Source organism: Hyperolius riggenbachi, chromosome 7 (assembly GCF_040937935.1).
Source record: "Hyperolius riggenbachi isolate aHypRig1 chromosome 7, aHypRig1.pri, whole genome shotgun sequence".
NCBI lineage: Eukaryota > Metazoa > Chordata > Amphibia > Anura > Hyperoliidae > Hyperolius > Hyperolius riggenbachi.
This window is the reverse complement of record NC_090652.1, coordinates 219,657,633-219,801,811: the sequence shown is the minus strand read 5'-3', so window position 1 is coordinate 219,801,811 and position 144,179 is coordinate 219,657,633. Positions and strand designations below refer to the sequence as shown.

General features: G+C 45.8%; 2 long non-coding RNA genes across 4 annotated transcripts; both read right to left on the bottom strand.

Moving 5' to 3' along the window:
* Positions 1–25,859: 25,859 nt before the first annotated feature.
* On the bottom strand, positions 25,860–89,914 carry LOC137525765 (uncharacterized). 3 transcript variants are annotated; one of them, XR_011022999.1, is made up of 6 exons: positions 89,839–89,886; positions 88,603–88,693; positions 39,936–40,009; positions 36,661–36,692; positions 29,212–29,408; positions 25,860–25,977 (listed from the first exon to the last, which is right to left on the bottom strand). It is a non-coding gene; the product is annotated as an uncharacterized lncRNA (long non-coding RNA). The 3 variants fall into 3 exon arrangements; XR_011023000.1 differs by lacking the exon at positions 88,603–88,693 and having other exon boundaries at positions 89,839–89,914; XR_011022998.1 differs by lacking the exons at positions 88,603–88,693; positions 89,839–89,886 and adding an exon at positions 77,397–77,421.
* A 28,099-nt stretch (positions 89,915–118,013) lies between these two features.
* LOC137524855 (uncharacterized) lies at positions 118,014–127,687 on the bottom strand. Its single transcript, XR_011022796.1, has 4 exons — positions 127,622–127,687; positions 126,503–126,537; positions 123,221–123,708; positions 118,014–118,176 (listed from the first exon to the last, which is right to left on the bottom strand). It is a non-coding gene; the product is annotated as an uncharacterized lncRNA (long non-coding RNA).
* Between the last annotated feature and the right edge of the window lie 16,492 nt (positions 127,688–144,179).

The following is a 144,179-nucleotide window of genomic DNA, read 5'->3' as shown; positions in this document are numbered from 1 at the left end:
TGTAATTTATACTGTATGTTCAAATCCAGAGTTTGAAAATCAAATAGTTTAGCCACACGTACTGGTATGCAGGCACGTGCACAGGGGGGTGCTCTGGGTGCCCAGGCACCCCCCTTTTTAAAATCTTCAAAAAAGGCCCCTCTCGAGTGCAAAATAAGATCCGCCCCCAACCGTGATAAGCCCCGCCCACCCGCGGGAAGCTCCTCCCCCGCCTGGGACACTTTCAAGTGAAGAGGCCCAGACAGAATTCCTAGTGTGGCATACTGACCTCTCCCTCCACCTAGGACCCATACTGACCTCTACCTCCACCTAGTACCCAGTGACCTCTCCCTCCCCTAGCACTCACAGTGACCTCTCCCTCCACCTAGGACCCATACTGACCTCTACCTCCCCCAGCACCCATAGTGACATCTCCCTTCACCTAGCACCCACAGTGACCTCTCCCTCCACCTAGCACCCACAGTGACCCCTCCCTCCCCCAGCACCCACAGTTACCTCTCCCTCCACCTAGCACCCACAGTGACCCCTCCCTCCCCCAGCACCCACAGTGACCTCTCCCTCCACCTAGCACCCACAGTGACCTCTCCCTCCCCAGCTCTAGCAGTGATCCTGTCTACCCCAGCACCCACACTGACCTATCCCTCCCCCAGCACCCACAGTGATTTTTACCTCCCCCAGTTGCTACCCTCCTGTCCCCTGCAGCACCCACAGGGACCTCCCATCCCAAAAGCAGCACCTACAGTGACCGCTCCCATTGCCAGCGCCCACAGTGGCTTCTCCCAACACCCAGCATTCACTCCCTCCTCCAGTAACCACACTGACTTCTCCCAGCACCCACAGTGACCTCCCCTTCCTCCAGCACCCATACTGATCTCTTCCTTCCACAGCACCCATAATGGCCTACCCTTCACCCAGCACCCACACTGACCTCTACCTCCCTTGCAGCAACTATGCCATTCATAGCAGCACCCATAGTGACCTCCCACCTGCTGCACCCATACTGACCTCTACCTCCCGAGACCCACAGTGATCTCCCCCAAAAGAACCACAGCGACCTCCCTTTCCTCCAGCACCCATACTGACCTCTACCTTCCACAGCACCCACAGTTACTACTCCCCACAGTGAACTACCCTTCCCCCATCAACCACACTGACCTCTACCTCCCCTAGCAGCAACTATGCTATTCATAGCAGTACCCACAGTGATCTCCCACCCCCTGCACCCACAGTAATCCCACCAATATTCAGCACCCACATTACACTCAACTAGTAACCCCCACTATAGCAAGCACCCAGTACTTGCACCAAGCACCCAGTACTTGCACCAAGCACTCTGCATCCAATACTCACATCCGGCATCAATATGGCACTTAGAACTTGCATCAAACAGCCACATGACACCCAGTACCTGCACCCTTTCACCCTATAGCTGGCACCCAGTACTCACACCCACATGGCACAGTACTTGCACCCAGCCCCAACATGGCACTCACTACTCACACCTGCACACCGCCTTCACATGGCACCCGCTATCTGCACTCACATAACTAGTACAAGCACCTAAAGTAACTGCACTCAGAACCCACATGACACACAACGCCCACCCATAGCTAGCACCCAGTGCAGGCATGGCACCAAGTATTCGCACCTCTGTGTTACCCAGTACCTGCACCCAACACCTACATGTTTTATCTGCAGCAGTTCCAGTTGCACTAAGCCTCCACTTGGTGCCCAGCACCCACACCAAACACTCACATATGACATCCAGTACTTGCACCCAGAACTCGCAAGGGACTGAGTACCTGCAATCAACACCTACATGATGGTTGATACACACCCATACAGCCAGAATCCACATGACGCCCTTTGCCAGCACCCAGAACCCACATGGCACCCAGCATCTGCCTTTAGCACCCACATGACAACAAATACCCCACTAGCCAGCATCCATCACCCATATGTCACCATGTACTCACTCCCAGTACCCACTTGCCACTCAGTATTTGCACCTAAGACCCACATACCCCCATAATCAACACCCACATGGCACAGTACTCACACGTCACCAAGTTCCAAAGCCATTATAGTACCCATCCTTGGTCTGAACCCATATGAGACGCAGTACTCTCCCATGGCACACATCCAGACCACACATGGCACTCCCTACTCACATGGATCCCTGTACCAATTAGCAATCACATGGCACCCACTATTGTTTATCACCATCTGCTACTCATTCAGCACCCAATACTGCATAGCACCCACTGCAAATAAACACCCAATACAAACTGGACCTTGGTACCCAAAGCAGCTTGACACAGACTTTACTTTGGCATCTCAGCACCCACTGCAACTTAGCACACAGTGAACCTTTGCGTCTTACCATCTACAGCATCTAGGCACCCGCTGCACCTTGGCACTTACTGCAGTTTTGCATCTACTAATGCTTAGCAACCACTGCATATTGGTAACCACTTATTTGCCTGAAAAGAGGATTGGGTGCTGATCAAGAGGGACAGGGGTCCCAGTAATGAAAGGTGAGTCTGTGCCTCCACTGTGGGCTCCACTGTGCCCACTCTAACCCACTAACAGTGGGCACCTATCACTGCTGATTTGAGGGTGGTAGCACCAAAAGTGTTGGTTGGAAGGAGACACAAAGTCTGCCTGATACTGCTATAAAGGTGTGAAGGTGTGTGTGTGTGTGTGTGTGTGTGTGGGGGGGGGGGGGGTATGTGTGGGAAGGCATTGCCAGGCCCCTTTTTTTAAATTTGAGCACCCCCCACTTAAAGACCCTCTGCACGGCCCTGCTGGTATGTATCATACACACTCGATTTACTAACATATGTGACTTAAAAACAACTCAAGGAATGGAAACGCTAAGTAGAGGATTGCTTGCACATGTGGATTCATGTTTTGTTGCAGGGCTTGTCACACCTACATCTTCCTATAGGATTTTGTTTCATCAGGTATGAGCTGGATGGACTTGTTTTAAACCTATATGATTAAACTAAGAGCAGTCTATGATTTGAATTAGCGTGAACCTTCTAATTACTGGTGTGATTAGCAGATTGACACAATCTAAATATAAATGTTATGAAAAAATAATGGAACACTTTTTAATCAGAGTATGACATCAAGTCATTCAAACTTCTGGTATATTGATCTGGTCAGTTAGGTAGCAGAGGCAGTTGGTAACAGTGGCGTAGCTAAGGAGCTGTGGGCCCCCGATGCAAGTTTACAATGGGGCCCCCTAAGCCATCTATACATAGCAATTGATAAGGCGCACCAAAACCTACCAATGGCAACCACAGTGTCAGAGGTGCAAGAAGGGGATGGGGAACAATTTGTTAATTATTACCACTATTCAAAGTATCTATAGAAGTGATTATTACCAGCACAGGACCAATAGAGAGCTAATACTGTAGTTGAGAGCCGGCCCTTTGGGGCCCCTCTGGCCCAAGGGCCCCGATGCGGTCGCAAACTCTACACCCCTATTGCTACGCCCCTAGTTGGTAATCAGTTTTAGCTGTTTTGGTGTTACTGAAATTAACAACAGGTGCTCTAGAGTGGCATCAATAAAACACAACTTTTCTGGGGGGTTTTGTCACAAGTTTTGGCTAGGATCAGTGTCACTACTGGTAGCATGAGGTGATCCCTAATACCCTATATAGGTTGCACAGGAAATCTAATTCCTTCAGTAGAGCACATCCATATGTGTCATTGCCAGAAGTTTGCAGTGTCTCTCAGCACAGTTTCAGGGGCATGGAGGAGATTCCACAAATTGTCAAGGTAATTCGTGGACTGAGAAGACAAAAGGAAGACAGAATACTAGGACCCAATAGAGCAAAATATTAAAACACCAGAATAAATAATGTAAAGAGAGGGAAGGATGGGGAGAGTCAGGCCCAGATTTACCTCACAAGAGCCTTAGGGCCCGTTTCCACTAGGAGCGGTGCGATGCGGCTACATAGCCGCATCGCACCGTGTGTATGCTGAAACACATGCACGCCAATGGAAGAGTTTCCACTGCATGCATGTTGTGCAGTGCAGAGCAATCCGAGAATCTGCAGCATGCTGCTGATTCTCGCACGCCCGCATCCGCCCACAGCCGCGTCCTATCTCTTCAATTCACTTCCGCATCGGGAGATGCGGAAGTGACACGGGCGGCAGCGGAAGTGATGCGATGCAGCTAGGTAGCCGCATTCGCATCACTTCAGTAGTGGAAACCGGCCCTTAGACTTTGCCCTTCATGAAATAAAAAAAAAACACCAAACCCCACTGCAGTTGTGCTGGCTGTCCCAGCTGTCACTTCTCCCTTACTTCCTTTGCCTGTCATAGGTAGCTACAGGTGCCCCTTAGCATTAGGTAGCCAGAAGTATCCTGAGTAGTAAGTAGCTAGAGGTGTCCCCAAGTATTATGTAGCTAGAGAAACCTCAGTATTAAGTAGCTAGAGGTGCCCCTGACTGAAGGGAGATCTCATCAGTGGAATGCCAAGAGCAGGGTGCACCTAGGCTGCAAAACTAAAATCTTCTATGAACTCATCATACACCTAACGGAATATGTTTGGGTGTCTTCTTTCTAACATGGGTCACTTGTGGGGTTCCTATACCGCCCTGGCATTTTAGGGGCCCAAAACCGTGAGGAGTAGTCTAGAAACCAAATGCCTCAAAATGACTGTTCAGGGGTATAAGCATCTGCAAATTTTGATGACAGGTGGTCCATGAGGTGCCGAATTTTGTGGAACCGGTCACTGGTGGAACCGGTGGCCTGTTAGATGACAGGTTATGTTGGCACTGAAGTGCAGGAAGCGCAGGATGTTTTCAAATCGTGACCTGGACATGGCAGCAGAGAACATGGGCATGTGATGTATTGGGTGCGTAGACCAATAAGACCGCAATACATTCTTTTTGACTAGACCCATGTTAAGGAAAAGGCCACAAAAAATGTTACGTTCGGAAACTTGGAGTGGTTTCCAATGAAAACTCTGGGCATGGTAGCTTCTTGGATTGGCGGTTGCGTATTGTGTGGCATAACGGTTGGTCTCAGCCACAATTAAGTCTTAGAGACCAGCAGTGATCATAAAAAAAATTCTGTCACTGCGGTGGGACGGGTGAGGGTTTGGCTGGGTGTTCAGAAGCCCGCAGGGGGCAGATTTGGGCCTGATCTGATGGATAGGATTGTTAGGGGGTGAAAGGTGTTGACAGGAGGTGATTGATGGGAGTCTCAGGGGGTGATTAGAAGGGAGAATAGATGCAATCAATGCACTGGGGAGGTGATCGGAAGGGGGTCTGAGGGGGATCTGAGGGTTTGGCCGAGTGATCAGGAGCCCACACGGGTCAAATTAGGGCCTGATCTGATGTGTAGGTGTGCTAGGGGGTGACAGGAGATGATTGATGGGTGTCTCAGGGTGTGATTAGAGGGGGGAATAGATGCAATGCACTGGGGAGGTGATCAGGAGGGGTCTGAGGGGCAGATTAGGGTCTAATCTGATGGGTAGCAGTGATAGGTGGTGACAGGGGGTGATTGATAGGTGATAGATGGGTGATCAGTGGGTGATTAGAGGGGAGAACAGATGTAAATAATGCACTGGAGAGGTGATCGGGGGGGGGGGGGTGTCTGAGGGCGATCTGAGGGATTGGGCGGGTGTTTGGGTGCCCGCAAGGGGCAGGTTAGGGTCTGATCTGATGGGTAGCAGTGACAGGTGGTGAGTGACAGGGGGTGATGGGGTGATTGATAGGTGATCAGGGTGGGGAGCAATCAATGCACTGGCAAGGTGATCAGGGGGGTCTGAGGGCAATCTGAGGGTGTGAGCGGGTAATTGGGTGCCAGCAAGGGGCAGATTAGGGTCTGATCTGATGGGTAGCAGTGACAGGTGGTGACAGGGGGTGATTGATGGGTGATCAGTGGGTGATTAGAGGGGAGAACAGGTGTAAACAATGCACTTTGGAGGTGATCTGAGGGCAGGTCTGCAGGTGATCTGAGGGTGTGGGTGGGTGATCAGGTGCCCGCAAGGGGCATGTTAGGGTCTGATCTGATAGGTGGCAGTGACAGGTGGTGACAGGGAGTGTTTGATGGGTGATTGACTGGTGATTGACAGGTGATCAGTGGGTGATTACAGGGGAGAATAGATGTATACAGTACACGGGGGGGGGGGGTCTGGGGGGGTCTGAGGAGGATCTGAGGGGGTGTGGGGGGGGGGGTGATCAGGAGCCCCCAAGGGGCAGTTTAGGACCTGATCTAAAATATAGCGTTGACAGATAGTGACAGGGGGTGATTGATTGGTGATTGGGGGGGTGATTGGGTGCAAACAGTGGTCTGAGGGGGTGATCAGGGGGTAGGAGGCAGCCTGTATAATACACTTTGTATACATTACAAAGTGTATTATACACTGTAGCGCCAGATCGAGGGTTGACGTCGCAGGTGGGCGTAGCCTAATGATGGCGAATGCGCACGCATCTATGCGAGCGATCCCCGGCTATTTAGTCCACCAGGTGCCGCGTTAGGCGGTCCTGGGGGTGCCACTTTGCCGATGCCCATAGGTAGTGGGCGGTCGGCAAGTGGTTAAATAAGGCAGATGGTTTACTTCCACCCTGACACTAATGTGACGTGTGATGTCACCAACACTACTTTTACTCATTCGGTCTATATTAAGATCTGTGAGCAGCCTAAATAGGTGCTCCTAGCTATAGCTTACCACAATACAGGTAATTGCCACACTTAAGGGAAACCTACACTGAGAAGGATATGGATTTTCCTTTTAAAATAATACCAGTTGCCTGACTCTCCTGCTGATCCTGTGTCTCTAATACTGTTAGCCACAGACTCTCAACAAGCATGCAGATCAGGTGCTCTGACTGAAGTCAGACTGCATTAGCTGCATGCTTGTTTCAGGTGTGTTATCCAGCCACTACTGCAGTCAAAGAGATCAGCAGGACTGCCAAGCAACTGGTATTATTTAAAAGGAAACATCCATATCCCTCTCTGCTTAGGTTCCCTTTAAGTCACTTTAATAATAGTTTTTATTAAAGCACACTCTGACCACTTAGCTCTATCTTTATATTGTTACCCTGTGATCCCCTAATTTTTATATGGTCTCCTAGTCCGTACCTGGAGACATTTTCAGCTAAAATGGGAGTTGTGAACTTGTGAATTATATTTGTTTCTATATATGTCTAACGTTTAACTATATTATTTTAGAATAACATATTTATTCATATACCTTGGGACACCTTTAGAGTTTGTTCACATCTAAAATAAAGATTGCTGACGGACGCGTTTTGTGATTTTGAGAGTGATTTCTTTCCTCTCCTGGTGCTTACCTGCATGCTACGATTTTGTGTAAAGCGATTTTCAAAGCGCTTTGGCAGAGCGATTTCTTTTTTCACTTCCTGACACACCACACCAATAGGTAATGTGCACATGTGTAGACAATATAAACCCCCGAGGCAGAGTGATAGCCAAACTAAAGTGCAAAGGAGGTTTTTACCACATCAATGCAGTGTGAACAATACCCCAACGTGCTAGTGTGATAGAAGCCTCAAACATATTTGGTGGAGTTGACAGGCAGTACAGGATTTTTGTAAGGGAGTGGAGGGACATTAATAATTCCTTGAAAATTAGACTTATGTCAGTCGAAGGATAACACGGTTTTGTCACCATTGATATCTTGCCCCTAAAAACTAAGAAGACTTTGCTGCTTTATTTTAGGCTTGCTGTGTATTCTAGACAATGTAGAAGACATGGCCCTCCAAACAGAACAGCTATCATTAAAACTGTATATTTAATATACTTTAGTTCAATACTAATATTAATTTCAAAGGTCTTGGAGCCTTGCCTCGAAAATACAGTGCAATTACATTCATATGACCCTGTGGCAGAGTGCGCCAACAGGGTCATATGCATAGCCACTCACACATCCCCCACACACCCTTCGCTGCCCATCGACACCCCTCACCCAGTGATGTACTCCCTGCTGGACAGGAAGTAGGTTATTTGGATTCCCAGCTTCCCCATCACATTTAAGTCGCTCTGTGCATGCGGGCCAGCCGCCACTGCCAACAAATTTACATTTTTGTGTCTCCATTGACTTCCATTCATTCTGCAACCGCTGTGTCACCACGTAAGTCACACAGTAATATGCTGTTGACTTTGCGGCAGGTTAGGAATTTTCGAAGCGTTTAGTGTATTTAGTCCCATGCACTTTCTTTGTTGTTGCGTTACCCTGCATGCAAAAAAGGTAACACAATGCAAAGAAAGTGGCCAAGTGTAAAAGGGGACTCAAAGATTCTGCCACTAGTCGAAAACATTTATCAACAAACTCTAAAATCTTATTGCCAAGTACAGCATTTATGACATTGTTAAGCAGCCAACAATTAAACCCTGAGAAGGAACACCAAGGTAATAAATCTGGGTTGCCAAATAGTTTGCACATACATGAAAGCTATGATTCTAATCATATTTAAATCTTAAGAGAATATTTTATATTGGAAAATGGGAGAGTTGTGTCCATTTTCTTTATAAGGAAGCGCCATATTATGGCTGGCCATGCATATAATTGGGCACGTGCAGACCGTTTGTCTACCCAAAGAGGTATACTGTATAGTTAATTAGGGTAATTAGGTGGTTTTATAATATTTGTGAAATTTGGATAGACCAATCTCTCTAAAGGTGGCCATTAATGAAACCATTCTTCGGACGATCGATTCTCCGATTCGAATGTAAAATCAATTGCATCAATCAGTTTTTTGGATTGATTCAATTAATCTGATCAAATTGGCAGCTATCCCATTGTTATTGGGCCTGAACTATCGCTTCAGATCGATCGATCATCCAAAGAATCGTATCGTTAATGGCCACCTTTGAGGGGTTCTGTGGAGTGCTGCAATAAACAAAAACTGACATTTGCCTGGGGCTTCTATCAGCCCCCTGTAGCTGTAATGTCCCACAACGTCCTCTGATCACTCTTTCCCCTACGCCGGTACTGGTCTAATAATGCGTTTAACGCATCTGCGCAGCCGTAACGGGCGCGTGCTCACTACCGCTCACGTCTCCAGGAGCTTACTGCGCAGGTGCAGTACAAGAAAACTGCGCAGTAAGCTCCCGGAGACGCGAGAGGGAACACTCACTATTCATCTTGTTAGACGAATAATTGACTGGTGCCGGCACCTGGGAACGGGTGATCGGAGTAGGACGGCGCGGGACATTACAGTTACAGGCGGCCGATAGAAGCCCCAGGTCAGTTTTTGTTTATTTCAGCACTCCACAAAACCCCTTTAAGTTCCTGGAACAGTACTTGGGGGATGAATAGATTGTCTGAGAGTTTTCACAAAACTTGCTTAAAATTTAATGTGAGGAGGGGTGTGTCACGGAACAGCCGTGAGAAACGCAGGCGAATCAGAAGGATCCGCAAAATCGATTCCCTGATCGTTTCATGGTTAGATTTGCTAGTCATTGCAGCGATCAGAGACTGACATTTCTTAGTTTTTCTCCTTCCTTCCACCAAAAGGCAGGAGCCTGCTGCAGAGTGTCCCCAGCCCCCAGCTGTGCTAATGGCCCATCCATCAGATGAAGTTGATAAGCAGCATGGCAGAACCAATTTATTTGGGAAAAAGTCCGACTCTCTGGCTACAATCCCAGCAGGGGTGCTGACACGTAGCTTGCTGCCCCCAAGCTTCAAAAGAGCCTTCGCCTGGGAATGACCTGCTGTAAATCCCAGATGTATATAATATTCCATAAACTGCTATATGTGTCATATTTCCTGTATTGCCAGGCTGACAGACCCTCCAAACTAACAGAGCATGCTGGGCCCTGTCTGGCGCTGGTTCTGAGAAAGTTTCAGAACATTCTGAGGTAAAGACTGCCAGTTAGGCAGGTCGAAAGTGCCCTGATGATACCACAGGAGTCCCACCCTTCATGTCTGGTATCAGGGCGCTGGGTAAATCGGGATGAATCTGAAAATGTTAGTAAATCTGCCCTGACCTGTACGGTTCTGTGAGATAGAGCCCATATATGGTTAGATATGATTTCTGGTCTCCAGGACAAGGGGAGAACTCCTCTCATATTCTAAGGGGGTGTGTGGCTCCCGCCATCACTCCCTCCTACTGGATCAGGGGCATAAGAATGGCAGAGGAGCCAAACTCAGTGTCCTCCACTTTGAACAAGATCATGATTATATGCTTGCCAGCTTGAGGACATGCTGGCACCTGGTTTGTTTGGACTTTGAACTGAACTGAAACAAGGAACTTTACAAGTTTTCCCAGAACGGACATCTTTCCACGAACTAAGTATTTTCTCCCTTTTTATTTTTCATACTGGCTATTAATGTTTCCATAATTGTTAATTTTAATGATTTTCTGTATATATTAATTATTTATATTGCTTTTCAATAAACCGATGCTAACGTCAGTTTGTTTATTCCGCTACCCTATTATTCAGCCATACACAGAAACTGAACCAGAGTCTCTGAAGAGACGCTACTATTGTTTTGTTGCTAGCTAGACAGAATAGAGTGTGTTTAACCGTTTTTATTTGTAGATCTAGGCTCAGACAGTCAGTGAGTTCCTCTGTCCCAGAAAACAGAGGTGGTGGCAGTTATACCCTGAAATAGTGTGTAATTCGTAATTACCGTAACCCACAGGCTCTCTTCTGGTCGGTCTGCTGCCAAATTCCGACGGTTTCTGCACATCGAATGCGACCACAGCTTGCATGGTCTGTGTGCTGAAACCGATTGGAAGGCAATTGCCACTAAGGAGCCCTGTGACAGGGTGTAACTACAAATCATGGGGGTCCCAGGAAAAATTTTAATGGGGCCCCCAAATGTTTACACCCCTTCCCTTGCCTCCCTTGTTAACCATCACAGCCTGGGGGGCCATCTCACAAGGGTCATAAAATACTGCAAGTGTGACTGGCTGAGAACTGTGAACACATATTCTCATGTAAGGTCATTCAGTGGTGTAGCAATAGGGGATGCAGAGATTACTGGACTGGGGCCCTTAAACTAGAAGGGCCCACTAGGGGTCCTCTTTTCATCCATTTTCTTAGCTTTTTATCAGTGTTATGCTGATATAGAGATATGTGCATTGAATTAAGAATATTTAATTAATTAAGAATATTAAAGGACTTTTTCCGTGGTTATGTTTTTTGTTCAATTAAAATACTTTTTCTAAGTGTTTGTGTGTTTATTTACTTTTAACTCTTAAAGGAAATGGGTAAGAGGTACAAGTACCCCTATACTCATTTCTCCTGGGAGGGGGGGTGGGCATCTGGGGGACCCCTTTTTAAAGGGGACTCCCAGATGCCACCATGAAACCCCCCCCCCAGAAAATCGCGGCCTCCACCTCCACCACCCATCGGAGGTGGAGAAGAGCCCCTTGTCCTTGGATTGGACAAGGGCTCGGAAGGGGAGGGGAAAGCTTGGCTGCCTCTCCCCTTCCGAGACCCCCCAATCCGTGGACCATGCGGGCTGGTATAGTCAGGGTGCGGAGCCCCACGCGGCCGGTGCTCTGCATTTTGGCTATCCCAGCCTGCATGGGGGACAAGGGGTTAAAGAGGTCTGGGAGGGGGGACCCCACGTCGTTTTTTTTTTATATTTCCCACACTCAGAACGAAGTAAGTAAAACTCTTCCCACTTGGGGGAATCTATGAAAATAATACACTATTGTTACCTGTGCAAAAAAAACTGACATTTTCCGCATTTAAAAGACATTTTTGCCCTTGAAACTTAAAAATCGATTTTCTCAAAAACTATAAGGTCTTTTTGAAAAATTGTGTTTTCCTCTTATTCCCACTGATCCCTTTAATATACCCTGGGAATTTGGTGTTCCTAATTTTTAAGCAGGCTTTGCTATTAACCGTTAAAGTCGGCGGGTTTTTAAATGTATATATTTTTCCTTTGAAACTTTAACATTGATTTTCTCAAAAACTATAGTCTAATAGTCTTAGCCTTATAGTTAAAGTCTTTTTGAAAACATTTTTTTTCCTCTTATTCCTTCTGATCTCCTTAATATATTCTCCAAATTTGAGGCTCTTAGCACTTAAGGGGGCTTTGCTATTAACCCTTAAACTCGGCGGTTACCTAACATTGATCCATGCGTCAACTTTTCCGCTTGGGAGCATTGCCTTACGCATTAATTGCTAGTAGGAAATTATGCGTAAGGCAATAACGTAACAACCTGCATTACGGTATTCTTACGCGTAATTGCGTAAGGGCCATGCGTAATTACAGACATGAACCGTAGATAAATGTCTACGCCGTAAGCGTAATTTCGTAATGCGTAATAGCGTAAAATTACGCGTAATGATCCGTAAGCGTAGTTTTTTCCATTACGCCCAGCACTACATTTCTGTGCATTGAGCTGTAAAGAGCACATCAATGAAAGTGAATGGGCGTGCATTTTTAGCGCATAGAAATGAAAAGTAATTTTTATTGAAAACTGCTGCTGCTACAAAAAGCAAAACATGCTGAAAAAAACATGTTTAACTTCCCTATGACCACTCCATGCCAATGGGCGTCAAATCCTGGGGCCGGCTACTGCAGGAGATCACGCGCAGGCTGCACGCGCATCTCCTGCTTGGGTGGCGGAGCTCCGCCCTGCCTTCAGTCTCCGAGCGGCAGACTGTTAGATGGCGAAACCGCCGTCTTTCTGCTATGTACAGTGCTGCGACCTGCAGCAGCGCTGTACTGGGGACAGCCATGTGACACAGCTATCCCCCTGAGGCACAAGGGAGCAATCGGCTCTCATAGGGTGAAGCCTATGAGAGCTGATCGCCATGATTGGCTGGCTGGGAGGGAGGGAGGGGTTTCAAAAATAAATAAATAAAGTAAATGGTAACTAATATTTAAAAAGAAAAAAAAACATAAATATTTATATTAAACAAATAAACAAAGGGGGGGGGGGGGGGGCTTGGCGATCAGCCCCCACCAACAGAGAGCTCTGTTGGTGGGGGGAAAAGGGGGAGAAATCACTAGTGTGCTGTGTTGTGCGGCCCTGCAGCTTGGCCTTAAAGAGACACTGAAGCGAAAAAAAAATGATGATATTATGATTTGTATGTGTAGTACAGCTAAGAAAAAAAACATTAAGATCAGATACATCAGTCTAATTGTTTCCAGTACAGGAAGAGTTGAGAAACTCCAGTTGTTATCTCTATGCAAAAAAGCTATTAAGCTCTCCGACTAACTTAGTCGTGGAGAGGGCTGTTATCTGACTTTTATTTTCTCAACTGTAATTGAACTGTTTACTTTTCCTCTGCTAGAGGAGAGTTCATTACTTCACAGACTGCTCTGAAAGACTCATTTTGAATGCTGAGTGTTGTGTAATCTGCACATATTATAGAGTGATGCAATGTTAGAAAAAACACTATATACCTGAAAATAAAAATATGAGAATATTTTCTTTGCTGCTAATCTTCTAGTAATTATTCATAGTACACAACCAATTCATTATATCATATATTTTTTTTCGCTTCAGTGTCTCTTTAAAGCTGCAGTGGCCAATTAAACAAAAAATAGCCTGGTCTTTAGGGGAGTTTAGCACTGTGGTCCTGAAGTGGTTAAGTGCGTGTAAACGCATGTAAACCCTAACCTCCTCTCCGGCGGTGCCTAACCTTAACCCCTCCCTGGTGGTGCCTAACCCCAGGACAGCTTCTGGTGATTACTATGACCTAACTTCTCCCTACTCTCACACAGAACCCCCCCTAACCCTACCCAACCCTGGTGGTGCCTAACCCTAACCCCTCCCTTATGGTGCCTAACCCTAAGACCCCCCTGGTGGTGCCTGACCCTATGACACCCCCTGGTGATTACTATGACCTAACTTCTCCCTACTCTCACACAGAACCCTCCCCTGGTGGTGCCTAACCCTAACCCCCCCCATGGTGGTGCCTAACCCTAAGACTCCCCTTGGTGGTGCCTAACCCCTCCCTTATGGTGCCTAACCCTAAGACCCCCCTGGTGGTGCCTGACCCTATGACACCCCCTGGTGATTACTATGACCTAACTTCTCCCTACTCTCACACAGAACCCTCCCCTGGTGGTGCCTAACCCTAACCCCCCCCCCCCTGGTTTTGCCTATCCTTTAGACCCCCCTGGTGGTGCCTAACCCTAAGACCCCCCTGGTGATTACTATGACCTAACTTCTCCCTACTCTCACACAGAATCCTCCTCTGGTGGTGCCTTATCCTAAGACACCCGTAGTGGTGCCTAACCCTAAGATCTCCCCCCCCCCCCGCTCGTAAAGTCTAATCCTAATCAGCTGCCCCTGCACCCCCGAATCAAAAATCTCGGCTATAAAAGGGTGCCGTTTTGTAGCAGTATCAAAAACCTTGTAGCTGAAAACCTTGTAGCCGAATCGAAAAATATGGGCTACAAAGGGGCGCTTTTTTGTAGTTGAATTAAAAACCTTGTAGCCGAATCAAAAATATGGGCTACAAAGGGGCACCCTTTTGTTTTTTAATCAAAAACCTTGTAGCCATTTCAAAAATATGGGCTACAAAGGGGCGCTCTTTTGTAGCCGAATTGAAAACCTTGTAGCTGAAAGAAAACTCGGGAGTCCTTTTCACCACCTTGTAGCCCATATTTGCAGAAATAACATTGAAGTCTATGGAGGAGCCCTTTTAATACAGATGGCGCAGGAGCCCTTTTCAACTGATTCCCTTTCTTCCACCAATTGCAGTGCCTGTAATGAATGGACATGACCCCAATCAGGTAAAAAAAAAAAAACAATTTAACACAATCTAGTGGTGGTGAAAAGCTAAATTACAGATACCACACACTTTCAATAAAATAAATAATAAAATGAACCCCTTCCAAAGCTCCCACCCCAGTTAACAATCAAACACATGTAAAACAAAATCCAATAGTTGCCTTAGGGACTCAGCTTTTTTTAATATGTATGTCATGAGGGTATATTATTGTTATTTCAGTACATAAGAGCTTGCAATTGTCATGGGACCCAAAAAAAAAACTGAAAAAAATACACCTTTAGTCCCAAATAATATATTGGCACCATACATTGTACTAGGGACATAGTTTAAATGTTGTAATAGCCGTGACTAATGGGCAATCACAATGGGTGGGTTTTATTTATAGTAGCATTGCTTATTTTAAAACTATAGGGAATGGAATTGGATAAATAATGTATTTGTTTTCATTTTTTTCTTGTATTTGCCTATAAAATGCATAGAAAATAAAGTAATTACTGAAAGCAACACAAAACACGATATAGATCATTCAAGTTTGAGAAGCAGTGATAAAGTTATGGCCAAATGAATGGCAGGACAATACCCCTTTGCTGGTCACTGCCTGCTGTATGATTGTGCAGTGTTACAGTGTCACATCAACATTCATGTGGCAATACTGTGTTTTTGGTGATCTCAGTGTGTCACAAAAAAAGTAAACAAAGGGTCACAGACATGGGCGTCCGTGGGGAAAAATGAAGGGGGGGGGGGGGGTGAGTTGGTGCCGCCCCACAGTTTAGCTAGTAACAGGGACCCCCCAGTTTAGGTAAAGATTGGGACCTCCAATTTTTAGTGATAAGGACTCCCCCCAATTTAGGTGGTGACTGGGACCCCCCATGTTTAGTGACAGGGACCCCCTTAGTTTAGGCGGTGACAGGTGCCCCCCAGTTTAGGTTGTGACAAGGACCCCCATGTTAAGTGACAGGTGCTCCCCAGTTTTAGGTATTGACAGGGACCCAACTCACCACCGCCCGTCCGTGCGGTGGCTGTCCCATTTTGCCCCTATATATGGACGCCCATGGTCACAGAAAATAGTGACAATACCCCTTTGTTGGTCACTGCCTGCTATATGATCAGTGTCACACCAACACCTGTCTGACCGTACTGTATGTTATTTTCAGGGATCTCTGTGTAATAAAAAATGATAAAAAATATTACAGTTGTGACAGTGCCCCTGTGCTGGTATCACTCACTATAACAAACTGGCACATGTCAGATACTCTAGGCCTTATGTCTTCCCTAGAGTCCCTTCCCTGTCCACAGGCACAGCTATCCTGCACCACCATCAACATGGCACTTAGTATGTCATTTGGTCATTTGATCAAATTATTGCCCATTTTTTCTGGCCTCTGTCTCGTGCAGAGGCTGAAATTCAAATATTTATTTGGCAGGTAATTGGCAGTTTTTCTGGCCTGCTGTGTAGCATACTATGGAAATCAGCAAAATTGCAGTGAATTATAACAAAATCTATACACCCCAATCACTTTTTTATTACTCTAGTACTCAGTATATATACACAGTGCTGGACCCCTGAGACATAATAGATGTGCAGGTCAGGTTACCACAGTTTATTGAGCTGTTTTTGTGTCTCTGTAAGCTGGTCTGCACTAGTGTTGGGCGAACACCTAGATGTTCGGGTTCGCGAACGTTCGCCGAACATCGCCGCGATGTTCGGGTGTTCGCGCTGAACTCCGAACATAATGGAAGTCAATGGGGACCCGAACTTTCGTGCTTTGTAAAGCTTCCTTACATGCTACATACCCCAAATTAGCAGGGTATGTGCACCTTGGGAGTGGGTACAAGAGGAAAAAAAATATTTGAAAAAGAGCTTATAGTTTTTGAGAAAATTGATTGTAAAGTTTCAAAGGAAAAACTGTCTTTTAAATGTGGAAAATGTCATGTTTCTTTGCACAGGTAACATGCTTTTTTTCGCCATGCAGTCATAAATGTAATACAGAGAAGAGGTTCCACGAAAAGGGACCGGTAACGCTAACCCAGCACCAGCAGCAGCACACGTGATGGAACAGGAGGAGGCGCAGGAGGAGAAGGCCACGCTTTGAGACACAACAACCCAGGCCTTGCATGAGGACAAGAAGTGTGCGGATAGCATGCTTTGTACCGCCATGCAGTCATAAATGTAATAAAGATAAGTGGTTCAATAAACAGGGACCACACGGCAACACTAACCCAGCAGCAGCAGACGTGATGGAACAGGAGGAGGCGCAGGAGGAGAAGGCCACGCTTTGTGAGACACAACAACCCAGGCCTTGCATGAGGACAAGAAGCGTGCGGATAGCATGCTTTGTACCGCCATGCAGTCATAAATGTAATAAAGATAAGTGGTTCAATAAACAGGGACCACGCGGCAACGCTAACCCAGCAGCAGCAGACGTGATGGAACAGGAGGAGGCGCAGGAGGAGAAGGCCACGCTTTGTGAGACACAACAACCCAGGCCTTGCATGAGGACAAGAAGCGTGCGGATAGCATGCTTTGTACCGCCATGCAGTCATAAATGTAATAAAGATAAGTGGTTCAATAAACAGGGACCACGCGGCAACGCTAACCCAGCAGCAGCAGCAGACGTGATGGAACAGGAGGAGGCGCAGGAGGAGAAGGCCATGCTTTTTGAGACACAACAACCCAGGCCTTGCATGAGGACAAAAAGCGTGCGGATATAGCAGCAATGCTTTTTGCCGCCATGCAGTCATAAATGTAATACAGATGAGAGGTTCAATAAACAGGGACCGGAAACGCTACACCATCCCAGATGTTCATTGGTCATGTTACTTGGTTGGGGTCCTGGAGTGTGGCGTAGTCATTTCCAATCCAGGATTGATTCATTTTAATTTGAGTCAGACGGTCTGCATTTTCTGTGGAGAGGCGGATACGCCGATCTGTGACGATGCCTCCGGCAGCACTGAAACAGCGTTCCGACATAACGCTGGCTGCCAGGCAAGCCAGCACCTCTATTGCGTACATTGCCAGTTCGTGCCAGGTGTCTAGCTTCGATACCCAATAGTTGAAGGGTGCAGATGGATTGTTCGACACAGCTACGTCATCTGACATGTAGTCCTTGACCATCTTCTCCAGGCGATCGGTGTTGGAGGTGGATCTGCACGCTTGCTGTTCAGTGGGCTGCTGCTGCATGGGTGTCAGAAAATTTTCCCACTCCAAGGACACTGCCGATACCATTCCCTTTTGGGCACTAGCTGCGGCTTGCGTTGTTTGCTGCCCTCCTGGTCGTCCTGGGTTTGCGGAAGTCAGTCTGTCGGCGTACAACTGGCTAGAGGAGGTGGAGGATGTCAATCTCCTCTCTAAAGTCTCCACAAGGGCCTGCTGGTATTCTTCCATTTTGACCTGTCTGAGGGCCCGTTTCCACTTGTGCGGTGCGAATCGCCCCGGTAAAAATTCGCATGCGGATGCGAATCTCGCATGCGGTTGTATGCGAATTTTCGTGCGAATTCGCATGAAAATTCGCATGGATGACACTGTATGCGAATTTAACCATGGCAGTGCCGGTGTGCTTTTCCATTGATTTCCATGCGAATTCGCATGCGATTTTGCATGAAAATTTGCATGCCAAAGCCGCAGGCGATTTCCCTATTAAATACATTAGCGGCAATTCGCATGCATTCCACACGCAGGCGAATTCTGAGGGCTCTACCGTGCAGAAAAATCCTGCACAGAAAAACGCTCAGGAAAACTGACAAGTGGAAACAGACCCATCCACTTGTATTGGCTGTGCGAATCTGCATGCAGGAAACGCTTGCAGATTCGCGATAGTGGAAACGGGCCCTGACTCTTTCTTCAAGCAGTTTTGGAACATTGTGTTTGTACCGTGGATCCAGAAGGGTATAAACCCAGTAATTGGTGTTGTCCAGAATGCGCACAATGCGTGGGTCACGTTCAATGCAGTCTAGCATGAATTGAGCCATGTGTGCCAGAGTCCTACCAGAATCCTCATCATCCTCTTGTGAGCGTTGTGATAGTTGTTGTGATGCATCATAGTCGTCACCTTCTTCCTGGTCTACTTCTGCTGACCATTCGCGCTGAATTGTGGAAGTCCAACGTGCACCGCTCTGGCCCTCGTCAGTGGTGGCATGAAATTCCTGCTCCAACTCCAGCTGTTCCTCCTCCTCTTCTTCGTCATAGCTGCTCGGGCCAGCGTTCCCTGAGGCGGATGGCCTGATGTTGGTACCATCACGCTGATCGTTTTCTCCTTCAGATTCCCCCAGTTGCATCATGACAGCTGTTTCCTTGATTTTCAACATTGACCTCTTCAGTAAACACAGCAGTGGTATGGTAATGCTGACTGAAGAGTTGTCACTGCTCACAAGCAACGTGGATTGCTCAAAATTTTGGAGGACTTGGCAGAGGTCCAACATGTTGGCCCAATCGGATCCACAGAAGTTTGGCAGCTGTCCGGATGCGCCTCGGTACTGCGCCGTCATGTACTGGACCACTGCACTCTTCTGCTCACAAAAGCGGGCTAGCATGTGCAGCGTAGAATTCCAGCGCGTAGGGACATCACACAGCAAGCGATGGTGGGGGAGATTGAAGCGCTCCTGCATCTTGGCGAGTGCCCCTGAAGCAGTACTGGAATTTCTACAATGTTTGGCCACTCGACGCACCTTCAACAGAAGATCGGCCACGCCTGGGTATGTCCTCAGGAACCGCTGAACTACTAGGTTCATCACGTGCGCCAGGCAAGGGATGTGTGTCAGCTTAGCCAACCTTAAAGCGCGAATGAGATTACTCCCATTATCACACACAACCATGCCCGGTTTCAGGTCCAGCAGTGCCAGCCACAAATCCGTCTGTTCCTTTATTCCCTTCCAAATTTCCTCCCCTGTGTGCTGCTTATCCCCAAGGCAGATCAGCTTCAGCAACGCTTGCTGACGCATGCCAACAGCTGTGCTGCACTGCTTCCACGATCCTACTGCTGCTGGGTTAGCGTTTCCGGATGAGGTACAGCTTTGAGATGCGTTGGAGGAGAAGGAGTCAGAGAGGTAGGTGCTGCTGTTGTTATCCAGTGGGAGGGATGGCGGTGCAGTTGTTTGCGGCGTGGGCAACACCTGCGCCGTAGCAGGTGAGGAATCGCTGCCAGGCTCCACAAGGTTCACCCAGTGCGCGGTAAGGGAGATGTATCGACCCTGGCCGAACGCACTCGTCCAGGTGTCAGTGGTGAGGTGAACCTTGCAGGCAACGGCATTCTTCAAGCTTCGGGTTATTTTGCTGACCACGTGCTCATGCAACTCAGGCACTGCAGAGCGCGCAAAGTGGTAGCGGCTGGGAACCACGTAACGTGGGATGGCCACTGACATCATGCCCTTGAAGCTGTTTGTCTCCACCACTCGATATGGCAGCATTTCGCAGGCCAGAAGCTTGGCTATGCTGGCTGTTACTGCCACGGCCCGGGGGTCATTTGCTGGCAATTTCCTCTTGCGCTCAAACATCTCCGACACAAACAACTGAACCGTAGCGCTGCACACGGAAGGGCTGTTGGTTGTTGTGTTTGATGAACACTGGGAGACCTCAAGAGCACTACTCCGGAAAGTGACAGTGTCAGCGTCGTCTGATGTTTGTGAATGTTGTGAACCACGCAATGGCTGGGCTACTGCTGCTGCTGAGGCGGGTCTGGTGGTGAGTCTGGTGAACCCAAGGGAGGCAGTGTTGCTGGTACCCTGTCCTGCCGCGTTTGCCCACAGAGTGGGATGTTTGGATAGCATGTGGCGGCTCATGCTGGTGGTGGAGAGGTTGTTAATACTTTTCCCCCTGCTCAGGCGGGTCTTGCACACCTTGCAAATCGCCATGGTAACATCCTCAGTGCAGTCTTCAAAGAAAGCCCAGACTTTGGAGCACCTGCCTTGCTGGCGATTTCTGTTTGCTCCTCTTTTGCCTCTCACTTGAACTTCCACGCTTGTGGTGCCTGAAATTGCGCGCCGCCTACCTTGTGGCACAAGGCGAACTCGTGCAGCAGTGGGTTCTTCAACAGACTCATCTGTGCTGCTGCTACGACGGCGATGTTCTCGTTCACAAACAAAATCTGGGTCTCTGTCCACATTGTCCATACCCTCCTCTTCCATCTCCTGAAACTCGTCATATGTCATTGTGGGGGGCCGCCGCCGTGGAGTAGAGCTCCCCAGAACAACCTCTGCGCAGCTCACTCCAACGTCGTCTTCCAGATCTTGTCGGCCGACCTCCTGCAATTGCAACCCCTCTTGCCCAACTTGCTCTGGGATTTGGGTTTCCGAGTCCTCCTCGGACTCGCCTTGTATTTCAGTGCGCGGTGCATTTCCCACAGTTAATGGTTGTGAATCCAGGCACAACATTTCTGGCTGTTCCTCCATTGACCTTTGAAAGGTGGAAGTTTGTTGGGCTGGGAATAGCTCCTGCAAATACCCCATTGTGTCCTGAGGTAATTCATCGGACTGGTTATCTGGCAGTTGTGTGCGTGGTGTCGCTGCCGGTTGTGTCAGCTTTGTGCCCACTGGCTCCTTGTAACTGGCTGAGGACTCGGACCTCGTGCGTGATGTGCTGGTGCTGCTTAACCCACTGCTGGATGCTTGAGAGGTCATCCAAGTAATTATCTGGTCCTGTTCTTTTGGATTTGTGAGGGTTGTTGTCCTGGACAACATGGGTGGTATTGAGTGGGTTTTCTTGGGTGCTCCCCTGTGGCCTGTACGTGAACCGTCAGGGGAAACACCTCTTCCCTTGCCCCTCCCTCTTTCACCGGATTTCTTCCTCATTTCACTTATCCTTACAGTACACGCTGACTGGCATCAGTACAGTGGCAGTACAGAAATGCTATACAGTACCACTATTCCCAGCAGCGACACAGAACACAATGCTATACAGTGGCGGGTGAGCGGTGTACCACTATTCCCAGCAGCAACACAGAGCACAATGCTATACAGTGGCGGGTGAGCGGTGTACCACTATTCCCAGCAGCGACACAGAGCACAATGCTATACAGTGGCGGGTGAGCGGTGTACCACTATTCCCAGCAGCGACACAGAGCACAATGCTATACAGTGGCGGGTGAGCGGTGTACTACTATTCCCAGCAGACACAGAGTGGCAGTAAACAGAATGCTATATAGTGTGGCTGAGCGAGGTACACAGAGTGGCAGTAAACAGAATGCTATATAGTGTGGCTGAGCGAGCGGTGTACTACTATTCCCAGCAGACACAGAACAGTAAACAGAATGCTATATAGTGTGGCTGAGCGAGGTACACAGAGTGGCAGTAAACAGAATGCTATATAGTGTGGCTGAGCGAGCGGTGTACTACTATTCCCAGCAGACACAGAACAGTAAACAGAATGCTATATAGTGTGGCTGAGCGAGGTACACAGAGTGGCAGTAAACAGAATGCTATATAGTGTGGCTGAGCGAGCGGTGTACTACTATTCCCAGCAGACACAGAACAGTAAACAGAATGCTATATAGTGTGGCTGAGCGGTGTACCACTATTCCCAGCAGCGACACACAGCACAATGCTATACAGTGGCGGGTGAGCGGTGTACCACTATTCCCAGCAGCGACATAGAGCACAATGCTATACAGTGGCGGGTGAGCGGTGTACCACTATTCCCAGCAGCGACACAGAGCACAATGCTATACAGTGGCGGGTGAGCGGTGTACCACTATTCCCAGCAGCGACACAGAGCACAATGCTATACAGTGGCGGGTGAGCGGTGTACCACTATTCCCAGCAGCGACACAGAGCACAATGCTATACAGTGGCGGGTGAGCGGTGTACCACTATTCCCAGCAGCGACACAGAGCACAATGCTATACAGTGGCGGGTGAGCGGTGTACCACTATTCCCAGCAGCGACACAGAGCACAATGCTATACAGTGGCGGGTGTGCGGTGTACTACTATTCCCAGCAGACACAGAGTGGCAGTAAACAGAATGCTATATAGTGTGGCTGAGCGAGGTACACAGAGTGGCAGTAAACAGAATGCTATATAGTGTGGCTGAGCGAGCGGTGTACTACTATTCCCAGCAGACACAGAACAGTAAACAGAATGCTATATAGTGTGGCTGAGCGAGGTACACAGAGTGGCAGTAAACAGAATGCTATATAGTGTGGCTGAGCGAGCGGTGTACTACTATTCCCAGCAGACACAGAACAGTAAACAGAATGCTATATAGTGTGGCTGAGCGAGGTACACAGAGTGGCAGTAAACAGAATGCTATATAGTGTGGCTGAGCGAGCGGTGTACTACTATTCCCAGCAGACACAGAACAGTAAACAGAATGCTATATAGTGTGGCTGAGCGAGGTACACAGAGTGGCAGTAAACAGAATGCTGAGCGAGTGGTGTACTACTATTCCCAGCAGCGACACAATGACTTGGGGGACCCTGGCTAGCGTGGCTGGAGCGCGAACTACCCTGCCTGCCTACCCAAAGCTAAACCCACAGACAAATGGCGGAAATATGACGTGGTTCGGGTATTTATTTACCCGAACCACGTGACAGTTCGGCCAATCAGAGCGCGTTCGGGTCCGAACCACGTGACCCGTTCGGCCAATCACAGCACTAGCCGAACGTTCGGGGAACGTTCGGCCATGCGTTCTTAGTTCGGCCATGTGGCCGAACGGTTTGGCCGAACACCATCAGGTGTTCGGCCGAACTCGAACATCACCCGAACAGGGTGATGTTCTGCAGAACCCGAACAGTGGCGAACACTGTTCGCCCAACACTAGTCTGCACCCTTAAATTGTAACTGTCGGCATAAAATCAATAATCAATTCTTTATTTTTATCTGGTAAAAAAAGTAATAAGTTTGCTAAACAGACAATCCAAAAGTTAAAATCACTATTATTTTCTTGTTGATAAATGATCATTCCCCAGTTTATCTGACTCTTATTTGGTACACACAAAATTTGGTACACACAAAGGAAGTTGCAGGGCATGCTGGGTGGTCCTCTTTTGCTTCTCTACTTTACCCTCAGACTTAACTAATGCAGACTGATTGGCTGAAGCTTCTTTCCCTCCTGTTTTCCCCTCCCACACCTCTGTTCCTCTCTGATAGGCCAATATTTCTCATGCTGAGACAATGCACTTTCTATTGTGAAGGGCGGGCAATGCATAAACAATCAGGCAGAGGAGAATAAGGGAGGAAATGACATCAGAATTGGCTCCAAAATAGCCACAATTAAAATGGGAAATGCTAAGAAGGATTTTCACTTTTTTTTTTTTTACTGTAGAAAAATCACTAAAATCAAAACGGGGACAGTGCAATACATATGTAAGTAGAGCAAGTATTTATCTACTTATATGTTGTTGTTTTTTCTGAGATAGTATGGCTGACAGCTCCTCTTTAAATGATGTAAATAAAATGGTATGAAATGTTCTGCCCTAGCAAACTCCAGCCTGGCGAGTGGTGTTGGCTCTATAGGGGGGAGCTCCAGGGGTGTGAAGATCATGGTCTGCTAATCCTGAGCTGCAACAGCTCATGTCTCTGCATTCCTACACACCAGGCTGTGGGTTGCCCGCAGGTTAGCATCCGTTTCTTTCCAAACTCAGAACAAGCACTTGCAAGCTCATCCCTACTTACACTGACTGTCTCATGGCACGATCTCCCCTTAAACTGGAATTAACCCAAAGTCTTTTAGTGTTCTATGCTTAGACTGCCTGCTTGCATATGTTGCCACATATACAGGTTTTTCCTGCTTCCACTGTCTCATAATAGGATCTCCTCATGTACAGGCATCTGCCTTCTATATCTTGGCTGCAGGAGATGCTCCTCCAGTTGTGTGAACAGGTTGCTGGTGTACAAAACCTCGGTGTCTTTGCAGCATAATATATTTACTGGTACACAGTATTTGTGAGTTTGTAAGTGATCAGAGATCACCTTTGTGCATATACTGTAGTATTCCATATACTTTTTTTCCCCCAACAGATAATGGTATTATCCTATTTCCTGCCAGTATCCCCTGGTGTGGAATATCTAGTTAGCTCTAGACTAGGTACCAGCATATAACACAGGATAGTGTCAGGTTAGGCTTCCAGCAGCTGCTACAGAACAGAGGTCCATTGCTCTGACAGATTGGCCAAGCAGTCAGAATTTAATGTAAGTGTGCTTGGCCCTACCTCTGTGCTCTACATCTATAATGTTTAGAACACTAGTTAATTTCTCAGGAAGGGAATCCTTCCCCTGTCAGAAGGGTCTCTATCATGAGTGGAGGCAGGCCAAGTCTACTATTAGTCTCACGCTTCCATTTATGACTTAAAGAGAATCTGTATTGTTAAAATCGCACAACAGTAAACATACCAGTGCGTTAGGGGACATCTCCTATTACCCTCTGTCACAATTTCGCCGCTCCTCGCCGCATTAAAAGTGGTTAAAAACAGTTTTAAAAAGTTTGTTTATAAACAAACAAAATGGCCACCAAAACAGGAAGTAGATTGATGTACAGTATGTCCACACATAGAAAATACATCCATACCCAAGCAGGCTGTATACAGCCTTCCTTTTGAATCTCAAGAGATCATTTGTGTGTTTCTTCCCCCCTGCAGCTATCTTCCACTGAAGTGTCAGGCTATTTCTTCCTGCAGAGTGCAGACAGCTGTGCCTGTATGTAATTCCTCAGTATGTGAAAGCCCAGCCAGCTCAGAGGAGGATTTATCCAGCTTGTAAAAGATAATAGAACAGAGAGAAGCTGCACTAATCTAAATATCACACAGGCAGTGTGCAGAGAGGGGCCTGGACGGGGGAGTTCATAGCAGAACCACAACACTGAAGAACTTGGCAGCCTTCCAGACACAGGCCTGACAAGTCTGACAAGAGAGAGATAAGTTGATTTATTACAGAGATGGTGATAGTAGAACGTGCTGCAGTAAGCCAGAACACATTAGAATAGCTTTTGGAACTTATAGGATGATAAAAAACAGGATGCAATTTTTGTTACGGAGTCTCTTTAACCCCCCTCCCTGTAAGGGCAACTAAAACTTCAAGTCCTACTCCAGGCTTTTAAAAAATGACACCAAAAGGTTCCCCCCTCACTGAAACATGTCAGAGTCACTAACATTGAGCTTATACGCTAGCATATGTAAAAAATAAGTACAGAAATAAAGTATTCACATAAAACCTCACAGCTTTGTTCATGTAACTGCATTTTATTGCTGCTTTTATAAACATCAGCAAATTAATTTAACATCAGCAACAATAGACACAAGTAACGGTTGCAGCATCAAATAATCAGTGTGCCTTGCAAATCCATCTTCACACTGCAAAGAAAGCAAAAAAACAAACAAACAGATTAGCAGATCCTACAAAGACATTTATCTTGTAAAAGAAATGATTTGGTTTTCTATCCCTCAGCCACAAGCATTGCTACAATGTCCTTTTTTATTATTATTATTATTATTATTTAGTATTTATATAGCGCCAACATATTACGCAGCGCTGTACAATGTATATATATATCTTGTCACTAACTGTCCCTCAAAGGAGCTCACAATCTAATCCCTACCATTGCCATTGCTTTTGTTCAAATAAGGGCAGAACAACTCTTCTGGGAAATTATAGATCTATAAGCTTTGCATCAGTTGTGTGCAGGGGCTTTGTAATAGCCATAGTAGCTGCTGTGGGGCCCTAAAGCATAGAGAGCCCAGGTGATACTTTTTCATCACCATTAACTTTCTTGTATTTAATGCCCATGAAGTATGTGCAGCGTTGATTGCATAAGAATGTATATAGGGAATTAACTCAAATCCATAGGGTAGGGCAGGAATGGGCAAACTTGGCCCTCCAGCTGTTAAGGAACTACAAATCCCACAATGCATTTGCCTTTATGAGTCATGACTGTGGCTGTCAGACTCCTGCAATGCATTGTGGGACTTGTAGCTCCTCAACAGCTGGAGGGCCAAGTTTGCCCATGCCTGGGGTAGGGGCAGGTGGCATTGCATATGAGTGTCTGAATCTGAGGGTCCCATGAAACTTTTGCTATGGGGTCCATTATCTCTAGATACGCCACTGCTTGTGTGCAAACTATTCCATTTCAGGGCTGGTGCACACCGAGCGGCTTTTTCAGCGTTTCTGCAGCCGCTTGCGCCTGCGGATCCGCTTGGTCAATGTATCTCAATGGGGTGATGCACACCAGAGCGGGAGGCGTTTTGCAGAAACGAATCCTCCCGGGGTCAGGCATTTTTTGGATTTCGGATGCGTTTCTGCCACAATGTTAAGTATAGGAAAAACGCAAACCGCTCTGAAAAACGCCTGTTCAGAGCGGTTTTGCCGGCGTTTTTGTTACAGAAGTTGTTCAGTAACAGCTTTACTGTAACAATATATGAAATCTACTACACCAAAACCGCTACACAAAACCGCAAAATGCTAGCTGAAACGCTACAGAAAAAGAAGAAAAAGCATTTCAAAATCTGCTAGCATTTTGCGGATCTGCTAGCGGTTTTTGGTGTGCACCAGGCCTCAATCATATTTCACAATATAATTTTTTAACAAAATATTGGAATACATGCAGCTAGGAATACAAACCTGACAGGAGTTCTAACCCTTACTTACCAGTTATCATGATACTGTCTTAACAGGTTAATTAGCTTCACCCCCCCCCCCCCCCCCCCCCGAGGCATAATTTGAGGCTAGCAAACAATAGATGGTGACTAAAAGAAATCACAACAAAACACTAAGCCTGATACACACTTTCAATTATGATTTTCCAATCACTGACCAATTTTACCACCTCCGTGCACTATGAGGGTTCACCTACACAATATCGTATTCAATATCTGTTGACCCTCATTACATGGGCATGGAAACAATGACTGGCCAATCATAATTGAAAGTGTGTACCAGACTTAAAGCCTCTTACTTTGCTTTAAAGTGAACCTTAAGTGAAAAAAAAGAGTTTTACTCACCTGGGGCTTTCCTCAGCCCCCTGCAGCTGATCGGTGCCCTCGACATGTCCCTCCGATCTTCCTGTCCCGGCTACTTCCGGTTTCGCCGTCATGACCCGATAGGCTGGGAACGCGAGTGATTCCTCGCGTTCCCAGCTACAATATCGCCCCATATGCTGCTATTGCGACCTTCATTGCCGCAATAGCAGCATAGGGGGCGATATTGTGGCTGGGAACGAGAAGAATCACTCGCGTTCCCAGCCTGTCGGGTCCTGACAGCGAAACCGGAAGTAGCCGCCGGCGGGGACAGGAGGATCGGAGGGACACGTCGAGGGCACCGATCAGCTGCAGGGGGCTGAGGAAAGCCCCAGGTGAGTAAAACTCTTTTTTTTCACTTAAAGGTTCACTTTAAGCCTGGTACACACTCAATGGTGCTGCTAAGGAGCTGTGAGCTCCAGTGCAAGTTTTACATTGCCCCCCCCCCCAAGCACTCTATACTGATACGGCACACTAAAACCTGCCAAGGACAACCACAGAGTCAGAGGTGCAAGAAGGGGATAGGGAACAGTTTGTTAATAATTGCTACTATTCAAAGCTTCTATGAAAGTGATTATTATGAGCACAGGACCAATAAAGAGTTAATACTGTGGTTGAGAGTGGGCCCCTCTGACCCAAGGGCCCGAATGGGGTCACAACCTCTGCACCCCCTATTTCTAGGTCACTGTGCACACTTTCAATTCAGATTGGCCCATCACTGACCTCTTTTACCACCTCCATGTAGTATGAGGGTTTAACTACACAATCTGCTCATAGTAGTCAATATCTGTTGATCCTCATACTGCATGGATGTGGTAAAATTGGTCAGTGACTGGCCAATCATCAGTGAAAGTGTGTGCCATGCTTAAAGTGAACCAGAGACGAAGCACCCTCATGTATTTTACCATATATATATCAGTGGGAACACTAGAGAAAACACCTACCCTGCTCTCTGTTTCATTCTTTACTGCTCAGCTTGCTTGTTAACAGCCCTGATAAAATCCCTGACTGAGCATTCAGTCTGGCTTTGCTATAATGACTCAGCTATAATGATTCCTGAGCAGAGGCAGGAGGGGGCAGGCTTGGGCTTGAAAAGACATCAGAGAAGACAGACTCTACTATAATGATTCCTGAGCAAAGCCAGACTGAATGATCAGTCAGGGATTTTATCAGGGCTGCTAACAAGCAATCTGAGCAGAATGAAACAGAGAGCAGGGTAGGTGTTTTCTCTAATGTTCCCACTGATATATATGGTAAAATACATGAGGGTGCTTCGTCTCGGGTTCAGTTTAAGTCTAAATATAAGCAGGTCTTTTTATTCACTGTAAATTCACCATAATTCATATTTATATAATTGCATTTTATTTTGTGTCTGTTTAAAAAGACAGTCTAGGGATACAATGAGACTCTTCCGTACACACATGGAGATATGTCAGGGCAAGCAAAGCCTTAAAATATATTTTGGCCTAATTTTTTTTTCAACCCACCACCTGACTGTTGCCATTATATATATATATATATATATATATATATATATATATATATATATATATTGAAATCGTTATTTAAACTTACTTTAACTCTCCCATGTCAATAATTCCAGCCATGCCTGTGATGGTGTCTACCCCAGCGGTTCCATCCACGATCATGGCGTCGAAAGCCAGGGTAGTAATAGTAGGGCAAAACAGGGTAACTAGGGCCAAAAAAGCCTGAGTTAGCGTAGTAGCTGGGGCGGTAGAAAGTACCATAGCCCAGAGGAGGAAGGCCAAAACCTGAAATATAATTAATGAGAAACTTGAATTATGGTTACTGAAATCATTGCACGTTTTTCTTGACTTCAAGTTAAACAACGTACGCTGATGGCATGCTGACACAAGATGAAAGTCACTTGTACCATATTATTTGTCATCTTGTGCTGAAATTTTCCCATGTTGTGCACAAGTGGGCTGTCCTTGAATGGAACCTTTATTTCAGTGTTGTAGTGTTATGATTGTCTTAGTTTACTCCAAACATTAATATAATGGAAGATTAGTGATGGAAGAAAACAGTGTGTTTTGAAAAATTAAAATGTATTTTTTCTCAGAAAAACATTATGGTGTACGTAACTGCAGGTTTGATGAAGATATAACTGGAGGGATGACAGGGGCCTGGCTGTAGGTACGGTGAGGGTATTCTGGAGGTGTGGTAGAGGTATGGCTGAAGTGGTTTTGGGAGGATCATTTGAAAACACTGCAAATTTAAAAGGATGCGGCTATCACCCCTGTTGATTTTAGTGGCTGTACAGAAATCTTGGCACACAGTATTAAAGTGGTATAAAACCCTGACATAATATTAAAAAAAACATGTTTTCCAACTTTTTATATGCCATACGGTTATCATATTTGCATTTGTGCAAAAGTATTATTATTAATTTAGAAATTACAAGTTCCCAATATTACAGTTTTTTGGTTTGAGAGCTGACTTTGCATTTTATTAATAACTGGTTTTATTCATTATGTATTGAAGGCAGAAATGCTTTGACTCTCTGTCGGTGTCCAGGAGCTTCTGCACAGTCAGAGAATGTGTCACATTCCTCACTTGATACAATTAAGTAAACACAAGATAACATTATCTCCACTTTCAGATGCGTCCAGATTTCTCTGCACTGAACTTTGAAGTCCTGTGTGTAACCCTTTGAATGCTGTTCTAGTAAAACAAAAATGCTGGTTGTATATAATATGCAGTAAAAAATGTTTTAGAGTAAAGAAGGAATGCTGGGTTTCATTCCGCTTTAAACTGGTGCCTGCTATTTGTAGCTGCTATTTTCTATGTGTAGCCACTATTTATTGCCGCAATTTGTAGCCACTATTTGTAGCTGCAATTCAGCTGCCCTTTTAAACAAGATGATGGGGTTAAGGTTAGGTGGGGAGTTAAGGTTAGTTGCCCAACCGGGGGGGGTGTTAAGGTACCATCAGGGGTATTTAGGATTAGGCACCACTGGGGGGGAGTCTTAGGATTAGGCACCTCCTGGAGGGAGGTTTTAGGGTTAGGCACCACCTGTGGAGGGTTCTGTATGAGAGTAGGGAGAGGATAGGTCATAGTAATATACTGGTAAATATTACCAATATTTTACTCTATGAATGTTGTAGAATATTAGTAATTCTACTGATATTCTACTACTGCTATCCTGTGCCCTTTTAAACTTGCGGCTATTTAAAATATATACATTATGTGGGTATTGCTGGAGGTGGGGCAGGCATGTTTGGAGGTGTGGTGAAGGCATGGCAGAAGGCGAGTTGGGGAATGGCTGGGGGTGTAGCAAGGGCATGGCTGGAGGTATAGTGGGGGTATGGTTGGGGATGTGTTGGTTTAGAAGTGTGGTAGGGGCATGGCTTGTGGTGCTGCAACAATATAGCTGAAGGTTTTGCAGGGACATGGTTTGAGGTATGGCGGTGGCATGGCTGGTGCTGTGTGGAGGGCATGGGTGGGGTTGGAGTAAAGGCATAGCTGTAGGTGTGGTGGAGTGTGTCTTTAACCTAAATGTGATTACTCTAAAAGATTTCATTTTTTTCATCAGAATGCTGGAAAGTAATGAATGAGTCAGATATCCCATATGTAGGTATTCTTAGTCCTCCAGTGGGACACTTGCCTTGCATAATGCTGCTCCTTTGGCATGCTGCTATGAAAAAGGCAAGACAAGACACGTAACATTTTTATTGTGCCTTTCTGCTGGTGGACTCAAAGCATCAGAGCTGCAGGCATTAGGGTGTGCTCAGTAGGCCTTAGCAGTCCCTATTGCTTAGGTGCTATTTTACTGAACAGGAAGAACTGAGATTTGAACCCTGGTCTGCACAGAGCCCTTAAAGTGGACCTGAACTCATATATAGGACAGAAGGAAAACACAGAGAAATGCACCATGTATGTTTTTAGAGAGTCTGTCTAATTTCCCCTCATTTGTGTCTAATCACAAGTTGTAATTTTATCTCTCTTCTGTGTCACCTGACTTCCAAGGCAGATAAGCTCATTTGAGAGCACAGGATGTTAACAATATGTCTGCTTTCAAGAAAGCAGGAAGTAGAAATAGTGCAGCTTGATTTCAGATTTTCTATCAGCTGTAACAAATAAATGTTTTTCTTTAAAGGTTATTATGCTGTTGCATATCTTTTAGAGCAGAGAGAAAGTTCTGAGTTCAGGTCCACTTTAACCAGTACACTATCAGGTTAATGGCAACAAGCTTGAAAGAAAGGGGGAGAACCGAGAGCCCAATATGGTGTAGTATGTTAATGAGGTCTGATGCAAACACACACAATGGTTATACTCACAAGGACGGGTCGCCTCCAAGGCAACCACTGGATAAGCAGGCGGGGAGAATTGTAACCTGACCCCGCTCAGGGTTAAGAAGTCGCTCTCTGTAGATAGAAGGAAATGGGGATACACCCCTCCACCAAGGGTGGACTAAACAATTATGTGGTATAATAACAGAGGGGCCAAGTAGAGTAAAATTAGTTAAAATTGTTAAAAAGGGGGAAGTGGGTGGACTCACCTCCCTTCTGAAAAAATGGCCAGACAACGGGCAGGTTACTTCAAGTTTAAAGTAACATTTATTATGAGCTCCAAAAGTGCAACGCGTTTCACGGGTAACAGTCCCGCTTCTTCAGGCAAACAATTTTTTTTTTGGAGGGAGCAAAGTCGGGTCAAGAGCCAGATATAGCGCTATATCTGGCTCTTGACCCGACTTTTCTCCCTCCAAAAAAACAAAGAAAAAAAAATAGTTTTCCTGAAGAAGCGAGACTGTTTCCCGTGAAACGCGTTGCACTTTTGGAGCTCATAATAAATGTTACTTTAAACTTCAAGTAACCTGCCCGTTGTCTGGCTATTTTTTTCAGAAAAGAGGTGAGTCCACCCACTTCCCCCTTTTTAACAATTTTAACTAATTTTACTCTACTTGGCGCCTCTGTTGTTATACCACATAATTAATGGCAACAAGGCCATTAAAAAATTAGGGAATCAGGAGGCTGGTGAAAGATAAAATACTCTGAAAGTGTTAAAAGGAGAGTAAGCAGAGTCGCATCTAGAGTTTGTGCTGTAAAATGACAGTGGTTTGTTATGAGTGAGTTTCAGTTCTACAACTGGTAATTGTGTTACCAAATCTAACAATATTGATGTTAATTATAGATATCAAACTATTAGATACTAATTACATGAATGTCAATAAGAGCCCAAAATTGCTTGCCTCCCTGTATGTCAGGCTGCATGCTGCCTGGGGCTGTAACCTCACCTTGCCTCACCATGCCTCACCACAGGACCACCTATGAGCAAAAGCCACCACTCAGTTGATCAATATGACAACAAAGCGTTTCAGTGGACAATGCCCTGTTCATCAGTTCAATATATACTGTATGCAGAAAAGAAATCTTGAGCACCGGAAGCAGGTTTTCAGTTAGTTGCATAATTTGTATTTAGACCTCAAAAGACATTGTTCCAGTAATATTCGTTTCTCGTATTTATGAAGTATTTTTGAAAGAGTTAAATGAGCCTTTTCTTTTTATGCTTTTAAGGTATTTTTTCCATGAGTGTCTCCTGCTCACTGGACTTGAGTACAGTATACATTTAGTAGATTGCTAGGTTTGGGGTTTACATGACTTTACCCATGAACTAAATTTTTCTATATTTTCTAAGCATTTTTTTATGAGAGAGAGAGAGAGAGAGAGAGAGAGAGAGAGAGAGAGAGAGAGAGAGAGAGGAGAGAGAGAGAGAGAGAGAGAGAGAGAGAGAGAGAGAGAGAGATGGTCTTCACACCCTCATGCTATGTCCAAGTGGGGATGGGTTGCAATACTTTTTGCCTCTGCTTACTGTAGTTGCCTAGATTTTGTGAGCTACATAAAGTTTCTGTTGCCTAAACGTTTGTTAAGTGAATAAGCACTGTACAGAGACACAGGTAAGCTAAATCTGAACAGCATTGTTCTATTGTATAGCAAGAGGAGAAAGAGGAAGGGACAATGAGCAGCAGGCAAGCTGTGGGCAATAGTGTTTGACAATCTGGCAGGACTAATCACTAAAATATGTTATTGGATCATTGTCTTTGTTTGTTGGATTTAGGATTGTTTGAACGATCGTCTCTGACAATTAAAATCTAGCATATGTACTTACCTTTAGGGACAGTTAACACTAGGGCCGAATTTGGAGCGAATCGTCAATGTTTCCCCACATGCGAGAGGGTTGTGGAAATGCTGCCTATACCCACAATGGCTGCCCATTTACATTGCACTGAGGTGCGATTCTGGACGGCATGCTGTAGATTCCTGCAGCACACACCCAAATCCCTACGGTGGTGCATAGCATGGCTTAGAGATTTGGGCTGCATCTTCGCAGCATGACGGGAGCTGCGGGCGAATTGGAGACGGCTGCAGTTCCTAGTGGAAACCAGCCTTTATGCTTGTGTTATCTTGATATTGAATTATTAATATTAAACTTTATTATTCAATTTTTTTTTAAAGCGCTTTACTAAAGATAGGGGAGACATTACTACATTAACCAATGTAAGATTTTAATTAACTCTGATAGTCCCCTATCATTTATCTACTGTATTTTGTGTTGTTTTGCTCTGGCATTCTGTATGTACAGAATGCCAGAGCAGAGGGGTGCCGGCATGGCTCATGCAATGGGTGCCACAGCCCTGCTCCTGTGCTGCACCCCCATGCCTGCCCCTGTGCTGCGCCCTTATGCCTACCCCTGTGTTGCACCTCCATGCCAGCCCCTGTGCTGTGCCTTTATGCCAGCCCCTGTGCTGCTCTGCCATGCCTATCCTGGTGTCTCCCCATCACTCAGACCTCAAATCAGGTTAAGTACCTCAAATACTTAACTTATTTATGTATGTAGGGCGCACTTTGTTTAGCATTAGAAAAGAGGACAGAGAGGGAATAAGAAGAGATATTTCCAAAAAAGTAACTTCAGCAATATCCCGTTCCCAAAAACACAGGCAACCGTAACATGCACATGATAAGGGATGCTGTTCTTAGAAGGGAAGGGGGCTCTGACTGGGGGGAGAGGGGGGGGTATCGCAATTTCAGTGTTTGCCATAGGCTCTATGTTACCCAGATACTGCATGCACTGATGAGGATCAAACAATCCGAAACAGTCTGTATGCATGTTGGATTATTATGGCTCTGTACAAATTAACAAGCTGACACATCATTGCATTCCAGCGGTTCTGGAGGTGTGTTTAGCTTCTAAGGGTACAATGGTTAATTTGCATATATTCAGCAGTGTTGCTCTGGGAGACATCTCAAGCTCACTCCAACCTGAATTATCGCAAATTCTTTCTGTTTTAAGAAAGCAAACTTTTGTCTTTCTTAACATCTTAGTAAGGGGGCTTTTAGGACCATTGTAGTCCCTTACACACTCCAATGAGTTCTGGGTCACCATGAGCTTACTGGTTAATTATTACCCAGATACGCGCGCAGTGTGTGTGTGTGTTTGTGTGGGTGCGTGCGTGCGTGTGTGTGTGTGTCCCTAGCCCTCTTGCCTTGCAATTTCCCCTCACCACCACCTCTCATGGGGATCCTAGTATAATGTCACACTAAAGCTAAGTACACACATCAGATAAAAGTCTTTGAAAAATGAAAGATCACAGACCAATTTTACCCCCTTCCATGTAGCATGAGAGCCATACCTACACAGTCTCTTCTATTGAGCTGAACTAGACTTCAGATAAAAATCTTTGCAAGATGCTGCACACAAAGATGCTGTACACATTCTAAAGATCAGTATCTGCAAAAGATCTGTTCCTGCAAAAGATCCGTTCCTGCAAGATGCATTCATAGTCTATGATATCTGCAGATCTCCTACACACCTTGGGACATTCATCTGCAGATCAGACAATCACCTGCAGATCTGAAGATCCATCCTGATGGATCTGATCTGCAGATGAATGTCCATTAAACAAGGTGTGTATGAGGATCTGCAGATATCATAGACTATGAATGCATTTTGCAGGAACTGATATTTTGCAGGTACTGATCTGTTGCATGTGTACAGCATCTTTGTGTACAGCATCTTGCAAAGATTTTTATCTGATGTGGAGTTAAGCTCAATAGAATAGACTGTGTAGGTTACATAGTTACATAGTTATTTTGGTTGAAAAAAGACATACGTCCATCGAGTTCATCCAGAGAACAAAGTACAACACCAGCCTACTCCCTCACATATCCCTGTTGATCCAGATGAAGGCGAAAAAACCCTTACAAGGCATGGCCCAATTAGCCCCAAAAGGGAGGAAAATTCCTTCCCGACTCCAGATGGCAATCAGATAACATCCCTGGATCAACATCATTGGGCATTACCTAGTAATTGTACCCATGGATGTCTTTCAACGCAAGGAAAGCATCTAAGCCCCCTTTAAATGCAGGTATAGAGTTTACCATAACTACTTCCTGTGGCAATGCATTCCACATCTTAATCACTCTTAAGGTCCGTACACACGCCGGACTGGAGGCAACGACGGGTCCGTCGTCACCTCCCGCTGAGTGGGCGTTCCAACGACAGTCCGGCGTGTGTACGCTGGGCGGATCGCTCAGGAGCCGCCGTATCAGTCCGCCGACAGTGCGTACACACGCCGGACTGTCGTTGGAACGCCCACCCAGCGGGAGGTGACGATGGACCCGTCGTTGCCTCCAGTCCGGCGTGTGTATGGACCTTTACTGTAAAGAACCCTTTCCTAAATAAATGGCTAAAACGTTTTTCCTCCATGCGCAGATCATGTCCTCTAGAGAAGGCCTAGGGACAAAAAGCTTATCCGCCAAGCTATTATATTGCCCTCTGATGTATTTATACATGTTAATTAGTATGCTCTCATACTACATGGAAGGGGTTAAAATTGGTCTGTGATCTTTTATTTTCCAGATACTTTTATCTGATGTGTACCCACCTTAAGTTTTATAAATATCTGGGCTGTGATGGTTGCTATTGAAAAAAGTGGAACTTGATAGGCTGGATATAAATGTGTAAATCCAAGAATTCGAAGATGTATGTAATAAGATTACTAACCTAATCCTATGAATCCAGGCATGTTGGCAAATCTGAAAATAAAACAAAACTTCCAATTAATGTAAAATTATGGTAAGCTACAAAAGTCTTATGCTGGGAATGGATCATGCACCTTTCCGTCAGATAGATGGGTCGACAGATAATTTCCGACAGGTCTGATCTGATTTGGATCGTTTTTCCATTTGATTTTCTGATCACTTCTATACAATCGATAAGAAAAACTAAGGCCCGGTTCACATTAGCGGTGGCTATCCGGAATAGCCGTGCCGGAGCCGCACCGCATGCTGGCCGGACGAAACGGACGCACGGCATAGCAATGTAAGTCTATGCCAGGGTTCACATGTGTCCGTTTCGTCCGGACCGGAGCCGGACCGGATCCGGACTCCGGTGTCCGTTCCAACATGCGCTATTTTTTGGTCCGGCTCCTCCGGCAGCCGTATCCGGGGCGGAGCCGGACTGCACCATCCGGCCAATGGAAACCAATGAGAACCGGAGAGCGCACAACACACTGGCAAAAAATCCGGATGTTCTACCCCACTTCCTATGAGGATTGTTGCGGCGATATTGTATCGGGGACACATGGGCAACCATTTTGGAGTGGAGCAGCACGAGCTGGAGATGTTGGCAGCATGTTGGAGGTGGAGGTGAGTGCTAAACAGCGGAGGGCCTGATTCCACAGGTCCCCCTTCTGCTGACCTCCCAGACCCCAACATTTTTTTTTGTTTTTATACAGGTTGTTATCTCTTTAAGAATCCGGATCCGGACCGCAACCGTGTTCATACCGCACGGAAACCGTATGCAACCGGACCGGATCCGGACAGGAACCGTACGGTTCAGGTCCGATCCGGCTCCGGTGCGGTCCGGACATCCGGTGCGGTTTTTGCAAAACCGCAAGTGTGAACCGGGCCTAAGTCAGATAAGACCTGTTAGAAATGATCTATCGACCCATCTGTTTGAAAGAAAATTGCATGGTGCATTCCCAGCATAACGTCATAACGTCATCTGTTATAATAATAATCTGCAAAACAAAAGCCTGATGATTATACTGGGAACATTTTGCTTGTTTCCTCTTCAAATAACCAGTGGCATCAAAGTCAATCGATCAATAAATCATGTTTTTTTGTTTCACTTCAATTTATAGCCATTTCACTTTAAATTATTATTGTTTACATGGAAAATCCTCGATCTTGCCTAATGAGGCTATGATAGTACATGGTGAAACTGTCAAAATGACAATTTCTGCTGATCTACACTGATAGGTGAATCCTAATGTTCTCTGTAGAGTTGTTTTGTTTTTATTATTATTATCATTATTATTTAGTATTTATATAGTGCCGACATCTTCCACAGCTGTCTTATCTTCACTACTCAGCAGTAAAACAAGATTTTTTTTTTTAACTTATACAACTTTTCAGTAAAATTAGCAAATATCCTACTTTCATTTATTTTCTTAACAATATACAGTATGTGCTGAATTTTGGGACTACTGTAACGTCCTAGTTATCCGGAACTCAACTAACCAGCAGTCTTAACCAACCAGAACTCACAGTGGTGAAAGCCAACTTCTTGCTGGCCACTAACGGTCCAATTTCTAGCGAAAAATCGTTCGAGCGATCAGAAATTCTGATCGTATTGGTTGTAAATAATCTCCATTGGTGGACACAATCGATTATGAACGAGTAAAAAAAATGTCGCCCGAATGAATTTTCGTCGAACGAAAATTTGGATTCTCTTGGTGGTCGTGATAGATAGGAAGCAAAGATTGGTTAGTTGATGTCGTAGTGAACGATTTTTCGTCCGATCAGAATTTCTGATCGCTCGAACGATTTTTCGCTAGAAATTGAACCATTAGTGGCCAGCCCAGGCTGTTTGTGGGCTTTGCTGTGCTTAACAACTGGGTTCTACGACTCCTCCAACGTTAATGTTCTTTTTATTTGCTGTATTTTAACATTTAATACAGAGTTAATGGTATGTATATAGAGTGGGGAATAGTACTGTGTTGACTAGTCCCAAGCAACCAGAAAGTACACTTATCCTGCATCGGATGATTCCCATCTAGATAACTGAGACTCTACTGTATTAAATCATTAACTAAAAAAACTTACTGAATACATTTGCATCAAATTGAAAGCATCTTTCTGCCTTCATTATGTTTATACAGGTAGACAAATAGACCAGCAATTGGCCACATAAAACAACTGCATGTTAAAGATAGAGAGATAACAGATGTAGGTTACATACCAGAGACAGGATCCTTACAGCAGATCCACGATGAATATTAACCACCCACAGGCAGACTCTTTTTATTTCCTTATTCAGACAGGGAGGAGACACAAGTTTATGACAGCAGGGCAGGACTGATCTTTCCATTTTTGTTTTTTCCATTCCATATTCCGTTGTCAGCCTAATTAGTGTCCCAGTTTGAAACAATGTGGCATTACTGGATCTTGATACACCTGTCTAGTGGCCATAATCACAGCAGCCACAACATTGTTATAATATTACAAGCACCAAACAGCTGATGGTGAAACATAACCATACAGGCGCATGTATATTATATTTAAAGTACACATCTTTTTTTTTTTTTTTTATCAGTTGTAATTTTATTCAAGATTATAATGAATAATAGCTAAAATTTATGACAATGAATTTTTTTAAATCCAATGGTAAAAGAGGCATGTATAATTTGAAAATGTTGTAATATCTGAAGTTTAATGTGAAATAATGCTAAAACCTCTTACCTCTACATACGATACAGAACTTAAATAAACTTTAGCAATCAGTTATATCAGCTACTGTTACACTACTAATGAGAAATTGAGAATATTAACAGGATTGTAAAATGTATGTCAGAGTTTAATATTATATTAAGGCTTCTTTTCCACCAGCAGCTGAAGGCGGTGAATTCACTGCTTGTCAGCTGCTCCCGTTAGCCAGTCAGGCATGTGCTAGTGCTTGGTACAGGCGCTGGATAGGCGCCCTCTATATGGAATTGTATCTGAGTGGTTGCCAACTTTAGACACGACATGAGACAATTTTTGACCACCAGGTGACGATGCCACGTGTCAAAAGTAACACACGCAATGTTACCAAACGCTTCCATGCAGCTGAATGGAATGGCAGCCAAATGGCGCTTGCGGCCAGCAGGGGGAGGTCGAACTGCTTGACAAACAAGCAATTCTGCCACCTGTGGAAAAGAGGCCTTACTTAGAACTTTTAAACAGGATATAAATGACAGCTCAAATCAAATATATTTATAAATAATAAACAATTACCAGGATCCGGGTTTCGATCTGTTTTCTCTGGTGTTGAGTTTAAAGTGGACCTGAACTCAGAACTCCTCTCTGCTCTAAAAGACACACAACAGCATAATAACCTTTAAAACATTTCTTTGTTACAGCTGATACAAATCCTGAAATAAATCTGCACTGTTTCCAGGCAGGGGCGTAGCTAGGGGGGGTCGGGGTAGGACAAGTGCCCCCGGGCGCCGGGTCCCCAAGGGCGCCCAGCTGAGCTGCTTTTTTTTTTTTGTTTCTTTTGGGGAGGGGAGCAGCACAGAGAAGAGGGAGAGCTTTGCGGACGGTGGTGAAGGGGGCCATCTCCCCCCCCCTTCCCTCACCTTAGGGTGCTCTCCCTCCCTCGCTGTTCCCTCCATTATTGTCCGGGTGGCTGGCACCGGCGGGCGGAACTCACCTCCGTCTCGCTCCGGCGCCGGAAGTTCGGGTGCCGCAGCCGCTGCTCTGGACTGGACCAGACCGAGTAGCGGCAAATCCATCCGGCGCTGCGACGAGACGGAGGTAAGTTCCCCCGCCGCTGCCAGCCACCCGGACATTAATGGCGGGGAGAGCACCCTAAGGTGAGTGAAGGGGGGGGGAGATGGCCCCCTTCACCACCGTCCGCAAAGCTCTCCCTCTTCTCTGTGCTGCTCCCCTCCCCAAAAGAAACAAAAAAAAAAAAGCAGCTCAGCTGGGCGCCCTTGGGGACCCGGCGCCCTTGTCCTACCCCGACCCCCCCCTAGCTGGGCACATATACCTCTGGCCAGAGCAGGGACAAGGTCCTCCAGCACCCAAGGCTGAGACAGCAAAGTGCGCACCTCCATCCCTCCCACCCCAGCCGTCACACAATGATTGCTATTAGACTAAGCGGGCCACAGGGCCCACAACCTCCCCAACACCTTAATATCTAGTTATCTAGCTTGCAGTCACTGCTATGTATCCCATTTTCTTATTTCTTTCTGCTTCATACACAATTAGGAATGACAACTGAATGAATTGTGCGCCCCCTCCTAAACTGCGCCCTGAAGCTGGAGCCTCTCCAGCCTATGCCTCGGCCCGGCCCTGCCTCTGGCTACATATACTGGGGACATATACCCCTGGCTACATATACTGGGCATATATACCCCTGGCTACCTGTTCTGTGGACATCTATACCACTGGCTACCTGTTCTGGGGACATTTATACCGCTGCCCACCTATTCTGGGGACATCTACACTGCTGGCCACCTATTCTGGGGACACCTATAGACCTGGGTCTACCTATTTTTGGGGAACCACTGCTGTCAGGTTGAGTGTATTTTGGGGAACTGCTGCCAGGTGAGAGGTGTCTACCATATTAAGGGGGCATTCTGCCTATTTATGTGAAATGCTGTCTATTTATGTGCCTCATGACTGCTGAATTTGTCTTGTTGGGGGCCTCATGGTTACTGAATTTGTCTTGTTGGGGGCCTCATGATTTGTTGGGGGCCTCAAGATCGCTGAATTTGCCTTGTTGGGGGCCTCATGATTGCTAAATTTGTCTTGTTGGGGGCCTCATGATTGCTGAGTTGGTCATGTTGGGGGCCTCATATTTGCTCATGATTGCTGAATTTGTCTTGATGGGGGGGCTCATGATTGCTGAATTTGTCTTGGAACATGCTGGAAGGTACATACTGAGGGAGGGTGGGTGAGCGTGAGCCTGCTAACCTCCATGTACATTTGGCTCCAACTATAACCACGCCCATGTTTATTATGTGGCGCAGCCTTCACCTTAGGGGGCGCATTGATAGTCTTTGTCCCCGGGCGCTGAAAGCCCTAGCTACGCCTCTGTTTCCAGGGCCGGAGTTAGGCCAAGGCCGCCTAGGCCATGGCCTAGGGCACCACAAGAGGAAGGGCACCAAAGCAACAGGTTAAACTTATTCAGCATTTGCAAGCTTGCAAATGCTGCTATGCAGGGAGATCAGGTGAGTGCCTGACCTCCGTACTCTGCTGCTAGCTAACGTAGTGCAATAAAAGATTGTCATACTGTCTAAGGGGCAACCAGTTTAATTTTAGAAACCTCTCTAAATTAACTACTTGACCACTGAGGGGTTTTTCCCTTTAGTCCAAGAGCAATTCTCACCTTTCAGTGCTCCTCTCTTTCTTTCGCCAATAACTTAATCACTACTAATCACAACAAAATGATCTATATCTTGTTTAGGCTTTCTTTTGGTGGTACATTATGCTAAGAATTAGAAGCCCATAATTTAAAAATTAACAATAATATACCCTCCTGGCATACACATTAAAAAGTTCAGCCCCTAAGGTCACTATTTATGTTTTTTTTAATTGGCGTATTTGTTTATTTTTTTATGCAAAAAAAAAATAAATAAATGTGGGTACCATAAGAGAGTTGTAATAGATAGCGGAGATACCACCACAGAGGCAAGCGGCATGGCGGCTATCTCCGCGTATCAGCCGGCGGCCTCTGCGCGCAGTTACATGCTGCCGCTCTGCCTGGTCCTTCTATTGCACATAGATTGAGGGCTACGCGCGCGCGCCAGGACCTTTATGCGAATAGAAGGGGAGTCAGCTGACTCCAAACGCTATCTCGGATTGGATGAGTGACTGGGGCGGCGCTGCGGAGCTGCTATGTATATATAGTGGTAGTCTGTCAGTTGCTCCGTGTCTGCTGTTGCGAATGCTAACGTGTGAGCGCTCAGACCTAGTCAGATCCCAAAGTGTGCTAGAACCAGCTGAAGCTGGGGATCCACACTTAGCCAGATTCTGTTGATAGCTTAAAGTACTAAGTGCATTGTATTATCTGTTATGACCTTCTGCTTCCTTTGACTATTCTCCTGCTTGTTGATTCTGTACCTCTGCCCATCTGATTCCTGTTGCCGACTCTGCCTGAACGTGACATTGAATCAGCCTTCTGTCTTTGTACTTTATCTGTCCGTACGTTGCCTACTCTGCTTGTCTGACCTTCCTGTCCTCACCGGTGGGCCTAGCCACTGGTGAGGGATCTCTAGTAGCTTACACCTACTCTTCAGGTGAAGCTGAGCTGCAGCACTGTCTGTAACACCTGCTCCTCAGGTGTCCGCTAGCTGCAGTATAGTCTTAATCACCTGCTCCTCAGGTGAAGCTCAACTGCAGCACTGTCTGTAACACCTGCTCCTCAGGTGTCCGCTAGCTGCAGTATAGTCTTAATCACCTGCTCCTCAGGTGATCAACCTTTGCAGCACTGTCAATAACACCTGCTCATCAGGTGTCCACTAGCTGCAGTATAGTCTTAATTGCCTGCTCCTCAGGTGATCATCCTTTGCAGCACAGTCAGTGGTTCCTGCTCCTCAGGTGTCCACTGGCTGCAGTATAGTCTTAATCACCTGCTCCTCAGGTGATCATCCTTGCAGCACAGTCAGTGGTCCCTGCTCCTCAGGTGTCTACTGGCTGCAGTACAGTCTGAATCACCTGCTCCTCAGGTGATCATTGGCTGCAGTACTGGCTGAGTCACCCGCTCCTCGGGAGATCTCCTCTTACTCATTACTGTTGCACCAAACACTATCTCACATTGGTTGTCCTGTGTCTGGCTATACTAACATTATTGGTGATTCTGCAGATCACCACATAATCAGGTATAGCATCTGTATTATTGGTGATACTGCAGATCACCAATAATCAGAAAATCTGTTTTGCTGACACCAATCGTTACAAGAGTGTTGGAGGGAAGGAGTACATTTAAAATGTAATTGTAAATCTTTTTATTAAAATAAATGTATGTAAGTATAACTTTACGATTTGGCCACAAGATGTCCTTGCGAATGATTTCATATTAGCGTACTACAAGTACGCTAAACAGGAAGTAATGCATAGACGTGTTACTCTGGAAGATACAATGACACAGGCATCTTATTGATGCCGGCGATTATTGACACGGGGACTTACATCAATGAATGGGAACCGTGTTCCCATTCACTGATCTCCCTGCTAACCAGTGACGATGTGAATGAGCGCAGGAGAACGTGTAGGAGATGGCAGGGAGTACGTTACAGCGAAGATGCGGCGGGAGGTGTATATCTACGCCTCTGGAATGGGAACAGTCCATCCGTGGGGCTTAGTTATACTGCCTGTAAAACAGCAAGTGGTTAACCCTGCAATAGAGGATGGTAGAGAAGAGGGTTAGGAGGAGTGGTTTCACCATTGCAGCAGAATCAAAGGTTTATCTACAGAACCATGAGCCTCGGTGCAGATTTTGCATAGGTTGTCTAGCTCTGTGTATATAACAGTTACTCAGAGAAGATGCCTGATTTTCAATCACACCTACAATTGCACCAAAGCAGCTATATAGGTGGTCCCTTCGGTGGGCATACTGATCCAGGGGCCCAGGAGAACTCAATTTCTGCATCCCCTATCACTATGCCCAGACATATCACTGGGGAATATTTATAGCTTTAACAAGCTAATGAAATAGTACAACATGGAGAGAGCATTATGCAATAGTTGGATTCTGTAAAACTTTTATGGCCAATATCTACATAATGATGTCATTTTAAAAAGCAAAACGATAACCTCTGTAATTATTGTGAGTTTACTGTAAGCTGGGATGTACGCTCTCTGGAAACAGTAAATTCGGGCGCCTGAGGCTAGTGGACAAATCGGGCGCCGCCATTCACTTCTATAATAAATATCGTTTAATGGGCGCCCGGTAGGAAAAAAGGGCGCCGGAGAAAACTAACGTTTTAAAAGCGGCGCCCGGAGACTTAATGTTTTATTACTGTTTCTCATGATTACACATTATTTAATGATTTATACATGTTTAAATATTATTTTTAAACGAAAACCAGTACAATATTTTTCCCAAACATTATTTTTAAACGAAAAACATTACTTTTTTTTTTTTTTTATACATTATTTTTAAACGAAAAAAATAACAGGGGGGTCTTAGGTTTAGGCACCAACAGGGGGGTCTTAGGTTTAGGCACCAACAGGGGGGTCTTAGGTTTAGGCACCAACAGGGGGTCTTAGGTTTAGGCACCAAAAGGGGGGTCTTAGGTTTAGGCACCAACAGGGGGGTCTTAGGTTTAGGCACCAACAGGGGGTCTTAGGTTTAGGCACCAACAGGGGGGTCTTAGGTTTAGGCACCAACAGGGGGGTCTTAGGTTTAGGCACTAACAGGGGGGTCTTAGGTTTAGGCACCAACAGGGGGGTCTTAGGTTTAGGCACTAACAGGGGGGTCTAGGGGTTAGGGGTAGGTACAGGGAGGGTTACTTAGGCACCAACAGGGGGGGTCTTAGGTTTAGGCATCAACAGGGGGGTCTAGGGGTTAGGGGTAGGTACAGGGAGGGTTACTTAGTAATTTTTTTTTTAAACGTTATTATGCGTTTCATTATTTAAACGAAAGATTAACGTTTTTACAATTGCCGATTTAATACACATTATTTAATGATTTATAACGTTTAAAAACATTACTTTTAAACGAAATACATTTTTAAACGTAATCCATGTTTATCGTTAAAAACCCGGCGCCCTTTTTTCCCATCGCCCCTTTTTAACGTACGCGTTTTCTCTAGAGTAGATACTTTAGTTATGTCCTGTATAATAGTACTGGTATGTTCTGCTACACATAAAAGGCACCATCTTTCATCATCAAGGCATCAGGCATACATACTAGAATGTGCCCAGCAGGAGATGGCAGTCCTAGTAGGGACTGTAAGGGTTGGGAGACAATAGTATTAGCAGGTATTGTCCATGGAAACTGAGAAGCAAAGGAGGACATGTTAGAGTAAACAATTCACTGGAATGTGGTGTCAGTATATAAGAGGGGTGAGGAGAGATGGTGCACATCATAGCTGCAGCATGTGCAGAAATGAGAGATGGGGAAGTCTGGTGGTCAGGAGAGTGACTCCAGGATGTGGAGGACATATGGGAGAGGTGAGGGGGGAAGCACTATGGGAAATGTGTAAGATAACCCAGATCATATTGGAGGTTGGTACCCATGGAGCTTACACATCATAGATAGAACCATAGCATGCCAAAAATATGTGGCTAAAAAAAGACTATGTCTGAAATGCAGCTAATTGATTGTTGTCTAAGTAGATTGCATTATGACAGTACATGTTTATCTTCGTGATCAATCTGGATTAAAGAGAATCTCAAATGATATCTGTCTGCAGAGGAAAAACAAGATGAACCACATTACTCAATCCAAGCAATTATAATCATTCATCATGATGAATGGGTATAGGGCCAAGTAACATATTAGTTGGACTTAATTGGACTTGATTGCTCTGTAGCGTTCCCAATAGTGCCTCACAAGTAGTGATCTGTAATGATCGGCTCTGCTGTCTGCACAGGCAGACAGCTGTTTGACCATTTTGTAAATCTGAGTGTGGCAGGTCCCTGGAAAAGAGACCTGTCTCCACTCTGCAAGCTGCAGAGTTGCTGTTCTGGGGAGGAATTTGCATCCACTTGTCATGCAAATTGCTTAGCTGCTTCCTCTGATGGCTTGCAGTATAAAAACCATTTCTTCCCAGAATTCCTTGCTGGTCATGATGATTTGTTCCTGCTAACTCACCTGGAGTATCAGCCTAGCTATTGTTGACTAAGATTATCTTAGAGTAATTCCATGGGACTGCACTAGGCATTCCTTTTAGCGTAGTCAGGTTGTATTATCTGTTTTGCCTTATACTGTCTATCTGTTGGGATCTGTTGGGATCGCATTCGCTCTAGCAGTAGTGGCGGTGGTTCCTTCTGTATTCTGCCTTAGGGGTGCTAACCAGAGCAGCGGTTGCTACTGGTAGCCCCATCTGTCTGTCTTTCTGGATCGTATTCGCCCAAGCGGTAGTGGCGGTGGTTTCTTCTGTACTCTGTCTGGGAGTGTAGGCCAGAGCTGCGGTTGCTGCTGGCTACTCCTTCTCTCTGTCTTGTCTGGTACGAACGCTTGCTGTAGGCTCAGTGTGGTAACTGTTTAGCAAGCGTTCGCGTACTCTATTTTCGTGTTTGTGTTATATTGGTTAGTTAGGGTGGCGCGCTTATAACTGGGAGCCTAACGCGCGGTGATCGTGTCTTTAACGCGTTCGCTGTTGCGAATGAGTGCGGAGTTCTCGTTTAGCTAGCGTTTGTTATTTTCTTTGACATTCTGATCATTGTTATTTGCTATGTCTTTCTTGCTACACTTGTGTTCTGTCTGATTTAGTCTTGTGTCACTATTGGCAATCGCCACTCTTGCGATTGCGTCCCCACTTCGTTTCCGCTGTTGTGTGTTCACCGTCGCTGGGTGGCGACTAGATTGGTGGACACACATACATTCTGTTTCTGTGCTCTCTCTCTCTTTAAGGGCTATCTTGCTCTGCATTGCTTCGACTCGTGCAATTCCCATCTGGCATCTGTGGCAGGGCAGAGGCTGTGTTCCTCTGCACTCCACAGCTCCATCTGCCAGTGGGAATTTCCCTCTACAGGTGCATAGCACCATAGCTGGGTTCTGTTAAATAACACGCTTGTGAAGGATTTCCGCAGTGTCAGTGCACATCTTGTGCGCTGACCACGGAAATAATTCCGCAATCGTTACATGCTCCCCTTGCAATTTACACGGCCCCGTATGATGCCCCTTGTGATATCTCACAGCAGCCTTGCATCTTAGATGGCATACATTTGGCTGCAGGCAAATTTGGGCATAGGGTGAAGCCACATCTCACCCTGCTCCCACTGTAACTCAGGGCCATGTAAAATACTATTCTCCTCTGAGTTGTGGGAAGTTGTGAACTTTTCTCATTGACCCAGCGCATGTTATTGCCTAATTTACCTTGGATGGCAGTGATCAGGGATCAAGACATGGAGAACGAATGGAGCAGCTTGTCCCGGGGCATTGAGCTGCTATGCTGGCAAAACTTTGCATGGGCCCTGGAGAGCACAAGTCAGGAGGAGACCTGGGGGTCCAGCAGCACTAAGGGGGTCTATGGTAGCGCCGGCCCTGCTATCCATAGGTCACAAACATTGCTACAACGTCTTCCATTCCCACATTTGGGCTCTAAAGCAGACACTGGGGTTTGAATATGTACAGCTGTGTGAGATTTACAACTTAAAGAGTGCCTCCAGTATAATACAGATTGTCATGTCAGGCTCTTTCTAAATGAGGCAGGATTAGCAGGGGTCTTGGGGATAATGAATTGCCTGATTAGCCATAATTCATTCAGTCAGATGCAGGTGTGTAGGGTGATCAAAGAAATCCTTGGAGAAAAAAAAGCACAAAGACAATAAGAGCCCAAATGGTGCAGTGTGTCACAACAGTGATAAAATGGTGAATATGTAAATTGTGGTACTCACAAAAGAAGATTGCAGATGGGCAACCGACCACTCTGGATGTGGTCACTCTCTTTGTAAAGAACTCTAGATGTTTATGGGGAGGGTGGGTAATACAAAGGGGAAAAGAGGCGCCAAAAGTATGATAAAATTGAGTTAAAAACAACTAAAATGAAAAACGTGTGAGGTGGCTATCCTCAATGAAGACAAATTCATATAATAAACAATGATCTTTAGTTTGCAAATAAAGTACGTTGTTTATTATACAAATTTGTCTTTACTGAGGTAAGCCATCTCACACGTTTTTCATGTTAGTTGTTTTTACCTCAATTTTATCATACCTTGGTCGCCTCTCTTCCCTTTTGCATTCAGTCAAATGAGCACCCCTTCCCTCTTGGAAATGCAGGCATGGCAGTTTTTTTCTTTTTTTCAAAGTTCTGGCTCTAGCCAACCCCACACATTTTGGGGGGCCCGCCTCCAGCTCCACAGCGTGGGCATAATTGGTGGCTGCCAAGCTGGGGGCAGGCTACAGCAAGACGGGCAGAGGTTTCCAAAGAGCTTTATAAGTCTTTGGAAAAAGACTTTGGAAAAATGACTACAACTGCATTGCTGTGGAGTGGAGATTGTCCTGTGTAACAAATTACAGCCAATCGGGTAAGTGATTAACCCTAAGACCCTCCCAATCCTGCATCATAAAGACAGAACCTGACATGACAGGTTCTGTCTTTTATATTGGAAGTACACTTTAATCCAGATAGTCAGTAATATAATCTTCTAACTAGCATTGCCGACTCAGACTTGGAGGGTTCTAAGCTCTGTTGTTATGTAAGAGACATACAGACAGGTGAAGAAACCTGACAGAGATTCTGATTCTTACTAACCAGTAATATACTAACATTCTCAACAGGCTAATTACCTTCACCCCCAGGGGCAGAATTTAGGGCAAATCAGTGGATAATTAACAGAGCTGCTAATTAACTGGATCAGCTGTGAGCGACTTTGATTTGCTAATACCAACTTTGCCTTTTGAGTGTGGATAATTTGGTAACTAAGATAATTTTTAGCATCATCAGCAGCCCTTGCACAACCTATATTACAGTAAATCTGAAGAAAAAAGTTTTAGTCAGTTATACAGTAATTTTACTTTTTCAAAGGGAGACAGAGGACACAAGGGGGACAAATGATGACACATGGGGGACAGAAGAGGAGACATGGGGACAGAAAAGAAGACTTGGAGACAGACGATGAGACATGGGGGTCAGAAGTGGACACATGGAGGACACAAAATGACACACAGGGACACAAGGGGACACAGGAGGACAAAGGGGGATACAGGAGTACACATGGGGACACAGGAGGACACATGGGGACACAGGAGTAGACATGGGGATGCAGGAGGACACATGGGGACAGAGGAGGACACACGAGGTACAAGGGGGCACATTCATTGAGAGAGAACATCTACAAGATGCTCCTGGACCATGGACGCACTAGCAGGGCCGGGACGAGGTAGAGGCGAGAGAGGTTCCAGCCTCAGGGCACAGAGTAGGAGGGGGCACACATCTCACTCAGCTATCATTCCCCTATTGTGTTTGAAGCAGAGAGAAATAAGAAAAGGGGATACATGGCAGTGACTGCAAGTCAGATAACTAGAGATGAATGTGATAACCATAAGATAATTGTACATTATTTTAACTAGAAAGCCATTATCTAAACAATTCTAAATCTGAATGGGGCTAATAAATTCTGGATAACATCTGGCAAAACAGCACTGGTAAATGTATTAGCAAACCCCAGAAATCCAAATGCTATTTCTACATATTATTTTTAATACAATAATGCCATAATTCCATTTGTTTTGGTCTTCTTTTTTACCTCTTTTGATTTTTAAATAAGGAAAGTTTTTTTTATATATTACCAAAACTGCAGACTATTTCATATGGTTAATAAAAGAGGTGGTAGTAAATGTGGTTTTATTATTGTTTTTCACTTGAAGTCATTATGTGCACTTACTTTCACTTTGCCAATATCAATGCCCGTTTCCTCTGTGGATGGGTTGGTAATTATAACTATTATTCCAGCTGTTGCCTCTGCCATAGCCACCATAGCCTCTGTTTCCACCATAGCCACTGTTACCGCCATACCCACTGTAGCCACCATAGCCTCTGTAACCACCATAACTGGCATTGCCACCATAGTCGTAGCCACCATTGCCACTGTAGCCACCATTGCCATAATAGTTGTTCCCTATGGGCAGGCTGGAGGCAATTTTAGTCTCAGCGTTGATAAGGGGGCTGCCATCATTATTAATGCATGTAGATACACCAGAACCTAAGACATAAGTAAAGCATACATCTACAAAACAGTTGATAAAACAATTGCACATCATTTATCTTTTGGTTTAAATAGTTATATTGCTGGCATGCTGATGGAAGAGCAATGTCATTTGCACCATATCACTCTTTATCTGGTCCCGAAACATCCCCATGTTGTGCACTAGGGTGCTGTCATTAAAGCAAAACATTATCTCAGTATTACCATGTATTTTTTGTCATGTAGCATGTAGAATTCAGAATCAGAATCAACTTAATAAACCAAGTTTGCTGATTAGCGTGCCCGGAATTATTTATGGTTCACATGGCAATGGCAGTAAAACATATGAGACAAACATAGCATTGACTGACCAAGAGGGATTACATTAAAACAAGCATGAAAACATAAATTAGAGCATAGGGAATGTGCATTTAATTGTAAAGCAGGGGGTAAGGGGCAGGACTGCACAGGGGAGCATTGGACTGTGGGGCTGGGGAATAGTGTTGACCAAGGGGCTAAAGTGCCACAGGAGCAGGGGTGTAGCAATAGGGGGTAGAGATGGCCCGAACCTCCGGTTTTAGGTTCGCGAACCTCCGCAAAAGTTTGCGAACCGCAATAGACTTCAATGGAGAAGCGAACTTTGAAAACTAGAAACATTTATGCTGGCCACAAAAGTGATGGAAAAGATGTTTCAAGGCGTCTAACATCTGAGTTTTTGCATGGATGAGTGGGATAGACGCCAAAAGTCCCAGGGAAAAATCTGGATTTGCCGCAAAGCAGCGTTTTAAGGGCAGAAATCACATTGCACGCTAAATTGGAGGCCTAAAGTGCTTTAAAACATCTTGCTTGTGTATACATCAATCAGGGAGTGTAATTAGAGTACTGCTTCACACTGACACACTAAACTTACTGTGTAACACACCGCAAACAGCTGTTTGTGTTGTGACAGCCATGCTGGACTGGTGCGCACCATGGCGAGAGTGCATGCCATGGCGGTTTTCAAGACCATATGGTCGCCGGGCTGAGGTAGCTCAATGACAGAACAACAGTGACTGTCCAGCTGATCGAATTTGGTCTGTCCACAATGAAGCAACTACCTTATTATCTTTGGTGTGCCACCCCCCGAGACACTCATATAGCCGGCGGTCATTGCTTCATTGTGATACGCAACCCTTTTCACCGCGGCAAGGTAACGATCACGAAGGGGAATTGACACATGTACATGCCTTTTGTTTTTTTGTTGCAGCCGCAGCGCAGCCAGAAAAATTAGGCAGGCATGTACACGCACCAGAAAAATTCAGGAATCCGACTGGTGTCCTGGACCCTGTTGGTGGTGGCGGAAAAGGCAGTCAAGCAGCCTGCAGGCAGAGATGCTGTGTGGGGAGCGACTTAGTCTTGGTGCAGGCAGCCAGTCACATGACGTGCAGGCAGAGGTGCTGTGTGTGGGGACTGACTTAGTCTTCGGGTGGGCAGTAGCCCTCCAGGATCCATGCCTAATTCATTTTGATAAAGGTGAGGTACTGAACACTTTTGTGACTTAGGCGACTTCTCTTCTCAGTGACAATGCCTCCAGCTGCGCTGAAGGTCCTTTCTGACAAGACGCTTGAGGCAGGGCAAGACAGAAGTTGGTTGGCAAATTGTGACAGCTCTTTATGACAGCCTGCGCACCCAGTAGTCCAAGGGTTCATCGCTGCTCATGTTGTCTACATCCACACTTAAGGCCAGGTAGTCGGCCACCTGCCGGTCGAGGCGTTGGTGGAGGGTGGATCCGGAAGCGCTAAGGCAAGGCTTTGGACTAGAGAATGTCCGCATGTCCGACATCACCATGAGATCGCTGGAGCGTCCTGTCATTGCCTGCATGGACATGGGAGAAGGATTATTGTCAGTGGTACCTTTATTGCGTTGTGCTGTGACATCATCCTTAAACGCATTGTAAAGCATAGTTGCCAGCTTGTTCTGCAAGTGCTGCATCCTTTCGGTGATTTGGAAACCTCTCCGCCACTTTGTGCCTATACCAAGGGTCTAGTAGCGTGGCCACCCAGTACAGCTCATCCCCCTTGAGTTTTTTTATACGGGGGTCCCTCAACAGGCTGGACAGCATGAAAGAAGCCATTTGCACAAAGTTGGATGCAGACGTACTATCCATCTACTCTTGCTCTTCCTTAGTGATGTCAGCTAAGTTCTCCTCCTCCCCCCAGCAAGAACAATACCACGGGAAAGATGAGCAGCACGAGCCCCCTGCGACACCTGCTGCGGTTGTTCTTCCGCCTCATCCTCCTCCTCCAAAACAACACATTCCTCATCATCTGACTCCTCTTTCCCACCCGACTCTTACTCCTCCTCCCCCTCTGTGCTGCCGCAGGTGTTGAGGAATCATCTGCTTATGCTGAGAATTGATCTTACAATTCTTCCTCCTGTTCCTGGTCATGCTCCTCCACAGCTTATTCCACCACTCTACGCACGGCACACTCCAGGAAGAAGGCATATGGGATCAATTCGCTGATGGCACCTTCACTGTGACTCACCAGGTTTGTCACCTCCTCAAACGGCCGCATGAGCCTGCAGGCATTTCGCATCAGTGCCCAGTACTTCGGCCAGAACATCCCCATCTCCCTAGACTGTGTCCTTTGACTATAGTTGTACAGATACTGTTTGACGGCTTTCTCCTGTTGTAGCAGGCGGTCCAGCATCAGGAGGGTCAAATTCCAGTGAGTCGGGCTATCACAAATCAGGCGTCTCACCGGCAAGTTGTTTCTCCACTGTATATTGGCAAAGCGTGCCATGGCCGTGTAAGACACAAATCTCTGAATTACAAGATTCAGCACATGTGCCATGCAGGGTACATGTGTCAACTATCCCAAATTCAAAGCAGAAATGAGATTGCTGCCATTGTCACACACCATGTTGCCAATCTCCAGTTGGTGCGGGGTCAGCCACTGATCCACCTGTTTGTTCAGAGCAGCCAGGAGAGCTGCTCCAGTGTGACTCTCCGCTTTGAGGCAAGACATGTCTAATATGGCGTGACACAGTTGTACCTGACATGCAGCATAGGCCCTGAGGAGCTGGGTCTGTGTAGCTGGAGAGGAGATCGCAACACCAGTAGAGTTGAACTGCCACTCAGCCAAGGAGGAGGAGGAGGACGACAGCAAAGAGGATGTAGCAGGAGGAGAGGAGGTAGCAGCAGGCCTGCCTGCAAGCCGTGGAGGTGTCACTAGGTCTGCTGCACAGCCACGTACTCCCTGCTTGCCAGCGGTCACCAGGTTGACCCAATGGGCTGTGTAAGTAATGTACCTGCTCTGACCGTGCTTGGCAGACCAGGCATCCATGGTCAGATGGACCCTTGACCCAACACTGTGTGCCAGAGATGACACCACTTGCCTCTCAACTTCATGGTACAGTTTGGGTATTGCCTTTTTGGAGAAATAATTGCAGCCTGGTATCTTCCACTGCGGTGTCCCAATGGCCACAAATTTTTGAAAGGCCTCAGAGTCCACCAGCTGGAATGGTAACAGCTGGTGAGCTAACAGTTCCACCAAGCCAGCTGTCAGATGCCGGGCAAAGGGGTGACTGGCAGACATTGGCTTCTTCCGGTAAAAAGATTTCCCTCATGGACACCTGGCTGCTGCTGTGGGCAGAGGAGCAGGAACCGCTCAAGGTGAGAGACGGAGTGGAGGAGGGAGGCTGTGATTGTTAAGGTGCAAGGGAGAAAGAGGCTGAAGATGATGCACCTGAAGGAGGAAGAGGAGAAGGAGGGTGGCTTTGCTTTTGTGTGCTGCTTTTCCTCAGGTGGTCTTCCCATTGCAGTTTGTGCCCCTTCTGCAGGTGCCTTTGTAAGGCAGTTGTCCCTACGTGGGTGTTGGCCTTTCCATGGCTCAATTTTTGGTGGCAGAGAGTACAGATGGCATTGCTCTGATCTTTGGCATACACATTAAAAAATGTCCACACCGCTGAGCCACCCTGGGGTGTGGGCACTATGGTGGCCTCAGCAGCTGACGTTGAAAGTCATGTTGGCTGGCTGTCCATAGGTGGCGATACATGGCGCCGGACAGTGCCACCAGCTGTTTCTGACGACGAGCTCCCCCTGCTTCTATCATGGAGTCGTCTCCTCCTACTCCTCTCTGGCTCCCCCTCTGAACTGTCCCCCTGGTCATCATGTCTCTTAGGATCCCACGTGGTATCCGTATCATCATAATCATCATAATCATCCTCCCCAGCTTCGCTTGCCTCAGCCACCTCATAAACTGCACCAACAGCAGGTATTTCATCCTCCTCCTCCTCTTCACACCTTACGTCCATAGTGTTGCCTAATTGAGGTTGTGTAACTTGCCTAGCGCCTTCATCTTGTTGTAACAAGAATGGCTGTGCATCAGTGATTTCCCCACCAAATAACTCCTGCGAAGTGTCAAATGCAGCGGATGTGGTGCTAGTAGTAGCGCTGGTGGCTGCGGAAGATGAGGTGTTCTGTGTTAGCTAGCATAATTTGTGCTCACATCTTGTGTGTGTGTATTTTGTTAACCCTTTTATGTCCTGGCACCAGGAAAATAAGACAACCAAAACATCTGAAACCTGACTAGGCCATAGCCTGGCTATAGTAGTCATACTTCCTTTCAGTGGTGCTTGTAGTTGTGCTGGTGGCTGTGGAAGATGAGGTGTTCTGTGTTAAATAGTCAACCACGCCCTGACAATCTTGGGAGTTGAAGGGACGTGCCTTCTTCTCTTCTGAGCACTGTACTTTGGGTCAGGGAACACACAAAATCACGTCAGCACAACCTTGAACATACCTGCCGGGTGGCCTGCCTCTGGGTCTGCCCCTGCCTCTGCCTCTACCTGTTTTGTCCATATCGGGGGGGATGAAGTGAAAGGTGTGCACTGACTTGACTAATACAATGTGCAGTCACACAGGTGCAGTGAAAGGTATGCAGTAACTGGTATTACAATACAATGTGCAGCTGTCACACAGGTGCAATTAACAGGTATGCTCGGAGTGGTATATTACACAGCATGCATTCACACACAGGTAGTGTGAACAATTATGCAATGACTGGTATTACAAATATGCACCTGTCACACACACACAGGTACCGGACAGGCACAGTGACACTGCGTGTGCTCACGTAGGTAGGTGGGTGCACTGAACAACAGGTAGGTATATGCAGTGATGGGTATTACAATGTGCACCTGTCACACACAGACAGGTACTGGACAGGCACAGTGACACTGCATGCGCTCACGTAGGTAGGTGGGTGCACTGAACAACAGGTAGGTATATGCAGTGATGGGTATTACAATGTGCACCTGTCACACACAGACAGGTACCAGACAGGCACAGTGACACTGCATGTGCTCACGTAGGTCGGTGGGTGCACTGAAGTGAACAACAGGTAGGTATATGCAGTGATGGGTATTACAATGTGCACTTGTCACACACAGACAGGTGCCAGACAGGCACAGTGACACTGCATGTGCTCACGTAGGTCGGTGGGTGCACTGAAGTGAACAACAGGTAGGTATATGCAGTGATGGGTATTACAATGTGCACCTGTCACACACAGGCAGGTACCAGGCAGGCACAGTGACACTGCGTGCACTAATGTAGTTAGGTGGGTCCACTGAAGTGAACAACAGGTAGGTATATGCAGTGATGGGTATTACAATGTGCACCTGTCACACACACAGGTAGTCACTGAATGTGCTGGGCCTGGCAGTGGCACACACAGCAGGAATTACCAAGGCTGTCTATTCAACACAAGTGTCTGTGGGACACACACACTCATAAAAAAAATAGATCACAAGAACAAGATTAGCTCTCAAAAGAGCTGTTGAGGAGTGCTTTTTTAGCAATAAGAATCAGCAAGGAGCAAGCTAAGAAGCCTATAAGAGCCTAACTAAGCTTTCCCTATAGGTCTCTGCACAGCAGCTCTTCCTTCTCTAATTACTGCAGGCACATGAGTGAGTCAAATGGCTGACGCTGCCTGCCTTTTCTAAGGGGGGGGGGGCTCCAGGAGGGAGTGTAGCCTGATTGGCTACATTGTGCCTGCTGACTGTGATGTAGAGGGTCAAAGTTTACGCTCATGATGCACTATGGGGGTGAATCGAACCTCCGGAAAAGTTCACGGTTGTCCGCGATCATGAACCCCGTTTGGGAAATCTCTAATAGGGGGTGTAGTGGTTGTTGTGACTCCACCGGGGCCCACCCACAACTGCAGTATTAGCTCTTTATTGGTCCTGTGCTGGTAATACCTTATTTTTTGGACCATAAGAAGCTCCTGACCATAAAATGCACCTAGGTTTAAAGGAGAAAAACCAGGAGAAAAATATATATACTAAACCTAGTGCATCCGTCGTGAAGGGGCATCTTGTGGATTATGCCCCCTTTGTGTTTTATGCCCCCTTGTACCTCATGTGTCTGTCTGTGGCCTCCTGTGTCCCCCTTGTGTCCTCCTGTGTCCCCATGTTTCTACCTCTGTCCTTCTTGTGTCCTTTACTATGCCCCTTTATGTCCCCCTTGTGTCTATCTCTATGCCCCTTTTGTGTCCCCCTGTGTCCTCCTCTGCATGGGCACTGTACAGGTAGTCCTCAACATTGAGGCAAGTTAGAAGTTCGTATCGGCAGGCGTGTTCACAAGTCAGGAACTCCCTGCATTTAGACTATAAGACGCAGTGACTTTTTCCCCCCACTTTTGGTGGAGAAAAAGTGAGTCTTATAGTCCAAAAAATACAGTAATCACTTCTATAGATGCACTGAATAGTAGTTATAATTAACAAACTGTTCCCCATCCCCTTCTTGCACCTCTGACACTGTGGTTGTCCTTGGTATGTTTTGGTTTCAGTATAAAATGTTATGTATGGAGAGCTTGGTGGCAGCGGCATAGAAATCGCTATAGCAACCATAGCGTTGCTATAGGGCCCGCGGCAACCCTACGTCACAGGGGGCCCGCCGCCCTCAGCTAAGAGAGGACTTTTTTTTTTATTATAATAATGCCGGCGCTCCGGCCCGGTCCCCCCCCCTCCCTGTCTCACCTCGGGGCCCCCCTCCTCCTATTATGAGCGGCGCGGGAGAGCGGCATATAGAGCAGGCTCCGGCGGGAGGTCCAGCAGGCTCAGACGCTAGAGGTCCAGCTGCCTCCGGGCTACGGCGTCTCCTCTGTATGCTGCTCGAATGCGAGCAGCATACAGAGAGAGGAGACGCCGTAGCATCTATAGAAGTGATTACTGTATTTTTTGGACTATAAGACTCACTTTTTCTCCACCAAAAGTGGGGGGAAAAAGTCACTGCGTCTTATAGTCTAAATGCAGGGAGTCCTCGGGGGGCCCCGAGGTAAGACAGGGAGGGAGGGAGGCCCTACCCCACTAAGCCACTCGTCTGCCCACTCACCCACCCGCCCCGGCTACCTAACTGTCCACCCATCCGCCCCGGCTACCTAACTGTCCACCCACCCGCCCCGGCTACCTAACTGTCCACATACTTGGCTACCTAACTGTCCACCCGGCTACCTGGCTACCTAACTATCCACCCACCCGGCTACCTGGCTACCTAACTATCCACCCACCTACCCGACTACCTACCTGTCCACCCACCCGGCTACCTGGCTACCTAACTGTCCACAAGGCTACCTGGCTACCTAACTGTCCACCCACCCACCCAGCTACCTGGCTACCTAACTGTCCACCCACCCGGCTACCTGGCTACCTAACTGTCCACCCACCCGGCTACCTGGCTACCTAACTGTCCACCCACCCACCCGGCTACCTGGCTACCTAACTGTCCACATACCTGGCTACCTAACTGTCCACCTACCCGGCTACCTAACTGTCCATCCACCTACCTGGCTACCTAACTGTCCACCCACCTGGCCACCCAGCTACCTGGCTACCTAACTGTCCACTTGGCTACCTGGCTACCGAACTGTCCACCCGGCTACCTAACTGTCCACCCACCCGACTACCTACCCGCCCACCTGGCTACCTAACTGTCCACTCACCCACCCGGCTACCTAACTGTCCACCCACCCGGCTACCTACCCGCCCACCTGGCTACCTAACTGCCTACCCGGCTACCTAACTGCCTACCCTCCCACCCGGCTACCTAACTGACCACCTGGCTACCTATATGCCTTCCCTCCCATCCGTCTACCTATCTGCCTACCCTGCCCGCCCGTCTACCTATCTGCCTACCCTGTGGGGAAATCTGCTGACAATCTGGTTGCAATTTGTGGGGAAATCTGCCACCAATCTCGTTGCAATTTGTGGGGAAATCTGCCACCAATCTCGTTGCAATTTGTGGGGAAATCTGCCACCAATCTCATTGCAATTTGTGGGGAAATCTGCCACCAATCTGGTTACATTTTATTGGGAAATCTGCCCACAATCTGGTTGCAATTTGTGGGGAAATCTGCCAACAATCTGGTTGCATATTGTGGGGAAATCTGGCAACAATCTGGTTGCATATTGTGAGGAAATCTGGCAACAATCTGGTTGCATATTGTGGGGAAATCTGGCAATAATCTGGTTGCATATTGTGGGGAAATCTGCTAACAATCTGGTTGCATATTGGGAAAATCTGCCAACAATCTGGTTGGATATTGTAGAGAAATCTGCCAGCAATCTGGTTGCATTTTGTGGGGAAATCTGCCGACAATCTGGTTGCATATTGTAGGGAAATCTGCCAGCAATCTGGTTGCATATTGTGGGGAAATCTGACGACAATCTAGGTGCATTTTGTGGGGAAATCTGCCGCCAAACTGGGTGCATTTTGTGGGGAAATCTGCCGACAATCTGGGTGCATATTGTAGGGAAATCTGCCGACAATCTGGTTGCATATTGTAGGGAAATCTGCCAGCAATCTGGTTGCATATTGTGGGGAAATCTGCCGCCAATCTGGGTGCATTTTGTGGGGAAATCAGATTTCTCCACAAAATGTTTGGGTGGGAGGTCTGAGGTCCGTGGGGTTGGAAGGTCGTGGGGGGGGCATAATTTTTTTTTTGCTATGGGGCCCAGTCATTTCTAGCTACGCCCCTGCTTGGTGGGCTCCAAAGTAAAACTTGCACTGGGGCCCATAGTGCCTTAGCTATACCATTATGCAGGAGGGCAGAGCTGGCAGGAGGGACATGGGTTCAGCAGGAGGACTGCTTGAGTGAAGAAGATGCTCCTGTGTCTGGTGGTTCTGGAGACGATGGTTCAGTAACAGGGAGGGAGGATCTAAAGGTAGCGACTGCCTGGGTGTGAGGGGGTCATGCAAACTCCTGGAGGCCCTTGTCTTCATTCTAGTAGTATGGAGGAGATATATAGCGATGGCAGGGGAACACCAATGATTTTTTCCGCTGCGTTAATCCCTCTTTGGAGTTTGTACTTGTTGTCACTAACAGTTGCTCCTGCTGTAACGATTGTGGAATTCTCTCCGTGATCAGCGCACAAGACGTGTGCGCTGACACTGCGGAAATCCTCCACAAACGTATAATTTGCGGGAACCCAGCAGAAGGTGCAATGCACCTGTAGAGGGAAATTCCTGTCGACAGGGGGAGCTGTGGAGTGCAGAGGAACAGCTCCTCTGCCCTACCACACACGCCAGACAGGAATTGCATGAAGGGACGGAACGCAATCGCAAGAGAGGCGATTGAGAATGAGCACAGAGACAGATTGTATGTGTGTGCACCAAACTAGTCGCCAACCCGCGACGGTGCACACACCACGGCAGATATGAAGTAGGAACGCGATCGCGAGAGGTGCGATCACCAGACGTGACACAAGGTTACAGCAAGGCAGAGCACGAGAGTAGCAAAGGCACAGCAAATAATACAATGAGGAGATACGGAAAAAAATAACAAACGCTAGCTAAACACTCATTCGCAACAGTGCACGCATTTATGCGCGGTCTCCACGTTATAAGCACAATAGAGACAAACACGACTAACTAACCACCGACAGACAAACATGAAACAGAGGACGCGAGTGCTTGCTTAACGGTTACCTCACCGAGCCTCCAGCGAGCGTTCGTAGCAGACAAGACAGACACACGAAAACATGAATAAGCGAACGATAGGATCCACAGCACTAGCGAAAGTGGCTAGCGCGATCCAGGAAGACAGAACAGAAGGATCCACAGCACTAGCGCAGGATGCTAGTGCGATCCAGGTACAGAGTAGCAGAACAGAAGGATCCACAGCACTAGCGCAGGATGCCAGTGCGATTCAGGTACAGATCAGAAGGGGCTACCAGTAACAACCGCTGTTCCGGTTAGCACCGAGACACACAGAACGATTTCCTGTCGACCACCGCTGGGACAGGACAATCGCAACAGACAAACAAAACAGATAGGCAATCCTAACTGCACTAGGGAAACCTGCCCAGTGCAGTTTCCAGGGATTACTCTAGGCTAATCTTCAACAAAGAGCAAGGCTGACACTCCCGGCGAATGTTACACAGTGACAGGATCTAACTCTTATGACCAGCCACTTACTGTGGTATCACATAGTATTTATAGAGCAAGCCCACAAGGGATGTGGCTAGGCAATCTGCATGACAAACATATGCAAATTCCTCAGCAGCAAGTTGCAATACTGACAAAAGGTCTCTCTTCCAGAGACCCGCAGAATGCAGACCTGAACAGTGGTCAAAAGGCTGCCTGCCTGCGCAGGCAGCCCAGCTGATCCTCACACCTGCCTTCCAGACGATGTCAGAGGAGCAGTGAATGGATTCAATGATAGTGGTGTAAAAGACGGTCAGTAATTCTCGTGGCATCCCAAATTTCTTTAGTTGGCACAGGAAGAATAATCTCTGATGTGCTTTCTTCTGAATTTTGGCGGTGTTCTGCCCCCATCTTAGGTCGCTAGTTATGATTGTGCTGAGGAACCAAACGCATGGTACCCTGGAAACCTCAGACCAATTAATCAGCACTGGGAGGAAGATGAAAGGTTTCCTGAAGTCCACAATTTCTTCAACAGTGATTGCTGCATTAAGGACGAGTTTGTCATCCTTGCACCAATTGCAGATCCTCTCAACCTTGCTGCCATAAGCATGCTCTCCATTGCTGCCGACGAGGCCAATAAGTGGTGTGTCATCTGCAAATATAATAACCTTGATGGAGTTTGTGGATGAGGTTAGGTTGTTACAGGGAGAACAGAAGTGGTGACAGTACATAACCCTTTGGTACGCCTATGTTGGTGGTTCTCTCACTGGAGATGCAGTTAAAAAGTTTAACACGTTACATTTTTTTTTAAAGAAGTCTTTAACATACCAGCAAAGAGTAGTTAACTTGAAGTTGCTCAATATTGTCAAGCAGATGTTCGGACAGGTGGAGCTTAACCACTTGAGGACCTAGGGCTTTCTACCCCTTAAGGACCGGCCACTTTTTTTCCATTCAGACCACTGCAGCTTTCACGGTTTATTGCTCGCTCATACAACCTACCACCTAAATGAATTTTGGCTCCTTTTCTTGTCACTAATAAAGCTTTCTTTTGGTGCTATTTGATTGCTCCTGCGATTTTTACTTTTTATTATATTCATCAAAAAAGACATGAATTTTGGCAAAAAAATGATTTTTTTAACTTTCTGTGCTGACAGTTTTCAAATAAAGTAAAATTTCTGTATACATGCAGCGCGAAAAATGTGGACAAACATGTTTTTGATAAAAAAAAACCCATTCAGCGCATATTTATTGGTTTGGGTAAAAGTTATAGCGTTTACAAACTATGGTGCAAAAAGTGAATTTTCCCATTTTCCTGCATCTATGACTTTTCTGACCCCCTGTCATGTTTCATGAGCGGCTAGAATTCCAGGATAGTATAAATACCCCCCAAATGACCCCATTTTGGAAAGAAGACATCCCAAAGTATTCACTGAGAGGCATAGTGAGTTCATAGAAGATATTATTTTTTGTCACAAGTAAGCGGAAAATGACACTTTGTGAAAAAAAAAAAAAAAAGTTTCCATTTCTTCTAACTTGCGACAAAAAAAAAATGAAATCTGCCACGGACTCACCATGCCCCTCTCTGAATACCTTGAAGGGTCTACTTTCCAAAATGGGGTCATTTGTGGGGTGTGTTTACTGTCCTGACATTTTGGGGGGTGCTAAATTGTAAGCACCCCTGTAAAGCCTAAAGGTGCTCATTGGACTTTGGACCCCTTAGCGCAGTTAGGCTGCAAAAAAGTGCCACACATGTGGTATTGCCGTACTCAGGAGAAGTAGTATAATGTGTTTTGGGGTGTATTTTTACACATACCCATGTTGGGTGGGAGAAATATCTCTGTAAATGACAATTTTTTAATTTTTTTTACACACAATTGTCCATTTACAGAGTTATTTCTCCCACCCAGCATGGGTATGTGTAAAAATACACCCCAAAACACATTATACTACTTCTCCCGAGTACGGCGGTACCACATGTGTGGCACTTTTTTACACCCCAAGTACACTAAGGGGCCCAAAGTCCAATGAGTACCTTTAGGATTTCACAGGTCATTTTGCGGAATTTGATTTCCAGACTACTCCTCACGGTTTAGGGCCCCTAAAATGCCAGGGCAGTATAGGAACCCCACAAATGACCCCATTTTAGAAAGAAGACACCCCAAGGTATTCCGTTAGGAGTATGGTGAGTTCATAGAAGATTTTATTTTTTGACAAAAATTAGCTGAAAATTGATTTTTATTGTTTTTTTCACAAAGTGTCATTTTCCACTAACTTGTGACAAAAAATAAAATCTTCTATGAACTCACCATACTCCTAACGGAATACCTTGGGGTGTCTTCTTTCTAAAATGGGGTCATTTTTGGGGTTCCTTTACTGCCCTGGCATTTTAGGGGCCCTAAACTGTGAGGAGTAATCTGGAAATCAAATTCCGCAAAATGACCTGTGAAATCCTAAAGGTACTCATTGGACTTTGGGCCCTTTAGCGCAGTTAGGGTGCAAAAAATTGCCACACATGTGGTATCGCCGTACTCGGGAGAAGTAGTACAATGTGTTTTGGGGTGTATTTTTACACATACCCATGCTGGGTGGGAGAAATAACTCTGTAAATGGACAATTGTGTGTAAAAAAATCAAAAGATTGTCATTTACAGAGGTATTTCTCCCACCCAGCGTGGGTATGTGTAAAAATACACCCCCAAAACACATTGTACTACTTCTTCCGAGTACGGCGATACCACATGTGTGGCACTTTTTTGCACCCTAACTGTGCTAAAGGGCCCAAAGTCCAATGAGTACCTTTAGGATTTCACAGGTCATTTTGCGGAATTTGATTTCCAGACTACTCCTCACGGTTTAGGGCCCCTAAAATGCCAGGGCAGTATAGGAACCCCACAAATGACCCCATTTTAGAAAGAAGACACCCCAAGGTATTCCGTTAGGAGTATGGTGAGTTCATAGAAGATTTTATTTTTTGACAAAAGTTAGCGGAAAATTGATTTTTATTGTTTTTTTCACAAAGTGTCATTTTCCACTAACTTGTGACAAAAAATAAAATCTTCTATGAACTTACCATACTCCTAACAGAATACCTTGGGGTGTCTTCTTTCTAAAATGGGGTCATTTGTGGGGTTCCTATACTGCCCTGGCATTTTAGGGGCCCTAAACCGTGAGGAGTAGTCTGGAAATCAAATTCCGCAAAATGACCTGTGAAATCCTAAAGGTACTCATTGGACTTTGGGCCCTTTAGCGCAGTTAGGGTGCAAAAAAGTGCCACACATGTGGTATTACCGTACTCGGGAGAAGTAGTACAATGTGTTTTGGGGTGTATTTTTACACATACCCATGCTGGGTGGGAGAAATACCTCTGTAAATGACAATCTTTTGATTTTTTTACACACAATTGTCCATTTACAGAGTTATTTCTCCCACCCAGCATGGGTATGTGTAAAAATACACCCCAAAACACATTGTACTACTTCTCCCGAGTACGGCAATACCATATGTGTGGCACTTCTTTGCACCCTAACTGCGCTAAAGGGCCCAAAGTCCAATGAGTACCTTTAGGATTTCACAGGTCATTTTGCGGAATTTGATTTCCAGACTACTCCTCACGGTTTAGGGCCCCTAAAATGCCAGGGCAGTATAGGAACCCCACAAATGACCCCATTTTAGAAAGAAGACACCCCAAGGTATTCTGTTAGGAGTATGGTAAGTTCATAGAAGATTTTATTTTTTGTCAAAAGTTAGCGGAAAATTGATTTTTATTGTTTTTTTCACAAAGTGTCATTTTCCACTAACTTGTGACAAAAAATAAAATCTTCTATGAACTCACCATACTCCTAACGGAATACCTTGGGGTGTCTTCTTTCTAAAATGGGGTCAATGTGTTTTGGGGTGTATTTTTACACATACCCATGCTGGGTGGGAGAAATAACTCTGTAAATAGACAATTATGTGTAAAAAAATCAAAAGATTGTCATTTACAGAGGTATTTCTCCCACCCAGCATGGGTATGTGTAAAAATACACCCCAAAACACATTATACTACTTCTCCCGAGTACGGCGATACCACATGTGTGGCACTTTTTTGCACCCTAACTGCGCTAAGGGGCCCAGAGTCCAATGAGTACCTTTAGGCTTTACAGGGGTGCTCACAATTTAGCACCCCGCCCACTTGCCAGGACAGTTAACAAACCCCACAAATGACCCCATTTTGGAAAGAATACACAACAAGGTATTCCATGAGGGTAATGGTGAGGTCATTGAAAATTTTATTTTTTGTCACAAGTAAACGGAAAATGACACTTTGTTAAAAAAAAAAATAAAAAAAAAATTCTGCTAACTTGTGACAAAAACTAAAATCTTTTATGAACTCACCGTGCACCTCACATAATACTTTAGGGTGTCCTCTTTCCAAAATGGGGTCATTTGTGGAGTCTGTCCTGGCATTTTAGGGTCTCTGCAATCATTACATGTATGGCCAGTATTAGGAGTTTCTGCTATACTCCTTATATTGGGTATACAAGTAATGCACTCTGGGCTGAAAGGAAAAATGATCGGCAAACATACCTTGCTCCACATCAATGGCAGATCTTCCTCCACATCAATGGCAGTGATAACCTCAGGAGAGAGACACCCCGTGCCACCCTGCACTCAGGGTGAGCCACCAACTTATGTGACTGGGCCTCAGAACTTTAGTATACAGCATTATGCCTGTAGGATACAGCAATATGCCTGCCAATAGAGATGACTCTGTGTGGCATTAAAGCATCATCATAGGCACAAATCACATATAAACCGGGGGTGTCCACACTCAAGGGAAATTCAAACATGCCGTCTTATATCGCCAACCCAGGACAGATCAGCAATATCAAGCATGGAAACCGATCCTTCTTGCCACTTTTATGCTTACCCGTTTGGTTTTCAAGCTTACCTCTCCTCTCCCTGCGACAATGTGCAAAAGACCACTGAGTGTGTGCCTACTCCTGTGTCTGGAGTTCCCTAGGTTCTAATAGTGTACCTGCTCGTGGTACCTCTCAAAACACGGCCCTACGCATAGGCCAGGCTGGTCAGGACACCGGGGACAATAAAAACTGGTGTCATTCCTTCTTCCAGTCCTGCTGCAGACACGACAACGTTTTCTTCGGATGCGTTGACCTGGGGCACACGGAATCTGATAGGCGTAATGCCTACCATGCAGTCGGCTAGTTGCATCTGGAGGGGGGGGGGGGGGGGCTGGCACCTCCTGGATACAGGATGTCCAGAATGATCTGTTCCTGAAATTGGAGGAAAGATCCAGTTCTCCCAGCCTTACTGTAGAGAACAAAGCTGTTGTAAACTGCCAATTGAATCAGATAAAAAGACACTTTCTTATACCAGCGTCTTGTTTTCCGGGTAATTAAATAGGGCGCTAACCTCTGGTCATTGAAGTCCACCCCTCCCATGTTGACATTATATTCGTGGACGACAAGGGGCTTTACAATGACCTTAGTTGCCCGTTGAATTTGGACTGTTGTGTCTGTGTGAATGGTGGACAGAAAGTAAACGTCCCTCTTGTCCCTCCATTTCACCGCGAGCAGGTCTTCAGTACGCAAGGCGGCCCTCTGCCCCCGTTCAAGTCTGGTGGTAATGAGCCGTTGGGGGAAGCCCTGGCGACTAGGCCGCGCAGTGCCACAGCATCGGATTCCTTCTAACTTTAAGTGCTGAAAGAGGGCCACACTTGTGTAATAATTGTCCACAAAAAGATGGTACCCCTTCTGGAACAAGGGTGACACCAAGTCCCACACAACCTTTCCACTGCTCCCCAGGTAGTCAGGGCATCCGACCGGCTCCAATTTTGAGTCTTTACCCTCATAGACCCTAAAACGACATGTATAGCCTGTGGCCCTTTCACAGAGCTTATACAGTTTCACCCCATACAGGGCGCGCTTGCTTGGGATGTACTGTTTGATGCCAAGGCGCCCGGTAAATCGTAAGAGGGACTCGTCTACGCAGATGTTCTGTTCAGGGATATAAGCATCTGCAAATGTTGAGGACAGGTGGTCTATGAGGGGCCGAATTTTGTGGAGCCGGTCATAAGCAGGGTCTCCCCTTTCATGACAGGTTTCGTCGTCGTTGAAGTGCAGGAAGCGCAGGATGGACTCAAATCGTGTCCTGGACATGGCAGCAGGGTACAAGGGAACATGATGTACTGGGTTCGTAGACCAATACGACCGCAATACATTCTGTTTCATTAGTCCCAAGTGAAGGATAAGGGCCAAAAAGATTTTAATGTCGGAAACTTGGACTGGTTTCCACCCGAAAGGCTGGGCATACATGCTCTCCGGGTGCTCGGTGATGAATTGTGTGGCTTTACGGTTGGTCTCAACCACAATTAAGTCCAAGAGAACCTGGGTGATGAACAGCTGCAAAAAGTCTAGGGCCGTTCCTAGATGAGCTGTCGCCACCTGGACTCCAGACTGGGCGGTGAAAGGGGGCACTACGGGTGCGGCGGAATCAGGGGATTGCCAATCTGGTTGTGCCAGCACCTCTGGGAGTCTATGGGTACTACGGGCCCGTCTTCTTCTTGGTGGCTGCGACGGGGGTACTACTGCACTTGCCACCGTACCAGTTTCGACTTCCATGCTGACGCTCACCACTTCGCCAGGGTCTACAGAAGTACTGGTACCAAGTCCAGGAGATGCTGCGCTGCTGGTGCCTGCCTCACCAAGAGCACCACCCTCCTGACCTTGAGGCGGATCCTGCGCCACCTGCGGTCTAACGACTTGGGGTCTGGTACGCCTGGCTCTAGCAGGGACCATAGCCTCGTCATCACTTTCGGTCAGGGAACCACTGCTTTCTACAGGTTCAAATTCGGACCCGGAAGATTCGACGGATGATTCTTCCCAAAAGAGCTCATCCGACTGGTCCATGTACCTGTATACCTCGTCATCGGAAAGCCCCCTTCTTGCCATTTTGGATTGCTAAATATATGGGGTTTTCCTCCGAGACTACCCAGAAAAAAAGAGCACCTACCTAACAAAAAGGGAGTATTTGAGGGAAACAGTAAATTCGGGCGCCTGAGGCTAGTGGACAAATCGGGCGCCGCCATTCACTCCTATAATAAATATCGTTTAATAAGCGTCCGATAGGAAAAAAGGGCGCCGGTGAAAAATAACGTTTTAAAAGCGGCGCCCGGAGACTTAATGTTTTATTACTGCTTCTCATGATTACACATTATTTAATGATTTATACATTTTTAAATATTATTTTTAAACGAAAAACAGTACAATATTTTTTTTCAAACATTATTTTTAAACGAAAAACAGTACTTTTTTTTTTTTACATTATTTTTAAACGAAAAAAACAACAGGGGGGTCTTAGGTTTAGGCACCAACTGGGGGGTCTTAGGTTTAGGCACCAACAGGGGGGGTCTTAGGTTTAGGCACCAACAGGGGGTCTTAGGTTTAGGCACCAAAAGGGGGGTCTTAGGTTTAGGCACCAACAGGGGGGTCTTAGGTTTAGGCACCAACAGGGGGGTCTTAGGTTTAGGCACCAACAGGGGGGTCTTAGGTTTAGGCACCAACAGGGGGGTCTTAGGTTTAGGCACCAACAGGGGGGTCTTAGGTTTAGGCACTAACAGGGGGGTCTAGGGGTTAGGGGTAGGTACAGGGAGGGTTACTTAGGCACCAACAGGGGGGGTCTTAGGTTTAGGCATCAACAGGGGGGTCTAGGGGTTAGGGGTAGGTACAGGGAGGGTTACTTAGTAATTTTTTTTTTTAACGTTATTATACGTTTCAGTATTTTAACGAAAGATTAACGTTTTCACAATTGCCGATTTAATGCACATTATTTAATGATTTATAACTTTAAAAAACATTAATTTTAAACGAAATACCGTACAATACATTTTTAAACGTTATCCATGCTTATCGTTAAAAACCCGGCGCCCTTTTTTCCCAGCGCCCCTTTTTAACGTACGCGTATTTGAAAGGTATTGGGGTTGGTTGGAAGTGGGGTCTCAGAGGCAATCAAACAATCACGGGACAATCAAATACAATTACAGCACAATTGACTCCAATCACAGCCCAATCAAATCTGATGCACTCGGAAGGTGATGGGGGGAGGGTGGGATTGGGTGTGGCGGGAAGTGGGGTCTCAGGCAATCAAACAATCACGGGGCAATCGAAGCCGATCACGGGACAATCAAATACAATTACAGCACAATCGACTCCAATCACAGCACAAGCAAATCTGATGCACTTGGAAGGTGATGGGGGGAGGGTGGGATTGGGTGTGGCGGGAAGTGGGGTCTCAGGCAATCAAACAATCACGGGGCAATCGAAGCCGATCACGGGACAATCAAATACAATTACAGCACAATCGAATCCAATCACAGCCCAATCAAATCTGATGCACTTGGAAGGTGATGGGGGGAGGGTGGGATTGGGTGTGGCGGGAAGTGGGGTCTCAGGCAATCAAACAATCACGGGGCAATCGAAGCCGATCACGGGACAATCAAATACAATTACAGCACAATCGAATCCAATCACAGCCCAATCAAATCTGATGCACTCGGAAGGTGATGGGGGGAGGGTGGGATTGGGTGTGGCGGGAAGTGGGGTCTCAGGCAATCAAACAATCACGGGGCAATCGAAGCCGATCACGGGACAATCAAATACAATTACAGCACAATCGAATCCAATCACAGCCCAATCAAATCTGATGCACTCGGAAGGTGATGGGGGGAGGGTGGGATTGGGTGTGGCGGGAAGTGGGGTCTCAGGCAATCAAACAATCACGGGGCAATCGAAGTCGATCACGGGACAATCAAATACAATTACAGCACAATCGACTCCAATCACAGCACAAGCAAATCTGATGCACTCGGAAGGTGGTGGTTGGAGGTGGTGGGGGGGAAGGTGGGGTTGGGTGTGGTGGGGGGGGGGGGGGGGAAGGGGGGGTTGGGTGTGGTGGGAAGTGGGGTCTCAGGCAATCAAACAATCACGGGACAATCGAAGCAGATCACGGGACAATCAAATACAATCGCAGCACAATCAAATACAAGCGCAGCACAATCGAATACAAGCGCAGCACAGTCAAATACAATGCACTTGGACGGTGATTAGGGGGGGGGGGTCTGAGGGCGATTTGAGGGGGTGGGGGGTTGATCAGGAGCCTGCACGGGGCAGACTGAGTCCTGATCTGATGAGAGGCAGACACAGGGGGTTACTGATCGCAGATCAGTTAGTGATTGCTGGGGAGGACAGATGTAAACAAAGAGCAGGGGATGTAATCAGAAGGGGGGTATGAGGGCAATCGAGGGCCTGGGCAGGTGATCTGTTACCCCCGCGGGGCAGTTAGGGTCTGCTCTGATGGGTGGGGGTGCTGAGGGGTGATGGACAGGTGATAGACAGGTGATCAGAGGGGGATCAGGGGGTAAGGTAGCTGTATACAGATGTATACAGTATACAGGGGGGTAGTCTGGGATGGGGTCTGGGGGTGATCTAAAGGTAGGGGGGGGATCAAGGGTGACTAGGAGGCAGTTAGGGACCTAACGCAGGGGATAGCGTTTAAAGTTAGTGATAGGTGGGGGGGTTGGGGGTTTTACAGGGGTGCAAGGGTGCTGGGCAGGGGTCTGCTGGGGTGATCAGGGGGGGTATGAGGCCTGGGGTGGGAGATCAGGGGGGCTGTAGGTCAAAAAAACACGTGTGCTGTAGTACTCACAAAAGGCTTCCTCCTCGCTGGTGGTCTCTGCAACAATGAGACCACGAGGCGAGGAGGAAGCACGTATAAGGCACTTTGTTTACCTAACAAAGTGCCTTATACTCAGGGATTGGCTGATTATGCGGATTCCTCCGCTCGCCGGCTCTGCTAAGTGGCCGGCGAGCGGAGGCAAAATGCCGGGCTTCCGACTCCCGACTTCCGACTCCATGCCCATACAAGGACCGCCGCATTTTGTCAATACGGCGGTCCTTGCGGCGTCCACTTCCCGGCCGCCATTTGTCTATACGGCGGTCGGGAAGTGGTTAAAGGGAACCAGAGAGGAACTAAAAAAAAAAACAGAAAAAGCTTTTATGCATACCTGGGGCTTCTTCCAACCCCATACGCATGGATCGCTCACACGCCGCCGTCCACCGCTTCCTGTATCGGCAGTACCGGGTCCCGTCACTTCCGGCGGACGCGGCCAATTGTCCGCATGAGCAGGGGCTCCCTCCATACCCTTACGCGTGCGGCTGCTCAGCATGCAGCTGCACGCGTAAGTGTATGCAGGGAGCCCCTGTGATGCGGACAATTGGCAGCGTCCTGCCGCTAGTGATGGGTGAACACCTGGATGTTCGGGCCGAACAGGCCGAACATGGGCCAGATGTTCGGCATGTTCAGGCCGAACCCCGAACTCAATGCAAGTCAATGGGGACCCGAACATGCCGCAATATGGCCCCCCTATGGGGTCGCAGGCATAAGGGGGGAGCATGCCCCGATCGCGGGGGGGGGGGGGGGGTCGGAAATTCCCCCCACCCCCTCCGCTAGCGCTCCCCCCTCTGCCCGCTTCCCCATAAAAAAGTTGGCGTAAAGTTAAATATTACCGGTGGTGGCTGCTGCAGTGGCTGGCTGGCAGTGGTGTGAGTGAGGACTAGGAGGAGGAGTCCGAGTATGACGCGTTGAGGCCAGGCAGCGGGCGGTTCAGCGGTAGTACCCTTGTGGTACTTCCGCCCTTTCTCTGACCTCACGTCCTCTACGTGATGACGCATACGATGGTACGCGTGACGCGTACCCTCGTATGCGTCATCATGTAGAGGACGTGAGGTCAGAGAAAGGGCGGAAGTACCACAAGGGTACTATCGCTGAACCGCCCGCTGCCTGGCCTCAACGCGTCATACTCGGACTCCTCCTCCTCATTCACACTACTGCCAGCCAGCCACTGCAGCAGCCACCACCGGTAATATTTAACTTTACGCCAACTTTTTTATGAGGAAGCGGGCAGAGGGGGGAGCACTAGCGGAGGGGTGGGGGAATTTCCGACCCCCCTCCCCGCGATCGGGGCATGCTCCCCCCTTATGCCTGCGACCCCATAGGGGGCGGTATTCGGCCGAACAGGGCCCTGTTCGGCCGAACAGGGGCCCTGTTCGGCCCTGTTCGGCCGGGCATTTAGTAGTTCGGGCGAACCCGAACGGTTTGGCCGAACACCATCAGGTGTTCGGCCGAACTCGAACATCACCCGAACAGGGTGATGTTCTGCAGAACCCGAACAGTGGCGAACACTGTTCGCCCAACACTACCTGCCGCCAACTGGCCGACTGGCCGAAACTACGGGACCCGCTACCGCCGGATACAGGAAGCGGAGGACGGCGGCGTGGAGCGATCCGTGCATATGGGGCTGGAGGAAGCTCCAGGTATGTATAAAACTTTTTTTCTGCGGCCTCTGGTTCCCTTTAAGTCCAAGAACAGGATTCTGGCATAGGTCCCAGCCAGGTCAACATCTGCAAGGAGTTTGTATGTTCTCCCCGTGTCTGTGTGGGTTTCCTCCGGGCACCCCGGTTTCCTCCCACATCCCAAAAACATACAGATAAGTTAATTGGCTTCCCCCTAAATTGACCCTAGACTACAATAAATACACTACACAATACATACATAGACAAACGACTATAGTAGGAATTAGATTGTGAACTGAGGGACAGTTAGTAACAAGACAATATATTCTCTGTACAGCGCTGCGGAAGATGTTGGCGCTATATAAATACTATATAATAATAATAATAATAATAGGTCCAGGTGCGGTCTATGTGTGTCTGTGGCTGCCCTTAGTGAGTGAATCCGACATCTAAAGGTGTTTATGATGACAAAGTTTTGGGTCAGACCCAAATTTCTACTTGGCTTGAGATGCAGATAATTCCATAAAGATGCATAGGTTACTGCCAATCTATGCAGCTCGAAAATGGACTAATCAAATGCTTCTTCTTCAAGATTTTATTCGTCCATTTAGATTCTGGCTATAGCTTAGAAAAAACCCTGTAAGAATAAGGATTAATTCTTTAGAATTTGATAATCTGAAGTGAAAACATACAGGACCTCAGTGAATTAACTTTTGGCCATATGCAATTCACTTTTTCTCCTGAATTACTCAACGGTAGAAGGAGGTCTTAGGGTTAGGCATCGGTAAAGTTAGGTCTTAGGGTTAGGCGTCGGTAGAGGGAGGTCTTAGAGTTAGGCATCCGTAAAGGGAGGTTAGACGTCGGTAGAGGCAGGTCTTAGGGTTAGGCATCGGTAACTGGAGGTCTTAGAGTTAGGCATCGATAGTGGGAAGTCTTAGGGTTGTGCATAAGTACAGGGAGGGTTCTATGTGAGAGTAGGGGTAGGTTAAAACATAAAATATTGGTAAAGATTACCAATATTTTACTATTAGAATTAAGTAGTGTAATATCAGCAATTTTACCGATTTTCTACTAGTGGCACCTCCCTGCGCCATTTTTTCCAAATGCCTTTTTTTACATGAATGCAAAATTATATTTCAGGAGAAAACTTAAATTGGATCAGGCCCAATGCCACTAATACTTTTAGCCATAGACCCTAAACAAGCATGAAGATCAGATGTTTCTGACATTATTGTCATTGTAAAGGTGGCCATACACTGGTCGATTTGCCATCAGATTCGACCAACAGATAGATCCCTCTCTGATCGAATATGATCAGAGAGGGATCGTATGGCCACCTTTACTGCTAACAGATTGTGAATCGATTTCAGCCTGAAACCAATCACATTCTGTGGAGCTCCCGCTGCTGCCGGTCCTTAGCAGACCAATGGGGTTCCTTCAAATCAAAAGGAACCCCATTGGTCTGCTAAGGACCAATGGGGCTCCTTGGAGCCCAAATACAAAGATGCTTTAGAGAGCTCTGAGCTATATAGCTCAGAGCTCTGTCGGGTGCAGGACGCTAAGTCCCGCCGGCTCTCGCTGCCCTCCCCGCCTCTCCCACATGTCACCTATATAGCTCCCGCCGTCCACTCCGCCCACACCTGTCACCCATATACATGCTGGCACCCATGGGTGCCAGCATGTATATACATGCTGGCACCCATGGGTGCCAGCATGTATATGGGTGACAGGTGTGGGCGGAGTGGACGGCGGGAGCCGGCGGGGACATAGCGTTAGTATATGCGGCGGCCGGCGGGTGAGCGGCGAGTGACGTTGGGTGCGGTGGAGTTACAAAGTAACAAAGTTGTTACATTGTAACAACTTTGTTACATTGTAACTGATTAGTATATTTCCGAGGATATTGCGTGGGAACTGGCTTTTAAAGGGACAGGTAAGTATTAATGGTTAATTAAGAATATTAAAGGACTTTTTTCGTGGTTATGTTTTTTGTTCAATTAAAATACTTTTTCTATGTGTTTGTGTGTTTATTTACTTTTAACTCTTAAAGGAAATGGGTAAGGGGTACAAGTACCTCTATACTCATTTCTCCTGGGAGGGGGGGTGGGCATCTGGGGGACCCCTTTTTAAAGGGGACTCCCAGATGCCACCATGAACCCCCCCTCCCCAGGAAATCGCGGCCTCCACCTCCACCGCCCATTGGAGGTGGAGAAGAGCCCCTTGTCCTTGGATTGGACAAGGCCTCGGAGGGGGAGGGGAAAGCTTGGCTGCCCCTCCCCCTCCGAGACCCCCCAATCCATGGACCATGCGGGCTGGTATAGTCAGGGTGCGGAGCCCCACGCGGCCAGTGCTCCGCATTCTGGCTATCCCAGTCTGCATGGGGGACAAGGGGTTAAAGAGGTCTGGGAGGAGGGACCCCACGTCGTTTTTTTTAAATATTTCCCACACTCAGAACGAAGTAAGTAAAACTCTTCCCACTTGGGGGAATCTATGAAAATAAAACACTATTGTTACCTGTGCAAAAAAAACTGACATTTTCCGCATTTAAAAGACATTTTTGCCCTTGAAAATTAAAAATCGATTTTCTCAAAAACTATAAGGTCTTTTTGAAAAATGTTTTTTTCCTCTTATTCCCACTGATCCCCTTAATATACCCTGTGAATTTGGTGTTCCTAAATTTCAAGCAGGCTTTGCTATTAACCGTTAAAGTCGGCGGGTTTTTAAATGTATATATTTTTCCTTTGAAACTTTAACATCGATTTTCTCAAAAACTATAAGGTCTTTTTGAAAAAAAATTTTTCTTCTTATTCCTTCTGATCTCCTTAATATATTCTCCAAATTTGAGGCTCTTAGCACTTAAGGGGGCTTTACTATTAACCCTTAAAGTCGGCGGCTTTTTTATATTATACGGGAGCGTAATATTACGCGATTACGGCAGACTGTGTAATTTCAATGGGAGTTTACTGTCTTACGCGTAATTTGTTACACGTAATAACGTAACCTACGGTCTACGCGTAATTAATTACGCGTAATACCGTAACCTTCCACGTAACGCTTACGGTGCATTTGTAGTGAATTACGATGCGTAATTACGCTAATGCCTAATTTCGGCCCAGCACTGGAATCGGCCGTATATCGGCGGGAAAATCGTTAGGTGTATGGGCCCCTTAACAGATCTGACAAGATTTGCTGCATGCTTGTTTCTGGTGTCATTCAGACACTACTGCAGCCAAATAGATCAGCAGGGCTGCCAGGTATTGTTTAATTAAAAGGACATAAATATGGCAGCCTCCATATTCTTCTCACTTCAGTTCTCCTTTAAGATTAAATAAATATGGCAACCTCCGTATTCTTTTCCACTTCAGTTTTCCTTTAAACTTTGTCAGGAGAAGCTTAGAATTGGGCCAATCAAAACCATCAGGAAATGCATGCGACTGGCCCAATATCAAGCCGTATACAAACCACATTAATGTTGCATGCAAGCTGGAGTTAGTAGCATCTTATTGATTATCTCTTATCATAGCATTAGCAAAAACACAGCGACACAGCTCAAAGAATAAATGTGCATGAACACAAAGCATCAGTCTACCATCATCATTTCTACACCCATCTTATTAAGTTAACTAACCGTTTGCCATACGCTACAAGTACATGTTGAATAGAGATTTAGATTGCAAGCTCACAAGTGCAAGGTTCACCCTTTTGTGTCTTGGAATTTGTAGTCCATTTTATTCATCATGTTGCATGTTACATGTGTCACTGTAATCACCAATTCTATATTTTGTACCAATTCTGTATTTTGTATATTGGTGCACACCATTGTCTGCAAAATTGTGTATGGTGTACCCACTAGCGTCGTGAGGCAGGTACGGGGAGTGCGACCCGCACCAGGTGGGTGCTATAATGGAGGGGGGAGTAAGCCACGGGGAGGGCAGCCCGACCTCTCCCTCCCTTCCACTGCCCGGCCGCCGTCCGTGCTCCCCCCTCCGAATACAAAGTTAGCGCAGCCAGGGAAGCGCTGTGAATGGTCACTCACCTCCCTGGTTGCAATCGCCGACGGTCTCCTCCCGGCGCTCTGCATAGACGCAGATACACACGCGGCTTCCCTGGCTATTCACAGCGCTTCCCTGGCTGCGCTAACTTTGTATTCGGAGGGGGGAGCACGGAGGGCGGCCGGGCAGTGGAAGGGAGGGAGAGGTCGGGCTGCCCTCCCCGCGGCTGACCATCATGGGGGGCAACTATCTAACCTATACTGGGGGGGGGGCAGATACCTATCTAACCTGTACACGGGGCAGCTACCTCTCTAATCTATACTGGGGGGCAGCTACCTATCTAACCTATACGGGGGGCAGCTACCTATCTACCCTATACGGGGGGCAGGTACCTATCTAATCTATACTGGGGGCAGCTACCTGTCTAACCTTTACTGGGGGCAGCTACCTATCTAACCTATACTGGGTGGCAGGTACCTATCTAATCTATACTGGGGGCAGCTACCTATCTAACCTATATGGGGGGCAGCTACCTATCTGACCTATACTGGGGGGCAGGTACCTATCTGACCTATACTGGGGGGCAGCTACCTGTCTAACCTATACTGGGGGGCAGCTACCTGTCTAACCTATACTGGGGGGGGGGGGCAGCTACCTATCTAACCTATACTGGGGGGGGGGCAGCTACCTATCTAACCTATACTGGGGGGGCAGCTACCTATCTAACCTATACAGGGGGCAGCTACTTATCTAACCTATACTGAAGGAACCTACCTATTAAACCTATACTGGGGGGAAGCTAACTATGTAATCTATACTGGGGGCACCTACCTATCTAACCTATGCTGGGGCACCTACTTATTTAATCTGTATTGGGGGCACCTACCTACCTATCTGGCTACCTATATTAGCCCCCTGACTTACTGTTACATAGTTACATTACAGTTAGCTCCACCCATGTGATGTCATGGCCACACTCACCGGTTTTGGGGGGGGGGGGGGGTGTCAGTAAATTATCCGCACCGGGTGTCAAATACCCTAGCTACGCCACTGGGTGTACCCCATGTTTGTTTCTTACTTTGTACAGTGCCATGTAATATGTTGGCACTAATAAAACCAATTGAAATATAATAGGTTTAGTTTACATACCAGAGACAGGATCCTTCTAGCAGATTCACAATGAATATTATTTACAGAAATACAGGCTCTTTTATACTAATATTCAGAAGGGGAGGAGACTTAGGTTTGTGATAGGATAGGACAAATATAACAGCATGTGTTAAACGTATTCCATATTCATATTTACATTTGTGTTATTCATATTCCATAGTCCACTATCTTTCCAAGCAATCTACCTAATGTATGCCCCAGTTTAAATGACATTCCTGTATCCAGACAAGCCACTTGTGACAATGTTATTACATCACAAGGAGTGATCACTTGATAGAGAACCATAACCTCAAAGCACATATGATGGGGGATTTAAAAGAAAATGTGCATACCTGGGGCTTCCTCCAGCCCTTTTCAGGCCTACTGTTCTCACGTTGTCACCCCTCCACCTCCTCGTTCTTCTGCAATTGGCCCCGGAAAGTCCTCCAGTCCAGTCCGGGGCGTCGCAGCATGCGTGCTCCCGCTACGCTCCCGTCGCTGGGAGCCTCCTGAGCCTGCACAGTACTACTGCGCAGGTGCAGAATGCTCCCGGCGATGGGAGCGTGGCAGGGGAGCGTGCACAGCTGGACTGCACCTGCACAACAGGCTCTGACTGGACAACTTACCGGGGCCAGTTGCAGATGAGGATGGCATGGGAACAATAATCCTGGAGAGGGCTGGAGGAAGCCCAATGTATGTATATTTTCCTTTTAATCCCCCATCTCAAGAACACTTTAAGTTTACACTATAGTTTCAATTCATAAAGTATTACCCCATGCGCTTAAAGGGAACCTTAACTGAGAGGGATATGGATGTTTCCTTTTAAACAATACTAGTTGCCTGGCAGTCCTGCTGATTTATTTGGCTGCAGTAGTGGCTGAATCACACCCCTGAAACAGACATGCAGCTAATCTAGTCTGACGTCAGTCCGAGCACCTGATCTGCATGCTTGTTGAGGGACTGTGGCTAAAAGTATTACAGACACAGAATCAGCAGGAGAGTCAGGCAACTGGTATTATTTTAAAAGGAAAAATCTGTATCCTTCTCAGTTTAGGTTCCCTTTAAGTAAGAAAGCAACATATGTTCTCAAACATTCTGTGAAATGTTTATTCACTAAGGCTGTTTGCACATGAAAAACTGAAATTACTCACTCGTGAGGTAAATTACTGAGGAAAGTTAATTTACAAACAATAGAAAGGAAAATACCTTTATAAAAGTTATTTTACAAAGAATAAAGTATGCTGTAAAACAACTGAAATTCTCAGTATTTTACCCCCAGCCTGGAGCTGTTGGTAACAACCATTTGTGATGGTATAGAGGTAAGGAAACAGAGAGCAATAGAAAAGGTGAAAACTAATCAGTAACTATTCAGGAAAATAAGTAAGGTAATAAAAACATATTTCCCTAATTTGACATATATTGTATAACACAAATTCACAATATTATTGTGGAGTAATTAAAAACAGTTAATAAGTACTATAGTTTTTTTTCAGCAGATACAAATCTCATGTTCAGTTTATGCAGCTTAGACTTGCACTTTACTTGTCAATATAACAAAAAATGCTTTCTGTATCACATCCTGCTTCCATCAACCCTTAAAATACCAAATTAAATGCTGCATGATTCCTAAAAATACCAAATAAAGTACTTTAAGTACTCCATTAGGTAAAAAAAAAACTTTTGTGAATTTTCATACAGTTTGATAATTTACTGAACTATTACCGCATGTTTAAAAATGATAGTGAATACTCGATAAAAATATGAAAATATTTTTTATTGCATGAGGTAAGCTATCCAGTTGTAAGGATTCCTCCTGTGGCGTGTTCTATCCATTGCGGGGGAGCCGCAAATGGACAGTTCTGGCTTGTCAGCCTGCATTCGGCCTCTATTCATAAAGCATTCCCGCATGCGGTAATGCTCAAAGCAGCTGACTTTACTGACCATTTAGCAAAGTGTGCATTCATAAAAGCTGTTTCCGCATGAAAAGCTACAGATCCTAAGCAGTGCGGAAAATTACCGCCTTGTGCGGAGATTATCACAACACGTCACTGAAGGTTAACCGGTTCAGCACTGCAGTGCCGAAAATCTCATGCATCCGAGCAATGTTCACCTCCCATTCATTCGCCTATAACTTTATTGCTACTTATCACAATGAATTGATCTATATCTTGTTTTTTCCGCCACGAATTAGGTTTTCTTTGGGGGTACATTTTGCTAAGAGCACTTTACTGTAAATGCATTTTAACAGGAAGAATAAGAAAAAAACTGAAAAAATTCATTATTTCTCAGTTTTTGGCCATTATAGTTTGAAATTAATATACGCTACCGTGATTAAAATGCATGTATTTTATTTGCCCATCTGTCCTGGTTATTACACCGTTCAAACGATGTCCCTATTACAATTTATGGTGCCGATATTTCATTTAGAAATAAAGGTGCATTTTTTCAATTTGTGTCCATCACTATTTATAAGCTTATAATTTTAAATACTATAATAACATATTCTCTTGACATGCATATTTAAAAAGTTCAGACCCTTGGGTAACTATTTATGTTGTTTTTTTTTTTTTAATTGTATTTTTTTTTAATAAAAAAAGTGTATGTGGGTAATTTTTGGTGTGGGAGGGAAACTGCTAATTTTAAATGTAAAATAATATTTTTTTTTTATTAAAAATGTATGTGGGTGCAGTTTATTATTTGGCCACAAGATGGCCACAGTGAAAAAAGTCCTGGATGCGAACGATCTCGCATCCAGAAACTAAAATGCTGGGGAGAAGTTTCCTGGGGGCAGAAATACCGCGCTCTCTGGAGAGAAAGCGTCGGTATTTCTGCGGGGAAGTTAGATTGGTGAATGGGAATTATATTCCCATTCACTGATCGCGGGGCTAGCGGCGGGCAGCGTCCGATCGCGCGCACGAGCAGGCGGCAGCAGCAGTGCCTATCTGGATGAGGAAGCTCGTCCAGATAGGCCGAACTGGTTAATTCATAAAGATTAGAGCAGGCGGAATGGGAACGGAGAACACCAACTGTGAGGAGATAAGCCAGCGATAACAGGCAAGATAACAGGCAAGCTAATGTGGACAGATCTCCCAGGCAGCTGCAGTGAGAGCAGAACAAAAACTGCATCCCAGAATACCAAGGCTGTGTTTTTGAACCCCTTGGGTACTGGTTTTCAGATAAATTTCACATCAGAAAGCCTGTGTGTGTAACATTGTGTGTAACATTTCTTGAAGTTTGTAACGATTGTGGAACTTTCTCCGTGATCAGCGCACAATGCGTGCGCTGACACGGCGGAAATCCTCCACAAGCGTGTAATTGCAGGCACCCAGCAAAAGGTGCTACGCACCTGTAGAGGGAAATTCCTGTCAGCAGATGGCGCTGGGGAGTGCAGAGGAACCAATCCTCTGTACCTCCACAAATGCCAGACAGGAATTGTACGAAGCGCAGAACGCAATCGCAAGAGAGGCGATTGCGAATGAGAACGAGCAAAGGGACAGGTTGTATGTGTGTGCGCCAATCCAGTCGCCACCCCGCGACCGCGCACACACAACAGCAGATATGAAATAGGAACGCGATCGCGAGAGGTGCGATCGCCAGACGTGACACAAGGCAGATCAGGACAGAATACGAGGGTAGCAAAGGCACAGCAAATAATACAATGAGAAGATGCGGAAAACAACAAACGCTAGCTAACCGCGAACACCGCACTCATTCGCAACAGTGCACGCGGTTATGCGCGGTCTCCACGTGATAAGCACAATAGAGACAAGCACGCCTAACTAACCATCGACAGACAAACATGAAACAGAGGACGCGAACGCTTGCTTAACGGTTACCTCACCAACCCTTCAGCAAGCGGTCGTAGCAGATAAGACAGACACACGAAAACAGGGACAAGCAAGAGTTAGGATCCACAGCACTAGCGAAAAGTGGCTAGTGCGATCCAGGTACAGAGTAGCAGAACAGAAGGATCCCCAGCGCTAGCGGAAAAGTAGCTAGTGCGATCCCATTAGACAGAACAGAAGGATCCCCAGCGCTAGCGAAAAGTAGCTAGCGCGATCCCAGGAGACAGAACAGAAGGATCCCCAGCGCTAGCGAAAAGTAGCTAGCGCGATCCCAGGAGACAGAACAGAAGGATCCCCAGCGCTAGCAAAAAGTAGCTAGTGCGATCCCAGGAGACAGAACAGAAGAGATAGCTGGTAGCAACCGCTGCACCAGCTATACAGAGATCAGAACCATTTCCTGTCAACCACCATAGGGACAGGACAATGGCAACAGGCAAGACAAGACAGAACAGGCAATACAGATAATACAATCCTAACTGCACTAGGGAAATCTGCCTAGCGCAGATTCAGGAATTACTCTAAGCTGATGTTCAAACAGAGAGCAAGGCTGACACCCCACCAGGAGTGTTACATAGGACGAAATCCTTATGAACAGCGAAGCATTGTGGGAAAGACATAGTACTTATAGTACACGCCTCCAATGAATGTGGCCAGGCAATTTGCATGACAACGTATGCAAATTCCTCTGCAAGCACAAGCTGCAAAACTGACAGAAGCTCTTCTTTCCAGAGTCCTGCAGCATGCAAACCTACACAATGGTCAAAAGGCTGGCTGCCTGCACAGGCAGCTGAGCAAATCATCACAAAATTCTTCTAAACTGCAGCAATTAAATAGATTGTTTAGAAAGACTGACAGATTCAGCGCAGATTCAGGGCAAGGAGAGGCAATTTAAAAAAAAATGCACATGTAATGGGATGCTGGGGCTGCCTCCTTTATACTAACTCTTTCTCTGCACAGAGAAAATGTATCAACTCAGCCAGGACCACTAGTTCAGTGCCGGAATTCCCCGACCTATTATCGCTAGTGTAAACTTTTTTATGAATTAGCACACAAAAGTCTAAAATACCAATGCGGTATTTTCCCTCCAAGATTTTTTTCCCTGCAAATGTTTTATGAATAGAGCCCAATGTCATTTGCAATTGCGCTGCAGTTCTGGGCAGCTCAGAATGCTGTCATCATTCCACCAATGGCTTACTACAGCTGAGCTGCAGCCAGATAGCCCTGGATTTCCTGCATGCATGTTCTTGTATAGTACTGCATGCATTTGTTATTATAGTCTTTCAGCTAGCAAATGGTAATCAAGCCGGCTCAAGATTGAATGATTACCATTCAGCTGTGTGGAGATTTGCATGTTTGCATCCATTGGCTGATGCCAGCATTAAAGTCTGCCTCCCCTTTTAGACCTCGCCCGTCATAGTTTCAGCTCTGTCTAAGCTGTTGCTGGGTCCTTTGATACCGTGAAATATATTCCTTCTAGTTCAGTTATCTTGTGGAGGACGGATCAAGACCAAGTTGCGCCTGGGGCAAGGTCAGGTTTTGGCGCCTAAAGGTCAGGTTTTTGCGCCTAATCTGCCATTCATTTTGCCGCCTTTTTAAGAATTCAACAAACTTTGCCTGGGGCAAGATACCCGCTTGCCCCCCCCCAGATCCGTCCCTACAGTGGAGCTACGATTATATATTTCCCACAGGGACATATATACGTACTCCTTCTAGTGCAGAGATTTTGTATTGTTTGTACTGCCTAGTTAGTTCGCTGTATTGCTCCAGTCCAGATCTAGCTAGTGTCCTTGCTTATGTTATATAGTGGTTCATCTCCAATATATACATATTCTAGTCAGCGTTTGTTATTTTCCTTGTATTCGTGTTACAGTGATATATCAGTGCGCTTATATATACGTACTCGAACTGTTGATATCCTGTGTTCAGCTAGTCAGAAAAGGGGGGGGGGGGAATCACTTGTGTGCTGTGTTGTGCAGCCCTGCAGCTTGGCCTATTTTGTGAAATTGGCCTGGTCTTTAGGGCCCGTAGTCCTTAACCTCCCTGGCGGTAAGCCCGACCTATGCTCGGGTTAGTCGCCGGAGAGGATCACGTGGACCCCGGAGGATTTTTTAAAATAAAATTTGCATGCTATGGTTAAGCTAGCACTTCGCTAGCTAACCATGCCCCCCAAGTCCCTCCGCTCTCTCCCGATCCCCCAAGATTGCCGCCATTACATGTACCCCCAGGGATCCTGCGATGGCGCAGCCTCCCAATCAGCTCCAGGCTTCGCTATGGGGAGGATTGGGACTGCGCATGACGTCATGACGTCAAGTCCAATCGTCGCCATAGTGACAAGTGAAGCTGATTGGTAAAGCTGCGGCTCTCGCGGGATCGCGGAGGGGTAAATATTGGCGGCAGCGATCGGGGATCAGAGAGTTGCGGCGAGGCTTAGCTAACCCATAAAAAACATATTTTATTTTTTAAAAATCCTCCTGCGGACGCAGCCTCTGAAACTGCGTACCGCCAGGGAGGTTAAGAGGTTAACTGCCTACTTTTTTCACAATAGTGGTCCTTTAAGTGTAAAAGGGGCCTAAATCAGTTGCTCTCAATTATAACTGAAAGAAAATGAATTTTCTAAGTAATGCCCATGTCATGTTCTTTATCTTTTTTCACAATGTACTGCTATGAAAAAATGCATACTAATGCATACTAACGCACACTAATGCATACCAACTGAGTAAGTGTAAAAGCGCCCTTAGGGTTAGGGCCCATTTACACTTAAGCATTACAATGCACTGCTATGAAAAAACGTGTATGAATGCGTACTAATGCATACTAATGCATGCCAACGCATTAAGTGTAAAAGGGCCCTTAGTGTGCTAGTATGCTTTGGTATGCGGTTTTTTCATAGCAGTACATAGCGAAAAAGCTTTACGTTAAAATGCGTATAGTGGTAACTGAGCCATAGGGAAACACGGGCATTGCTTTGAAAATCTGTTTTCTTTCAGTTATAACTGAAAGCAACTAATTAAAGGGGCACTACATTGAAATTTAGGCTATTGTGATTTCCTTAGTGGCAAGTTTCTATAAGGAACAGCAACACACATTAGATAGTGCTTTTGTTTACAAAGGTCATTTAAATAGGATAATTTATAGCCCAGATACAGATCCTGGCATCACTAATACGACAAGGGAAGGATGTAGTCTGTGTTCAGTTAGGCTAATAGATCTTTCTCCTCTCCGTCAGCTAAAGCCCCGTCCTCCTAATGCAAGTTCATTCAGCAGAAAGTACTGTGCTTTGGAATGTCTTATGCTAGGAACACACCATATAATATTGAGTTAGATAGATGGTTTGATAGATAATTTCCGTAATGTTTGATCTTATTTACCATCATTTTTCTTGTCGGTTTCTCATAGAAGTGAATGGAAATTGATAAGAAAAGATAAGAGAATCGAGCGTGAAATCGAGCAGAAAAAAGAATCAAAAATCAATCGAATGGAAAATCGACCAAAAAAACACATCGTGTGTACCTAGCATTAGGTGAACAAACAGACTGCCTGTTTATTTCCCTTTTACAGCAATAGGAGAAAGGACTTGCATTAGGAGGACTAGGCTTTGAGCGGTCCAACAGGAGAGAGCTGTTATCACTGAAAACAATGTACGTCGCTTTCATTGCCTTGGTGACGTCAGGGTCTGCATATGAGCTATAATTCCTATCCAGACAACCTTTTTAAACAACAGCACTATCTAATAAGTGTTGCTCTTCCTAATAGAAACACGCTATGCTACTAAGAAAATCCGATTAGCCTGCATTTCGCTGTACTGCCCCTGTAAATGTAAAAGGGGCCTTAGACATCGGAGGGAGGAGGGTTTTGTGTGAGAGTAGGTTTAGTAAAATATCGTTAATATAATACCAATATTTTATTATGATAATTTACACTATTTACACTTTAAAAACAAAGAATATCGGTAGATATTAACAGTATTTTTATTAACAAAAACTAGCACCCATTTTTCCTCGCTCCCCTATTTCATGCAGGCCTTAAGTTCCTGCTCCTTCCTCCTCCTCCCATGCTTGTCTGTCCTTCCTGCGCCATTGTTCTGAACATGCCTAAGCTAACACCCTTGTAATGCGCAGTTTGAAGGCATCACTCCTACTCGCAAGGAAGACGACTGTGAGTTTTCACAGGAACAGGATCACAGCCATAACTCGGAAACAATTATAGGATCACCACCATTTTATATATGGAGAACAAAATTTTCTACAGGTACCTGGGGAAATGCAACTGCACAAACAAGTGTGAAAAATAGCAGGTATTAACGCGTCTAGTGAAAAATGGCGCCGGCTAAATAATGGCGCCCCCTTCTGCCCGATATATGTTTAAAACGATATATTTATCGTTTTAAAGGTTAAAATAGTGCAAACCTTTTGAACAAAATTTATTGTTTTAAAATATTTTTTTTAATCCTGCCTGAACGATATTTATCATTTTAACCCCTGCTTTGCTGCTGTTTGGAAAATATCTGCCCACCGGCTTTAATGTTTAATAGCAAAGCCCCCTTAAAAGCTAAAAACACTGTGGGAAATAAAAACTATTTATTTCCCACACTCAGAACATTAAAAAAATAAAAATTGATACCAAATTTTTAAAAAAAACAAAGTGGGGTCCCCCCTCCCGAGCCTCTGTAACCCCTGGGATAGCCAGAATGCGGAGCCCCGGCCGACTGGGGCTTCGCACCCTGAGCTATACCAGCCCGCATGGTTCATGGTATGGGGGGGCTCTGGGGGGGAGGGGCAGCCAAGCCTTCCCCTCCCCCCCGGAGCCCTTGTCCAATCCATGGACAAGGGGCTCTTCCCCACCTCCGGTGCCCCAGGAGGAGGTGGGGGCGACGACTCCCTGGAGGGGGGTTCATCGTGGCATCTGGGAGTCCCCTTTAAGAAGGGGACCCCCAGATGCCCACCCCCCTCCCAGGAGAAATGAGTATAGGGGTACAAAGTACCCCTTACCCATTTCCACAAAGGGTTAAATGAAATAAAAACATAACCACGAGAAAAGTCCTTTAATGTTCTAAATTAACCACAAATACTTACCTGTACCTTTAAGAAAAAAATCCCACGCCAATCAGGTCCCACTACAGTATCCTCTATCTTGCGATCTTCTGATAAATCTTGATTGAAGATCTCCGCCGCCCCGACGCCACACACGCCGCCTCGGACGCACTGCTCTCAGCTTTACTAAGTATAGCTGAGAGTGCGTCTATACAGACGCATTAGCGCTAGCTGCCGCTGCCCTCCCTGCCTCCCCCCACCTGTCACCCTCACCCATGCTGGCACCCAATGCACCCATGGGTGCCAGCATGGGTGAGGGTGACAGGTGTGAGAGAGGCAGGGAGAGCAGCGGCAGCTAGCGCTAATGCGTCTATATAGATGCACTCTCAGCTATACTTTGTATAGCTGAGAACAAAAAGCATCTTTAAATTTTGGCTCCAAGGCTCCCCATTGGTTCCTTATCGACCAATGGGGATCCTCCTGATCCCCATTGGTCTGTTAAGGAACCAATGGGGACCATTGGAGCTAAAATTTAAAGATGCTTTTTGCTCTAAGCTAATACTAAGTATAGCTGAGAGCAGTGCGGCGGAGGCGGCGTGTGTGGCGTCGGAGCGGCGGAGATCTTCAATCAACATGTATCAGAAGGTCGCAAGATGGAGGATACTGTCGTGGGACCTAATTGACGTGGGATTTTTTTCTTAAAGGTACAGGTAAGTATTTCTGAAGATCGCAAGACAGAGGATACTGTCGTCGTGGGACATAACAGATTATAGCGCGGGACCTTTTCCGAGGATAATGGCGTGGGAATTTTTTCTTAAAGGTACAGGTAAGTATTTCTGAAGATCGCAAGATGGAGGATACTGTCGTGGGACCTAATTGACGTGGTAATTTTTTCTTAAAGGTACAGGTAAGTATTTCAGGTTAATTTAGAACATTAAAGGACTTTTCTTGTTGTTGTGTTTTTATTTCATTTAATTCTTTATGGAAATGGGTAAGGGGTACTTTGCACCCCTATACTCATTTCTCCTGGGAGGGGGCAGGCATCTGGGGTCCCCTTCTTAAAGGGGACTCCCAGATGCCACCATGAACCCCCCCAGGAAGTCGTCGCCCCCACCTCCTCCTGGGGCACCGGAGGGGGGGAAGAGCCCCTTGTCCATGGATTGAACAAGGGCTCCGGGAGGGAAGGGAAGGCTTGGCCGCCCCTCCCCCCCAGAGCCCCCCCATACCATGGACCATGCGGGCTGGTATAGCTCAGGGTGCGAAGCCCCAGTCGGCCGGGGCTCCGCATTCTGGCTATCCCAGCCTGCATGAGAGACAAGGGGTCACAGAGACTCGGGAGGGGGGACCCCACGTAATTTTTTACAAAAAATTTCCCACACTCTGAACATAACCCAAAAATTTAAATTTAAAAAATAAATAAATAAAATTTTTCAATGTTTTTTAAATATTGCTTCCCAGTATCTTTTTAACATATCCTGCAAATTTGGTGTTGCTAGGATTTAAGGGGACTTTACTATTAACTGCTAAAGTCGGCGGGAATTGTTTCCGGCGCGGAAATGTCAGTACGCGATTTAAATAGATACATTTTCCTCTTTGAAGATTTAAAATCGATTTTCTCAAAAACTATAAGGTCTTTTTGAACAATTTTTTTTTCGTCGTGTTCCCACTATTCTTCTTAACATTCCCTACACATTTGGTGTTTCTGGCATTTAAAGGGGCTTTGCTATTAACCACTAAAGTCGGCGGGCGTTTAATTTTCCCACGGTCAGAAGAAGAATATTCAAAATCGATTTTCTCAAAAACTATAAGATCTTTTTGAAAAAAAAATTTCCCCTCTTGTTCACAATTTTCTTCTTAACATTTCCTGAAAATTTGGTGTTTTTAGCTTTTAAGGGGGCTTTGCTAATAAACATTAAAGCCGGCGGGCAGATATTTTCCAAACGGCAGCAAAGCAGGGGTTAAAACGATAAATATCGTTCAGGCAGGACAAAAAAAAAAAAGTTTTAAAACGATAAATTTCGTTCAAAAGGTCGGCACCGTTTTTTAACCTTTTAAAACGATAAATATCGTTTGATAATATAAGTGAATGGGGCCCCATTTTTATCTAACGGTGCTGGGCGCCATTTTTCACTGACCCGGGTATGCACAGTGTACACTGAAATATTTTGAGGACTCTTTAAAGGGAATTTGAAGTGAAAATAAACTTAATGACTTGTATGTGTAGTACAGGTAATAAAACATTAGCAGCACAGATATGAGTCTGATATTGTTTCCAGTGCAGGAAGAGTTAAGAAACTTCAGTTGGTATCTATGCAAAAGAGCTTCACTGACCTCTGCGACCCAAAAGGTTGTGGACAGCACTGTCTTTTGAAGCTCTTATCTCAACCTGTCTCTCATTGTTTCATGTTTGTTTATGGTTTTCCTGTAGAAGAAAGTTGAAAAGACAAAATTAGCTCTGCTCTGTGAAATCATTTAAAATGCTGAGTGTAGTGTGCAAATTGCACATATTAGAGAATGATGCAATGTTATAAAAAAAGCTATATAACTGAAAATAAAAATGTGAGACTATGTTCTTTGCTACTAATGTTCTATTAATTATCCGTACTACACATAACATTAATTAAACGATACGTTTTGTTTTTTTTTCGCTTCAGTGTCACTTTAAAGCCTATTGCTGTGCCTTTGCTTTAACCACTCTGCGACCGTCTAATGCAGGATGGTGGCCGCAGGGTGGCTTCCTCGTTCCTCCAGGAAGCATATATGCGTCCTCTCGCGATGCGCGAGATTTGACAGAAGCTTGCGCTCGCTCTAGCTTCCGTAAATAAACAGAGCAGGGCTTTGTGATTAGCTTCGAAGCCGCAGCGGGCAAGCCTGCCGTTTTTCTTTTGTACAGCGATGCGATCTAGTGCAGTGCTGTACTGGAGACAGCTCTGTCAGTGAGCTGTCCCCTTGAGTGGCTCACAAACTGATCCCCTCTCATAGGCTGATGCCTATGAGAGGTGATTGCTATGGTTGGCTCTCAGGAGCGTCGGAGGGAGGGTGGGAGAAAAAAAAAGACATTTTTATTCAAAAAATAATAACATTTAAATTAATAAAAGAAACAGCACAGCAGCAATCAGATGCCACCAACAGAAAGCTCTGTTGGTGGCAAGAAAAGGAGGGCAGATTTATTTGTGTGCTAAGTTATAAGGCCGTGCAGCACACAAATAAAGCTGCAGTGTGCTAAATTGTAAAAAATCACATTGTCACTAGGGGGTGTAAGCATGTGGTCCCCAAGAAGTCAATTCCAGCAATAACCTTCCGCATATCAAAATATATTGTAATTATTACACTGATACAATTCAGTAATTGCCAAATGTCACACCATCACATCTGCTGGCATGTGATTTACTTACAGAGCCCTGTGACTGCATTGTAAATTGTTAAGTGTTGTACCTGTGTACCTTGTATGTGCAGAATGGTAAATATTGTATTAGTCTGCTCATCTGTCATCACCTGTATTATCTTTTGAAAGTGTCAGAGAAATAATTATTTTGTAATGAGACTTTACTAGGAAGCTACTCCTACCATTGTAAGTTATTGGCAAGCAGAACCATAAAGTGATATCAGCAAGTGTCACCAGTGTGATATCAGCAGTTAACAGGCACCACCAGGGATCATGGGAACTGTAGTCCTGTGTCCAGTAGGTTTTTTATGGGAAAATGCATGACCCTGCAAATTGCAAAGACCTGTGCACAGGTTTTGAAAACTAAAAAAAAAGTACTACTATTCCTCAGCGGAGGAAGATGCATTAACTGTTCCCAGGGGCCTTGTTGCTGCTGTAGTACGTCTGGGCTAAAATCATAAAGATACTATCACAATAACATGTTGTCGATATATCATGTCAATATGTCATCAATGTACAATTGTATGCCAATATCAAGCATTTATACTTCAACCGTTTACATCCCTTTGTAAAACTGAAAATTCAAGATATTTTGTATATTATTAAAAAAGGGGGGATAAAAACAATCTCCCCAATAGCAGCTCTAAGAAAAACGAGCCCTTCCTACCAGGTTTGGATAACTGATGATTTGAAAGTAATAACATAGACAGGGAGACCACCATAGCCCAGTTATTAAAAAAATAACAAAATGACATGTTACACTTTTAGGCAAGCTACAGCTAGCTAATTCTTAGTGGCTTTGAACCCACATTAACGTTAACCCCAGGTGAGAGTCATATGGAGGCTGCCATATTTATTTCCTTTGAAGCAATACCAGTTGCCTGGCTTTCCTGCCGATCCTCTGCCTGCTGATCCTACTTTCAGCTATATATCCTGAACAAGCATACACAGATCAGGTGGTTATGACAATATTGTCAGAAATGACAAGATTAGTAACATGCTTGTTTCTGGTGTACTTCAGACACTACTGCAGACAAATAGATTAGCAGGGCTGATGGGAAACTGATATTGTTTAAAAGGAAACAAATATGGCAGCTTCCATATCACTCTCATATCGGGTTCACTTTAATTAATGTAATAAAATCATTCTTCAGTCACTACTGTTAGCAAATGTTGTTTTTCCAGCTTACCACAAGGTGGTGTTGGTTGCTCACAAGTTTCACTGTCTTTTTATCTTAGTCATGTTGAAAGTCATAACTTTTAAATAACTTTAGTTCCACTTTAAGGCAAAGCACTAGACAGAGAGTGCTTTGAGATCCTCCTAGCTTGCTAAAAAAATGCATCATAGATCACATAGACCCAGAAAAAGTGGAGAGCAAGAACGATAAGAAATGGAGATCTTTAGCAGTTATAGAAAAGAACTAGGGACCAGAGCAGACAAGATAAATCAGTTTGGAGTAATTATTATTATTATTATTTAGTATTTATATAGTGCCGACATATTACACAGCGCTGTACAGTGTATATATATATCTTGTCACTAACTGTCCCTCAAAGGAGCTCACAATGTAATCCCTACATTGCCATATGTCTATATTATGTAGTGTAAGTACTGTAGTCTAGGGCCAATTTTAGGGGTTGCCAATTAACTTATCCGTATGTTTTTGGAATGTGGGAGGAAACCGGAGTGCCCGGAGGAAACCCATGCAGACACGGAGAGAACATACAAACTCTTTGCAGATAGTGCCCTGGCTGGGATTCGAACCAGGGACCCAGCGCTGCAAGGCAAGAGAGCTAACCACTACGCCACCGTGCTAATCCTTCTGGCTGTGAAAGAGGAAGTATTGTAGAGCGGAAACATGACATGGAGCACAGCCACCAGAGAAGTGGCGTAGGGGCCGCGATCGCTCCCCCCTCCCGCCCCAGTATCGTAGTCAGATGTGCCCCACTCCTTTACTCCCTTAACCCCCCCCCCCCCCACACACACACACACACACACACACACACTCACACAAACACACACAGAGGTCCCATCTGTCTGCTATGCACCACCACTGCTCCGTACTTCCTGCCTCTCAGTTTTGGGCTCTAGTGTCCAATCTGACAAGCAGGAAGTACAGAGCGGCGGTGGTGCAGAGAAGACAGATGGGCAGGACCTTCAGCGCCTGGAACCTGTAAGAGGTGAGTGTGTGTGTGCTGCCTCTAATATTCCCACTGTGCTCCATAATGCTCCAGCAAGGGTGCGGGGGTGGGGGAGTGGGGCGTATCTAGCTACCATACTAGGGTGGAAGGAGAAGGATGAGGGAGTGGGGCACATTTGGGGGAGCACATTTGGCTTCCATACTGGAGTGGGAGGAAGGGTTAAGTCCACCTGGCTACCATACTGGGGTGGGAGGAAAGGTGGAGGGGGAGGGCATCTGGCTACCATACTGGGGTAAGAGGGAGCACATTATTTAATGTAGGAATGGAAGGAAGTGGGGGGGCGGTCCAAATTCCACAATGGGGCACCGTGGTACTGCTTCTGGTACTACTCTGAAGCATTCAGAACAGTGTTCCAGATTTGCAAGCACATCCCCAGTTGGCATGTTTTCTCTAATTACAATTCTTTGGTTCTTTAAAGCTTAATGGTGCTGGTGCATCTACACATAAATGGCATCAGGCATGCAATCTAGAATGGGCCCAGCAGTATATGGCAGTACTGGGGACTGTGAGAGTTGGAAGACAATAGTATGAGCAGGTGAAGTTCATGGAAACTGGGAAGTGAAACACAGAGGCCGTGTTAGTCTAGCAAAGTCACTGGAAGGTGTTGTCAGTATATAGGATGTGGTTGATGGGAGATGGTCCACATTATATCTGCAGCATGTGCTAAAATGAGAGGTGGGGCTTTGTGGTGGTCAGGGGGAAGTGAATCCAAGATGTGGGAGAAAAATGAGGGGTGGGGGGTGTACGGCTGGTATGGGAAATGTGTAAGATGACATGGACCATATCGGCCGCTGCAGCTTACACATCATACATGGAACTGTGCTATCCCAAAATCATGTGACTATAAAAAGGTGAAGTGAATGCAAAGCCGTTTTGTGAAATGCAGCAAACAGATTGTTATCTGAGTAAAAGTATTATGAATATATTTCTGTGCATATTTATTTCGGTTTTCAATCTAGAATAGAGAGAGAACCTCGTGTGGAGTCTGCAGAGAAAGGCCAAACTGAGCAACATTCCTCAATCCAAGCAATAGTCTGTGCTCCGTCTCCGGCGCAGTAGCGGCTTTTCCATGGACTCCAACAAAAATAGCTGAGCTCGGATGGGTCTGTTCTGCTGCTCAGGCGCGAGTCTTCTGTGCATTAGAGCGCATCCAACTGGGTTCGGCAATTTTCTGTTTGAAGGCTGTCAGCACTGGAAAACTGAGGCTAAGGAGGAAGGGGGGAGCCTCATTACGATCCACAGGCTTCCCCCTCCTGAAGTAGGTACCCCCCCGGCCCACAAGTAGTCTCTAGTACCTTTCCCATTTACAGGTTCTCTCAGTGATGCCCCCTTAAAGTCTGACATATTCTGACTTACCTCTATATAGACCTATTCAGAAAAAACAGCAAGACCTTTGTTTTCTGCTGTTTTAACATTATTTTGTATTGCCCTACTTAGCAAAGTGTTTATTTTTCTCCTTAGACGGGACCCATTCAGAGGGGCAGGTGATGGGGGGCTCTTCAATCAAGAGAACCACCTGTTTGTTGAAAGGATTAGCTATTTATCAAATTATTGTGCAATGCCCCATTTAGTATTTTTTTATTCTTTGTGTTTTGTCAAGTATTAAGAGAGCTGCAGTCACTGCTATGGAAATCATTAGGCGACACCTGAACCTGAACTGAAAATAAAATTATGAAAAAATAATTTGTATAGAATTTGGATAGGTAGTAGGAAGAGTAAATATAATGTTCCTGCACTCTCACATTCTTATATTCAGATTAAGATTTGCTATTGTAATATAAAGTATAAACAGCAGCCATGGCAGTGTGAGGAAGAATATGGTTGATCCAGCTCACAGATTTAATTACTATTTAACAGGGGTGTTGCTAGGATCCTAAGAGATCCGGGGCACTTTTGAGCACTCCAGATGGAAAATGGGTGTGGCCATGCACGGAATGTGGGTGTGGTCATCGGTGGAGCCAAATTTACTTGCTTTTTTGGCAGTTGGAAACAGCTGGAAACAGCTATTTCCCACATTAATGCTATCACACATGCATTAAGGTTCACAGACAGGAAACTGCCAGGAGTACCACGGTCCTCAGTTTCTTGTGGGAGGGGTTTCACCACAATATCAGTCATACAGCGCCCCCCTGATGGTCTGTTTGTGAAAAGGAATAGATTTCTCATGTAAAAGGGGGTATCAGCTACTGATTGGGATAAAGTTCAATTCTTGGTCGGATTTTCTCTTTAAAGAGGAACTCCAGTGAAAATAATGTAGTAAAAAAAGTGCTTTATTTTTTACCATAATTATGTATAAATGATTTAGTCAGTGTTTGCTCATTGTAAAATCTTTCCTCTATCCGATTTACATTCTGACATTTATTACATGGTGACATTTTTACTGTGGGCAGGTTATGTAGCTGCTCCTCGCTGTTTTGGCTGTTACAGACAGCTGTAAACAGCCATTTCCTGTCTGTGAACATTGTTACATTGTGGCAGTTTGCCCAGAGTACCGCGGTCCCAGAGCTTCTTGTGGGAGGGGTTTCAGCACAAAATCAGTCATACAGCGCCCCCTGATGGTCTGTTTGTGAAAATCATTATATTTCTCATGTAAAAGTGGGTATCAGCTACTGATTGGGATAAAGTTCAATTCTAGGTTGGAGTTTCCCCTTTAACAGCGGTCTAAGTAGGCCTGCCCAGCATAATGTTGGATGAAGCCCCCTCTCCATTAATACAAAAAACAAAAAATGCAGCATATTACATAAATAAGAAGTGTCACTTAAACATAACTAGGCAGAGTTACCTGGCTTCTGTGCTGGCTGGTCTGGGTTTCTGCTGGGCGGGATGGCCTGTCACCAGGTTTTCTGGCAGTTCCCCCATAGCATTCACTGACCTTCTAGTGGACCCCTCCTATGCTCCCATGGGTCTCCCATTCAGGCACCACAACTCGCAGCATGCTTCCATAGAAGAACCACAGCTCCCTGCATGCACCCATAAAGGCACCACAGCACCCACACCACAGCACCTAGCATACCCCCGATTGTTGCACCACAGCTCTCAGCATGCGCCATTGAGGCACCACAGCTGACTCTGCCTGGGGGACCTCAGAATAGATCTGGGGCACGGGCCACTGATCTTTGGGGCTAGCAATGCCCCTGAGTATTTAAAATGTGCAGCCAAATAAAAGTGTCTTGCTTTCTATTAATATTCAAAAGTGTCTTGCAGCATTTCATTGTTTTTCCACTGCTGAAACTATCAGGACTCCTGAGTTAAGGCCAGGAGACCACAGTTTTGGAGAGAGAGTTGCTGATAGCAGAGGACTGTTGGGATTATCGGGACTACTACTAAATTCAGACCAAGCGACTCCACACATGGGCCCATATGCAATTACTTTGTTCACCTGAGTTTTCTCCTAGTAGATAATTTTTCACCTTGCATTCATAATACTTTTTCAGCACTTTGCAATTGAAAACGTGCCGAAAATAGTTGTAAAGGTGCTGCCAAAATTATTTTTTAGTATTTTCTTGCTTGTTGTTGGTTTAAAATGCATTTTATTACAAGTTATGAAAATATCACCTAGGAGAAAACTCAAGAGAAAAAGTGAATTGCATATGGCCCATGGAGAGAAAATATATATTTTTTTATTTTATAATATTACTAAAAATGACAACCCCTTTTTTACCTGAGAACACAGGTAAAAATGTTTCCTGTTATTATTACCTAATATAGTTCCATTACTGTGCCCCCTGCTGGTCCCATCACCATGGATCCGCACACCACAGGTCTCCACACCATAGCAGAGTGCACACATGGAGCCAGCCAAGGATGGTCCATATGGCCATGTTTTTGGCTCCACTCTTCAGTCAGCTGAAGCTGGTAACCATATCCTTCTTCACTCAGCAGTATTGTGGGAAATGTGATATGACATAACTACAACAAGGCCGAGCAATGTAAGTCTGGTAGCAGCTGAGTAAAGACTGGATTCCCAGTGGCTAAAATAAAAAGAACCACCATCAGGGCAGTAGAAATAATACTGCTATATGAGGCCCAGAGGGGCCCAGCTAAGACAACCTGTTATTAAAGGATACCCAAAGTGACATGTGACATGATGAGATAGACATGTGTATTTACACTGCCTAGCACACAAATAACTATGCTGTGTTCCTTTTTTCTTTCTCTGCCTGAAAGAGTTAAATATCAGGTATGTAAGTGGCTGACTCAGTCCTGACTCAGACAGGAAGTGACTACAGTGTGACCCTCACTAATAAGAAATTCCCCTTTTTACCTCTTTCTTGCTCTCAGAAGCCTCTTTCTGCTAGGAAAGTGTTTTATAGTTAGAATTTTTTATCAGTGAGGGTCACCCTGTAGTCACTTCCTGTCTGATTTAGGATTGAGTCAGCCACTTGCATACCTAAAATTTAACTCTTTCAGGCAGAGAAAGAAAAAAAAAGGAACACAGCATAGTTATTTGTGTGCTAGGCACTGTACATACACATGTCTATCTCATCATGTCACATGTCAGTTCGGGTATCCTTTAATGAGTTGTATGAGCCTCACTGTTCCAGCAGAATGGAGGCACGTACAGCAGACAACACAGCAGCAATGTAATATGTAATTCTTCCCCTCCGGGCTGATTCTAAATATGTGTCTCTGACACACATCCACTCTTGCCTGCTGCCACCAGGTTTGATTGTTGACTGGCTGCTGTCACTTACACAGCTTAGCACTAGAAAGAGATTAAGTTCCTGGAAGAACCAAAAAAATAGCACTTTCTACAGCGCTACGGAGTTTGTTGGTGCATTACATATTAATAATAATAATAGTGATGTGGAAGGGTCCAAGTATGAGAAGAGCTGTGTCCTGATAAAAAGTACTTTAGTACAGAGAAGTGAGACCTCCCACATAGTCTCCTTCTCTCTCTCTCTCTCTCTCTCTCTCTCTCTCTCTCTCTCTCTCTCTCTCTCTCTCTCTCTCTCTCTCTCTCTCTTGCATTTAGTTATGGATTGGCTGTCCTCATTATGATTGTTATCTACTGACTGTTGCAAATACCCTGCCCAGCACTATTGTTTAATCCTGATCAGCACAATCAGTAGGGCATGGCAGGAGGTGTTACAGCAGTCACAGGACACTGATCGCTATGAAGACAGGAGAAGAAAAGCTTGGCGAGATGTAACTATCTCTGTAGATGATCTCACTTACTAGTGATTCAGCCTGTTTAATAGTCCTGACTGTCTAATTTATTGCTGTAGCTTCTCCTTTCTCCCTTCCCATGTCCTTCTTTCTCTCCCTCCCTGGTTTCATCTGCATCTCTTTGAGAATGAGTTGTCCTGTCTCTTCACAGCTGAAGACGTGCAGTCATGGTGAAGATTTCTCCATATCTTTGTGACTGTCTTCAGAGCAGCTGATAATCTAGCCCTACCATAGTCATAGTCTAATGTCCTACTATATTATTATTATACTTACTATACATTCATAAAGCTCTGATACCTGCTGCAGTGCTTTAGAGTTATTAGCTATGTAATTAGATGAACTCACTATCTAGTGTGTGTGTGTGTGTGGGGGGGGGGGGGCATATAGCTTCATGCCTGGGGCACCAAATGGATCAGAAATAGCAGTCCATGCCCAGTATGCACACTTTCTTTTTCCTATAAGCAGCGTGTGTGAATGCCCCCCGGATTACTAGAACACAGTTCCCATTCATTGATCAAAGTGCCAGTATCGATGATCGTCATCCATGTGTTACTTCCTGTTAGCGTATTAACAGTACGCTCAGGAAGATAATTCATCTTGTGGCCATATAGTGAAATTATACCTACATACATTTTTTTTTTATAAAAAGCCTACACATACAATTAAAATTAATCCCTTATCTCCCTCACTCTCCCATAGTTACCCAAATAAAACTTTTGCATAAAAAAAAGAGAACGAAAAAAAAGATATATATAAATAGCGACCTTAGGGATGGAACTTTTTAATATGTATGTCAATAGGGTATATTACTGCTATTTTTGAAAATATGGGCTAACTCACTCAGCTATCATTCCTCTATTGCGTTTGAAGCAGAGAGAAATAAGAAAAGGGAATACATGGCAGTAACTCCAAGCCAGATAACTAGAGATGGTGTTGGGGGCCCTGGGACGCCTCTTAGTATAATAGAAATCAGTGTGTGAAGGCTGGGGTGGGAGAGATGGAGGGGCACACTTTAGTGTCTCAGCCTTGGGTGCTGGAGGACCTTGCCTCGGCTCTGGTAGCATATCGGTACAAGTACCAATCATCTACTATCAGAGATACCATGTTTCCTCGTGCCTTTTTGTTAAGTGTATGCCTTTATCTTTGCTCTTCTGTTTTTCTTCTGTCCTTTGGCTTGATTGCAAAATATTACCCCAAAGAACTTTTTTACAGCATCCCTTTCACACACTGACCAGGAGCACCATAACTGGCAGGTGTGCATTTTACCCTGAAACCTTTCATCATTCCATTTGTTTGTACCAAAGGAAACTGTCAGAAGCACATTTAAGTATGTAACATTGTGAAATGTTAAGTTCGCTCTAAAGAGGTTTGTTTGAATTTCCCACGGAGTATCCCTATTGGACCATTGATATTGACCAATAGGGATGTGGAAAAATTCCATGAAACCCCACTAGAGCTTATTTGAAGTTCCCACTTGTGTTTATTTGAATTTGTCACCAACAATTCCCATACTAGACCAGGACTGTCAAACTTAATCATGTAAAGGGCCAACATTTAAAAACTGTCTAAGTTTTGTGGACAAAGTAAACTGACTTCCTTTCAAATGTGCAAGAAAAGCGCTCTTTCTGTGAGAGCAGATCCCAGTATACTCCTTGAAAATGACCTCTTATGATCACTGATACACTGTACTCCTACAAACCATCCGAGTGACAGCCACCACCTCACCCTCAGAAGTGGACACTCACCCTTTGGCAATGATGACCTTCAGATAGATGGGTCTTGCTGCCCCTCTGGGATATTTTACAGGTAATCCCCAGCCTATTGTAATGAATAGCGGAAATGCTGCCGCATGGGCAAGCGGCAGGACGGCCATCTCCGTGTTCCAGCCGGTGGCTTCTGCCGCGTGGCTACATGCTGCTGGTTCGCCTGGTCCTTCTAGTGCACACAGGGTGAGAGCTACGCGCGCGCGCACCAGGCGACGGGACCTTTATGCTAGCAGAAGGGGAGTCAGCTGATCATGCCGATCAGCTGACTCCAGCTATTCTCCAGATTGGCTGAGTGACTGGGGCTGCGCTGTGGAGCGCTTTTGATATATATAGGACATGCCTGTCAGTTGCAAGTTGTCTGCTGTTGCGAACATTGACGTGTAAGCGCTCAGACCTGAGTCAGATCCCACAGTGTGTTAGAACCAGCCGGAGCTGGGAATTCACACTGAGTCAGATTCCAGCTTTAAAGTACTATTGCTTGCTACTGTTTGTGCTTTAGACTAGTTCCCAGGTGTTGAGACCAAGGACCTCACACCTAAGACTAGGAGATTGCTACATCACTACTGTTTATCTGTTAGACTAGATCTCAGGTGTTGAGACCAAGGACCTCACACCTAAGACTAGGACTGAGATACGTTACTGTTACCTGTTATGACCTTTGGCTTTCCTTACTACTCTCCTCTCCTCTGATTTGGTACTTGCCCCCATCTGATTACCTGTTGCCAACGTTGCCTGTCCCTGGATACCGAATCAGTCTTCCGCCTCTGTACTTTATCTGTCCGTGTGTTGCCGACCTGGCTAGTCTGACCTTTCTGGCTGTCACCTAGCCCTTGGGTGATCAGCCTTACTGTACGTCTGTGACACTTGCTCTTCAGGTGGTCACTAGCTGCAAGATCAGGCCTATGGTCACCGGCTCCCCTGGAGACCATCTTGCAGCACAGTCAGTGGGTCTCTACCTCTCTAAGGTCCACTGGCTGCAGTACAGTCTGATTCTCTACCTCTCAGGGAATCCTTGGCTGCAGTACAGTCTGATTCCCTGCTCCTCAGGAGATCCTCGGCTACAGGTCTATCTGAATCACTCATTCCATTATACATCATTACCTGGCAGCAAAGTCAGTGGGACCCTGCCCCTCAGAGGTCCACTGGCTGCAGTGCAGTCTGATTCCCTGCTCCTCAGGGAATCTTGGGCTGCAGTAGGGTCTGTATCTCCCACTTCTCGGGAGATAACCTCTCCAATTACTGTTGCACCAAACACTATACCACATTGGGTGTCCTGTGTCTAGCTATACTAGTATTGTTGGTGATTCTGCAGATCACCACATAATCAAGTATAGCATCTGTATTATTGGTGATACTGCAGATCACCAATAATCAGAAAAATCTGTGTTGCTGACACCGATCGTTACACCTATCATGATTCTACTTGCCAGGTCTCAAAAACCAGTATTTTCACAGCTTAGCATAAAATCAAACATAAAAGCACATAGCCCCCTCCATAGCGTAAAACTATGCATAATATTTATTAAAATTATGATTCTACACTTTCATGTAAAACAGATGTTTCCAGCATAGACTTTTTAAGGGCTCTACCCCTTTGCCATGTCTCCACTTTTATGTTTGAGGTGAAAGTTGTGAAAATACTTTTTTTTAGACCCGACATGTGGATCAGTGATAGGCTGGGGATTGCCTGTAAAGTATTCAGAGGTGCTGCAAGACCCATCTAGCAGAGAGACATTGTCAAAGGGTAAGTGTCCACTTCTGAGGGTGAGTGGATGGTCATCACTCAAATGCTTTGTAGGAGTACAGCGTATTTGTGATCACAAGAGCTAATTTTCAAGGAGTATAGATTCTATTACTGGGATCTTCTCTACAGGGCCAGTTTAAGCAGCACGGGGGCCTGGGTTATAGGTAACCTGGTGGCCCTCGACCCTAAGTAAAAGTAAGTCACATCTCTCCCTCCCCCCCCCCCCCCCCCCCGTAACTCCCTGGCAGCCAGCCCAGTGGTCCAGTCCCCCCACAGCAAAAATTCCTAGTAATCTTTTTCATAGGTAGTGTAGTGTCCCGCGTATAGGTACAAAGGTGCTCCAAGTATATGTAGAGTATTACCGTCAGTATAGGTATAGTGGTGCCCCAGTAAAGGTACAGTATTGCCCCAGTATAGGTATAGTTTTTCACCCAGTATAGGTAGAGAAGTGCCCCCAGCCCAGTATAGGTATAGTGGAGCCCCCAGTATAGGTGAAGTATTGCCCCCAGTATAGGTAAAGTATTGCCCCCTATATAGGTATAGTGGTGCTCCCAGTATAGGTGTAATAATGCCCCCAGTATAGGTATAGTAGTGCTCCCAGTATAGGTATAGTAGCGCCTCCACTATAAGTGTAATAGTGGAGTATGGTATAGTAGTGCCCCCAGGATAGGTGTAATAGTGTCCCCATTATAGGTGTAATAGTGTCTCCAGTACAGGTATAGTAGTGCCCACAGGATAGGTGTAATAGTGTCCCCAGTATAGGTGTAATAGTGCCCCCAGTATAGGTATCGTTGTCTCAGACCTGTGAAGATCAGCGCGGTGACTGGACTGACTGCAGAACTGCAGATCAGCACAGCAACTGGACTGACAGCAGACCTCCAGATCAGCGTGGTGACTGACATATCTAAAGTTCAGTGTAAAGGCAGAGCGACCACAGCAGCCGCGCGCATCACTTCAAATGCAGGAGTTGACGTATGACATCACTTCCGCATATGAAGTCTGTGGCAGTGTGGTACTGTACGCTGCTCTGTCTGCTTCATCGCTGCGCTGATCTGAGGTCTGATCTGAATGGGGCAAAATGGAAGGCAGTACGAGGAGGACATTTTTTTTAAAGCGGCAAAGGGGGACACCTGGGGGGCCACTATGAACACTGGGGACCCAGGCGCAATTGCCTTTATTGTAGCGCCAGCCCTGCTTCTCTTGCTGCAAGAGCGCCTTTAACATTGGAAAGGAATCCTCTATAAAAATCCCCTACTGTCGCTGCATACAGCAGCTGTCCCTGTGTCCCTGTTATTTTGTTACTGCGCAGTAACGAACAGCTGGACGGGACCAGGGAGGGAGGTGGGTGGGCGGCCTGTTGCGTGGGCGTGGCAGGTGCATGCGCGTGCATGCGCAGTGACTGGCAGCGGTGGTAAAAAAAGACCTAGAGCTTATTTTTAAACCGGCTTAGGTCTACTAGTTCTACTATACTTGGCATTTAAGAAATGCACAACTATTTTTTTTACCCTATATATGTTTATATTGCGTGCTTTTTCTTGTAAGGTAATCTAACGTTTTGGAAGGTTTGTGTCTGGTCAGAGCACACCTGTTTGCTCACTTTCAGCTGCCATTGCTTTTAAATATCACCCTTTGAAAAACGCCTCAGAGCTTAGATAATTTCTTCATCCACAATAAAGCTAGATTTCACTGCTGCAACATTTTTGCCTTTATCTTTAGTAAGCATTCCCTGCTGCATTTGTAGTCTGCCTTTTAATTCTCAGACATTTTGATGTTTTTTCTTGAAGGGTACATTTAGCAAACTTAGCTCCATGTTTGGTGAAAATATTCTCACTATTCCATATTAAAATAAGTCACCTTACTTACTTAAATTCTCATTATCTCATCTTTAACCATTTACCGCCATCCTAACGTATTAAAACGTCATGCTTACCGCTATTAACAGCAACATGACGTTTTAATACGTCGCGCATTCCCGCCGCTGCTACCGCCGTGTGTCCGCCGCTACCACCGCCATTACCGTCGGGATCCCGTGCTGGGCGATTGGGGAAGAGGACTGAACAGTCCTCTACCCAATCGCAGTGCCTGGAGTGAATGGACGTGACCGCGAACAGCGGCTACGTCCATTCACATAAACAGGAAATGTAACAGTTTAATAAAGTGTGTAAAAAAAAAAAAAAAAAAGTGAACACGTCCTATGAGTGTTCACCAGCGCCATCTTGTGGCCAAAAAGTATATTACACCTACAAAACACACACATTTTCAAGTATATACACATCATTAATAAAATTACACTTCCAACCCTCCCCCCCAAAAAAAACACTTGTAAAAAAAAAAAAATCAGCTTAAAAAAATAAATAAATAGTTGCCTTAGGGACTCAGCTTTTTTTATTCTATATTTTATGGGGGAAAATTAATTTTAATTTATTACATAGGGGCTTGTAATTATGGCCAGAACAAACAGAAAAATAACCACTTATATTTCAAAATAATATACTGTCGCCATACATTGTGGTAGGGACATAATCTAAACGGTTTAATTATCGGGACCACTGGGCAAATAAAACGTGTTTGTTTTATCCACAGGAGAATGTTTAATTTTAAAACTATAAAGGCTGAACACTGAGAAATAATGATTTTTTTTCTTTTTTTTTCTGTTTTTCTCATTAAAATGCATTTAGAATAAAAAAATTCTTAGCAAAATGTACTATCCACAGAAAGCCTAATTGGTGGCGAAAAAAACGAGGTATAGATCATTTTCTTGTGATAAGTAGTAATAAAGTTATTAGGGAATAAAAGGGAGGAGCGCTGACAACTGAAAATTGCTCTGGTCCGTTAGGATAAAAACCCTTGGGGGTGAACTGGTTAAATAAATCACCTTAATTACACCCGTACCTACATTTTCCATACCGTAATTACAATTGTTTTCGGGACCCATTTTTATGTTGAGCACGAAATTATGATTTCGTGGTAGTGTTACTTGTAACTCCAGTAATTTCATGTAAATCAAGAAATGACAATTACCGTAATTTTTGTAATTCTGATAAATTACGGAATTACGAATTATTACGAAATAACGATTTAACACAAACGTATGACACAAAATTACAAAATTCCAAATTAAGATTTTTTTCTGTTAATTACAAATTACAATTTCATGTCATAATTGAACATTTTGTGTCGTAATTACAAAAAACTGAAATTTCAGTGTATCTCTGGCAGCCACTTAGAACGCGCAATGTGCAGCCTCCATATGTCTCTCATCTGGGGTTGCCTTTAACCTCCCAATTTCTCCTAGGCTTTCTAGCATTAGGTTTAGAGAATGGAGTGGTCAATATGGCCACATAGATGGTTTCCTCCTCCTGACGGGGCATATAAATAATTGAACCAAGGATCATGAAACCTAACCTGCCCTCTTGAGAGGCCTTCACTAATATGTCCAGAACAAGAAAGTCACCTAAAATCGAACATGCTTGTGCCCATTTATTCCCAATTTGGAAGTGGCTGAGAATACAGTGGTATGATTTTTTTTCTTCTTCCTTAAAGAGAGACTCCAACCTAGAATTGAACTTTATCCCAATCAGTAGCTGATACCCCCTTTTACATGAGAAATATAATGATTTTCACAAACAGACCATCAGGGGGCGCTGTATGACTGATTTTGTGCTGAAACCCCTCCCCTCCCACAAGAAGCTCTGAGTACCGTGGTACTCTGGGCAAACTGCCACAATGTAACAATGTTCACAGACAGGAATTAGCTGTTTACAGCTGTCTCTAACAGCCAAAACAGCTAGGAGCAGCTACATAACCTGCCCACAGTAACAATGTCACCATGTAATAAATGTCAGAATGTGAATCTGGGAGAGGAAAGATTTTACAATGAGCAAACACTGACTAAATCATTTATACATAATTATGGTAAAAAATGAAGCACTTTTTTTACTACATTATTTTCACTGGAGTTCTGTAAGGAAACGCGGAAAAGCCGCCGTCTCTCAAGGTGAGGCGGCTGTTTCCGCGTCCAGCAGGGCGTCACAACGCGTAAAAAACGCCGCATGCCGCTTAGGCAGAGCGGCGGACTCCGCATTGAAACCGGTGGAATCCGCATTGGAAGCGGCCCCCACACGTGGTGCTCAAGATACATTGCAAGACAGTTCTGGTGTGGCTGGGACTGATAGTCCACCAGGATTCAGAGTGACACGCGCGCGCGCACAGAGACAGAGCTTATATAACAGCCAGAAGTAGTCAGCTGACCAGGCTGGTCAGCTGACATTTTGCACAACTTTCATTGGTCCAGCAATTAGGGAGGTCCTGGAAAGGTCCTTGAGTATATATACTGCTGGCTGTTCACTTGTTCCTTGTCTGGCGTGCGATCACATACGTGGGAGCACTCAGATCCGTAGTCAGATCCGCAAGTGTGCCGGGACCAGCTGGAGCTGTAATCCTACACTTAGCTAGATTCTGTTGATAGCTAAAGTACTAGTTTGATTGTGATTATCTGTTATGACCCTTTGCCTGTCTCGACTATCCTCATGAACTCTGATCTTGTACCTCGATATCTCTGATACTCTGTTGCCGAACCCCGGCTCGTCCTAGACCCTGCTTCTGTCTCCTGATTTTGTACCTTGATATATCTGATACCCTGTTGCCAAACCTTGCCTGTACTTCGACTCTGCTTTTGCCTCCTGATCTTGTACCTTATCTGTCCGTGTGTATCGACCTGGCTTGTCCGACCTCGAGAACCGACCTCACTATTGGAGGCGGTTCCCCGTCCTGTCAGTGGCATCTCCTCCTGAGTGTCACTTTCAGACTAACCTTCCTACTATCAGTCTGACTCCTCCCGTCTTGGAGAGTCCAGATCTGCGGAAGGAATCAGCGCAGTACTTCCGACTGCGCTGAGGCTTGTTACTGTTACACCAAAACACTACACTCTACTCAGGTGAACAGAGGTTAGCTAGTATATTGGATTATCGGTGAGACTGCAGATCACTTATAATCTGGTATACGTCTGTATTCCCAGTGATACTGCAGATCACCGGTAATCAGACCTCTCTGTGCTTCACCGATCGTTACAGAACGCCAGACCAATAAACTGATGGACGCACGCGCTGACCCTCTGACCGTGCTTGCCACTTCGGTGGATACTATCCATCAAGCACTGGGCCAGCACAAAGCTTTGATTGATGCCCTAACTGGCTCTGTGCAAACCCTTCAGACGTCAGTTGATTCGGTGCGATCCCCTCCTAGTGATGACATACGTATGCCCGTGCCAGATAAATTTTCCGGCCATAAGTCTGACTTCCGGAATTTTAAGAGTAGAGTGTTATCGTATTTCGAGTTGAGACCCCGATCCTCGGGGACTGAGACCCAACGGGTAGGGATGAGCGTAATGACCTAATTACGAATTTCCGAAATTTCGCGAAATTACTACAATTACGATTTTAGCAGTAATCGAAATTTCGTAATTTTCGCAAATTTTCGTAATTACGATTACGAAATTTAGTATTTTAAAGTTTGCAAAGGTTTCTATCCCTCTAGATGCCTTCGTAATCGAAATTTCACTCCCGTAATGACGAATTTCGTGTCTCCAACCGAAATTTTACTGTTTCAGGTTTGTAAGGGTTTCTATCCCTCTAGATGCCTAAAATGAATAGCACAGCCAGCCAGCCAGCCTCCTCCTCCTCCTCCTCCTCCTCCTCCTCCTCCTCCTCCTCCTCCTCCTCCTCCTCCTCCTCCTCCTCTCTCTTTCTCTCTCTTTCTCTCTCTCTCTCTCTCTCTCTCTCTCTCTCTCTCTCTCTCTCTCTCTCTCTCTCTCTCTCTCTCTCTTCTCTCTCTTCTCTTCTCTCTCTCTCTCTCTTCTCTCTCTCTCTCCAGAGATCTGTAGTACTTCAAAACCATACTCACATTCATGACATGTCCAGGGATCAAACCCAGGCCAACCACATGGAAGACAGCTATGCTCACCACCATACCACCAAACACACACTAAATAGACTGCTAACCTAAATCTTACTTGTAGACAGTCATATGAGACACATGCTGGGTGCAGGGCTTTGTGATTGGACCATGGACCATGCGATAGAGTGAGGTGCAAAAATGAAATCATGCCTAGCAGAGGATGGTTTCACAATGCTAAATGCTAGGCTGGCTGTGGTGCAATTGGTTAGTGCGTCTGGCTGGTAACAGCAAGGTTACAGGTTCGATTCCATCCAGGCATGTCTTTTCCTTTTGCGTTCAACAGTTGTCCAAACAGAGCCAACAGAGCCCCAGATAGCCATGTAGAGTTAGGTCACAGCTAGCCTGGCTGTGGTGCAATTGGTTAGTGTGTCTGGCTGGTAACAGCAAGGTTACAGGTTTGATTCCATCCAGGCATGTCTTTTCCTTTTGAGTTCAACAGTTGTCCAAACACCGAGCACAAAGTTTTGCATGCGTAAAGTTTTACGCACGCAAAATACCCCATGGGGTTCAATGGCGCAGCGCGCGCACGCAAAAGGAAAAGACATGCCTGGATGGAATCAAACCTTGCTGTTACCAGCCAGACACACTAACCAATTGCACCACAGCCAGGCTAGCTGTGACCTAACTCTACATGGCTATCTGGGGCTCTGTTGGCTCTGTTTGGACAACTGTTGAACGCAAAAGGAAAAGACATGCCTGGATGGAATCGAACCTGTAACCTTGCTGTTACCAGCCAGACGCACTAACCAATTGCACCACAGCCAGGCTAGCTGTGACCTAACTCTACATGGCTATCTGGGGCTCTGTTGGCTCTGTTTGGACAACTGTTGAACGCAAAAGGAAAAGACATGCCTGGATGGAATCGAACCTGTAACCTTGCTGTTACCAGCCAGACGCACTAACCAATTGCACCACAGCCAGGCTAGCAGTGACCTAACTCTACATGGCTATCTGGGGCTCTGTTGACTCTGTTTGGACAACTGTTGAACGCAAAAGGAAAAGACATGCCTGGATGGAATCGAACCTGTAACCTTGCTGTTACCAGCCAGACGCACTAACCAATTGCACCACAGCCAGGCTAGCTGTGACCTAACTCTACATGGCTATCTGGGGCTCTGTTGGCTCTGTTTGGACAACTGTTGAACGCAAAAGGAAAAGACATGCCTGGATGGAATCGAACCTGTAACCTTGCTGTTACCAGCCAGACGCACTAACCAATTGCACCACAGCCAGGCTAGCAGTGACCTAACTCTACATGGCTATCTGGGGCTCTGTTGACTCTGTTTGGACAACTGTTGAACGCAAAAGGAAAAGACATGCCTGGATGGAATCGAACCTGTAACCTTGCTGTTACTAGCCAGACGCACTAACCAATTGCACCACAGCCAGGCTAGCTGTGACCTAACTCTACATGGCTATCTGGGGCTCTGTTGACTCTGTTTGGACAACTGTTGAACGCAAAAGGAAAAGACATGCCTGGATGGAATTGAACCTGTAACCTTGCTGTTACCAGCCAGACACACTAACCAATTGCACCACAGCCAGCCTAGCATTTAGCACTGTGAAACCATCCTCTGCTAGGCATGATTTCATTTTTGCACCTCACTCTATCGCATGGTCCAATCACAAAGCCCTGCACCCAGCATGTGTCTCATATGACTGTCTACAAGTAAGATTTAGGTTAGCAGTCTATTTAGTGTGTGTTTGGTGGTATGGTGGTGAGCATAGCTGTCTTCCATGTGGTTGGCCTGGGTTTGATCCCTGGACATGTCATGAATGTGAGTATGGTTTTGAAGTACTACAGATCTCTGGAGAGAGAGAGAGAGAGAGAGGAGGAGGAGGAGGAGGAGGAGGAGGAGGAGGAGGAGGAGGAGGAGGAGGAGGAGGAGGAGGAGGAGGAGGAGGAGGAGGAGGAGGAGGAGGAGGAGGAGGAGGAGGAGGAGGAGGAGGAGGAGGAGGAGGAGGAGGAGGAGGAGGAGGAGGCTGGCTGTGCTATTCATTTTAGGCATCTAGAGGGATAGAAACCCTTACAAATCTGAAAAAGTAAAATTTCGGTTGGAGACACGAAATTCGTCATTACGGGAGTGAAATTTCGATTACGAAATTGTAAATTACGATTTGAAAATTAATTACGAAATTACGAATTTGGGTCGTAATGTTAAATTTCGCATTCGTAATAAAAGCATTTCGAAAATTTCGGCTCATCTCTACCAACGGGTCATCTTTATTAAAACTTTGCTGACTGGCGACTCCCAGTCCTGGGCATATAACCTGCCTCCCACTGATACAGCTCTGACCTCAGTAGAGGAATTCTTTAAGGCCATGGCCGTAATTTACGACGACCCTGACCTTGCTGCGTCCTCTGAGCGGAAGCTCAAACTTTTGCGGCAAGGCAGAGGCTCGGTCGAGGATTATGCGGCAGAATTCCGTAGGTGGTCAGTCACCGCCAGATTCGACAACTATGCCCTGATGGATTACTTCCTGTCTGGGTTGTCGGAGGAGGTCTCTGACCTAATGCTAACCGTACCCGAGCCCAAAACACTCGATGAGGCCATCTCATCGGCCATTCGAGTTGACCGCAGGCTACGCCATCAGAGGCAGACTAGGGGCAGTCACCGTGTCAGGGTGACATCTTACGCGGCACCGTCCGCTGCACCTCTAGTAGCACCTTCTCCGCCTGTCTCACCCTCTCCGGCCTTGCCTCCGCCCGAACCAATGCAGATTGGTCGATCGAAACTGACCCAGGTGGAGCGAAGGCGGAGAATGACGGAACAGCTGTGCCTGTATTGTGCAGCAGCAGGGCATAGGGTGCGAAACTGCCCTAACAAGTCGGGAAACGAGTTTGCCTAGGAGTAGTGGGGGGTGACACTCTGGGCACACAATTTTCACCCCTTAAAGAAAGAAAATTGCTTCTCCCTTGTACTGTTACATGGGATGATAAATCTGTAGCCACTGAGGCTTTTATTGACTCTGGCTCAGCGGCCAATTTCATGAACTTCAAATTCGCTCAGGAGTTGGGTCTTCCACTCACTTCCGTGAGACCCCCCATACAGGTCACGGCAGTGGACGATTCCCCTCTGCAACGGAATCGTGCCCTGTCACAGACCCCGGTGGTGAAGCTCACCATAGGGGTATTGCATGGGGAACAATTACAATTTTTTGTGTTACATATGTAAACCTCCACTATCATCCTAGGCATGCCGTGGTTGCAAGTCCATTCACCGCATATTGACTGGGCCACGGGTCAGTTAACCACCTGGTCACCGCATTGTTTTCAGCGGTGTTTGGGGAAGTTAACATTGGGACAAACCAGAGTCCAGGTGGAGGGTGTACCTGACCATTATTCTGAATATTCTGATATATTTTGTCCCAAAGCAGCCGATAAATTGCCTCCCCATCGCCCTTTTGACTGTCCCATTGATCTCCGTTCCGGTTGTGTACCCCCCCGGGGTCATTTGTACAATTTGTCGGGGCCCGAAAAATTGGCTATGCAGTACATCAGAGAGAATTTGGCCAAGGGGTTTATTCGCCCGTTCCGGTCGCCTGCCGGGACAGGCTTCTTTTTTGTAAAAAAGAAAGACGGAGGCCTGCGGCAGTGCATTGATTACCGCGGTCTTAACAAGATTACAGTGAAGAATCGCTATCCGCTACCTCTGATAGACGATTTGTTCACACAGATCGCTGACGCCAAGATCTTTTCTAAGCTGGATTTGCGGGGGGCATACAACCTGATACGCATAAGAAAAGGCGATGAGTGGAAAACGGCCTTTAATACACCAGACAGGCATTATGAGTATCTGGTGATGCCCTTCGGGCTATGTAATGCCCCGGCCGTTTTCCAGGAACTCATCAACGAGGTTTTCAGGGAGGTGTTGGGGAAATTTGTCCTAGTCTACCTAGACGATATCCTTATCTTCTCCAACAACCTCTCTGAACATAGGACCCATGTGAGGTTCGTTTTGAACAAACTAAGGCAGAACTCTTTGTACGCAAAGCTTGAAAAGTGTATATTTGAGGTAACTTCTGTCGCTTTCTTGGGGTACATAGTTTCCACCACAGGCCTGTCTATGGATCCTGCCAAGGTTTCCGCTGTTCTGGAGTGGCCTCAGCCGGTTGGGTTGAAGTCTCTTCAGCGGTTTCTTGGCTTCGCCAACTATTATAGGAGGTTCATAAAGGGGTACTCTACGGTCATTTCTCCCCTTACCAGTCTCACCAAGAAAGGGGCAGATACCACGCACTGGTCTCCTGAGGCGTTACAGGCTTTTTCCACCCTGAAGGGCCTATTTTGTTCAGCACCCATCCTCAGACATGTGGATACGTCTTTTCCGTTTATTGTTGAGGTGGATGCTTTGGAGGTCGGGGTGGGGGCTATGTTGTCTCAGCGATCTGGCTTGCAGGGCAGAATGCACCCGTGTGCTTACTTCTCCCGTAGGTTCTCTCCTGCGGAGAAGAACTACGATATTGGCAACAGAGAGTTCCTAGCCATTAAACTGGCTTTCGAGGAATGGCGACATTGGTTAGAGGGAGCTGAGCATACGGTCACGGTCTACACTGACCACAAGAACTTAGAGTACATCGAGGGGGCTAAGAGGTTGAGCCCTCGTCAGGCTCGATGGTCGTTGTTTTTCTCTAGGTTCTCTTTCATTATTACGTACACCCCGGGTAGCAAAAATGTCAAGGCGGATGCTTTATCCAGATGCTTCGAGTCAGAGACAGCACAGCCCTCCGTTCCAGAGACCATTATTCCCCAGAGCTTGGTACTGGCCGCAACAGAGACTTGGGAGGATTGGAAGGAGACTTTGATTCCCTTTCAACAAGACATCCCGAAAGGGAAGCCCGCAGGGGTGCTGTTCATTCCTCTGCCATTTCGTCTTCAGGTTCTAGAGATGTTCCATGCGCATAAGAATGCTGGGCATCCTGGGGCATCTAGAACACAGGATATGGTAGCCAGATGCGCCTGGTGGCCGTCCTTGGCAGCGGATTGCAAGGAGTACGTGAGGGAATGTGCAATTTGTGCCAAGAGTAAACCCTTCTGGCTGGCACCTATCGGTACCCTGCAGCCTTTGCCCACCCCGAGTGAACCATGGACTCACCTGTCCATGGATTTTGTAGGGGAGCTTCCCAGATCTGAGGGCATGGCGGTCGTTTGGGTGGTAGTCGACCCTTTTAGCAAAATGGCCCATTTCGTGCCATTGAAAGGACTCCCCTCAGCTCAGGAATTGGCCGAGTTATTCATAACTCATATTTTCCGATTACACGGCATTCCTGAAAACATAGTCTCAGACAGGGGAGTCCAATTTGTTTCACGATTTTGAAAGGCTTTTTGCCAGCTCATAGGCATAAAGCTGTCATTTTCATCAGGCTACCATCCACAGACAAATGGCCAGACGGAGAGGATAAACCAGTGCTTAGAACAGTTTTTGAGGTGTTACGTTGCTGAGGTGCAAAACGATTGGGTTAGATTCTTGCCCTTCGCAGAATTTGCGCAAAATAATTTAAAAAACTCGTCCTCCGGATTTTCTCCTTTTCAGGTAGTGACGGGGAGATCACCCAAATTTTCCCCCTTGCCAGTAGCCTCCACTCCATTCCCAGCCCTGGAGACCTGGCAAAGGTCACTTAAGGACCTTTGGGGAACAGTAAAGAGTAACCTGGAAAAGGCTTTTTTGAGTCAGAAGGGTCAAGCTGACAAAAGACGGTCATTGGAGTGGAGGTTCCAACCTGGAGACTTGGTCTGGGTGTCCACACGTCACTTGACCCTGAGACAACCTTCTGACAAGCTAGGTCCCAGGTTTGTGGGTCCATTCCCGGTAGATCAACAATGTTACTTATACCGTTGATCTCCCCGCCAGCATGCGGGGGGTAAAGTCCTTCCACGTGTCCCTTCTTAAACCAGCAGTCCAGGTGGGTCCTACTCCTCCTCCTCCTGTGTTGGTAGATGCCCAACCCGAATATGAGGTGGAGAAGATTTTAGATTCACGCACGGTACAAAACTCGGTACAGTACCTCGTACATTGGAAAGGGTACGGCATTGAGGAGAGGCAATGGGTACCGGGGACACGCATGCATGCAGACGACTTAAGGAGGGAGTTTCATGCCTTACATCCCGAGAAGGAGCTGTCCGGAGTCCACTCCTCGGGGGGGGGGGGGGGGGGAGTACTGTAAGGAAACGCAGAAAAGCCGCCGTCTCTCAAGGTGAGGCGGCTGTTTCCGTGTCCAGCAGGGCGTCACAACGCGGAAAAACCGCCGCATGCCGCTTAGGCAGAGCGTCGGAATCCACATTGGGAACGGCGGAATCCGCATTGAAAACGGCGGAATCCACATTGGAAGCGGCCCCCACACGTGGTGCTCAAGATACATTGCAAGACAGTTCTGGTGTGGCTGGGACTGATAGTCCACCAGGATTCAGAGTGACACGCGCGCGCGCACAGAGACAGAGCTTATATAACAGCCAGAAGTAGTCAGCTGACCAGGCTGGTCAGCTGACATTTTCCACAACTTTCATTGGTCCAGCAATTAGGGAGGTCCTGGAAAGGTCCTTGAGTATATATACTGCTGGCTGTTCACTTGTTCCTTGTCTGGCGTGCGATCACATACGTGGGAGCACTCAGATCCGTAGTCAGATCCGCAAGTGTGCCGGGACCAGCTGGAGCTGTAATCCTACACTTAGCTAGATTCTGTTGATAGCTAAAGTACTAGTTTGATTGTGATTATCTGTTATGACCCTTTGTCTGTCTCGACTATCCTCCTGAACTCTGATCTTGTACCTCAATATCTCTGATACTCTGTTGCCGAACCCCGACTCCTCCTAGACCCTGCTTCTGTCTCCTGATTTTGTACCCTGATATATCTGATACCCTGTTGCCAAACCTTGCCTGTACTTCGACTCTGCTTTTGCCTCCTGATCTTGTACCTTATCTGTCCGTGTGTATCGACCTGGCTTGTCCGACCTCGAGAACCGACCTCACTATTGGAGGCGGTTCCCCGTCCTGTCAGTGGCATCTCCTCCTGAGTGTCACTTTCAGACTAACCTTCCTACTATCAGTCTGACTCCTCCCGTCTTGGAGAGTCCAGATCTGCGGAAGGAATCAGCGCAGTACTTCCGACTGCGCTGAGGCTTGTTACTGTTACACCAAAACACTACACTCTACTCAGGTGAACAGAGGTTAGCTAGTATATTGGATTATCGGTGAGACTGCAGATCACTTATAATCTGGTATACGTCTGTATTCCCCGTGACACTGCAGATCACCGGTAATCAGACCTCTCTGTGCTTCACCGATCGTTACAAGTTCCTCTGTAAAGGGGTTCTTTCGCGAAAAAAGTAGGCAGTTAAAAAATGTGACAGATGACAGGTTTTGGGCCAGTCCATCTTTTTAAAGAGAAACACCGACCAAGAATTGAACTTTATCCCAATCAGTAGCTGATACCCCCTTTTACATCACAAATCTATTGCATTTCACAAACAGACCATCAGGGGGGCGCTGTATGACTGATTTTGTGATGAAACCCCTCCCACAAGAAACTCTGGTACGGCGGTACTCTGGGCAAACTGCCACAATGTAACAATGTTCACAGACAGGAAATGGCTGTTTACAGCTGTCTGTAACAACCAAAACAGCTAGGAGCAGCTACATAACCTGCCCACAGTAAAAATGTCACCATGTGATAAATGGCAGAATGTAAATCTGGGAGAGGAAAGATTTTACAATGAGCAAACACTGACTAAATCATTTATACATAATTATTGTAAAAATGAAGCACTTTTTTATTACATTATTTTCACTGGAGTTTCTCTTTAAGGGGGATTCTCGGGACTTTCTTTGTTTTCAACAGCATTTCCTGAACAACAGTTGCAAAATCTAACTGACATAATAGTGTGCAAGTGATTAGGGAGGCTGGCTGGTATCTTGCTATTTTGGCAGTTAAACTGCTGTTCAGGAAATGCTGTTGAAAACAAAGAAAGCCCTGAGAATCCCCCTTAGGCCTCTTGCACACTGCAAGCGATTCCGATTCAGATTCCGCTTTTTAATCAGTTTTTACATCCGATTCAGATTCCGATTTGCAGTATGCAGGGAGCAAACTGCAAATCTGAATCTGAATCGGAAGTAAAAACTGATTAAAAAGCGGAATCTGAATCTGAATCGCTTGCAGTGTGCAAGAGGCCTTAAAAAGATGGACTGGCCCAAAACCTGTCATCTGTCACATTTTTTAACTGCCTACTTTTTTCGCGAAAGAACCCCTTTAAGACCGTGAAATTGCAGGTAATCAGGTTTCATTTTCTAGCCCAGTTTTATAGTTAATAGGAACAGACAATAGTTCAGACAAGAATTGTGAGACGTCTGCTGACTTTGCTGTCAGATGTTAAATTGTTACTGGCGAAAATGAGTATGAAAAGCAGCCTTACATTAAAGCGGTATAAAACCCTGACATAATATTCAATAAAAACATGTTTTCCTACTTTTTATATGCCATACGGTTAGCATATTTGCTTTTGTGCATAAGTATTAGTATTCATTTAGATCAGGCCTGCCCAATAGGTCGATCGCGATCTACCAGTAGTAGATCGCGACCGCCTCCTGAGTAGATCATGGCTGCATGGCCGCATCCTGTCAAATTTCGATGCCGCTTAGCTGTGGCTGTAAAAATTTGCTACCACCATGTAGCCGCAGCTGTCAAAATATGGTACCTAGCAGCCGCGGCTATTGGAATTCAATGCCTGGCTGCATCGAGGAGAGGGGAGAGGTGCGGCCAAAGGGGAGAGGTGTGGCTGAAGGGGAGAGGAGAAAATGATGAGGCAGCATCTCCTCCCCCTTCATGCTGTGTGAGACATGCACAGCGATTTGGCCATGCCCCCCGCAGGTCCCGCACATCCTTGAAACTCTGGAGGGGAAACCGAGAGACTGAACAGAGGCTTTTTCGGTGGGCACATGTGTTTGGTCTTGGTGGCGGGTCTGGGTGAGGGGAAGGGGGAGATTCCAGGACTGTATATGCCAATATTTATGGTTGTGGTGCAATTCAAATTGCTGAATCCAAAAGATCTAACAACATTTCAAATTTTAAACTTAGCATCTATACGGTAATGCTGGTATATTACTATATAAGACTTATATAGTTAAGCATAAATGCTTTCTGATGCTTTCTGATCCTCTCACTGTCTTTAAAGGTGCGTACACACGCACTACAAAAGGCACAACGGGTCCACCTGTCCCTCCCACTGGGCGGTCTTTTAGCCGACAGTGGTGCATGTGTACGCGCTGTTGGCGGACTGATAAGGCTGTTTCTGAAAGATCCACTTAGTGGATCTTTCAGAAAGAGCCTTATCAATCCGCCGACGGTGCGTACACACGCGCTACTGTCGGCTAAAAGACGTCCCAGCGGGAGGGTCCAGCGGACCCATTGTTGCCTTTTGTAGTGCGTGTGTACGCACCTTAAGAGACCCAGCAGTGTCAGAGAAGGCTTTGTTTACATTTCTCCCTTGATACAATTAAACACAAGACAACATCTACAAGTTCGGAAGCTGCCAGCTCTGCTGGCAGGGCAGCTTCTAAGGTCTGTGTTAACTCTTTGAATGCAGTTCTAGTAAAAAAAAAAATTCTGGTTGTATATAATATGCTGTAAATAATCTTTTAGAGCAAAGTAGAAATGCTGGGTTTCATTTTGCTTTAAATAAAGTTGAAGTCTGTTTCTAAGTATATGCAATATGACTAAATAAATGTATATTAACACTGAGACCTTCCCTAGTCTGGATCCTGTAACCATCTTACTGAATCACCTCACTTGCCCTGAGCTTTTGTCATTTATCAGTAAAGCATCAGCAGCTTCACAAAATCCTGTAAAGATCTCCTAAAATGATGGGAGTATGAAGGTTGCCATTACTGTCATCTTCTTAATCCATCGACTGTCTGGCTGTCTTGCTGCATTCGGGTTTCCTTGCCCATAATTTCCATACACCCATAATTTTCTCACCCATCATTTCCATACTTGTTCTGCTTCACTTCTCTGATTCGGTATCAGCATAAAGCATTAGTCCAATTACAAGGCATGTAGTATTAGGGATACTCATTCCGATTCTGCGGAATTGAAATTTCCGCATTTCCAATAGGAAAATTGCATTTCCTATTCGAAAATCAGAAATTGGAATTCTTTGGAAATCCGATCTACCACAACTCAGTAATTCTATCCCAATCACAGAACCTCGGAAGAATTGGACCAATCGAGAATGCAGAATTTTTCAGCAAAAGATCGGATTACCGTGGTAATTTTAGACCAATCACAAGATTTCCATTTTTCCAATATTTTGTGTAATTTTGGTTTTCTCTGATGCCAAAAAATGTCAAATAAAATCAGAAATTGGAAAATTGGAAATCAGAAAACAGAAAATTGTAATTCGCGAAAACGAAATTTCAGCGGAAATGGGCATTTAGGACCATCCCTATGCAGTATTTTGTAGAAGGAAATTAGCAATGTCACCCTCTGTATTCCTGCTACTACGCTTTGGCTGCCTAGAACAAGATGGCACACTGGACATGATTTCCAAACACTTCTCCAGAAATATCAGTGAATGCTCAGAGGGGTTCCATAAGCAATCCAAAACACCTGCTCATTACCAAATCTATCAGCACATCAAACTTTGAACTGAGATAACCTAGATTAGGATGGCAAATTTTAACCACTTAAAGCGGAATATAACCCAGCATTTCAACTTTGCTCTAAAACATTATTTACAGCATAATATACGCAAACAGCAATTTTTTTTTTTACTAGACCAGCATTGGAAGGGTTACACACAGAGCTTTAAAGTTCCATGGAGAGAAATACTGCCGCATCCGAAGTTTAGATAGATACATTTAAGTAAACACAATGTAACAAGTGAGGAATGTGACACACAGCCAGCGGTTATATTCCGCTTTAACCTCCTTAGCGGTAACCCCGTGTGTGACACGGGGTAAGCCGCCGGAGGGTGCCGCTCAGGCCCTGCTGGGCCGATTTACTTAATTTTTTTTTTTTGCTGGACGCAGCTAGCACTTTGCTAGCTGCGCCAGCACCCCGATCGCCGCCGCCGCGCGCCCGATCGCCGCTATCCAGTGCGGCGCGCGCCCCCCCCCCCCAGACCCCGAGCGCTGCCTGGCCAATCAGTGCCTGGCAGCGCCGAGGGGTGGATCGGGTCTCCCAATGACGTCCCGACGTCGCTGACGTCGGTGACGTCATTCCGCCCCGTCGCCGGAGGCGATCGGCGGGGCTGGGGGGATGCCGCTGAGCAGCGGCTATCATGTAGCGAGCCCTCGGCTCGCTACATGATTTAAAAAAAAAATAATTAAAAAAAAACTGCTGCGCTGCCCCCTGGCGGTATTTTTCATACCGCCAAGGGGGTTAATAAAATACAGTGATCAATGAATTTGGTCAAAATTGGCTGTAGCACCTCTGGTGAAATGCCTTACTACATTTTACCCAGTGCTCTCTGTATCTGGAAGGGGTTGATATGCTAGTGCATGTAAAATATAAACATATTAACTATTCACACTTTCATACGAGATCACAGCTATTTTATTAGTGTCATAGTACATTTTATTGCTACTGTTACACAGAACAGATAAAAACATATCATTTTAATATCTGCAATAGTTTAAAAAAAGTGATAGTTGTAGCATCAAATGACAAGTGTGTCTCGTAAATCCATCTTCACACTGCAAAGGAAGCCAGAAAAACAGATTAGCAGATAATAGAAACACATTATATATATATTACAGTAAATTTCCTATCCATAGGTCACAAACATTACTACAATGCAGAGCAGGGACAAGGTCCTCCAGCACCCAAGGCTGAGACACCAAAGTGCGCCCCTCCATCCCTCCCACCCCAGCCATCACACACTGATTGCTATTAGACTAAGAGGCGCCACAGGGCCCACAAACTCCCCAACACCTTAATATCTAGTTATCTGGCTTGCAGTCACTGCCATGTATCCCCTTTTCTTATTTCTTTCTGCTTCAAACACAATTAGGAATGACAGCTGAATGAATTCTGCTCCCCCTCCTACACTGCGCCCTGAGGCTGGAGCCTCTCCATGCTATGCCTCGGCGCGGCCCTGCTACAATGGCTACAATGTTCTTTTATCAAGGCAAGATTTACCATAAGGCACTGTAGGCACATGCCTACAGGATCCTGATGATGAAAAGTCAGCTCACTGCCCTACCCAAATGCCTGCCTCCTGTCTTACCTAAGTAAATGAGAGGTTACGCACCTGGGTCTCGGCATTCCACTGACCAGATTTCCCTTCAGTCGGCGACACTTCTAGCTACCTAATACTTGGGGGCACCTCTACCTACTTAACCACTTGCTTACTGCCTAATGCAGATTGGCGATGGCAGAGTGGCTCTGTTGTTCCTCTTGGATGCCATATGGCATCATCTCGCAAGGAGTGAGATTTGACGGGAGCTCGCGCGAGCACGCTCTCTCGTCACTGCACAGAGGGGACCTGAGTGATCAGCTTGCCAGTCAGCGATCTGTGCTGGCAGGCTGTTATTTAGGTAACATGTTTTATTTAGTAGGTAGCGCTGACATCTTCAGTGCTTCACAGAGCAAAGCTTTGTCACTTAACTGTCCCTCAGAGGGGCTCACAATCTAATCCCTTTCATAGGCATATGTCTATGTGTAGTGTAATGTATGTATCGTAGTCTAGGGACAATTTTGGAGTGAAGGGGGTGGGATAAAAAAACATAATTTTTTGCAAAAATGTATTGTTCTTTAATGAATTTTAAAAAATCTAAAAATCACAGCAGCAATCAAATAACACTAAAAGAAAGCTCTATTTGTGAGATGAAAAGGAGGTAAAATTAATTTGGGGTGCAGAGTTGTATGACCAAGCAATAAACAGTTGTGCCGTGCAGAATTGTAAAAAATGGCATGGACCCTAGGGGGTATAAACCTCTGGTCTTCAAGTAGTTAATACCAGTGGTGCTCATCCAGATTCCAGATATCCGGGTAACCCGGATATCCGACCTTTTTTCAGCTATCCGACCAGATTCAGATTCCGGATACCTGGGCCCAAATCCGGATAGCTATCTGTGGATATTTGGTCGCATACCCGGATATCCGTGAATATCCACCAGATATCCAGATCCGAATACTGTAACTAAAGAGATGACATCATTGAACCAATCAGAGGGCTCCCAGCAGAAGCCCTAGCAACCAATCACAGAAGGGAACTTTGACCAGCCCCACCTGACCTCATTGAGCCAATCAGAGGGCTCCCAGCCTAATCCCTGGCACCCAATCACAGAAGGTAACCCTGGCCAGCCCCCCTGTGGGTGCCATGATGAGAAATTTCATCCTGTGTGACTGCTCAGTCACTGAGAGACATGCTGCAGTGCTGCTGGCCTAGCAGTGCTGTGTACAGTGATAAACCTAAAGCTGTTCAGTGATTAACCCCTTCACTATCACTACACTATTGTTGTATTGTTAATTACCTTCATTTCATTGTGTGACAGTCAGAGTATGTGCTGTGCTGCAGGGCTGCTGCAGCTGCTACGTGTCTGTGTGTGTGCTGTGCACAGACCAGGCCAGCTGCTGCCTGCTGGCCAGCTATTAGCCTTAGCTAGCTACAGTATAGGTTAGGTTAGGGATAATAGGGAATAGGATTACTGTGTTATTGTGTAGTTAGTACTGTAGTACTGCAGTCAGTGCTAGTAGTTGATAGAGTAGTAGTACTACTGTGTTAGCTTACTACAGAACTGCTGTGCTGCTGAGCAGTGCCAGTGTGACAGTTAGTGTCTTCTCCTCTGCTGTCTGACTGTCACTCGGCACATGGCACTTGGCACGTGGCCCTTAGCACTTGGCACGTGGCCCTTAGCACTTGGCACGTGGCACGTGAAGAATGACACGTGCCAAATGCCACGTGCCACATCCGGCATGCTCCTGGCACACGTTACACCTGCTGCTGCTGCATTGCCCTGCTCCTGCTGCCTGTGCAGCTCCCACTGCCAGGGTGCCACAGGCCACTGATGCTACCTATATTTAACCCAAAACACAATTGCTGCGTAATTTTTTGGAGGTGTCTGGGGTGAAAACTGCCATGTCCCAGTTGTGCGGTTGGACTTTGGACACAATGTGGGCTGCACGACCGCTGTCTGGAACCTAGGCCTGATGTTAACTGACATTTTTTTGTGGGGGGGGGGGATTATAAGTCCCCACATCATCAATTAATGTTTCCCTTTAAAAAATCATGATGATACATGCCTAATTTATTCTAAAAACGTTTTTAATGCAATTTAAAGGCCACTTCCGTTTTTTCTATCCAGATATCCGAGTCCGGCCGGATACCCCGGATACTGAGGTTGGATATCCGATCCGGATCATAAAATTTTGAAATCGAATATCCGACCCGGATCGCATATCTGGGTATCCGGATCCGGGTCAATCAAGATTTTGAAAAGGGGTATCCGAGCAGCACTAGTTAATACTGAGAATAGCTCTAGCCACCATACTAAGGGGCACTTGTAGCTGCCTATGATGGGAGAGGGAAGTAAGGGAGAAATGACAAGTGACTCTTGCAGTGTGGTTCAGTGGGGGATTGTAGGTTCATGGAGGGAGAAGTCTAGGGTGCCAGGACATCTGTGCCTATAGGCTCCTGTGATGTAAATTCAGGCATGCCTTTCATTCAAACATTTGGGCTCCATAGCAGAGACATGAGATTGCTTCTAATTTTCTGAAGACCATGTTTTTATCCAGAGAACTACTTAATCCAGACAGCCAGTAAAATAATCTTTTTAAGCAGCATTACTGGTTCAGACTTGGAGGGCTCTAAAGGTGCCCATTAACAGTACAATATTTTTCTCAGATGTGATCATTTAATCAGATTTGAGGGATCCTAAGTAATTAAAAGGTAATTATTGATTGTTCCATCAAAGGGTCGATTAGGGCTCTTTCTCTCTTCAGACACGATCGTAAAATGTAACATTCCGATTGTGAAAATTATGTAATCCAATTGACCGTAGAATCATTTCATGTAAATTTTCTCAACATACTGCTTGGTTTTCTGACAATTTGATAGTAAAAATCTGAATATGATTGCATCTGAGGAAAATATTGTAATGTTAATGGGTACCTCAAAAAGGAACTTTAGCGAAAAGGGGGAAAAAAATCAGTAGGTTACAAAGTGAGACGTTAACAAAATAGGTGAGAGATCAAGAAATGATTAATATTCACCATGTAATTTGCTCATATATTGTTTGATCCACAGTTAGCCTGCACGTAATCATCTTTACTACTGGCAGACATAAAAAACAGCACGAAATGCCATTATCTATAACCACACTCACTAACAAGATATCTATACATATGCACAGAGGGAGATACTGGTTGCTTGGCAGTTGAAAACAGTTATTTCCACAATGCAACAAGGCTCCCACAGTGTGATGTCAAGCCCTGACATCACACTGTGTGAGGGGTTTCACCACAATATCAGCCCCCTGATAATCTATTTGAGGAAGAGTAAACATTTCTCATGGGACCGGGGGTAACAGCTTCGTCACAGTTCCTCTTTAGGCTCTAAATAAATCTATTTAAACAGAAACTCCAACCTAGAATTGAACTTTATCCCAATCAGTAGCTGATACCCCCTTTTACATGAGAAATATAATGATTTTCACAAACAGACCATCAGGGGGCGCTGTATGACTGATTTTGTACTGAAACCCCTCCCACAAGAAGCTCTGAGTACCGCGGTACTCTGGGCAAACTGCCACAATGTAACAATGTTCAAAGACAGGAATTAGCTGTTTACAGCTGTCTCCACCAGCCAAAACAGCGAGGTGCAGCTACATAACCTGCCCACAGTTAAAATGTCACCATGTAATAAATGTCAGAATGTAAATCGGGGAGAGGAAAGATTTTACAATGAGCAAACACTGACTAAATCATTTATACATAATTATGGTAAAAAATGAAGCACTCTTTTTACTACATTATTTTCACTGGAGTTCCTCTTTAACAAATATACACAGACAGGTAATCAAACCTGACATAGATTCTAATCCTTACTAATCAGTAATTCCATGACATTCTCCTAACACGCTAATTAACTTTTAGCCGAATTTGGGGCTGGCAAATCACTGAATAATTAACAAAGCAGGTAGGAGGCTGGATCAGTTGTTAGCAACTTTTATTTGCCAATAGGTACTTTTGCCTCCTGGATGTGGCTAAATAGATTACTAGGAGAATTTGTGGATCATTACCAGTCCTTACCCAACCTATTTAAATCTGAAGAAAAAAGATTTGGTACGTTATACTTTTTTCCTTGCCCATAACTGACCCAAATTAAAACAACGGAAAAAAAAAATCACAACAAAGTGTTAACTTCTCTCAAGAGAATAAAATCTCCAACGTTGCCTAAGTCTAAATGTAAGCAGGTCTCTTAATTCACTTATTTTCACATCATACATTACATTTAGATAATTGTACATTAAGTAAAAAACAATTATCTGAATGATATTAAATGTGGGCTAATACATCCCATAGACAATCTGGTAAAGCAGCTCTGGTGAATATATTGACAAACTATAGAAATTAAATATTATTTCTTCTTATAATTTTTATGCAACAATTTTGGCTTAATTCCTGTGGGGTTTCCCCCCCCCCCCCCTTTTGCTTTTTAAATGCAGAAACAAGTCCAAAATTTCAGATACATTTCATGACTATTCCATGTGTTTGAAATCATTATGTGCAAATTACCTTTGCTTTGCTGTGTCAATGCCAGTTACCTCAGTGGTGACCATAGCCATAGCTATTATTCAAGTGGGTCCCTCTTCCGTAGCTACCATAGCCAACATTACCACTGTGGCCACCATAGCCGCTGTGTAAACCAGATCCACTGTGGCCACCATAGCTAGTGTTACCATGGCCACCATGGCTGTTGTGGTGACCGTAGCCACCATAGTTGCTGTGACTACCATATCCGCTGCGGCCACCATAGCCACTGTTGCCACCGTAGTTGCCATAGCTGCCGTGACCACCACCATATCCACTGTTGCCACCGTAGTTGCCATAGCTGCCGTGACCACCACCATGTCCACTGTGGCCACTGTATCCATGGTTGCCACCATAGCTGCCATGACCACTGTTGCCACCATAGCCAAAATTCCCATGCCCTACACCCATATTGGAGGCAATTCCTCTCCCAGCACTGATGGCATTAGTAAAGCCTGTAGATCCGCCAGAACCTAAGACACAAGGGAAGCATAAATATAATCAACAGTTAATACAGTAATTGTATATTGTTTATCTTCAAGTTCATCTGCTTATACTGCTGGCATGCTAATGGGAGATGACTGTAATTTGCACCATATTATTCTTAATTTAGTGATGAAACAACCCTATGTCGTGCACATTTGCACAGGGGTGCTGACCTTCAAACAAAACATTATCTAAGTATTGCCATATGTTCTATTTGCCATATAGCATGTAGAATTCAGCTTGCTGCTACATGGGAGTATGCATATCTCACAAAGGTCCATATTTGGAGGGACAGTCTCTTTTTCGGAAGCAACCCCAACAATTAGGTATAGTAGGAGGCTGCTGGGAAGATAAAATACAGATAATCCCCTGCTGACCAGCACTGCAATTGCAAATTTCTCATACATAGAAGCAAATATGTCCTCATGTATAAAATGTACTGTACTGTTTTTATTATTACCTACTTTTGTTATCATAGATACTATTTAAACTGCTGTAATTTGTTTAACCACTTCACCTCCAAGGGATTTTCCCCTTAAAAAAACAGAACAATTTTCACCTGTCAGCACTTCTTTCATTCATTCATCTATAACTTTATTACTACTTATCACAATGAAACAATCTACTGTATTTTTCGGACCATAAGAAGCACTTTTTCTCCCCCAAACATGGGGGGAAAAAGTCACTGTGTCTTATGGTCCGGATGCTAGATGCCAGGTAGAAATCCCTGCATGGTAATGGTATTTCCTGGCGCCCCTATGTGTCTCTGCGGCAAGTACCTTATGTCTGATGTGTCCGCCTGTGTCCGCCTGTGTCCCTGAAGTAGTTACATTACTTCTCATGCCGCTCTATGCCCCGTGTCCTCTAATGTGCCTGCCTGTGTGCCGCGGCAAATACCTCTAAAGGGTCGCATTTCCAAGTGTATTCTTGTGCCCGCTCGTAGTCCGCTACTTGTCCCCCTCTGTCTCCTGTCCCCGTGGATCTGGTGGGCGCTGTGCAGGCTGGGGCTTACCGCTAAATGGCGGTACAGTGCGCGGCGATGTGAAGCGGTAAGCCGGCGGGTGGTCCATGCGTGCAGCCGATCCTCTGTCGCCCTTCACTTCCGTGTTGGTGACGAATGTGGAAGTGAAGGGCGAGAGAGGATCGGCTGCACGCATGGACCACCCGCGGGCTTACCGCTTCACATCGCCGCGCACTGTACCCCTCATTTAGCGGTAAGCCCCAGCCTGCACAGCGCCCACCAGATCCACGGGGACAGGAGACAGAGGGGGACAAGTAGCGGACTATGAGCGGGCACAAGAATACACTTGAAAACGCGATCCCTTAGAGGTATTTGCCGCCGGACACAGGAAGCCACGTTAAAGGACACGCGGCACCATTGAGGACACGGGGCATAAAGGGGCACATATGAGGACACTGGGGGCACATATGAGGACACTGGGGGCACATATGAGGACACAGGGCACTTAAGAGGACAGAGGGGGCATTTAAGAGGACACAGGGGCATAGATCACACAGGGAGACAGAGGGAGACACTAAAGGTACAAAGGGGACACAAGGGGGACATAATAATTGAGGGGAGAAGAAGATCCACAAGATGCCCCTGCACCATGGACGCACCAGGTTTAGTATTTTTTTCCCCTGGTTTTTGCCCTCTAAACCTAGGTGCGTCTTATGGTCCGGAGCGTCTTATGGTCCGAAAAATACGGTATATCTTGTTTTTTTCACCACCAACAAGGCTTTGTTTGGGGGGGACGTTTAGCTAAGAATTATTTTTTTCTAACTGTGTTTTAACAGGAAAAATAAGAAAAAGATGGAAAAACATAATTATTTCTCAGTTTTCGGCCATTATAGTTGTAAAAGAATACATGCTACCATAATTAAATCCTACAAAGTTTATTTGCCCATTTATCCCGGTTATTAAAACGTATAAAAATTGTCTCTAGTACAATGTATGGCGCCAATATTTTATTTGGAAATAAAGGTGCATTTTTTCAGTTTTGCGTCCATCACTAATTACAAGCCACTATTTAAAAAGTTAGATTAATATACCCTCTTGACATACATATTTAAAAAGTGCAGTCTCTATTTATGTAAATTTTTTTAATTGTATGTTTTTTATTTTTTTTACAAAAAAATGTGTCTGTTAATGAAAAAAGTTTGTAGATGTAATTTTACTATTTGGCCACAAGATGTCCTCGCATATAACTTTCCTGTGCGTAGTTTTACTACACAAACAGGAAGTAATGTGTGGACATGTAAGTATCGGTTCTTGTGAATGACGGCGCCATCTCATTTATGGCGGCGGTCATTCACACAGGTACTTAGATCAATGAATGGGCACTGTGTTGATCTCCTGTCTAACGATCAGCGGCGATAACGAGCGGGAGCGCACGGTGGGAAGGGAAGTAGTAGCTACGTCCCTGCAAGGAGAAGATGGATTTTTCAGGGACGTAGTTAGGGGGAGTGGTTAAAGCACACTAAAGACAACTGAAAAAAAATATTTAAACGGTAGGGGTTCACTGTCAACTTACAAGTGAACAGATTCAACTTACAAACCAGTAAACCATCTCCCAAAAAACAACCTGTTTGTAGGTATGTTCTTATTAAGTGCAAAAGAAGAAGAAGTTTTCCTAGGATTTTTTCTGTCTAAGATAAGCTACCCTTGAGCAGGAATCAATTAGCTACTGAGAAACTTCTCTAGCAATATCCCAATCACAATATCACAATCTCCACCACCACCTTACACCCACCAAAAATATACGTAGTAAAATTACTAACCAAGTCCTCCTAAGAATCTAGACATGATGGCAAATCTGAAAAAGAAACAAAGAAAAGCAGACATCCAATTAATGTACATTTATGAGAAGATACACATGCCTTATGTCATTGTCAAATCTCTGCCTGTGGCAACAGTCACTCTATCTTCAAAACACAAGACTGATGATTATACTGTGAATATTAATTGCAAAATTATTTTAAAGAGAATATGAAACATTATCTCCTAGGTGAAAATACTTTATATCCATGTATTCTTATAGTAACATATAAAATATGACAAATAAACTGTTCATTTTTTAAAAAATGTTTAACTTGGACTTTTCAGTCTTCAGATTTGGCGGCTGATAATTGGGGATGATCGTCAAATTTTGTGTTGAAAATCAAGTATTTTATGTGCTTAAAACTTTTTTTGAAAGTACATTTTCCCAGAATTGCAAGTGTGGGTCTATGGCTAAAAGTATAAGGGCTCGTTTCCACTAGTGCGGCATGCATCTCGCAGACGCACGCCGCACTGAGCTGGTGGGCGGGATCGCGGGCGAATTCCATGAGCCGTGCCACGCACGGCTATGGGATTCGCAGCCTCCGCCGCGAATTCTGCGGGGGGTTCCGGCCGAATCGCCCCCGCAAGCAATTCTACCGCGGCCCCGTCATCCCCTATGGCAGAGTTTCCCCGTGCGAATCATGTGCGGGGAAACTCTGCAGAATCGCCGGCGAAACCGCCGTAGTGGAAATGGGCCCTTGGAGGTAGAGGATCAACAGGATAGTCAGGTAACTGGTATTGCAAGTAAGATTATCTGCCATGGCAGTCAGCTGACATGGTGGAGGGATCAAATTACAACTTGTGATTAGACACAAGTGAGGGGAATTAGTCAGGCTAAACTCTCTAAATACATAGAGGGTGCATTTCTCTCTGTTTTCCTTCTGTACTGTGCAAGAGTTCAGGTCCACTTTAACAAAAACACAGTGACACAGTTCAGAGGATAAATGTGCAATAGACAGAAAGCATCGGTCTACATCATTTACTGTATATACCCAGAATATTACATTCACCGACAATTTACCGTATGCTGCAACTACATGTTAAATAAAAATAGACAACTACTGGATATAGTTACTCACCAGAGTTGGGATCCAGCAGATTCACAATGAATATTATATTTACACAGACGTAGCTTCTTTTATATCTATATTCAGAAGGGGAGGAGACAAAAGCTTATGACACGATGGCACAAATATTACACTGTGTGTTAAGCATATTCCATATTCAGATTTACATTTTTGTTATTCATATTGGATAATCCACTGTCTCCACTATCTTTCTTAGGCATCTGCCAGATTTATGCCCCAGTTGTAATTAAATGACAATCCTGTGTCCTGATACATATGCTGAACCACACGTGACATTGTTATACCATCACAAGGTGTCAACGCCTGATTGCATTCAACAATTGCTCAAAGCTTTTTTTGAGACTTAGTATAAATTATGAATGCATTAAGCAGTTTTTGTACCTTATGTTTTCCATATGCAAATTATCATATGCACATTCTGACCAGTGTATTATTTTAGATTAGGTTCTCTTCATGTGTTGTGTTATGACCCATCTCCACATCATTTTGCATGCAATTTTTATAGGATTTCAGATGTGGCGATAAATTTGTGTTGGGCCAGCACTTTACATGTCAGAATCCCCACTCTTGTTGATCACTAATAATATCTGTATGTGTATTTATAGTTCCTCTATTTAAATATCTTATTGAAGATAAGGAGACAAGATAATCAAGCCTTGTTTTTAAGTGTTTGTATTATTTGTAGGCATAAAATAAAGTTGTATTTTGAAATGAGACTGTGGCATATGCATTTTTTATTCCTTGATTTTAGATGGGAGGTTTTCTTGTTGTCTTTTAGCAAACGCTCATAGCATAACGTGAGTGTGACGGATTCGCCTGTGCCAGCCCAGATGCGCTCCTCACATGAACGTACACACACAAAGCAATGCTGTGGAATACCCCTCCACGTTTTTAGTTTTATTTGAAAACAAGTCCAGGCCTTTTCCATAGGAAGTGACTGTTTACTAGTGGGGTCAGCTCTGATCAATATTGTTTATTCTTCCACTGTGAGGGTGCAATAAAGCAATAAAATATCTCTGCAGCAGACCCAGCACATTCTCTGATAAGGACATTGCAATACATTGATAGCAAGTCAGAAAACAGGCCTATCAGAAATTACTAACTATCAAAAGCAACATTCACCATTTCCTGTACACAGGAAAACCAAAGTTAAAATGTCCTGTAATTCACCTCTACTATATTAAAATCAGTATTGTGAGTCTTTGTGACATAATTTGAGGAATTTTTTGAAGTAGCATGGCTACAGCAGGTCACGGCTCGCGGTGAATGATACGCCAAGGTTAATACCCCTTTGAGGAGGTTAATGATTATTCTAGGTGGTCCACAGCCTGAGATATCGATCCCCTAGACAGGGAATCTGGTAGACCAGGCATGATTGTTATCCGTGATTTAAAGGAACACTATCAATACCCAAGTATTCTAAAATGGCAATCTAAAAATAATGTCTAAGTAGCTATGTAACCATTTTCCTTCTTTTCATGTTACTGTAAATATCAGAGGCAAAAGCTTTAAAGAGAACATGAACTGAAAATAAAAAGTCAAAATAATCATACACAGATCATACTTACCTCCCGTGTAGTCTACTCCTTAATCACTTTCTCCTCTCCTGCATCCCATTTGTCCACTGTAATCAATGGAATTCTCCGTCCTCCATTTTAAAAATGGCCATTACCCCATAACAGCTTCCTGGTCAGCACACTGTTAAACTGTACTATCACCCACTCAAGCCATACAGAATTATCTTGCACCTTCAGTTGTAAACTGACAGCTGCTGATATATAACTGACAGCAACTGGTATATTTCAGTTCTGGCAAAATATTTTCAGAGCTGGAAGGGATCATTGTAAGCAGAAAATGGTGAGCTTCTGAGAGGAACTGACAGTGAGGTTAGTATGTAATATTAATTTGCAGGTACAACATGTGTTTATTTTAAATAATTTCAGGTTGCCTTTAATTTGTTGTGTGTAACTGTATTGGAAGAATTAATTAGCAAAGGTGAGTCTGTGCTTTGTGAGGTATGTGACACAACCAGTGCTGCCCTTTGCATGTGAGACTACAGAGTTATAAGAATAGCTGTAGTGTCAGGTTTCACACACAATTACAAATGTTTATGCTGCACTTAAACAAGCTATATTTCCTCTGCTCTCTGTGCAGGAAACTCAGTCAAAAGTGCAAGCAGCTGCAGTTCAGCTAGTGACCTGTCTTACACACAGGATTAACAGATGTAGGGAAAGGGATTCTCCCCTCATGATTTACTGGTCCGTCACCCTGTTCATCCTGGCTGTCACTAATTTGTGAAAATAATTTGATAACAGTAAATAAAGAGATGAGCAGTTGATTGCATACACTAGTGATTAGGAGCAATTCCCAAACTATTCTTATCACAATACAAAAAAACATGTTCCTTTAAAGGGAAGCTGTACTGAGTAAAATTATTGAAAATAAACACATGAGGTAACTTCAAATGAACATTACATAGTTACCTTGCCATCAGTTCCTCTTAGAAACTCACCAATTTCTTCAGACAATGATCCCTACCAGTTTTGACAACATTTTGTCAGAACTGCAATATACCAGATGCTGTCAGTGATATATCAGTTGCTGTCAGTTACAGCTGATAGGACAACTAATGTGTCCATGTTTCCCTATGGCTCAAGTGGGTGATATTACAGTTTAACTGTGTGCTGAGCAGAAAGCTGTTATGGGGTAATGGCCATTTTCAAAATGGAGGACGGAGAAATCCATTGCTCACAGTGGACAAACAGGACACAGGAAAGGAGAAAGAGATTGAGGACTATACAGGAGGTACGTATGACTTGTGTATGTTTATTTGGACTTTTAATTTTCAATTCAGGTTTTCTTTAAGCAAATTATAACAGAGCATTGTTTATAATATGATTTGCCAGATATCCATAGAGTAATGCCATAATCTGACAAAATGCCAAAACTCTCTTCCTGAGGCAAGGGTCTAAACCAAGCCTTAGATCAGATTGCTAGAGGTGGCTCCTAACAATCTCCATCCCTAGCAAAGAGAGGGTTAAATGTGTGAACACAAAGGCTATCAGGGTCCTTCAATGTCAATCCATACCAGCACAGAATTGCTAGCCAAATTGGACCTTGACTTTTATCTAGGACTAGTAACAAAGGACTTTCTAGTAACATTGGACGCGGTAAATCCATAGACTGCTCACACTGTATCCAGTTATCATTTTCACTTTTTATTCCTATTATTTAACTATATCAATCTGTTCATTGTTAATTCAATTTTGACCTTTTCCTGTATTCATTTTTATGCACTTACTTAATTATAAAATAAACAATTAAAAATTGTTTGTCTAAGTGCTTGTTTTGACAATCCACTGCAAAGAATCTTGCCTTTCGGAGATAACATTACCATAACTGTTTTATTGATATATATTGTTATACCTAGAAAGGTTGTTGAAATAACCCTTTTTCTAGGGATGGTCACTGGATTCCGCGGAATTAAGATTTCCGTGATTCTGGCCAGAATTTGGTGATTCCAGTTCCGTTGCGACGGAACGGAATTGCTATAGCGCTATGGCGGAATTTCCACGGAAAAATGTGGAATTCCGCGGAATGCAAATTTTTGTTTCCAGCAAACGGATTTCTGCCTAAAAATAAAAATTTCTGCTCGACAGACTTGCAAATTCCACCCAAACCTCCCCTCCTCGGGAGGAGGATCTTGTCTTCCAGGGAATTGTAGGATGTCAAAAGCCAGCTCACAGACATTGGCCAGGAATCGAACCCAGGTCTAGTGCTTGGAAGGCAGCTCTCCTCACCGATATACCACCACCAACACTACATGCTGAAGCCAGCCTAGCATGTACCATTGTGATATATCCAAGAGAAAAATTAGCTTGCTTAGGGATTTGTAGGATGTCAAAAGCCAACTTACATACATTGGCCAGGAATCGAACCCAGGCCTACTGCTTGGAAGGCAGCTATCCACACCATTATACCACCAACACTACACACTACAATGCTACATGCTGAATCCAGCCTAGCATGTACCATTGTGATATACCCAAGAAAAAAATGAGCTTACTTAGGGAATTGGAGCATGTCAAAAGCCAACTCACATACATTGGCTAGGAATCGAACCCAGGCCTACCGCTTGGAAGGAAGCTATCCTCACCATTATACCACCAACACTACACACTACAATGCTACATGCTGAAGCCAACCAAGCATGTTCCATTGTGATATACCCAAGAGAAAAATGAGCTTACTTAGGGAATTGTAGCATGTCAAAAGCCAGCTCACATACATTGGCCAGGATTCGAACCCAGGTCTACTGCTTGGAAGGCAGCTATCCTCACCATTCAGGGGTGCCTCTAGCCATTTTGTCACTCCAGGCGAAAAAACCTGTGGCGCCTACCCCCCCTTCCCCCAAAAATGATCGTAATGTAGCCGCATTTCACCAGAAAATACACGTATTGCATAAGCGCTTCACCAGAAAATAATCATAATGTGCAGTGTTTCACCAGAAATTACACTTATTGTGGCAGCATTTCACCAGAAAAATACATGTAAATGCTGCAGCGTTTCACCAGAAATACACAATGCAGGCAGCACAGGCTACAGTGGTATATGGAAAATTAAAGGGCCATGACAAATAATTAAAAAAAAGACACAGTAAGGCTTCTACATACGTGATATATCTACTGTGTGGTAATTAAAAATGAAGTGATTTGCGATAGTGGTCCTTTAAGTTTATTTTCAGTTCTGGTTTGCTCAGGAATCAATCAATAATCTCAGTAGCTCCCAGCTTTACACATAACCCCCCCCCCCCCCCCCAGGCCTGGTGTCTCATGGCCTGAACACAGGAGTCCCCTGATGATCTTCACAGCAGTAACAGAAGTGGAGGTGGCTCTGCTTTTATTTGACCCCGTGAATAGGTCTGTGGTAATTAAACATAAAATATTAGCCTAATATTGCAGTGCACAATGCTCTAAGGAACAAGAAATCCTTTGAATAAACAGGTTGTCCTCTTGATGGAAGAGCTCCCCATCATCTGCCCCTCTAAATGGGTCTCCTCTGGGAGAAAGATGAACGCTTGGCAGAATAAAGCAATATACAAAAATGATTTGGAATATATCCATGCAAGTTTGTCAGACTTCATGAGGGCATCATATGATCATATAATGCCTAGTAGATGGTAAAGGGGAGAATTATTGTGGAGCATTTTCAAATTGGAAGCACTATTTGAAAATACTCCACAATAATTCTCCCCTTTACCATTTTTGTATATTGCTTTATTCTGCCAAGCATTCATCTTTCTCCCAGAGGAGACCCATTTAGAGGGGCAGATGATGGGGAGCTCTTCCATCAAGAGGACAACCTGTTTATTCAAAGGATTTCTTGTTTCTTAGAGCATTGTGCACTGCAATATTAGGCTAATATTGTATGTTTAATTACCACAGACCTATTCAGGGAGTCAAATAAAAGCAGAGCCACCTCCACTTCTGTTACTGCTGTGAAAATCATCAGGGGACTCCTGTGTTCAGGCCATGAGACACCAGGCCTGGGGGGGGGGGGGGGGGTTATGTGCAAAGCTGGGAGCTACTGAGATTATTGATTGATTCCTGAGCAAACCCAAACTGAAAATAAACTTAAAGGACCACTATCGCGAATCACTTCATTTTTAATTACCCCACAGTAGATATATCACGTATGTAGAAGCCTTACTGTGTCTTTTTTTTATTATTTGTCATGGCCCTTTAATTTTCCATATACCACTGTAGCCTGTGTCCTGTCAGTCCCTGAACTAACGCTGACGGACTTTTGTAACTAAAACTCATAGCAGGGGAGAGCCTTGTCAGTTATTAAAAAAAAAAACCAGATGGTTTTGCCCAGCTCTCCCGTAGGCCCTTTTACACTTAATCAGTTGCTCTCAGTTATAACTGAAAGAAAACTGATTTTCAAAGTAAAGCCCATGTTTTCCTATGGCCTCTTTTACACTTAACGCGTTTTAACTGAAATCTTCTTCCCAATGCACTGCTATGGAAAACGTGTACCAATGCGCACTAACGCGTACTAATGCATACTAACGCACACTAACGCACACCAACTGATTAAGTGTAAACGGGGCCTAACTGTCAGAACTGTGTATTGCATGCTCACTAGTGATGGGTGAACAGTGTTCGCCACTGTCCGGGTTCGCCCGGATTTTGGCCTGTTCGGGTTCGGTTCGGCACGCTGCCCGAACCCGAACAGGCCTTCTTTGTTCGGCCGAACACAGCCGCGTCCGGCCGAACATAGCCCCCTATAGGGTCCCAGCATAAAGTGAGAGCATGCCCCGAGCGCGGGGGGGGGGGGGGGGTCGGAAATGCCCCCCCCCCCCTCCCCGCTAAGCTCTCCCTTCTGCCGGTACCCTATAATTAAATGTAAGTGCCCAAAAGTACCTGAGGAGGAGGAGGGCAGGAAGAGGGAAGCCGGAGTTCTTGGGCGCTAGTACCATCTGGTACTTCCGCCCTCTCTTGACGCACTTCCTGTTTACATTTGAAGTCGCGTCAAGAGTGCGCAGAAGTACCGCGATGACGCGTACGAGGGTACGTGTCATCATGTAGATGACGCGTACCCTCGTTCGCGTCATCGCGGTACTTCTGCGCCCTCTTGACGCAACTTCAAATGTAAACAGGAAGTGCGTCAAGAGAGGGCGGAAGCACCAGATGGTACTAGTGCCCAAGAACTCCGGCTTCCCTCTTCCTGCCCTCCTCCTCCTCAGGTATTTTTGGGCACTTAAATTTAATTATAGGGTACCGGCAGAAGGGAGAGCTTAGCAGGGAGGGGTGGGGGCATTTCCGACCCCCCCCCCCCTCACCCCCCGCGCTCAGGGCATGCTCTCCATTTATGCTGGGACCCTATAGGGGCCCCAAAGGGACATGTTCGGGTTGGGTTCGGGGTTCGGCTCGAACATGCCGAACATCAGGGGCATGTTCGGCCGAACCACACCGAACCCGAACATCCAGATGTTCGCCCAACACTAACGCTCACCTGCTGTCTTTCTTCCCCCCCTTATGTGCCATTACCCGGTAAGGCCCCCCTCCTCCCGCACTCAGGCATCCTGCAGGCACTGAGGGAGGCAGCTGTCAGGGCAGACTCTGCTGCGCAATGAGCTGCTCTCCCTCTCCTTCTATTCGCCGCAGGTCTGCAGTGATGACGTGCGGTATTTGATGTCTCCCTCGCTCTGCCCTCGCTCTGCCTTCTATCGCCGCAGCTCTGCTAATTAGCCGCTCCTCTCCTCCATTTATTGCAGATGATCAGCTGTTTTGCATTGATGCACAAGCGCAGTGCAGTAGGATCGGCAAATTTTTAAAATTTTATGTTGCAAGTCAAGATGCGAATATTTTATTTGCTGAATAAATATTTTATTTTAAATAAGTCTAAATAAATATTTGCCGATCCTACTGCACTACACGTGTGCGTCAGTGCAAAACAGCTGATCATCGGCAATGAATGGAGGAGAGGAGCAGCTAATTAGCAGAGCTGCGGCGATAGAGGGCAGAGCAAGGGAGACGTCACACACCGCACGTCATCACTGGCAGACCTGCGGCCAATAGAAGGAGAGGGAGAGCAGCTCATTGCGCAGCAGAGTCTGCCCTGACAGCTGCCTCCCTCAGTGCCTGCAGGATGCCTGAGTGCAGGTGAAGGGGAGGGGTGGCCTTATCGGGTAACGCCACATAATGGGGGGAAGAAAGACAGCAGGTGAGCGAGCAATACACAGTTCTGACAGTTAGGGAGAGCTGGGCAAAACCATCTGTTTATTTATTTTTTTCAATAGCTGACAAGTCTCCCCTCTGCTATGAGTTTTTAGTTACAAAAGTCTGTCAGCGTTAGTTCAGGGACTGACGGGACACAGGCTACAGTGGTATATGGAAAATTAAAGGGCCATGAAAAATAATAAAAAAAAGACACAGTAAGGCGTCCACGTCAGGGATGCTCGGATGTGCCTCATCCACGAATTCGGAAATCCGTGTGGTTGAAAATAAAAATCCGCATTCGGCCCCGCCGCATGCGGATTTTCGTTCGCGTCCACGCAACCACGCGGATTTTCTGCCGTGAATGGCGTAATCACGCGTGGATTCCCGCCCGGAGGCGGATTTTCTTTTAACGTTAATAACAAAGCCCCCATACATGCTACAATCCCCCAAATTGCATGGATTATCGAGGTGATAAGGGGCAACATAACTTCAACATAAAAAATTCCTAAAAATTTTTTTTTCTAGAGAAAATGGATTTTAAAGTGAAATCAACACTTTAAATGGGGCTATTAATTGGTAATAAGTGGTTTTAAAAAGGGATATACGCGTTAAGCAGTCAAAGAGGTGAAGGCGAGTTCCAATGGCACTTGGCGGCGAAGGTACCGCTGGAGGAGGATAAGTGGCTGACGCCAAAAAGGCCCCAGAGAGGTTTTTGTAATTTTTTTTTTTGTTTTTTTTTGCAGCAATTAGCAATGACATCGCAGCAGAGTTGTCAGTGGACACGGGCAGTGTGAACGCAGAGTGCAGTGGTGGTAGCGACTGAGTCAGGAGAAGGACTACCGTGTTTCCCCGAAAATAAGACCCTGTCTTATATTATTTTGCCCTTCAGAAGATGTGCTAGGGCTTATTTTCGGGGAGGTCTTACATTCCGGGGGGTAGCCAGATCTCCCATTAGTATATAGCCAGATTCCTCCTGGCTATAGCTAAATCCCTATTATATAGCAATTGTACCGGTATATACCGGTATCCTCCTTATATAAGGATTAGTGCCAGGGACATAGCCGGCGCTGGGGACCTGCTCCCTGACCCCCCCGCCCGCCCGTTTGCCCGCTCGTTTGCCCGCTCGCTTGCCCGCTTTACCTCCTAAGTTCTATGCTCCCAGTCCCCTCCATTAAGGAAGTCCGGATCCCCTGCTGCTTTTGCTCCGCATAATTCACTCTGCAGATTAGCGGTAAAGGCAGCTGTTGTAGTCTGGTAAGCGCTGCCCTGAACAGGAAGTTATCTCTGTTTACTTCCTGTACAGGGCGGAGCTGTTCCCGGACTACATGGCTGACGTCACCGCTGATCTGCGGTGTAAATTATGCGGAGGTTAAGCAGCAGGGGATTCGGACTTCCTTAATGGAGGGGACTGGGAGCATAGAACTTTGGAGGTAAAGCGGGCAAGCGAGCGGGCAAACGAGCGGGCGGGCGGGTCAGGGAGCAGGTCCCCAGCGCCGGCTATGTCCCTGGCACTAGGCCTTATATAAGGAGGATGGCTTATATTTCGAGCATACTCGAAATATAAGCTAGGTCTTATTTTTAGAGTAGGTCTTAAATTCGGGGAAAGACGGTATGCGGGCGGTCAGTTCAGCAGCACAGAAGGACCACGGCAACATACTGGTAGTAGTAGTAGCAGCACAGCGTCATAGTGCTGGCCAAAAAATTAAATGCACCCATTGACCCGGGCAGTGTGAACGCAGACAGAGTACATTGGTGGAAGCGAGTGAGTCAGGAGGAGGAGGACAATGCCGGCGGTCAATTCAGCAGCACAGAAGGACCATGGCAACATACTGGTGGTAGTAGTAGCAGCACAGCGTCATAGTGCTGGCCAAAAAATTAAATGCACCCGGTGACCCGGGCAGTGTGAACGCAGACAGAGTACATTGGTGGAAGCGACTGAGTCAGGAGGAGGAGGACAATGCGGGCGGTCAGATCAGCAGCAGCAGCACAGAAGGACCATGGCAACATACTGGTGGTAGTAGTAGTAGTAGCACAGTGTCATAGTGCTGGCCAAAAAATTAAATGCACCCGGTGACCCAGGCAGTGATAACGCAGACCAGGGGCGTAGGAATAGACCCTGCAGCCCCTGCAGTTGCAGGGGGGCCCCTAGCAAGTCAGGGGCCTGGAGGAGGAAAGGCTGTCACCACCGGCGTACCTACCGGGGACTCTCTCAGCCGCAGGGTGGCCCTGCCGCCCGGGGATGCTCTGGGGCCCGCTCACTGTGCGTGGGGGGAGCGCTGCTCTGGACCCCCCAGCAAGGTGCTCAACTGGCCGCAGCGTGTTCATTCCCCGCAGCCCCGCTCCAGCAGCCTGCATAGTCTCCGGCAGGCAGAGCAGGGCTACGGCAAGATGGCCGCCGAAGAAGCCCTGCACTGGAGACTATTTGTGTCTCTAGTACAGGGCTTCGGCAGCCATCTTGCCGTAGCCCTGCACTCTGCCTGTCAGCGCGGGAGATGTGCTGCAAGAGGACTCGGGGAGCTGCGAGCCAGATGCCGGGAGAGGAGAAGACTTCTGTCAGGTAAGTGAATTGGGTTTTTTTTCACAGGTGCATTTTTTTTTTCTAGTGTCTGCTGCCCACATTGTGATTTTCTGGTGTCTGCTGCCCACATTGCGATTTTCTGGTGTCTGCTGCCCACATTACGATTTTCTGGTGTCTGCTGCCCACATTACGATTTTCTGGTGTCTGCTGCCCACATTACGATTTTCAGGTGTCTGCTGCCAACATTACGATTTTCTGGTCACTGCTGCCCACATTGCGATTTTCTGGTGTCTGCTGCCCACATTACGATTTTCTGGTGTCTGCTGCCCACATTACGATTTTCTGGTCACTGCTGCCCACATTGCGATTTTCTGGTCACTGCTGCCCACATTGTGATTTTCTGGTGACTGCTGCCCACATTGTGATTTTCAGGTGTCTGCTGCCTACATTGTGATTTTCTGGTGTCTGCTGCCCACATTGTGATTTTCTGGTGTCTGCTGCCCACATTGTGATTTTCTGGTGTCTGCTGCCCACATTACGATTTTCTGGTGTCTGCTGCCCACATTACGATTTTCAGGTGTCTGCTGCCCACATTACGATTTTCTGGTCACTGCTGCCCACATTGCGATTTTCTGGTGTCTGCTGCCCACATTACGATTTTCTGGTCACTGCTGCCCACATTGCGATTTTCTGGTCACTGCTGCCCACATTGTGATTTTCTGGTGACTGCTGCCCACATTACGATTTTCAGGTGTCTGCTGCCTACATTGTGATTTTCTGGTCACTGCTGCCCACATTGCGATTTTCTGGTGTCTGCTGCCCACATTGTGATTTTCTGGTCACTGCTGCCCACATTGTGATTTTCTGGTGACTGCTGCCCACATTACGATTTTCAGGTGTCTGCTGCCCACATTGTGATTTTCAGGTGTCTGCTGCCCACATTGCGATTTTCTGGTGTCTACTGCCCATATTACGATTTTCTGGTCACTGCTGCCCACATTGTGATTTTCTGGTGTCTGCTGCCCACATTACGATTTTCTGGTCACTGCTGCCCACATTACGATTTTCTGGTCACTGCTGCCCACATTGTGATTTTCTGGTGACTGCTGCCCACATTACGATTTTCAGGTGTCTGCTGCCTACATTGTGATTTTCAGGTGTCTGCTGCCCACATTATGATTTTCTGGTCACTGCTGCCCACATTGTGATTTTCAGGTGTCTGCTGCCCACATTACGATTTTCTGGTGACTGCTGCCCACATTGTGATTTTCAGGTGTCTGCTGCCCACATTGTGATTTTCTGGTCACTGCTGCCCACATTACGATTTTCTGGTGACTGCTGCCCACATTGCGATTTTCAGGTGTCTGCTGCCCACATTACGATTTTCAGGTCACTGCTGCCCACATTGCGATTTTCTGGTCACTGCTGCCCACATTGCAATTTTCTGGTGTCTGCTGCCCACATTATGATTTTCAGGTGTCTGCTGCCCTCATTACGATTTTCTGGTGTCTGCTGCCCATATTACGATTTTCAGGTGTCTGCTGCCCACATTACGATTTTCAGGTGTCTGCTGCCCACATTACGATTTTCAGGTGTCTGCTGCCCTTATTGCGATTTTCAGGTGTCTGCTGCCCACATTGCGATTTTCAGGTGTCTGCTGCCCACATTGCGATTTTCAGGTGTCTGCTACCCACATTGCGATTTTCAGGTGTCTGCTGCCCACATTGCGATTTTCAGGTATCTGCTGCCCACATTGCGATTTTCAGGTGTCTGCTGCCCACATTACGATTTTCAGGTGTCTGCTGCCCACATTGCGATTTTCAGGTGTCTGCTGCCCACATTGCGATTTTCTGGTGTCTGCTGCCCACATTACGATTTTCTGGTGTATGCTGCACACATTAGGATTTTCTGGTGACTGCTGCCCACATTGCGATTTTCTGGTGACTGCTGCCCACATTGCGATTTTCAGGTGTCTGCTGCCCACATTGCGATTTTCAGGTGTCTGCTGCCCACATTGCGATTTTCAGGTGTCTGCTGCCCACATTGCGATTTTCAGGTGTCTGCTGCCCACATTACGATTTTCAGGTGTCTGCTGCCCACATTACGATTTTCAGGTGTCTGCTGCCCACATTGCGATTTTCAGGTGTCTGCTGCCCACATTGCGATTTTCTGGTGTCTGCTGCCCACATTACGATTTTCTGGTGTATGCTGCACACATTAGGATTTTCTGGTGACTGCTGCCCACATTGCGATTTTCTGGTGACTGCTGCCCACATTGCGATTTTCTGGTGACTGCTGCCCACATTACGATTTTCTGGTGACTGCTGCCCACATAAGGATTTTCTGGTGACTGCTGCCCACATTAGGATTTTCTGGTGTCTGCTGCCCACATTACGACATTCTGGTGACTGACTGCTGCCCACATTAGGATTTTCTGGTGACTGCTGCCCACATTACGATATTCTGGTGACTGCTGCCCACATTAGGATTTTCTGGTTACTGATGCCCACATTGCAATTTTCTGGTGACTGCTGCCCACATGGCGATTTTCTGGTGACTGCTGCCCACATTGCGATTTTCTGGCCCACATTACGATTTTCTGGTGAACACTGCCCACGTTACGATTGTCTGGTGAATGCTGTCCATGTTACAATTTTCTTGTGAACTCTGCCCACATTACGATTTTCTGTCCCACATTACGATATTCTGGTGAACGCTGCTCACATTACGATTGTCTGGTGAATGCTGCCCACGTTACAATTTTCTGGTGACTGCTGCTCACGTTACTATTTTCTGGTGACTGGTGCTGCCCACTTTACAATTAATTTACAGTGAAACGCTGCCCCATTACGATTATTTGGCACCTATGGGGAGGGGCCCCATCCAAATATTCGCAGGGGGGCCCAGTGATTTCTAGTTACGCCCCTGACGCAGACAGAGTACATTGGTGGTACCGTGGTAGCGACTGAGTCAGGAGGAGGAGGAGGACAAAGCGGGCGTTCAGTTCAGCAGCAGCAGCAGCACAGAAGGACCATGGCAACATACTGGTGGTAGTAGTAGCAGTAGCAGCACAGCGTCATAGTGCTGGCCAAAAAATTAAATGCACCCGGTGACCCGGGCAGTGATAACGCAGACAGAGTACATTGGTGGTACCGTGGTAGCGACTGAGTCAGGAGGAGGAGGAGGACAAAGCGGGCGTTCAGTTCAGCAGCAGCAGCACAGAAGGACCATGGCAACATACTGGTGGTAGTAGTAGCAGTAGCAGCACAGCGTCATAGTGCTGGCCAAAAAATTAAATGCACCCGGTGACCCGGGCAGTGATAACGCAGACAGAGTACATTGGTGGTACCGTGGTAGCGACTGAGTCAGGAGGAGGAGGAGGACAAAGCGGGCGTTCAGTTCAGCAGCAGCAGCAGCAGCACAGAAGGACCATGGCAACATACTGGTGGTAGTAGTAGCAGTAGCAGCACAGCGTCATAGTGCTGGCCAAAAAATTAAATGCACCCGGTGACCCGGGCAGTGATAACGCAGACAGAGTACATTGGTGGTACCGTGGTAGCGACTGAGTCAGGAGGAGGAGGACAATGCGGGCGGTCAGTTCAGCAGCAGCAGCACAGAAGGACCATGGCAACATACTGGTGGTAGTAGTAGCAGTAGCAGCACAGCGTCATAGTGCTGGCCAAAAAATTAAATGCACCCGGTGACCCGGGCAGTGATAACGCAGACAGAGTACATTGGTGGTACCGTGGTAGCGACTGAGTCAGGAGGAGGAGGAGGACAAAGCGGGCGTTCAGTTCAGCAGCAGCACAGAAGGACCATGGCAACATACTGGTGGTAGTAGTAGCAGCACAGCGTCATAGTGCTGGCCAAAAAATTAAATGCACCCGGTGACCCGGGCAGTGTGAACGCAGAGTGCAGCAGCGGGAAGCGACTGAGTCAGGAGGAGGAGGACAATGCGGGCGGTCAGTTCAGCAGCAGCAGCACAGAAGGACCATGGCAACATACTGGTGGTAGTAGTAGCAGTAGCAGCACAGCGTCATAGTGCTGGCCAAAAAATTAAATGCACCCAGTGACCCGGGCAGTGTGAACGCAGAGTGTAGTAGCGACTGAGTCAGGAGGACAAAGCGGGCGGTCAGTTCAGCAGCTCAGAAGGAGGACCATGGCAACTTACTGGTAGTAGTACCATAACACCAAAAAATTAACCAAGGTAGGCACTAGGCAGGTAGTAACTGTCTTTATAAAGGCAGGCATGAGGGGCGTGGCTAGCGCGCGAAGGAGATGGCCGCTTGAACTGCGAGCTCCGACAGGGACTCCTCTCCTGCTGATCTGCGCACCTTCCCTACGATATGACAACTAAGGGAAACAAGACCGGACAACCCCAGGGACCTCAGGGAGACTCCGGGTCACAAGGGAGCCGCAACATACCTTCCATGTTTAAGTCCCGAGCAGAAGAGCACGGACGGGACTCGGCCAAGATGGCGCCGGCTTCCTCCCACACACAGGCCGCAAGGAACAGTACAGCAGCGGCAGCCACAGAGGAACACACGGTGAGTGCTCAGGACATGTTCACCTATATTAAACAAGTGCCCACAATGTCAGACATGACATCTCTGGCAACTGATATTAAAAATAATATGGCCGGGGCATTACTTGATCTGAAAGAGGATCTGCAGGGACTTGTGTCACGTATTGAAGAGGTGGAAAAGGCGGGTGACAATAGAGATGCAGCGATCGAAGAACTGCAACAAGCGTCTGTGGCACACAATCTCCACCTAATAGAAACGAATAGACACTTAGAAGACCTGGACAATAGGGGAAGGAGACACAATATTAGGGTGAAAGGGATCCCTGAGTCGGTCCAACAAGATGATATCCCTTCAGCGCTGGCTTCCATTTTTAACAACCTGCTGGAACGTGATAAAGATTCTCCGGTGGAACTAGACCGAGCTCATAGAGCACTAAAGCCTCCTAGGTCAGACTCAGATTCCCCTAGAGATATTATCTGCTGCGTCACCAACTACTCCCTTAAAGAGGAAATAATGCGTAAGGCCAGAGAACAGGACGGGATAATGTTCAATGACACAGAAATAAAACTTTTCCAGGACTTGTCGCATATTACGCTTAAAAACAGACGATCGCTTAAACCGTTATTGGCGGAACTCCGCCGAGCTGGGATAACTTATAAATGGAAGTTCCCTTTTGGCCTTATAGCGACACGTGATAGTCGCACTGCGGTAATACAGTACCCGGAGGATGTTCAGCGCTTCTGCGACATCTTAAATATCTCAGTGGTGGACTTGCCTGATTTCTATGGGGAATTCCGTCTCCCTGTGGTCTTGGATCGTATGTATTGTGCCGGAGCACTAATACCAGCAGGAGGCCCCTGGCCGAGGATCCCTCCGAGAAGATCGCGTAATCTGCCTAAAAACCCTGGAAGATTATCCAGAGTGAAAGCGCCACGTCGAAGAGATTACTCCCCCAGTCAAGATAGCAGAGACAGGTCCCCAGAAGACCCTGGAGAGTAACTTTCATATGCGTAACCTTATGATTTCTCTCTTTCTCTTTTGCTTTTTCTTTTGCTTTTTTGCTGCTCTCACCAGGACATAGGCAACAGCTAGGGGCCTACATATATGGAACTACTTGCTAACTAAAGAAGAGTCACTAATGTTCTAGCATGTTGCCATGACACAATGTTCATATTATATGTTATTCTCCTGGTCAAAAGAGGATTATAGTTCCATCTCTAATGTGAAGTATATAATAGATAGCTAGCTAATTATGTGGATATAAGATCCGTAATACCTTCTCACCCCAATTTACAGGGCTCCTTTTTACGGTTCGTTTGCATAGGATAGGTAGAACCCCTGTCTAGTTCTAGCATCAGTTATAAGCTCTCTCCAACTGTTCTCTTGACATAAGGGAAATAAAAGAAAAGGTGGGATGGGCTACATAATAGACATAGAGACATCGAAGATATTTAGAATATATGTGGAATAATGCCTCTGCCAAATAACGCTACAGCTAGCAAATAGAACCAGTTAGTCTATTACCAGAGACCCATAGTTACCAAGTTAGCAAATAGTTGCGCTTATATTTTTTGAAATGATATATATATGGAAGGTAGAGATAAACCTGAATGTAAGACAGGAGAGGAGAGCTCTTGTCGCAGATCATAACGTTCTGTTTAGTTTGTATTTTGTATTTGTTATTTTTCAATACTTATACCACTGTTTAAATATCAACGTTCTACAAACTAAATCTAATTTTTCTCCTTTGTGCGCTACCCACAGCATCCACTAGGGGATAA